At 43.3% G+C, this 144,179-nt stretch overlaps 7 protein-coding genes across 7 annotated transcripts; 5 read left to right on the top strand and 2 right to left on the bottom strand.

The window, feature by feature from the left end:
• Positions 1–3,446: 3,446 nt before the first annotated feature.
• LOC308084538 (uncharacterized protein) lies at positions 3,447–18,743 on the top strand (the record flags this gene model as incomplete). Its single annotated transcript, XM_080427205.1, has 4 exons — positions 3,447–3,654; positions 7,735–7,833; positions 16,437–17,306; positions 18,688–18,743. The coding sequence occupies exons 1-4, from the start codon at positions 3,480–3,482 to the stop codon at positions 18,741–18,743; spliced, it is 1,200 nt and encodes a 399-aa protein (XP_080283331.1). The 5' UTR covers positions 3,447–3,479.
• Positions 18,744–26,032: 7,289 nt separating this feature from the next.
• On the top strand, positions 26,033–28,005 carry LOC308084537 (uncharacterized protein; the record flags this gene model as incomplete). The annotated part of the gene is made up of 4 exons (XM_080427204.1): positions 26,033–26,111; positions 26,545–26,640; positions 27,214–27,650; positions 27,970–28,005. 4 exons carry the CDS (start codon positions 26,033–26,035, stop codon positions 28,003–28,005), a joined length of 648 nt encoding a protein of 215 aa, XP_080283330.1.
• A 9,310-nt stretch (positions 28,006–37,315) lies between these two features.
• LOC308084535 (uncharacterized protein) lies at positions 37,316–51,408 on the top strand (the record flags this gene model as incomplete). The annotated part of the gene is made up of 5 exons (XM_080427201.1): positions 37,316–37,339; positions 37,555–37,687; positions 37,812–37,910; positions 47,066–47,199; positions 51,265–51,408. 5 exons carry the CDS (start codon positions 37,316–37,318, stop codon positions 51,406–51,408), a joined length of 534 nt encoding a protein of 177 aa, XP_080283327.1.
• Positions 51,409–51,816: 408 nt separating this feature from the next.
• On the top strand, positions 51,817–58,914 carry LOC308083943 (uncharacterized protein). Its single transcript, XM_080426376.1, has 3 exons — positions 51,817–52,053; positions 57,087–57,266; positions 57,738–58,914. Exons 1-3 carry the CDS (start codon positions 51,837–51,839, stop codon positions 58,721–58,723), a joined length of 1,383 nt encoding a protein of 460 aa, XP_080282502.1. The 5' UTR covers positions 51,817–51,836; the 3' UTR covers positions 58,724–58,914.
• Positions 58,915–60,808: 1,894 nt separating this feature from the next.
• LOC308084534 (uncharacterized protein) lies at positions 60,809–78,389 on the top strand (the record flags this gene model as incomplete). The annotated part of the gene is made up of 5 exons (XM_080427200.1): positions 60,809–61,052; positions 67,330–67,533; positions 73,038–73,151; positions 76,504–76,680; positions 78,379–78,389. 5 exons carry the CDS (start codon positions 60,809–60,811, stop codon positions 78,387–78,389), a joined length of 750 nt encoding a protein of 249 aa, XP_080283326.1.
• Positions 78,390–84,685: 6,296 nt separating this feature from the next.
• LOC308084533 (phospholipase ABHD3-like) lies at positions 84,686–85,626 on the bottom strand (the record flags this gene model as incomplete). The annotated part of the gene is made up of 1 exon (XM_080427199.1): positions 84,686–85,626. Exon 1 carries the CDS (start codon positions 85,610–85,612, stop codon positions 84,686–84,688), a length of 927 nt encoding a protein of 308 aa, XP_080283325.1. The 5' UTR covers positions 85,613–85,626.
• Positions 85,627–91,865: 6,239 nt separating this feature from the next.
• On the bottom strand, positions 91,866–116,801 carry LOC308084532 (uncharacterized protein; the record flags this gene model as incomplete). Its single annotated transcript, XM_080427198.1, has 6 exons — positions 116,486–116,801; positions 112,034–112,120; positions 108,473–108,571; positions 105,717–105,893; positions 94,925–95,300; positions 91,866–91,872 (listed from the first exon to the last, which is right to left on the bottom strand). The coding sequence occupies exons 1-6, from the start codon at positions 116,772–116,774 to the stop codon at positions 91,866–91,868; spliced, it is 1,035 nt and encodes a 344-aa protein (XP_080283324.1). The 5' UTR covers positions 116,775–116,801.
• Between the last annotated feature and the right edge of the window lie 27,378 nt (positions 116,802–144,179).

The following is a 144,179-nucleotide window of genomic DNA, read 5'->3' as shown; positions in this document are numbered from 1 at the left end:
GAAACAGTTGCATTCTTTTGTGCAAATACAATAAAATACCTCAAATAGCAGCAGATATGAACATATGCATGACGTGCATCAGAATGGTAATGTATCTACAGTCATATAGATATAGAAATCCATACATTTTGTCAGTAGGTTCTATGTAAGAAAAGGCTGTTTCAAAGTTTTCCATTGTGACTATTTGCAGTGGAACATTACATGGAATGGTGTCCCAGTCATTGACCAAATAGCTACTTGTTGGTATGGTGGTGGTTGAACCTTGGAATTTCACTACCAATGCTGCCAACCCACCAACCAGTGTTGGGCCAACGTATGCTTTTTATCTAGAATAATACACATTTAACCTTCACTGAAACATACTAATAATATTAATAATTCATTATTATTATATTTATTTATTAATATATATTATATTTATTATTAGTTAATTATAATTAATATTAATAATAATCGTATACTAATAATAATCAGTCTGCCTCCCAGACCCAGACACTTCCGATGTGGATGCCGGGTATTCAGCCTACTGCGAAGTACTCCTTGGGGCAGCAAGGAAAACCACCCCCCGTGGCTTTAACGCAAACTACATCCCGGGCTGGGATGAAGGGTGTAGCCACCTCCTGCATGTCCACCAGCAGGCAAGCTCCAGGGAAGAAGTGGATGAGTCTGCAACGGCTCTCCTGCAGAAGCTGGACGCCACCCGAAGGTCAAGGTGGACCGAAGTTGTGGAGTCAATCGACTTCACCCACTCTAGCTGCAAGGCGTGGCGGACAATTAACCAACTGACAGGCAGAACACCATCGGCCCCCAAGTGCCCAATAACAGCCAATGCCATCGCGTCCTGCAGCTCCTTAAGAACGGCTGCTTCCCGGATGCAGAATTTTGCCCGCACAACATCACACAAGGTATCCTCCTTATGTAGGGCAGCCAGTGTGGATGCTAACATGTCAGGAGACTTTACAACAGCTGAGCTCCAGGCGGCCATGGACAAACAAGGGAAGGCACCAGGCCATGATTACATCCACCCTGAGTTTGTGACCCACCAGAGTGCAAACACATCTGCATGGCTCTGCTCGTTCTACTCAGCATGCTTCCGGAGGTCCAGGCTCCCAAAGATCTGGCACCGTGCGGCGGTCATAGCCCTTCCAAAGCCAAACAAACCTGCTGAGGACCCTAAATCCTACAGACCCATCTCACTGCTCTGCGTCCCATTCAAGATCTTGGAGAGGATGATTCACAGCCGCATCGAGCCAGTAGTGGACCCACAACTCCCACGGGAACAGGCCGATTTCCGTCACGGACGGTCAACGGTCGACCAGGTGACACTGCTCACTCAAGATATTGAGGACAGCTTTCAGCTAAAAGAGAAGGCTGGAGTAGCGTTGCTGGATCTTACAGCTGCCAATGACACCGTCTGGCACCGTGGACTCCACCTGAAGCTACTGAAGACCATCCCCGACCGGCATATGGTGAAGTTCATCATGGAGATGTTGACGAACCGCAGCTTCACCTTAAAGACCAGTGATGGACAATGCAGTAGGCTCAGGAGGCTGAGGAATGGCGTTCCGCAGGGGTCTTTCCACCAATGTTGTTCAACATATGCATCCACGATCCACCGGAGACAACATCCCGGAAATATGGCTACGCTGATGACCTGGCCATCATGATGCGACGACCAACATGGGAGGCGATGGAAGTCGGCCTGAACCAGGATATGGGTATCCTTGAAGCCTATCTGCGCAAGTGGCGCCTACAGCTCAGCATTGGCAAGACAGTGTCAGCTGCTTACCACCTCAACAACCGCGAAGCAAGAAGGGAACTGGAAGTATTTGTCAACAACAAGCGCCTGGAGTTCCAGCAAGCCCCGCGGTACCTTGGTGTAAGTCTGGACAGGACACTTTCCTTCAAACAAAACCTTGAAGAAGTGACAGCCAAAGTGTCATCAAGGGTCTCACTAATCCGACGTCTCGCCGGTACCAGCTGGGGTGCATCTGCCAAGGTGCTTCGAATCTCCACGCAAGCCCTGGTCTTCTCCGCAGCTCAGTACTGTGCCCCAGCCTGGTGCAAAAGCCCACATGCCAGGAAGGTCGACGTTGCCATAAACAACGCTCCTCGGACCATAACTGGCTGCCTGAGGCCCACCCCTGTATTCCACCTGCCAGTACTAGCGGGAAATGCCCCGGCCGGCCTCCGACGAGAGGCTGCTACCCTCGCCCTTGCAAGGAAAGCCCGTAGACATGACTGGCATATCCTACACAACACCACCACAACAGTGTTGCCTCTAGATAGGCTCAAGTCCCGCCACCCGTACAGCAAGGCGGTACAAGAGCTGCTCAGGTCCATCCTTGAGGACCTGTCTACAGAGGCATGGCTGGCGGCAGCCTGGAAGCAGGAGTGGGAGTTGGCCGGGCCCACACGCATCCACCGTTACATCCAGGACCCGGGAGGCGGCATTAAAGGAGAGGAACTGCCACGCCGGCAATGGACCCTGCTGAACCGCCTGCGAACCGGGGTCGGATGCTTCAAAACATCCATGAGGAAGTGGGGCCTGGCGGACGGAGCAGCATGCGAGTGTGGGGAGCCGGAGTAGACCACTGAGCACATAATCACAGTCTGTCCCCTGTATAAACCACCCTCGGAGGCCGGCCTCTTCGATGTGGGACCTGAGACGAGGGCGTGGCTGTACGCTACTGAACTGGACATCTGATGATGACACACGAAAGAAGAAGACTAATAATATTAATTTAATAATAATGATAATTATTATAATTAATAATAACAACACAAATAATATATTAAAACAAAGAAAAAAAGATAATAATAATAATAATAAGGGTAATAATAATAATAATAATAATAATACTACATTGCGTTAGCCTCATAATTGCCCAAGTCATATTTTGGCCAATTTGTGATGCCTAACTCTACACTCCTAAACTGCTTGTACTGAACTATAGCTGACTTCGGTGGTTTCACCAGTATGGGGTGTCGGTCAGGACAAAGAGGCAGGACTTTAAGTGCAATCAAACTTTACTGAAGTCCAAACAGGTACATAGGCACAACACACATTTGGGTGTGGTATAAACAGAAAATAATATCAATAACAGTACAAAAATAAGACAGGAAATACAATTCAATTCAATGACATCAATAACCAACAGGTTTGGAAAAACAACCAACAATCTGACATCAAATGCACACAGTATTGGCAAATGGAGGCTAAGGATTAGGCTAATCCATCATTATTCAGTGAAAGTTACACACCTCCTCCACTAGGGGGCGAAAGGCATTTATGCAACATCAACTGGTTCCTTTATTGCGCATGCTTGAAGCACGTTGACCCGGAAGTAAATGCGCGTTGTTCCTTCAGTTGCATTTCAGTATCACGCGGTGAGCAACAAACAGCGTGGTGAAAAATGTCTCAAAAACGAGGTAAACTGTGTCAAATAGATTCTCTACGGCTGTCGATAAATGAGCACATGACGTCGGTGAGAGAGGAGATATCGGGTGTTGTCAACGAGCGCCTCAGTGCGGCTACAGAGTTCATGTGCAACCTCTTCCAGAGAGAGATAGAGACTCTAGAAACTCTGCTGGAGAGACAAGACAAACTGCTGGACATTGATGTTGATATGGACATCCATCCTAACACTGCAGGTTGGTAAACACATGGTTACTTAACATTCAACACCAGCCTATCTACGTATAGCTGTATCTACCATAGACTGTACTAACCACAAACAAAGCCTAGCTGGTCTTTGGTGCGAACAGCGTTTTCCCAGCGACTTGCAGGCGAGGGGGTTAGACTGCAGGAGCAGCTCTGTAAACCCCCGGATCCCTGTGATAATGATATAGAATATAGATGATATATAGAATATATTGAGATAATGATTATTCTGGAATTGGTTGATATCATTGCTGTTTCCTCAGCAGAAAACTTTTTATTTTCTTTATTTCAATGGATTAAGTAACAACAGCCGTCTGCCAGCCTGCAGATGGATCGATCATGGATGCGATATTGATAATTCTCATCACTAAATGCCTAGTCTCAGTAGTCTGTATTGTCATATAGCTCACGTGAGTAGCAAGTACTGTACTTGACTATTCCGCCAAAAATTAGAACGGTACATACCGCAAACTGTACAGGAAAATAGGGCATGTGAGAAGAGGCATGTGCCTCTCCTGCACAAATGCACAAAAGCTGTCTTTTATATTGTGTTTTTTTAGTAACAGTGTCCTGTCACTTACTACATGGAATAACATACAACAAGGCTCGCGTATGTACAGTACAGTACCATTCAAGCAGGCGTGATTCAGCCAGTGGAGACAGTCGGAGTCAGGGTTTGCCTTCCCAAATCACGCGTCAGCGCACAGAAGTCAAGGCACAGACGGCTGACGGCTGTGTGTTGATTCACAACTACTACTACTACTTTTGTATTTGACACTTTAAATGTCTCTAAATATTATAAACTTTCACGACAGCCTAAGTACAAATATCATTTATGAAAAGGCTACTATAGGCCACAGTGAAGTCGGACTGAATGACTGAAACGTTTTTTTTCTTCTTTTTACTCTCTTGGTGTTTTGTTGTAGGGGATTATCTGGCACATGTGTCTGTTATGTAAGAGAAATTGTATTATGAGTGAAACGGGAAACTATAAACCTTGCGAGGCGTTGTGAGCTTGAAGATCTGCTATTTTCACAATAGAGTCAAACCAAACGTAATGCATCAACTCCTACATTTCAAGTGCTTATCAGGGTGAGGGGTCCCCAGTTCAAATATGATTATTTTGGAGGGTCGCAGCCTGAAAGGGTTGAGAACCACTGGGTTAGATCACTGTTTCCCAAACAGTGGGTTGGGTCCCATTTTTGGGTCATGGACACATTTTTATGGGTCACGAGAAAATATCCCTTTTTTTCCCTTTTCCTTCAAAAATATATTACTATATTATTATTTCAAAAGATGTCCCACCCAAAAATCTAAAATCTTCATCAATAAAAAAACATTATCCAAGATTTCTCAAAATAATTTAATTCATAAATAAAAAAATAAAAGAAATCAAAACATAAAAAATGCAATGAAAATAGGAGATCTACAAGGCTGGCACGACCTAGGAGGACCTGTTTTTTGCCTAACTACTTCCTAACTTAATAAGGGCTGTTGTCTGTTCTCACCAAGTGGGCCGGATGGTCCGCCTCGCTGGGGGTGACAAAAAAACTGTGGCTAATTCTAACCTAAATCCTAATGAAATAATTTGCAACCTATTTTAGATAAGTTAACAAATAGCGTTGGGTGTGAGCTCTGATCTCATGACATGCACAGATAAGCATTACATTTCCAGTCCAAATGGAGTCATCTGGTTTTGCAGGGGTTTGGGGGTTATTTAATGCGGTCTGCAGTTCCACGTGCGTCACGGAAGCTTCATGCTCTCTGCTCCTTTCTTTGATTCTGTTCTGTTCTGTTGCAGGACTATCCCCTCATCTATGTTTCAGCAATATAAAACCCTGTTCCCACTCCCTTAAAATGCCTGCAATTCACCTGTATGTTTAATTTTAGCATCCTGTGGTCACCCAATGTTCACGCTGGGCAAGACCTGGGATGTTGGTTGTCTAGGAAGTTGACAACCGGAAATGGTTGAATTTGGCGGAAGTACCGCCCAAGGAAATGACGTTGATGCTTTACAAATCTGTTAACATTCTCCGTGAATGAAACGAGTGTTGTCAAAGAATATCATTTCCGGGGGAAACGGAAATCCTGTCCACTCAGGACTTCCTAGACACTCGCTGCTTTAGGTCGTGACCAGGCTCTTCTCTTCGCAGATGAGTGAGGCTTGGATCGAGGCTACCCAATGTTAGTGTTTCTCAACGAGGGTGGAATGTAGCCTGGCACAGTGGCGTTTGGTGGATTCTAACGTTGACCGGGCCAGAAACGGGGGGGGGGGGGGGGTTCGTGCTACAACGGCTGATAAGTCTATTGAGAATTACGGAGCCATTCCGGGTGGAAAACGAAACGCTCGTCCCAAAACACACGGCCCCATTTTTTTTCGCGGACCGAGGCCGTCGGTTTAGACCTGGGCGAGGGTGTTTCAGGCCGACGATTCTTCTTCTATTCCATTTCTGAATGGAGAGAGGTGGCCGTCTCTGCGCAATGGATAGAAGGACGGCCGAGGTTTCCTTTTTGCTACTCGCAACAATAATGAAATGTGAAGCTATTTCGGGGCCCTTGTTATACTGTATAGGCTACCTGGAAGGAAACCGGTTTGACGGCTAAACAGTTTTTTTAATGGCCACTCATTAACAATTCGGCCGAATGCAAATGAGCCCCATTTGAAAACAAAGGTGACTTTCTGTGGTCGGCTACAACAGAATAGGGTGAGGGGCTGCTAATGTTGATTTTTAGTTTTTTTTCCCCTGGCGGATCTTGCCCCTACACAGGGACAAGCTTGGGTTTACAGACCGGGCCATGGCCTCGTTGGCCCCAATGACGGTACGCGCCTGGCCTGGCATGGCTAATATCACTGGCAATTTGTCTGATTTCCAGGCTAGGTGGAATGCATTGCTGCATTCACAACTTTACTGCTAGAGCATAATGTATACTTTGAAGCACCACAGTGTCATACGCAAAAGTAAACAGATAAAAATCAAGAAATGACACAGTCATACATAACAGTATATCAGTTGGAAAAAAGAAGCGAGACCATACCACTCCAGTCTTGGCCTTGCTCCATTGGCTCCCTGTCCTCTTCCGAATTGATTTTAAGATTTTATTGTTTGTTTTTAAAGTAATACTAGGTAACTTAAAAAAAAAAAGAAAAAAAAAAAGTTAAATTGTATATAATTTGTGAGTGGCAAATGTTTCACAACACCCATTCCATGAATTTCACCCCGGAAAGCCTTTTATAAACATATTTTCTATTGAAAGTGGAGTGGGGCATCTTTCCCGCGAAAGTTACGTCATCCGGCCAGTAAACGAAAAAAAAAAAAATGCACCGATTTCCTGTTTGTCCAGGAACTACCACGCTAGTAACAAAAAGGAATTTCACGCTGTTTTTATGGCATTATAGGATTAAACCATATTGACTCTGACCTACATTTTCAGGTCAGGATACGGATTAAACAAGTGAAATTGGAAGTGATTGGCACAAATAAATGAGCAGACAAAATTGGAACTGGATTAAATTTAAGATAAAGCATTATGCGCACAGTTTAAACAGAGCCAAGACGATGTGCACATGTATTCATCCTTCAACCTTTCATTCATCCTTCCCAAGCTGGTCCATCTCAGTCCGGGTTTAGATCCCGCCTAACTGTATCCGATCATTTCCACCCACACACACATGAACACAAACAGCTGTTTCCGTATCTAGACCGGATATCTCTGCTATCGGGCAGAAACCAGAAATGGCAGAAATGTCTAAAATATTAACTTTTCCGGAAATGAAAAAAAAAACATGTTTTTAGAACAATACTGCCTCATCAAAGTTGGTATGGTGACTTTATGCATTGTCAGATACTTGAATGTGTCCTTATATTATCATCACTTTACCCAAATACATTATATTATCATCACTTTACCCAAATACAGCTCAACTGGAGTTAAGAGTGAAACACACTTCTTTACACCCTCTGTTACCTCTGTTTTACACGCAACCTTCATCAACAAGCCATGTTACATCACGCAACCTTCATCAACAAGCCATGTTACATCAATGTCCTTATTCAATTCCTTCATTCCAGACCAGTGTGTGGAGTCCAGCCTTCAGGTGAAGATGCGTTCTCCAGAACCAGCCGGGATTGTTTCTATTAATCAGGAACCTGAAGACCTCCTGGAAACCAGTAAGTTTCATGCTCTCTCAATCTTTCTTTAATTCTGTTCTGTTGTAGGACGATCTCCTCATCTATGTTTCAGTAATATAAAACCATGTTCCCAGTCGCTTGAAATTGCTGCAATTCACCTGTATATTTAATTTTGGCATCCTTTGGTCACCCTATCTTAGTGTTTCTCAATGAGGGCCCCAGGGAGGCGTTCGCAAGCTAACCCCACTTTGTGCTTATTTTACATACCATGTTAGCCACTGGAGTCGCTTGGTGAACAAGGAATTGTGTCTGGGCTTCCTGGCTTCTCCTCTGCTTCTCACTTCTCTTGTGTTTGTCACCTGCATGTTGTTTAACGTCATGAATGCTAAACTAATCGAGAAGGTTCTTCGGCAGACGGTACAATTCCCCATGTACACGTCTTCCCTCAAACCTTCTAGCCACACAGTCTTTCTCCCACTCAATTCTGTACTTCTGTTTTCTCTTTTGTTTTTTCTTTGGTGGAATTAACTCTGAGCCGGTAGATTTCTCGCTGTCATCCATGTTTCATTGTGTTGTTGTGGTTTTCAATGGGAAGGATAGGAGACGCTTATACGCAGCAGAGCCAATCACCATGAAGTAGTGTATCTTAGCAACCCAAAAACTGCTTCTCATTGGTCCTGTCATGAGTACCGACCAATGAGCTGAGCCTAGCGTATTTCCAGATGCCAGATTTCTACTGTCCTGCTCTTTGATCCCATAGCTGCGCTGCTGCTGCCTGCCCCCTCTCGGTGTGTGTGTGTGTGTGTGTGTGTGTGTGTGTGTGTGTGTGTGTGTGTGTGTGTGTGTGTGTGTGTGTGTGTGTGTGTGTGTGTGTGTGTGTGTGTGTGTGTGTGTGTGTGTGTGTGTGTGTGTGTGTGTGTGTGTGTGTGTGTGTGTGTGTGTGTGTGTGTGTGTGTGTGAAATACTCTCTCTCATACAGAGATGCTCATAGGCCTGCGTCGCTGACGCACAATATTGTGAAAGGACACATTCATGACACCGTCGTGGCGTCCATGGGACGCACTAGAATTGTCACCAACAACAGAGAAAAATATAAAAATAATTTGCGTTAAAATTAGTAGTGCACGAAAGTATCGGCCCGATAATTATCGGTCCAATATCAGGAATTATGGCGTCATCCCGATAAAACCGATAACATTAATAATAGCTCCGATAATATATAATATTTGTCAGCTGTGATCTGCATGGACTCTCTCGGTTAGACACCGTTGTGTGGAGAAGTATAACTCTCGGTTAGACACCGTTGTGTGGAGAAGTATAACTCTCGGTTAGACACCGTTGTACTGGAGAAGTATAACTCGGTTAGACACCGTTGAGAGACTCTCGCACAAGTTGTAGCAGCAGCAGCAGCACCACAGCCCCTCCCCACACACACACACACACACACACTCTGTTTTAGGCTACACTACACAGAGAGAGAGACGGCATGAGGAGCTGGTTGAGACCTGGTCTCAAACGTGTTAAAACGTCTTGGATAGACCACTGTCTGGAATAATAACTGATCATCATACATACAGGTCTACTACTAACCTTTGTTGCTATTGTCATCAGTAAAATACACGATTTTAGAGTGTTCTCCAACTTGCTTGGAGAACAGAGTGTAATGTGGTGGATGCGTTTAACGCATGTTGCCAATCAGCTGTGTAACATTAGCAGGTTAACGATGGCTCGTTGAGCCTACTATGCATTTGACCCTGATTTGACCACAAAGGCAATCAAAAGCACTAATTAATGGCAGCTGTTAGTAACCGGTTGTCTATCGTCTGTCTTGTGTATGTTTAATAGCCAACTGAATGTTTTCTGTACCCTAGAGATATCATATCACGTAATTCCCTGAATAGGATAGACCCTCTCCCTCATGCTAAACTTAAAGTGACTTATAAGGTTCCACTTCTCCTCAAAAAGACAACTTTATTTTCCTTTCTCAATGACAAGCCTAATAATATTATTGCATTTTGGCTATGTGCAATAACTGCAAGCCAATGTTCATAGGCATTGTCAGTATTTGTCTTCATTATTTCTTGAATTCCTATTTCTTTAGTTGCCAATAATTCCCCTGTAAGCCAGTGTTTTCAGTCTTTTATTGCTACACAATAAATAGTAAAAAGAAATTCTACATTCATAAATAATACAAAATAAAATAATAATAATGATTAAAAGGTTCTATGATTAAATGTATTCTATTGTTCAAAGCTATGTTAAATCCACCTTTGCCCACTTCTAGTATTTCTTACCATAAGGTGTGCTAATACTACAGATTCATATACATTTGAAAAAATATATTTATGATTTTTTAATATATGTATATATATATATATATTTGTATTATCGGTTATCGGTATCGGTCTTGAGAAGCACTGAACAACACCCCCCCCCCCCCCCCCCATTGACAAAACCGTCCCGGGGGGCACCGAACGGGTCCAAGCACCGGACACCACGTACGGTGTGAATTTTTGTGGGACTCATAAAATGTCCCATCTAAAAGACCACCCTTGGGTCCCAGGACCCATTACGTTGAAAACCTAGCAACATCACTGCTCATATAAAAATCACACCCAGTGTGAAGTGAGCGGTGCTATTTATGAGTTATTAATTTCATCATGCATCTCGGTAGCCAATCACAGCACGTCCTGCGAAGTGACGTGCTTAAATTTTTTACATTATTATTAATTTCATCTTGCGTCTCGCTAGCCAATCACAGCGCGTCTGCGAAGTTTGAAGTTAATTTCATCATGTGTCTCGCTAGCCAATCGCAGCACGTCCTGCAGAGCTTAGCCTATGGGCGTGTTTTCCACAGCATGGCGTCACAGCGAAAGACAAATGACGGAAAGAAAAACTTTCACCACGGATGGGTCCTAAACCCACTTATAGGAGCGGTTACACCGCTCAAAAATCGTGCTGTCATTCCACAATTCAAAATACGGAATGCAGTGCGTCCCGTAACAGTTCAATACGGAACACGTCTTTTAGTTTCCAAATAAGGAACGATTCCGTAGTTTACGGTACGGTTGGTAACCCTATTGCAGAGTGACCCATATTTTACCTAGGTTCCACTTTCTGATAGTTTTACAGTTTTACTGATAGGTATTGCAGAGTGACCCATATTTTAGGTTCTTTTTATATATATTTTTATTAGGGAAAATTGTGAGTACATAGTTACGGGTACATAGATACAGTTGTATTCCTTTTTTCCCCCTTAATTTTCGCACCTGTAACATCATCAAATGGGCCTGAGGTGGTTGCGTCCCTAAACAAAGACCTGGAAAACATCCGAAAGTGGGCTGCCGCCTGGAAGGTCACTTTCGAGCCCAGCAAGTGCAAGGCTATAATCCTGTCCAGAAAGAGGAACCCATCTCGCCCAGATCTCTTCTTTGGGACCACTAAAATCAAACTCAGCGAGCAGATGGAGATTCTGGGTCTTTGCATAGACCGTAAACTGATGTGGATTAGCCATCTGTCCAACATCTCTAAACGTGCTGGACAACGTCTTGGAGCACTACGTAAGCTGGCCAACAAGCTTGATGCTAAAGGCAGAGCCAACATCTATAAGACCCAGGTCAGGAGTATTATGGAGTACTCCTGCCTAGCCTGGATGAATGCCTCTCAGACCACTCTGAGGCAGCTAGACATCATCCAAAAAAAGGCTCTAAAAATCATCGGGTGGATGAGGACCTTACCCTACAGCAATATGCCATCAGTAAGCTGAGTCATGGTCGAACAGTTGCAGCAACAACTGTTCTTTATAAGATGCACACTCCCAGCTGGATCTCAAAGCACTGCTACCCCAAGCTCACATCCCAGGTCGTATCACCCGGAGGGTACTACCAAGCCACGCTCTGACCATCCTCAAGTCAAACACCAAATGCCTTGATAAGAGCTTTCTCCACTCTGCTATCACAACATGGAACAGCCTTCCCCCTGCGGTTGTTGGAGACATTACATCAAGTAGTATTCATGCCTTTAAGAAGAGGCTGAACAAACACCTCCTTAGTAGTATGTGGCTGTAATCCCATGAAGCTCAAGGACATTAAATCATCAAACATTCAGTTTATACCCCTGACTGAGTAGCTGCAGATCAGTGATAGGTTCTTTGAACCTAACCCTTGATTTTTTTTCATAAAGCCTGTATCTGCATGGAGAAGTAATAATAGTAATAGAACATTTGCATGGTATGAGTGTTTAAACTTAAAATGTTAGTAAAACTATTGAAGTACAATAAAACAGAACAAATGAGTAAGGGTAATAATACAAAAAAATAAAATTATAGTAATACAATAAAATAAAATACAAGGAAATAATGAGTGGAAAGGAGAGAAATAAAATTATATTAAAAAAGACAAGGTATGAAGGGGTGGGAGAGGAGGGGGGGATTCGGTCAGAAGGTAATGTTTGTAAGGAATTGAAATAGTTAATAAAAGGCTTCCACTTATGGGCAAATTTAGCGGGGTGCCGTTAACAGAAAAACAAATCTTTTCCAGCTTAACTCTCTCAGTGCCAATGAAATAAAAAAATATGTTCATACTGTGCCAGCATTTTTTTTTCTTCTTTTTTTAAGTAAAAAAAAAGTGCTTAGGAAGCGAGATACAGCCTTTTTCAGTTATAAGTTAAACAAGGAGTGAATGGAGCAGCAAATCTTCGGATCACGATATCTTGGGTTCTGAACATTCTTTTACAAAACATTTTTTTTTAGCGGAACAGATGCGATGTGGCCTAGTTGAAATCTGAGGATAAATCTGCAAAACTATAAAATGTACCACCTTTAAAGAGATCTCTGAAACATTTGATTCCTTTATTCTGCCAGGCAATATAAGTAGTAACATCTTCAAGGGATGGGGGAAATAAGTGGTTCTTCGCTAAGGGAATCAAAGAGGAGTGCGAATCAAATTTAAAATGGCGCCTGAATTGGAACCAAATCTTAAGCGTGGAGCGTATAACAGGGTTGGGTGTGATTTTGGAGGGGTTTATTGGTAATGTGGAGGAGAGGAGAGCCATAGGGGAAGGTGAGGAGCTTGGCAGCCCCTCCAGCCTGCACCATATAGTCTCTGGGGAATAAAGCCAATAAGAGCTGACCAGTAATAGAGCATAAAATTGGGTAAAACAAGGCCACCATTACATTTGAATTGTTGCAATAGGGATTTCCTCACTCTGGGTGTCTTCCCATTCCACAAAAAGTTAGTAATGATTTGATCCACAGATTAAAAAAAAATAATTGGCGATTATTATTTTTTTTTAACTCGGGATTTTTCGTTCTGGCACTGAGGGCATTCAGAAAAAACTCGGGATAACTCGTGGCTTGGCACTGAGAGAGTTAAGAAAAAACATGACGTCCTTTAGCCACATAGAGATGGATGGGGCCTTGGAGGATTTCCATTGCAGTAAAATGCGCCATCTTGCCAGGAGAGATGTAAAGGCTATTATGTCTAGTTGTGTAGAATTTGCCTGGAGGAGGACACTTGAGACCCCAAATATTGCTATGAGAGGATTTATCTGTATTTCAAAGCCAAGAACCTTTGACAGGATGGCAAAATATTCACTCCAGAATTTGTTAAGTATAGGACAAAGAAAAAACATGTGGCTCAGATTGCATGGGGAAGCATGACATCTTTCACATTGGTCTGTGATAGATGGGTATATCTCAGATAGACAGGATCTAGAATAGTGCATTATGTGAAGTACTTTGTACTGTATGAGTTCTAGTCTTGCACAGGGAATACTTGATCTTATTCTGTTTAAGGCTTCATTCCAGCACTGGTTAGTAAAGGCTAAACCGAGTTCCTGCTCCCAAGCCGCTCGAACCTTGACAGCCGGTTGGTAGTCAAAGGACATTAGTTTCTCATATGTTAGATAGAGGGATATCTGGTTGGGTTTCAGTGTCAAAAGGTCTTCCCATTTCTGAATGGGAGGGGAAAAAGGATAAGAGGGAAAAGGGGAGGAGACACAGTGTCGGATTTGAAAGTAGCGGAACAGATGCGATGTGGCCTAGTTGAAATCTGAGGATAAATCTGCAAAACTATAATACGTACCACCTTTAAAGAGATCTCTGAAACATTTGATTCCTTTATTCTGCCAAGCAATATAAGTAACATTCAAGGGATGGGGGAAATAAGTGGTTCTTCGCTAAGGGAATCAAAGAGGAGGGCGAATCAAATTTAAAATGGCGCCTGAATTGGTACCAAATCTTAAGCGTGGAGCGTATAACAGGGTTGGGTGTGATTTTGGAGGGGTTTATTGGTAATGTGGAGGAGAAGAGAGCCATAGGGGAAGGTGAGGAGCTTGGCAGCCCCTCCAGCCTGCACTATAGAGTCTCTGGGGAATAAAGCCAATAAGAGCTGACCATTAATAGAGCATAACATTGGGTAAAACAACAATTAAATTTGAATTTTTGCAATAGGGATTTCCTCACTCTGGGTGTCTTCCCATTCCACAAGAAGTTAGTAATGATTTGATCCACAGATTTAAAAAAAATGTTAGGGGAGAAACAAAGGGATACACTGGAACAGAAAAATACATCTGGGCAAGATTTTGACCATGTTGATTCTGCCTATCAGTGATAAGGGCAATGACTTCCACCTCTGTAAGTCTGCTTTGAGTTAGGTGAGTAAAGGGGCATAGTTGGCAGTGTGAGAGAGGTTAAGGTTCGGGTTGTGTTGATCCCCAAGTACCTAAACCCTGACGGACTGAGCTTAATTAACTTGATTGTGTGAGTAACAGAGCGGGTTTATGGGATAACATTCACTTTTAAGAACATTTATTTTGTAGCCTGAAAAGGAGCTGAATTTGTCCAGCAGAGACGGGATCGGCGGGATGTTAGTAAGTGGCTCTGATATGTATATAACCGCGAGATAGTGTGAAGTAGTCAGAGTAGGTGTCATTGGTAAGAACGCTAGCTTGGGGAGAGGTACAGTATACAGAAGCTTGATATAGGATATAAATCTGTCTCTAAGTCAAAATTTGTGGAGCACTGCAAAAAGATATTCCCATTCGACACGGTCGAAGGCCTTCTCTGCATCGAGAGAGATGACTACTTCTGCTGTTGAGGAATGTTCAGAGTATATGGCATTAAAGAGCGTGCAGACATTAAAGAACAATTGCCGTCCCTTAATAAAACTGTTCTGCTCCTCCGATATGATGGTCGGAAGGATCGTTTCAAAGCGGGTTGCTAAGGCTTTGGCCAAGATTTTTACATCTACGTTCAGTAAGGACAGAGGTCGGTAGGAAGCACAGGATATCATTTCTACCAAAGTTAAAGGAGTGTCAAGGTGGTCAGCAGCAATAGGGTCGATGGGAATGATTGGACTCCCAAGGAAGTTAGACATCTGATCTGTGGTGTCTGACGGTGATTCTGATTCGTAAAGTGAGGTGTAATAGGTCTTGAAAATCGAGTTAATGGTGTTTGGGTCGGAGATAAGGTTACCAGTAGAATCCTTAATGGTGGGAATCGATCGGGAGGAGGCTTGTTGTTTCAATTGGTGGGCTAGTAGTCTGCTCGGTTTATCGCTGTGTTCGTAATAGTTTGAATGTGACTTTAATAAGAGGCGTTCCGCGTCTGCCGTAGCAGTGTGATCGACTTTTGCCTGCAAATCAATCCGCTGTTTCTGCAGAGTCAGAGTGGGATTTATTGTGTTTTAAAGGTCGAGATCCTGGATTTTTCTTGACAGTTCTTGAAACTTAGCCTTGCGATTTTTGTTTAGGAAGGCGGAGTAAGATATCATTTGGCCACGCAGATAAGCTTTGAGTGTCTCCCATATCAGTGAGGGGGAGGTGGAGTCTTTTTGATTAGTAACCATAAAGTCGTCGATTGATGAGGAGATGAAAGTATTAAAAGCATCGTCAGAAAGCAACAGAGGGTTAAATCTCCATGGTGATGGAGAGCGATTTTGGTCTAAGAGTTGGATGTCCACACTTAGAGGAGCATGGTCCGAAATAACAATTGGGTCGTACTGAGAGGAAAAAACTTTAGGAATGAGGGAGCCATCAACGAAAAAGTAGTCAATGCGGGAGTAGGATTGGTGTACATTTGAAAAAAAAATACTCCTTAGCTTGTGGGTTACAGAATCTCCAGCGATCGACGCTAGGTTCCACTTTCTGATAGTTTTACAGTTTTACTCAAATGTTTTCAGACATGAAATGATTAACTGCGTAGCCTACCGGCCCGGCAAATGAATCCCAGTAGTGTCTCAGCAGTGTATGAACTTGATGACTTGTGTAGCCTACCGGCCCGGTAAATTAATCCCAGTTGTGTCTCAGCGGTGTATGAACTTGAGAAGTATGGAAGTTGAGTAAATAAAGTTCCGATCATGTATTATGATAGACGGTTGTATAAAAAGATTCAAACATTACAGTACAAAACTGAGACAGTGTTCAATTTCCACCACCCTGGTGGAAATGTCATTGGTAAATTAGATTGGTTGCAGCCAATGATTTTAACGAATGCTTATAGAATTATAGAAATAAATGCTCAATTTCCAAACCGTAAGTTCCTCCAACTTTCACAGTATAAAACAAAAGAAAAAAGAAACCCAAGCGGTATTTCCTCTAATTCAAACATTCAATTGTCTTCTCTCATTTTATCTTTTGACTAGACTTCTTGCACCTCCCTGTGTGTAAAGAGCAGGTTTCACCTGAACAGCAGGAGAGGAGGTCCAGTCTGGTCCAGGAAGAACCAGAGGCTCCACAGATTAAAGAGGGACAGGAGGAGCTACTTCAAAGACCAGAGGAGGCTGATGGGTCAATGTTGACATTGCTAGCAGTGGAAGGTGATGATGATGATGATGATGATGATGATGATGATGATGATGATGATGATGATGATGATGAAAACGGAGAGACAGAGCCTGTAGCCAGCACCTCAAATGAACACATGAAAACACAAGCTAATGTGGAGGACTGTGGACCATCACAACCAACTAGTGATGACCAGGTCCTCTCTTCACACTGTTCTGAATCTATCACTGGAGACAGTGATAATTGGGAGGACTCCCAGGATTTGGAATCATCAAAACAACCTCACACAGGGAAGAAACACTTTAGTTGTACACTGTGTGGAAAAATATTTAAGGTAAAGGGACATTTGAAAAGGCACACAGTGATTCATACAGGAGAAAAGTCCTTTACTTGCACAGTTTGTGGCAAAGGCTTCAATGACATAAGTAATTTAAAACACCACATGAAGACTCATACAGGGGAAAAGCCCTTAACTTGTACAGTTTGTGGCAAAGGCTTTAATAAAAAGAATGGTCTAGATAGACATATGATACTTCATTCAGGGGAAAAGCCATTCACTTGTACAGTTTGTGGTAAAGGCTATGGTCACAGGTATCACCTAAAATCACACATGAGGACTCATACAGGAGAAAAACCATTCACATGTATAGTTTGTGGTAAAGGCTGGGATCAAAGGAGTCATCTAAAAACACACATGAGGACTCATACAGGAGAAAAACCATTCACATGTACAGTTTGTGGTAAAGGCTATGCTCAAAGGAGTCACCTAAAATCACACATGAGGACTCATACAGGGCGTTACGACCCGGCCTAGGGGAGCTTAAGTCGCAACAAAAAAAGTGGACTCCCTCCTTCCCAGTCCCCAAACACAACCAGTCAACACCAGATTAAATTATATATATATATATATATATCTCACACACACACACACACACACACACACACACACACACACACACACACACATATATACACACATATGTGTATGTGTGATTTTGCTGTCCATTTTGAACAGACATAGGCAAGTTACCTCAGGGTGGGTCCCTGGACATAATATATGCATCAAGAAAGAATAACCTAAGCTTACCTTTAACAATACATAGATCTTACCTACTCTAAAGAAACCCATAAAACTAGTAACATTAAAACAAGGACCACCCACCCCTACATTAGCAAGGCTGAACACTGGCAAACACAGAGACACAAATGAGAGGTGTGGTTGAAGGCTGGCAAGGAGGAAGACATCTGTGGACCTGGAGGCAGCCATCTTTAGAGTCCACAGGAGCCAATCACCAGCTAGTTCTACCTGGTAGTTAGCCAATCATACTCAGCCACCACTCTCACCATTCACACCAGCTGGTAGTCAAATCACTCACTCCTCACCACTCATTCATAAACACACCAATGAGGGAAGAAAACATACACAGGGCAACACCACACAGAAAACTACATATAGGGGTCATAACACAGGAGAGCCCTTTACCTGTACGGTTTGTGGCAACAGGACAAACAGGACAAAACAGCAACAGGACAAAACAGGACAGGACAGGACAAAAAAATGGACCAGATGCAAACTGAATATAATGCCATAATTAGTGACATAGTAAAAACATACCCTCCCCCTCATTATCATAACACAACAGGTGTGGGCATGAGGAGGAGGATGGACTAGGACAGGTGGGTGGTGCTAAGGTGGTGGAGGAGGTGCTAAGGTGAGAACCAAGTATACTTAATGAACTGGAGGCGTGTCCACATAAAAACATAATTTTAACAATTAACAAAATCTGTACACTTTTTTTGAAAAGAATCTTCCTCCTAGTATAACCATAATACCTGATCATTATGTTTTAGGGGGGGAAAAAAATCACAGAAAATCACGGCACCCCGTCTTTAAACAAGCGGTTATTACGTGTCCTACTGTGTAAGTTTGCTGTTATATTTGTAAAATTCACTGAGACTGTGACTATCTAAGTTACAGTGGGAGAATATTGAATATAATGAATACATTATTTTAAGGGAATTAACTATGTTGAGTTATTACCCAGTTAAGTGTTGTGGGCTCAGATTTCTCTCTCCCCCTCTTTCTAAACATACCTTCCTGTGTTTCAGCCAATGACAGGGAGAGGCTTGAATTTCACATGGTATTTGGAATGGACAATAAATGACCATCAGTCTTGTCTTATCTCGTTTTAAGTGTTAGTTAGGTGTATTTTTGTTTTGTTCAATTTGAATGTGAATTTCAAGATCATCACCATTAAGTACAAGTATCACCATTGTATTTGGGTGCTAATTTGAGGTGAGCTCTAAATCAGCTATCTCACGAGGACTCTAGCGCCTACACTCTCTTTCGTGAAGAGTTTAGACTCTAATGCTATCAGTATAAAGACGCAGAGCGCTACTTCAGAAGTGACCCCTTCAATCAAAGGTCTGTTCCCATCATCTGATGTGCAACGGCAATAGGATTATTAAATGTGTATTAGGCCTGTTTTCTGTCTCTATTTCTTTTCAGCCCTCAACTATCTTTAGCCTGGGATACAGATTCCAGACTGCTTCGCTACGTTTGGCGGATTTTGTTTCTCACTTGCTATACAGTCTGGAAAGCCTCCTATCTCCATGCATGGGGGGGGGTAAAACTTGTAAAACTTGAGTCACTTCCTGACTTGCCTACGTCCTTAAAATACAACTCAAATGGAGCCTGGCCAGACTGATAAGCGAAGTGAGAAACAAATAAATCAGCCGAACGTAGTGAATCAGGCTGGATCCCAGGCTAAACTATATTCCCTTTTTGTCTAGGAGCTCACAACAATTAGTATACCATATTTAGCACATAAAGTTCTAATCAGGGACCACAGCAGAAATTACATCTTGTATGACTGTATTTTGAAAATTAAGATTGCCTATGGCATATGCATTTTAGTTAATAAACTTCCATGATTAGAATTAAAAGTCGTTTGTCTTGTGTATATTGCTGGATGATCTATGACCCTGCCTCAGACAAGAATTTAAAATCCTTCAGAGTTTATGAGACTGATCTGTATTAAAAACAGGTAAACTGGTGATATATATAATGTCATTTATATGTGTTACAGTCTGGCTCAGAGACCATAACAAAAAAGGGGAGACGACACGGAGGAATACATAAATAAGTGTAAAGTTTATTTACCAAATAGTGAAATAAGTTTATGTTTCCAAATAATACAGGCAGGGAAACATGCTGCCCACTGGAACTGAACCTAACAAATGAATATAACAAAACCAAACAGAAATGCTCTCCTGTGTGGCCAAGCCTGAGGCCTGGAAGGACTGAAGAGAGAGAGCATTGTAGAATGGGTCTTTTATAGTGTGAGGAGACAATTGGCCAGGTGTCTCCCCTTCCACTGATCAACTCAGACTCCACCCTCCAAACCAGCACTGCAAGGGAATCTGGTTAGGCTGTTAAAGGCACACACACACACACAACCCTATAGCAAAGGCCATGGGGGCCGTCACACCCCCCCCCCCCCTTCAAAACAGGGTCCCACAGGGAACCCTGGCCCAAACTTTGTGCTATAACTAAATCAACTTACATTTAATGTGCAAATATTTACAAAAAATTTACCCCATTTTAAACTAACCCCCCCAGTTCACATCTCCATTCCGCTTCAGCCCCACCCCACCTCAGCAACTGGTACCTTGGAGCTTTTAAGAGAAAGGGTAAGGCCTATGCAAAACAGATTATGAACACAGAATTGATTTATGGGCCCCTAAATAAAGCATCCACATAATTCTCTTTCCAATGACTTTTTCCATGTTTTTCCTTCCTGTGTGCATTACAAATGCAGACAGGATGAAAATAACTCCATGGTGTATTCTGCACCTGTGGCTGTGACCCACAGACACATGGTTTCACAAAGTTGCCATGACTTTTGCGTCCATCACGCTTCGGAAACGTCATGACATCTTTTGAGCTGAAAACACGCCGCTCAAACTTTAGCAGCTTTGGGCTGAGAAATTTCCAAATTGGGGACCAAATAATCCACTTTGATGGATTGACTTTGTTTTTCTGTTTTTTGACCAGTACTACAGACTTTGATGTACATTGCCACGCTTCTTTTCACACGGGGCCAAAAGAACTTTTTCAAACCCTCATCATAAGTTTTACACACTCCCATATGCCCCGACTCATAGTGAGCAATGCGCAAAACTGACTCCTGAAATTTGGAAGGAATGACAATTTGGAAAATTGGGTCTCCAATGAACCCTTGGCCCTTCGGCACACACTTGCGCAGTAGCACGCCATTCTCAATGAAGTATCCCTGTGCACGATTTTTCACCTCCTTTTTGGGGAGAACAAGATTGAACAGCTCCTTCAGTGTGGGATCGGCTTTCTGCTCCCTCACCAACTCCGAGTGTGAAATAGACCTAGGAAGGTTGCACAGATATTCATTTTCATCCTGGTGCTTCCTATCCTCAACTGCTTTTTGTACAGGTTGAACAACAGACTGATCAGTAAAGACCCGCTCCCCTGCTACATCATTCCCCAGTACTATGGTCACCCCATTAACAGGAAGAGCTGGACGCACCCCCATCCTAACTTCACCCTGGAACAGAGATGAACAGAGCATGAACTTGTGTACAGGAACATGGAAAACTGACATCTCCATGCCCAACACAGGAATGAACGACCCAGTGTCAGTCGCTCCAGAAAATGGCAGAGTAGAGGCAAGGATAAATGAATTAAATGAGCCTGTGTCTCGTAAAATAGTTACTGGCACCTTCTCCGGATTACAAATCAAGGACACATGTCCCTTTGACACAAATGGTGAACAGGCACTTGTCATTACCTCAGCACTCGGCTGATCTACCATGCCACCCGAAAGTGACACTGCAAATGCAGACGGACTCTGCCTAGCTGAGATGTTCTCATTACGTGACTTAAGCATAGGGCATTCCTTTTTCCAGTGTCCTGGTTGGTGACAGTAATGGCAGACATTATCGGAGTCCCGTACAGCATGACCACTTGGTCCACTCTTATGCTCCGCACTCCATGTCCCACTGGTCCTGCCAGGGAAATACTTTCCCCCAACAACCTGGCCAGCTTCTCTGCCACCCCCAAACCCACCAGCAAAGCTACGGTTGTCCCAACATCCCTTATGCATTAATGAGAACTCATCAGCGAGTGCCGCAGCTTCAGCTGCAGTCCGTGCCTTCTGCTCACTTATATGAACGGCCACTTGCTCAGGGACTGAGTTTTTGAATTGTTCCAGTACAATCAGGTCTGCCAGATCATCATAGTCATCGACTCCTGCAGCTACACACCAACGATTAAAGTGTGTGGACAGGTCACGGGCAAACTCCAAGTAGGATCTATTGCCTCGCTGCCACGTTCTAAACCGCTGGCGGTAAGCCTTGGGTACTAATTCGTAGGTACGAAGCACTGCGGCTTTCACCTCCGTGTACTTACAACTGTCCCGTGCCGACAGTGAAGCAAACGCCTCCTGTGCACGACCAGTCAGCACACACTGCAACAGGACCGTGCGGTCCGCATCACTCCAGTCCCTAGCGTGTGCCACCCGCTCGAACAAAGTGAAAAACACCTCCACCTCCTTCTCATTAAACTTGGGGACTAACCGTGAACTTTTCAAGATTTGGTCTTTGTCACCTGATTCCTTTTTCATAAGCTGTCCATAATCATGGCTTTGATATTGTCCTTCCTGGACCTTTTATCGCCAATTTCAATTGCATAATGCTCTGCAATTAAAATGAGCTGATCTTTGGTGCAGGCACCTAACCCCTCCTCCGACGGAGCCAAGAAAAAATCAGTAACCTCCATTACTTTTTGAAACTTTTGAAAAAATCCAAACCAAAAAAAAAACAATACCAAATTAAACCAAAAACCTCTAGTGACAAAAGAACGCAACAGAAAACAAATCAATTAAATTGAGCCTCCCCACTGACTGCCTATACCAAAAACGTATCTAACTGCGCTCTAGTCTTCAGAGGGTTTCTGCGGCCAGGTACTTACGCACCAAAACCCGCTAGCGTGGAAAAGCGACCAGCAAGCTGGCAACCCCCCAAAACTAGGGACATGCTCCCAGCCACTTTCACCCCACACTACTTTTTACCCGCTCACGAATCCCAAGGGGAAACGCGCTATGCCTACCTGAGTTGGCTCAATAAAACCGATTTGCAAAATAACTATACTTACGTTCCTATGTCACCAGACCTTTAACAAAATCTCCGACCCCCGATCGCTCCCCAAAGAATGCAGGTAGGGAATCCCCAGCACTGACGTCACCAGCGGCTTTCCCAATTCCCACGGCCCCACCCCCCTGCTGCCACCAAGGGTAGGTGCGAACCTGAACCCTGCTTGTTGAACACAAGCAACCTAAATTACAATAGGCCTACTCAAACTTTGTAGTTTTACCAACATTTTCCGTTTTAGACGAGCCCCCATTTGTTACAGTCTGGCTCAGAGACCATAACAAAAAAGGGGAGACGACACGGAGGAATACATAAATAAGTGGAAAGTTTATTTACCAAATAGTGAAATAAGTCAATAAGGTAATAAGTTTAAGTTTCCAAATAATACAGGCAGGGAAACATGCTGCCCACTGGAACTGAACCTAACAAATGAACATAACAAAACCAAACAGAAATGCTCTCCTGTGTGGCCAAGCCTGAGGCCTGGAAGGACTGAAGAGAGAGAGCATTGTAGAATGGGTCTTTTATAGTGTGAGGAGACAATTGGCCAGGTGTCTCCCCTTCCACTGATCAACTCAGACTCCACCCTCCAAACCAGCACTGCAAGGGAATCTGGTTAGGCTGTTAACTCTTTAACTGCCAAAAACGGGAGTCCGATGGCTCTATGGCTCTATGGCTTTTTTTATTTTATTTTTTCTTTATAATTTTTTTATTGTTTTGGTCTTCTTTTTTTTTTTAATCTCAAAGGAACTAGGAGATAACGCTATCCAAAAAATTGCTGCTCCATTCACTTCAATGTTAAAAAACAAACGGAGGAAAAATGCACCTTTTTCCTGGCACTGGGACGACACAGTCTGAAATAAGTGTGGCAATGAAAGAGTTAAAGACACACACACACAACCCTATAGCAAAGGCCATGGGGGACGTCACATATGCATGACATGTAATGATGATTAATCACTAAATTACCCAAACTACACATACAAGGGGGAAAGGTCTGTAGTTGCAGTTTGTGATAAATGCTTTGCTACAGGTTATGAGTTACTGGTAAAACAGTCTGAGCATCACTGTCTGTCCAGATTAGTCAGGGTTTAAAAAGTTAAATCCAATGTTACAAGCATGAATATATGCATGAAATAAGGTGCTGATAAGCTGTACAACTGTTTGCTGTGTGTTGTCATGTCTGGTTTTGACAGTTAGTTATCATAGCACCTATTTGGTAGGTCTCAGCAAAACATTCTACTATTTAATAATTATGCATTTAATAATGCTTACACTACAGCTTTATTATTAAAGCATTAGTTCACCCAAAAAAATTATAATATGTATAATGTATATATATATATATATATATATATATATATATATATATATATATATATATATATATATATATATATATATATATATATATATATATATATACACACACACACATATATACATATATATATTTATATATACAATAGCCGGGACTAAGGACAGGTTAAAATTGTGGTAAAGACTTGCACAAGGAGGTCTGCACAAGTCTTGATGACCCGGCCAGCGATGTCGTCAGGGCCAGGTGCTTTACTCCCGGCGACTTTTTTTTTTTTTAGGGTTAGGTTAGGGTTATGTTATTTAATTATTTTGGTGGAGCCAGCCCCCCAAACTCCTGAAATGCATAGAAATCTATGAAATTTATATTTAAAAAAGCCAGCCCCCCAAACCCCTAAAATACATAGAAATCTTTATATTATTGTCTGAACACTATTTATTTATTTATGTATTTATGTATTTATGTATTTATGTATTTATGTATGTATTTATTTATGAATTATATTATTTATGCATTTAGTAGCTGTTATAATAATCCATTATGAAGAATTCCGTTTTCCAGATGAGCATAACAACATAAGAGTTGTTCTTTAAATGGGCACACTATTTAATTATATTGATTAATATATATTAAATACATGTTTATTTATTAGACTTTAAAAACTCAACATTAATAAACAATCAACCATATTAGTCTACTGAAATAGCCTAGACTATGCCCACACCAGCAGCCAATATGTAGGCTGCCAGGGCAGGGCAGGTAAATAGAAATAGCCTACTGACATCTTGTTAAAAACACAACCAGATAAATAAGATGTAATATCCCATACCAAATCTCAGGAGATGTTTCATTCATGAAGAACTGTGACACTTGTGCTTGGGTCCATTGGGTTCTTATATTTTTGGAATGTTGTTCTCCTGAGGCATGCTGTCTGATTTCAGCCAGTCCACCATGCGGCACAGAAAACATACGGCGACATAGTTTACAGTTTGCTTTGTAAACATCTACACAGACGCTGTCATGGCAAGGGTTTGCCTCTTCCCACTCATGTCTGTACTTTTGGAGGCGTTTTGTCTTTTGAAGGAGTGTGGAGTATCGGCTGTAGACACTGGCACAGAACGTATCTTAGCAACGTGAAAGCGCTAACTCTCATTGGTCGTGTTATGAATAATGAGCCAATGAGCTGCTGAGCACACTCCCAGACAATGGTATCATAGCCAGCGTTGCCAAGTCTGTTTATTTCCCGCAACTTTTGGACAAAATTTGCCTTGTTTTTCGCTTGTTTTTGTAGGTCGGCTGGCTCATTTCTCTCACTATACTTGGCAACACTGACTGACACCCGTTTCACTCACGCGCGGTTGTGACCGCTGTGTAGATGGCTGTATGCGATGTGCTCTGCAGGGGGAGGGGCTGGCAGCAGTAGATCTTTACCCTACGTCCCTACGTTTTAACAGCGGGCGTCTCCGATCGCCGGGCGACACCGTCCAAAAGATAAATAAAATCCATCTTTTCAGATCAACATCGTCCCCCCGCCCACTTCGCCTCATCGCCAGTAGTTGCCGGCTCTCATAGACATATAATGCACTTCCGGAAAATACTATCCTGAATCGCCCGCTGTTAAAACGCACCGTTAGGCAACAACCGGCGACGCGCAAGGCGTTGTTAGCTTGTAGATCTATTGTCCAAGGCTGGTGATCATTTTGACGTTGCACTACATGCGGAAGTGATTGCATAAGTATTGGGGCATAATGCGTTTCATATTAATTGTACATCGTGCAAGTACAGTAACGGTATGGGAAGCAGCTGTTGTTACAAGCAGAATATTGAGGACTTTTTCAGGAAAGTATGGAGTTAGTTGGGCCATGTGTCTGCTTGGAGACTGGCGCCATACACTCGTGTACACTCCATGAGTGTGCTTGTCAATTAATGTGGCAAGATGTGGCAAGATGAGCCATGCATAAGCCAACCGTCCATGGACGCATGCTGGGTGAGCTCCAGAGACTCATCCAGCCCTTCAATTTATACCCTCAAAGTCACATCACTTCAACCAGACCATATCTTGATTGACCAATCCTGATCCTGAACTTATTCTTAGAAATACATCATCTTTACCTTTCCCTTACAGGCAGACATAGTCAGATCTATTCTTAACCTGACAATCACAAGTTGTTTTAATCACAAGCCTCTTCCATCCTCCGCATTCATGTCCTTGTACAAATACAATATGTATCTTGTACAGTATATTTTCCATAACACTACCAGTAGGATCACCTTTTCAAAACTTCTCCTTTTAAGTCAGTTCCATATAATGAGAAAATAAACTGAGATGATTGTTTAGATATGGAATGGTATGTAAATATCAAAGGTTTTTCCTTATCTGTTGCTCTACCTTTAAAACATACTTATTTACATCCTCTGTTCCCTCTGTTTTACACTCAACCTATTCTATTGTTCCTTCATTCCAGACCAGTGTGTGGAGTCCAGCCTGAGGGTGAATAGTTCTCCAGAACCAGCCTGGATTGTTTCTATTAAACAGGAACCTGAAGACCTCCTGGACACCAGTAAGTTTCAGGCTCTCTCAGTTTCTTTGTTTTATTCTGTTCTGTTGTATGACTATCTCTGATCAATGTTTACGATGAGAAAGAACCAATGTTTGTTGACATTCTAACAGTGATGCATGACTCATTTGCATGCTTAATGATTGACGTTTGGAGGATTCCACTGGTAACACTATGAACTGTAGGCAATTCCCTTAGCTAAAGTCTGCATTGATGCTGACTTACAGAAAGGGTTCATAAAGGGCTCTGCCAGATCCCTCACTGACTTTTTGAACCATTTCAAAGGGGACAGCCCTCAAGCCCTCACGGACTTCCGATGAACGCAGAAATAATCTACCAGCTCACAAAGCGTCTCATTGCGACTCGTTGTGAGCTTGTAGATCTATTTTCTCTATATTCACACACAATTGTTGTTTGTGCGTGCAGGTGTGCATGCGCGTGCATGCCTGCCTGACAGTACTATGAATGCCACGTGTGTACAGCTGTCTGATCAATGGGCCAATCAAAGGTTTTTTTTTTTTTTTTTTGTCAAGTTAAAACATTTATTGGTTTTCTCTCATTGTATCTTTTGCCTAGACTTCCTGCACCTCGCTGTGTATAAACAGAAGGTTTCACCTGAACAGCAGGAGATGAGCCCCAGTCTGGTCCAGGAGGAACCAGAGCCTCCACAGATTAAAGAGGAAGAGGAGGAACTACTTCCGAGACCAGAAGAGGCTGACGGATCAACATTATTAGCAGTGAAAAGGGAAGATCATGATGAAAACAGAGACTCAGAGCCTGTAGCCAGCACCTCAACTGAACACATTAATACACAAGCGTATGTAGAGGACTGTGGAACATCACAACCAACTAGTGATGACCAGCTCCTCTCTCCACACTGTTCTGAATCTGATATCACTGAAGACAGTGATGAGTGGGAGGAGAACACAGTAGTCAATCAGTCAGCTTTAAAAACATTGAAATCACACAAGACACAAAATGTGAAAGGAGACAGAAACAAGCTGTCCCAAGATGTGAAATCATCAAAACAAACTCACTCTATGAGGAGGCACACAGGGAAGAAAAGCTTAATTCATACAGAGTGTGGCAAAATGTTTACAAAAACGGAAAATCTGAAGATGCACACAATGACTCATACAGGGGAAAAGCCCTTTACTTGTACAGTTTGTGGCAAGGGCTTTAGTCGAAAGTGGCACCTAATTGACCACATGATGACTCATACAGGGGAAAAGCCGTTTATATGTACAGTTTGTGGCAAAGGCTGTAGTCGCCAGCGTAGTCTAAAAAAACACATGATGACTCATAGAGGGGAAAAACCCTTTACTTGTGCAGTTTGTGGCAAAAGGTATAATCAACAGGGTGATCTAAGAACACACATGATGACTCATACAGGGGAGAACACCTTTACTTGTGCAGTTTGTGGCAAGGGTGTTAGTCAAAAGTGTCACCTTGAAGAACATATGGTGACTCATACAAGGGAAACACCCTTTACTTGTGCAGTTTGTGCCAAAGGCTGTAGTCGACAGGGTATTCTAAAAATACACGTGATGACACATAAGTAGGAAAAAAGCCTTGCTTATGCAGTTTGTGGCAAAGACTGTAGTCGCCAGTTTAATCTAGGATAATCTGAGGATTCATACAGGGGAAAATCCCTTTACAGTTTGTGGTGATAGCTAGCCAAAGTATTAGTCTAAAATCACATATGAGGAGTCGTACAGGGGGGGGGGGCTTAATTGTACAGATTGCGATGAAGTATTCAAATGTATGCCCATTATTGTCTCCACCAGGCCGAAAGGCATGGCGAGAGAGTATGTTTTGCCCCCTGTCCGTGTGTCCGTGTGTCTGTGTGTCCGTGTGTGTGTCCTTCTGTCTGTGACCAGCTAATCTCTGGCACCGTTGGCCCGGTCACTGCAAAACTGTGCAAACACAATCTGTGGATGCCAATTCAGAACCTCTGGCCTAAATTGTTCAATTTTTGGCCTGTTATAGCGCCACCAGGAGGCCGATTTGTGCAAAACATCTTTTTTTGATACTACTCCTACAGATGTTGTCCAAACATCACACAAATCGGTACACAGTATCTCTATAGTCATGTGATCAACACGGATCTGTCCGATTTCCCATATTCCATCCTGATTGCCTAAAATTGGCTTCCAAAGTTTGCAGGATTGGTTCGTTTTCAACAAAATGCCTCAAATCATGAACGCTGCATGCAATTTCAGTGCATTTTAGCACGCATATTCCCAATAGGCCAAGGAAGAAATGTCACTTGAAAATGTTCAAATCAGCCTCATGGTGGTGCTATAACAGGCCGTTTTGCGTTTTTACCTATAACTGCACTGATCTGCGTGAAACTTTGCACGCACACTCCCTAGAGGCCAAGGATAAACCTTTGCCCTGCATTTTTCAGCTCTGCCTTTTAGAGCGCCACCAGGAGGCTGATTTGTGCAAAACACATCTTTTGATAATACTCCTACAGATTCTGTCCAAACATCACGCAAATCAGTACACAGTATCTCTATAGTCATTTGATCAACACAGAGTTGTCCAATATTCCTTCCTAATTGGCTAACATTGGCTTCCAAAGTTTAGTCTAATTTAGCAAAACACATTTTTGGAACAAAATGCCTCAAATCATGAATGCAGTGTCCGATTGCAGTGACAGGCCCGAGGAGCACTTTTTCTAGTTTCTAGTCTATCGATGAAAAGTCTTAGATACAAATAGATACAAATAGAATCTTACGGATTACAGCTTAGGGTTGTTACTGATGGTACAGTTTGCACTATTATGATGCATTAACACATTGATTGCCAGAATTATTTCAGATTTTTTGCATTTTCATGCCAGTGTTTTTACATTGAGAAAAAAAAGTACTCAGGAGCTGAGATACAAAATTTTTAAGTTTTAAGTTAAAGGGTCTACACCATGAAAATCACATTTTTCTTGGTTTTTTGTATTTTTTGGGGTCCCCAGTGTCTCTTGTACCCCAAAAAATGTTTTTTTTTAAATTCAGTCATTCCTTCTCATTTCATGGATTTCCAGAATGGGCGTGTCTGAACAGGCGATCTCAGAATGGAAATGTTTATGATGTCATAAACATTAATGATGGCAAACCCAATGTTAAATGAAAAGTGCCCGAATCGCTCCGAAACTTTTTCTACCCCCCCTAAGTGGGGGTCTACGAACAAATACTTCGGGCTCGGATTTTGGCTCCGCCCCCCGGAAGTGGGTGAAACAGGCACCTCAAACACTTGGTGGAATTGTTCAAAAATGTTCAAAGTGTTTTTTTTTTCGATTTTGTATTTTTCTTATATGCTTCTTTTTATGCAGAATCTTTCCTTTTTTTTTTTTTTAAATAATTTTTTTTAATATTTTTTTTTATTAACAGACAGAATTGCTCAGTAGCCCCCCCCTGCACAAGAGGACGTTTTGGTATTGCAGCTGAAAGTGCTGTATAAGCCAGAGACAATTGACTTGGGATGAGTATATCTGAGTGATGATTTAGGCTCAAACCTTTTGAAAAAGGTTTGAGGGACATACACCATATGATATTAAATATCAAATATTTTTTTTCAAATTCATGGTGTAGCTCCTTTAACAACGAAGTGGATGGGAGTCTAGATCTTCGACAAATCATATCTCCTTGGTCTTTGGGTCAAATAAAAAAAAACTCGATCTAGGCAATCAAGTGATGGATTCTAAAAACGAGTTAACTCGTTCTTGGCAATCAATGTGTTCGTGAAGCCTTTATTGCCATCTGGAAATTTTTTAAATGATCTGTTTTAGTTTTTTCAATGGATTTGGATGCATCCATTCACCTTAATGGCCTATTATTTGTGTTCCTTTTTTATTGCTTTTCATTTTTGTATTACCTGTAGCTCGTAGGTTACGGTTTAAACAATATGTGCATCAATGTATGTCCAGATTTGTTGTTTAAAAAGGCACGTCCACTTTTATATTCACTATGCATGCAATAAAGTGCTGACAACCTGCACAATTTTTGTACCTGTTCGCTTTGTGTTGACATGTGTTGTTTGGACTGTTAATTGTCATAGCACTTATTTGGTAGATCTCAGCAAGACATTCAACATAGGTTATTTGTGTATTTATTGATAGGTTTTTCTCGGCAAATTCTGATACCTGTTTCAAAAATATTTCACTGGTACGAGTCCTTGGAGCTATAATATGATTTTTTTTTTTTTTATTATATTCACCTAGTAAATAGGGGGGAGCTGTCTCCAGTGTACAGACAGTTTTACAATTATGTTTTGTGGACACCCCCACCAGTTCATTAGGTATACCTGGTTTTCACCTTGGCACCACCCACCTGAACCAGTCTCTCCTCTTCCTACAAGACAACCCACCTCTCCTAGTCCTTCCCCCTCATCATGATAGGAAGTTTATAATAACCCGACAATAAGGAGTCGCTGATGTAGCTGCCTTCAGTCCAGTGTTACTATATTAAGTGTCCACACTAGCACAACATTATGCATCATCATATCAAAGGTTCCTACCCGGCTTATATACATGGTCCTAGTAGAGTGTCCGCCCTGAGAGGAGTTCAGGGTTCAATTCCCCGCCCGGGACCCCATGCCTCCCTGCTTGGCACTCAGCATCAAGGGTTGGATTGGGGGTAAGTCCCTGTGACATACTAGCGTCATGTCCAGGGTGTGTACTTGTACAACATGGCTGGGGGATGTACTTGTTCATCAAGCCGCCTCAAGCTACAGAAACAGGAGATAGGCTCCTGCCCTTTGGGGTACATGGCTTGGGAAGGCTTACTTACGGATAAAATCCAAACAATACCCAACCCTGGGTGTAATGCTGTTCTTCTGGAGTACTGGCGGCTACTTCTTCAGTTCACTGCTGCCTTGTTGTAGTGATCTTCTTCAGCAACCCAGCTAGGCCCTTAGGTGTTTTGTCGGACTATGGAGGTGTGGTGGTGTTGGAGGTTGAGGGTGAGGGTGTGGCTGTGGTGCTGGGGGTGGCAGTGGGTGACTTGGCTCTTGACGTTCTCGTCTGACTCTAATTGTTGTGCCCTGTACCAGTTGTAGGGCCTCCTGTACACAGATGGTGATTGTGTTGTCAAGATCTTCAGAGAATTTGCCTTTGAAGTGAGGGTCAAGGAAACATGCTATATCCATCACTCTCTCCGCTTCCTCTGAATACCATGAGCCAAGGTCCTCCCTCATCAACCTCTTCATCTCTCTGATCAGTGGTACGTCTTCTACACAAGTCTGCAGGATTTCAGCTATTATGTGCTCCATGACTGGCTTGATAGCTGAGTGTGACCCTTGTCTCTGAGGCAAGTGCATCGTAAACCGGTGAAGCGGGCCACACAGTTTCTCTATGACAGTGATCAGAGTCTTTTGGCATCAGGTGCCATGCCCCTCTTTCTCCTGCCAGCACTGCACTGACTGCCTGTTGTTGGCTAAGGAACCGTTCCAACATCTGATACGTTGATCCCCACCGAGTAACCACATCATGGATCAATGACTTATCAGGTAGGCCCAGAGTTGCTTGCTTAGACTTAAACACTCTCTTCTTCTTCCAGCTCCTTGAGAACCCCTGGACGGTGTGGTGGCAGGCTCGGACAGCATCTTCTACACGTTAAGTCTTCAAGACCTTTGTGATAGCCAGGTTTAAATTGTAACACAACACCCAAGCCACAGGCCAGCAAAATCCATTAAGGCCTTTTGCATGTTTGCAGCATTAAATGTTGTGATGTACAGCACACCAGTTGCTCTTTCTTGATGTTCCACTCTTGAAGGATGTTCTCTACCACCTCAGTGATGTTCTCAGCGGTGTGGTCATCTGGGAAGGGCACAGTCTAGGTATATGGAATCTAGTTTCCATTCTGGTGACAGAATGTGTATGGTGGTGAAGCTCAAGTATGGTTCACCCCCACCTCAACTACTGGTCCAAATGTGGTGCTGGCAAACCAAGTACGTACCCTGTGCCAACCATTTACTCACGTCAGCTTTGACCTTGTTGTACATTTGTGGTATCTCTGTTTTGGAGAAGTACTGTCGCGTTGGCACCTTGTACAGAGGAACTGCTTTTCTCATGAGCTTTCATGAGCTTTAGAAAGCCAGGCCTTTCAACCACTCAAAATGGCATCATGTCCTTTGCTATGAAATGCTCTGTTAAGTTCTCTTGCACTCTTTGAGTTTGGCGCACATGCAGCTTGTCTTGAGAACATTTCCGTAATGGTTGGTTGCACAGGAGGCTCTTTGGGTGGTACTGGAGGTGACACAGCCAGAAGGAAAAACGTATAATGTCAGAAGCATGAATTGACCCAACAAGTCCATACCCGGGGATGTGCACACTCTTTTGAGTTATGTTTGGGCAAAGCATGTGTTTCTATGAGTCAATTTCTGCGTAGCTCCGACAGTTACAACACACACACACACACACACACACACAGTGCAGCTCCACGCTTTGTGATTCACAGAGAGACGTTTTTCACCGCAGCCGTGACGCAGGTTGTCGCAGGCCCCCAGCGAATGCTTCGCTGCTCTGCTCCGTTGTATCAATGAGTGAAGAATACAGTAACGCTGTTAGCACCACGAGCTGACAGTCCGTAGTAGCCCCGTAGCTAAGTCTACGGGGGGACTGGCCACTGGTTGGGACAATAACTGAGTACATCCGGGCCGTAAGTAACCATGACGACGACATATCCCATAGCCCGAACTCTGAATCTCCGGGGTTTACACTAAAACACTAATAAACAGCTTACATTTTGGGAGGTTGCGTGGCGCTGTTCCGACGCCCCGCGGGTCCGACAGCCGGAATCTGGGCTCAAAACGGCTGAAAAAAGAGCAGATCCACAAGCCTGTAAAAGGCTGTTGTCTTGGGGCGCAATACCGCCGGCGTCCACAAGGCGGCGCCGTCCCCGGTCCCTGGTCCCCATCGGGGGTCCATGGACCACCTCCTACCCAGGGACGGTGGCTCCCGGGGCGGGTAGAGCGGGCGAGTGTGCACCCGGCACTGTGTTGTGAGGGACTGGGCTCCCTGGCCCCTGGCCTGTGTGGAAGGGAGAGCCAGGGAGAAGGGCCGACTGGTGCCATCTCGTAGGTAGGGACCATGCCCAGGAAGAGGCCTCGTCCTGGGGCAGCGATGGGCCACGGAGCGCCCAAAATCCTGGTTCTCAAAAAAAATTCGAAAATGTTTCTAAGTCCAGGAGCCTCTGGAGGAGGTGGGCCCCTGCCTTCCTGCCTCAAGGAATTTTCCTGGAGGTGCCTGAAAGGCCGACCCGTGCCATCAGGTAGTTATGCCCAGCACGGAGGCACCTGCCTGGGGCCGAGACGGCGACACGGACCGCCCAAAATCCTGGTTCTCCCAAAAAAAAAAAATCGAAAATGTTTCTAAGTGTCTGCATGGGCTCCAGAGGTCCCCAGGGACCCCCTGGAGGACCCCCGGCCGAAAATCTCAACTTTTTTGAGATTTTTTTTGAGCTTGTCGATCTGCTCTTTTTCGGCTTTTCGGGCCAAAACGGCCGGTACCTCCCTGTCCCTGGGTCGCCCGGGGCCGGCGGAGGGCTCGTTGGATCCGGGGCGGGGGTGCGCACGCGTCGGTGCCCCCCCGGGTCCCATGGATGCCGCCCGGGGAAACTGCGGCCGAAAAACCCCCAAATCCTGGAGGTTTCGGAAAAAAGCCATGTTTTTTTTCAGAGTCCAGAGCTCCCAGCAAGCTCTGGGCTGCAGGCCTGTCCCCTGCTGGAAATTTCGAATGGGTGGAGAGTGGCCACTTGTACCATCTCGTAGGTAGGGACCATGCCCATGCCCGGGACCGGGGCATGGTCTTGGGGCAGTGTCGGGGCCGCGAGGGGTCCCTTGTCCTGGATCTCCGCGTCGTACCTCCCTGTCCCCTCCCAGTGGCCCAGGAGGCGCCTGGCTCGTCCCTGCCACCCTCCTGTGAAAAAGTCTCCCTGGCGAGGTGCCGACTTGTTCCAGAACGTACCTATGGAGCTCGGCCGTCCCGAAGCCCGGGGCGAGGCTCCGTCTCGGGGCGGCCCGGGTGCCCGAGCGGGGCGCCCGGGTGGTGGTGGCCGTGGGTCCCTCTCCCCCCTCCCCGCGAGGGGGGAGAGAACCATGAAATCGGAGGCCTCTTGCCAGCGGGCTTATGGGAAGAGAGAGGCCTCCGCTCGGGCACGGCCGGGCGGACGGTCGCCCTGGAGGTCCTGGTGGAGCCCACGTGGATCTGGGCTCTGCCCTGGCCCCCTCCTTAGTTCCTCCTTAATTCTCTCCCGGGAGTATCGCCAACTTTTCCCAGACCGGATATAAGGACCAGCGTGCGGACGCTGGGACCACAGACGGCAGGCCTGCCCGAATGCAGGGCCCGCCGTCGGCCACGGTGGCCACTCACGGGAACCATGCCGCCCGCAAGGGCCGTGGAACCCGCTGCTTTTCCCTGACCGATAGGCACTCGTAGCCCGCCTCTTGCAAGGGCCCCGCCGTCACCTCGTGTGCTTCGGTGGACGCTGCTTGCAGCCTGCGGGCCCGACCAGGCGCGGAGGGACCACGTGCGGAGAGGCCTCGGTGGCCTGTCCTCCGCACTCCTCCGCCGCCGACCCCGGCCGAGCAAGACCGAGACGCACCGTCTGCCCTAGTTGCCTTGCCACGGACCGCCTGAGGGCCCCCGCTGCCGGCCTCGGCTCGAGCCCCGTCACGGGGCTCGGCGAGGAGATCCGCACGCCGCGGGGGCGCAAAGGCGCGCTCCGGAGACTCCGTTTCTCAAACCCTGCTTGCGTCGCGTACTCCGGCGACCGACCAAACAGCTGCGTAACGGGCCACGGGCACCAATCCCCTGTAACATGCTTTCGTCCGGCTGAGGGGCAACGGAAGAAGTGGTGACCGACGCAGTGCGCGCCTCCGGGAGACACCACACCGCCGCCCTCCTCACGGGGGGCCTGGGCGGTCTCCGCGGACCGGCAACCCCACGGCGCGCGCCTCAGCTGGGCGCAACGTCCGCGGCGGAACAGGAGGCCTACCTGGTTGATCCTGCCAGTAGCATATGCTTGTCTTAAAGGGCGCAGCAGACTTGTGTGAGTTGGGCGTGCAGGCACTGCCAAGTGTCCACGCCGGGACAGTACCTTACATGGGTGCACACCACATAGTGTGTGGGGCACGCAGGAGTCGAGTAAACCAGAGCCCCCGACCCGCAAGTCAAGTTACCTTGATGGTGTCGGCGGTGGGGGAGCCTGACATGAACCTGCGAGCAGCTACGTATCTATGCTGGTCGTGCTGCCCTGCGGCCCGGTTGTCCCGTATCTCGGCAGTGGCTGCGCCCGGGTTAATTCGAACGAGATTCCCATTGTCTTGCCACGGACCGCTCGAGGGCTACCGCGGCCGGCCTCGCCTCGAGCCCCATCACGGGGCTCGGCGAGGAGATCCGCACGCCGCGGGGATCGCCTGAGTTAATCGAACGAGATTCCCACTGTCCTCTACCCAGCGAAACCTTTAGCCAAGAGAAATGACATCGGCTCAAGCCGTAGAGTGAAGAAGACAGTCCTCAGCGAGGAAATAAGACCCTGCTAATGGGCATGAAAACTCTTGCGGCAGCGCTTGTACCACCAGGTGCCTGCGGTCCATAGGCCGCGGGACCCCCCGACTTATCGCCCATTGAGGGGTGCTTAAGAGTAGGTCCGCGGGACCGGCCGGTGAGCCGGGTCCAACGCGCTAAGTCCATAATAGTCCCATGGGCGCTCGTCGCCGTTTGTACCACCAGGTCCACGCGGTGCTTTGGCCGCGGCCTGCCACTTCACTTAACGCCCGCCGAGGGGTGCTTAAGAGTGGGTCCACGGGACCGCCTGGAGAGCCGGGTGTCCCCCGGAGGCGTGGGTCCCCCGGACTGGAGCGAGTACCCAGCTTTGAGGCTCCCTGGGCCGGGTCGAGGCCTCCCAGGGACGGCTGTCGGACTCGCGGGCTGTCGGAGCTGCGAGGCGTCGGAACAGCGCCACGCACCCGTTTTCATAGAACTGGTTGCTTATTTCTCTCGCAAAATCTGGCAACACTGGCTGGTGAATGAAATCACAGAAGACTCGTCCCTAAACACACTCGCCCCAGGTCTAATCCGGCGGCCTCTGTCCGCGAAATGAATGGGGGCGAGTGTGTTTTGGGGCGAGCGTTCCGGTTACCACCGGAACGCTCGCCCAGAATCGTTTTTTTTAACTCTCTCTCGCTTTGCCCTGAGCAGCACAGTGCACGTTAACGCCAGTCAGTCAGCGCCGTCAGTTAGCGTATCAGAGCGTATCAGCGTCTCAGGTACGCTGTTTTGAACAGTTTTTGAAGGTGTACGGTGGCGACGAAAAAAAATCTCAAGGTGTACGACGTACACAGCATCTGACGGTAGAACCAGTTTTAATGTGTTTAAAGGGGGTTTATGTGGTCAAACTATGACTGTGTGTGTGCGTGTGTGCGTGTGTGTGCGCACGTGCACGCAGTGCACTCATATTCACTGTTGATGGGACAGACTGTACTGTGTATCCATAGTCTCATTTCAATGATTATCTTTGTTTATTTTTAAACTATTTGCTTTTAAAACAGTTTTATTCTCTGAGCACAATGACAGTAAAATGTCTGTCTGTCTGTCTGTCTGTCTGTCTCTTTATTCAGTGACAGTTACACACCTCCTCCACCAGGGGCGAGCGTTCCGGCACAGTATACTTTATTGCGCATGCTTGACCCACGTTACCCGGAAGTAAGTGCGTGTTGTTTTTCATGGCTGTGAGCAACAAAGAGGGCTGTGAAAAAATGTCTCATAAACGAGGTAAAATGTGTCAAATAGAGTCACTACGGCTGTCGATAAATGAACACCTGGCGTTGGTGGGAGAGGAGATATTGTGTGTTTTGGATAAACAGCAAAGTGATGAAGTTTGTAGTGTGAAGCTTAATGTCAGAGTGTTTGTGTTGGAGCGCCTCAGTGCGGCTGCAGAGTTCATGTGCAACCTCTTCCAGAGAGAGATAGAGACACTAGAAACTCTGCTGGAGAGACAAGACAAACTGCTGGACGTGATTCTACAGCCACACATCAAACTCCACAGAGCAGGTTTGTTATTTAAGCTGCATTTCAAACACATATTTACACACTTTTGAGGCAGTAGCTACTTAGCTAAGCTACAAGCTTAAAGGATCATGTTTTACATTCGAGTCTTTCTATTCCTTCATTCCAGACCAGTGTGTGGAGTCCAGCCAGCAGGTGAAGATGAGTTCTCCACAACCAGCCTGGACTGTTTCTGTCAAACAGGAACCTGAAGACCTCCTGGACATCAGTAAGTGTAATGCTCTCTCAGTTTCTTTGTTTTATTGTGTTCTGTTGTAGGACATATTATATGTGCTAGTCATACTGCATTATTAATTAAATTAAATTAAATGGAACAGCACATTATATATCTGCGGTTGCTGGTGAGGGTACCAAGATGGCACAGTGCCAGCCAGATGTTTGTAAACCTGGGGGTACCTACCTGTCAAGCCCTGTTAAGAAATGTAATGTACAAATTCATATGTCGTCTTGAAAAGTCTGACAATCATGTTATTAAGATTTTAATTAACCCTGTCAAGAGTTCTACTCAGTTCTCTTCCATGATATGGAGACATTGGCGTAACAGCCTCTACTGACTATGAACAGCTGTAGTTGGACTGTTTTTTATGTGTTTTTTTCTTTTTATTATTTTATTGCTTTTATTTATTTATTTTATCTCTGTGTGATTGTCATCCTGTTTTGTTGTATGGACCCTGAGTCTGAAATAAAGATTGAATTGATATAGCTACCACAACTTAGTCAGTTATAAAGGCACATAGAGAAGTGCTGTAATGTATCATAACGCATTATAAAGTATATGCTTTATATGCTGAAATTGAATAATGGTTTTTAACAATCGTATCATACTATAATTAGCCTGGTAAACCATCCCGGTTGTGTGAATTCACATTATCAATTGTCTTTTGCAGACCAGTCTGCAAAAGACTGTGTGGTCCATGAAGAAAGGCTCCACGATTGTGCTCGCTATTTAAACTGTGTATTAGTTTGTTTGTTTGTCTATTTATTAAGGGCTACTATTTATAGTCCCACTTAAGTATCATTCATAGTCGGACGTAAGGAGACGTAACGAGCGCCAACGCTCCTTATGTTGTTGGTTTTGTCTCCCCCTCCGTCACTTGCGGCTCCAGGATTTCCTTCCGTGCAGTCGACATTCACCGTCAGGCCGACGTACGTTCGTTTGTACGTTGCCTGTAGTACCAGTGGAGCCCGTTGGCAGTATAAGGGAAAAAAGTTTTCCTCGGGCCCTCTTTCTCCAAAAAAAGACCCACGTTGGTTGGTGGAAGTACTTGAGTAAATGTACTTAAGTACTTTGACCCGTCGATCCACGGTCTGTGACAATATATAGCATATATAGCACAGTGCAGTAGGGGTCGAAACTCACGTTTTGTAGACAACCATTGTTTTTGTCTAGTTTGTGGACTAGTTTGTGTCTTTTATTGCGTTGTTTTGGCTAGATGCTACAATGGTAGCTTCATGTTGTTAGCTGCGCTGATGCCAGCTGGCTGTGTTGCCAGGTTTTGTGAGAGAAATAAGCAACCAGCTCTATGAAAACAAGCCCAAAAGAATCGACTAGGATATAGCAGATCTACAATATATGTTTGAGAATCACTGGTTTAAATAATAATTGGCCCAAATAAGCAACTACACTTTAGAAACAAGCCCAAATAAAACCGCAACCACCAATACAAAATTGCTTGTTTGTTTACAAGCAACTTTACAGAAAAATAAGCCCAAAGTCGCTTATAATAAGCAGACATGGCAACATTATGGGTACCGGTACATACTCTCGCAACTGCCATCTAGTGGATGAATAGGTGTATTACGCCTGTACCCTTTAAAATAAATAAGATAACCCCTAAATAACGTGAGCGACTATGCATGCGTCCGTAAAGAACGGACGGAATCCCTCACCCCCTGACGCACGTTTTAGACCCATCTAGGGACTATGAATGGGCCTTTACCGTGTGGTAGAGTGAGTTGTGGAGGCCCGCCCCCCTCAACTAACAAAGCAATTGTTTGGGGTGAAACTCAATTTCAATAGGGCTATTCCACAAAGACAAAGTGTCCAGCTATCAGCAAACAATAGGCTACTGATTAAAGCTTGATACTTTAAGCAGGGTACAAACTACTAGCTACCTGGAAAACAAGAAAAGTTATACTTAGACTACACTAGGTGAGGCAAGTAGACCAGAGTCCCTTCAGAAGATAAATACACATCTTCTGAAGGGATGCCGAGTTAAGCTATGTAGCCTGATATTACCAGATTGCTTTAGTGGTTTTAGAATATTTTAGATGGAAAAAAAACACTTTTTTCATCTGCTCTGTTGGGAAATGAGCCCGCCCGAGAGACGTCACATTTGTTTGTCTATTTATTAAGGGCTACTATTTGTAGTCCCACTTACCGTGTGGTAGACAAACACTCTTGTCCGATAATAATGTAGTTCATTAATAAGATGCCATAGAACCATCTATCTTTGGAAGTGAATATAAAATATGTTTGTTGAAATAGTAATGGCAATGACATTTCTTCCTGTGCATATTGCAGGCCTTTGTTTACAAGATTAGGAAGCAATTTTGCTTGCTTGCTCCAAGAATCCTCCATAATTTCATTTGGGGGCACGGTGGCGTAGTCCAGTGTTTATCAACCCTGGCAAACGGCCCAATTTTGGTCCGCGAGTACTGTTGAGGTGTGCCGCGCCGTTTGAAGAAAGTGTGAACCCAGCCCCTCGAGAACAATAGCGGCGATCGTCCGTCAATCGATACGGCCATCATCCGTTTCACACACAGCCACGCCCGAGTCCATTCAGTGTAGCGACCATCACCCATAGGAATGCAAATATGTTGTCCTACCTGGTACTGTATAGGGGGCACAGGGTACATGCTTTGGCACTCATTATTACTACAAGATGATGAGAGCTCCAGCTATATATATATATATATATATACACACACACACACACACCGTATATCTAGGTGTGCCCTGGGATTTTTTGGCTATGCCAGGTGTGCCTTGGCACCAAAAAGGTTGATAAACACTGGCCGTAGTCGGTAGCGCTGTCGCCTCACAGCTAGAAGGTCCTGGGTTCGATTCCCGCCGGGGACGCTGTGGGTGCTAGGGGTGCGTTCTCTCCTCCGCGTCATCAATGCCCATAAGGCACTGCGAAAGGGGCTTTCTGTGTGGAGTTTGCATGTTCTCCCTGTGTCCCCGAGGGTATGTACCCTTACAAAAACATGCAGTAATCCTGGTTCCTATACTTCCAAATAATGGACAGCGTTACTCCCCAAGACTCTACAGACCGTAAATGAAGCCGATTGTTCAGCAATTTCAAATCCGCCATCTTTCAATATCGCGTCATATAGCGTCATATCCTGCAGAATGACACCAGACCATTATTGGTTGGGTAGCTTGTCAATCAAAAGCAGAGGTGGGGAATGAATGCTATTGGTTGTGTAGCTTGTCAATCAAATCATCGGGACCTACTTTATCGTCAATTTTAAAATAAATGGGACCATAGTTTACCAAAACGCATATCATGATGATTGAAAGGAGACTTTAATCTAGCGACTGGAAGCATATTGTACTTATGACAATTTTTATTAAGGTAAGAAAATCTAGTCTGAAGTTTGTCTAAAGCCCATCCGCTTGCGTTAAGATAAATTCTTTCTGACACCAGCAGGGGTAAAACAGCTAAACTACAGGCCATTCATATGAACTGTCTCGTCCGTATTGGAGTCAGTGTAAAAATCTCAAGCTGGCCCCTTGGTTCCCATTCAAGTCTATGGGGAACTTCTCAAAGTGTCTAAGGAGGAGGAGCCTTGCGACCAGCCTATTCCAATGCCCTCCCTAAACTCTTAATAGCCCTGAACCTTTACAGACTTCAGTGACGTCAGCTGGTAAGTAGCCTGAGACAACGAGCTCAATCGATGGTCTTGAAGGGCGGATCCAAACGCTGCCGCCCGGATTCGTGTGGGAATTCCTATTGCTTCACCAATCTATGTCCCCGCCTCCCCTCCCCTCGCCCCCCCCCCCCCCCCCCCCGGCCTGTGCACGGAGCACGCTGACGTCACCAAATTTAGAGCGACGCCCCTCTGCACTCTGATTGGTTAGGAGATAACAAGGTCCTAAGACCATCGTTCCTGCATGGCTCCCCCAGGCTTTTTTTCTTTTGTAACAAAAAAAAAATGCATGGGTTTCCGAGGCTAGCTGGTAAGTGCATGAGGGTGAGAGGCTACAATGCCTCCAAATGGTATAGAAGGAATGGGCCAGCACTTTGAAGAGTCCTTCATTCATGACATATTACATAACTTTTAAAACTCTGACTGTCCTTGTTTACACTCAGTGCTTTACATAGCATACATACATGTATATATGACTTTGCTCATTTCTTATCTTGTGTCCCTTGTTGTTACTAAATACTGTATACACTTAAAATGGCTTGTTTGAGAATGATCCAATTTGGGTTATTTGGGTGACCAACCCAGCGTTATTGTAGACCAGCAGGGCTGGGTTATGGTCATGAACCTGCGTGTTGGGTTGGGATTGTATACCCAACACTGTGTTAAAAAACTACTTTGCTGTGGTCAATGTTACCCAAAAAAAAGTGGGCTACAATATAATTAATCATTGCGATTAATGTTAATTCATTAAATAAATGAAATAGTTATTCAATTATTAAACAAAACAAGCATATATTGATCATTGATTTATTGCTTTGCAAGGGACATTTTAACTTTCAAATACATGAAACAATGTATAGAATTGCATAAATTGGAACAACATAACAGAAAATCAACTGCCAACTTCCTCTCAACATGCACAACTGCTGCACAATAACAATTCAAATATCAAAACAGTCCAGTTGAATCCCTGAGAGCTTAAATTAAAAGTGCATAAGATTTTAAGTGGCAATTGTGCTGAACTTACAATGTTCAAAAACAACACATGTACAATGACAAAATATAGCTGCAAGCAGCGATAAAATGGGGCCATGGAATGATAGGCAAAAAGCAATATGCAATAATAGCATAATGAGAGATAGAAACAGAATTTTCAGATAATGGTCCATAGAGTGTGTGTAGAACGTTTCACACAAAGTGCTCAAAACTCTGGGCAGAAAAAAGGGTTTAAGTGTCTTTCAAAATGGCAGAAGATCTAAGGGCGGAGCTTACTGGTTAAAGAGACAGATGTGTACCTCATGAGTCAAGGCACATGTGTAAGCAAGTGTCATAATTAACAAATGAGCATTCGCAACAGCTGATCAGAGTGCTAATTGTGGCTAGCAATCCAGGGTTAAGAACCTCACTCATGGACACCTCAACCCATGGCCATAGACAGGAATCGAACCCTTAACCTTCAGACTCACAGGCTGTCACAGGCTGCCAAAACTAGTGAATTTAGCTGATCTACAAGCTCGTAAAGTGTTGCTATCTGAAAAGTTGTGAGATTGTAGATCGGGCTATTTTCAAAATGAAGTTTGTCATACATTGAAAAATCATACTCTCAAATAATCACTTCATGTTATCTTTAACAATTGCACATGCATTAATTGATACAGTCATGTTGTGTGCAATACAATTGAAATCATGTCTGCATGAGGTGAGGCTTGAACCGGCGACCTTGTGATTACGAGGCAGATGCTGTAGGGAGAAGCCATTGGACCAGCACACCTGAACTTTCACGCAAATTGCTCAGAAATCCTGGGTTTAAGTATTTTTCAAACTGCTCAATATGGTGGAAAATCTAAGGGCGGAGCTTACTAGTCAAAATGATAGATGTGGTCCTCATGAGTCAAGGCACATGTGTAAGCAAGTTGCATGGCTGTCGGCCAAACGAGGCATGACGTATGCCTGTTTAAAGTTAGCATTTAAAAACAATTGCTATAGCGCCCCCCTTTGGCCAATTGGAGTAATATTGGTTTTAGTGATGGAATGACCCTCTACATTACTGCAAAGTTTCAAACAACTGTGAGTCTGCAAGTATGTGTTAGGGGCAGACCAATAATTTTCATAAAACTGCAATATTCATTGGCTCATAAAAGCTTCATCTTTTCACTTATGGAAAATCCGCTACTACAGTTTTGTCGGCATAGGTCCAAAGCTCATGTGTAAAAAGTTTTGTGTTGATTGCTCTAAAATCCCAGGAGATTTTAACTGCTTTTCATATAATTCAAAATGGTGGGAGATCTAAAGGTCAGAGGTCAAAAGTCAGACCACGAAAGTTGTTCGGCATGAGGAGACGCATGTGTGTATCGACGTTTCACGTCTGTAGGTCAAACAGGGTATGAGTTGTACCTGTTCAAAGTTGCCATTTTTCAATTGAGTGCTATAGCGCCACCCTTTGGCCAATGGTTGGGAGTTTCGTGCCTTGGCCGTTTGGCATAACCCTCTACCATATTGCAGGTTTTCGTAAAAAAGTTACCACACGGTTAGGCCAGAACTATGAAAACAAAGAATAATAGCGAAAGTGTAGAGATGCAATAAGGGTCCACAGCCCTTTGGCCATGGCCCCTTAATAATGCTGACATTAACATTTGTGCTTTGGCATTTATCTCATTGACATGAGAGAAGGACAGCAGACTGATGTTTTCCATACTCTGCTCAAATAAAGAGTCTATAATATATCTATGGTGCTCCATAGACTTAAAAGAGGTGTTTCACTTTAAAACACTTCTAGGGTAATTTTCATGTCTACTCTAACCTTTGTGTGCTTGATTAACGCAGTTAACACACATTTGGAAGTTGAATGGGTTTATATAGGAGGGGGCGTGTCTGATCGAATTAATATCAAATATCTAAATATTTAATCAAGCTACTTAAAAACTGTCTGAGGTGCACACTAAGGTCAGAGTAGACATGCAAATCTCTGCTGTCGGTCAGAAACCTGCTAACTCCAAAATGTTCATTTTTCAGGAAATGACAAAAACAAAACAAAAAGGTGGAGTTAGGAGGTTTTGTTCGTCATTGATAAGAACAGCTTAATGGACCTCCAAGCTCACAAGGAGGTTGGAGGTCAAAAGGGGGTGGAGCCTGGAGTCAGCAAAACCAGCTAACTCCACCCCCTTTTGGTGAAGTTAGCTGGTTTAGCAGAAAGTTTGAGAATCCAATGGAGTTAGCTGGTTTTGTCAGAAGCACTTTTTAATACTTTTCATTGGTTCAATATTGTTTTAATCAACACACAGACGTAAAGGGTGTTCCATAGCACTGATTTATAGAAATAAAAAAATGCAAAAGCGGAAAAATGGAGGTAGCTGGTTTCTGCCCGACAACAACGAAATGACCCCAGAAGTTTTTTTTTTACGTGAAATAGCCCTTTAAATGTATTATGTGACCAAGGTCTGGAAGGTGCTATACTGTCGCTCAGTGATTGGCATCCCTGTGAGATGTCGTAGTAGTATGCATGGCTCAGAGGCACTCAGGGCGCTCTAACGAAACTTTGGGATCATCCAAGGAGTCTCTAAGAAGGACAGGCCGGATGTGGATCCATGTCAAAAATGCTTCCGGGCGTCCGCTCCAATGTTAACTGAAGCAAAATCATCGGTGAAATACCTGGGATGTATCTTGGAGGGTAATCTAGATGGCCGAAATATGGCCAGCAAGGTATTGAGCAAAGTCTCCGGATTGACAAAATTTCTGGCAAGGACAGCAAGGTACTTGGATAGGGAGACAAAACAGGTGGTGGCCAATTCTCTTATTATGTGCCATTTTGATTTTGCATGTACATCTTGGTTCGAGGGCTTAATGAAATCCCTCAAAACAAAGCTACAGTCAGCTCAGAATAGACTGATCAGGGTCATTCTAGGGTTAGAACCCAGATCCCATATAGGTAGGATCCAGTTTAGAGAACTCAACTGGCTCCCAGTGGAATCCAGGGTAACCATGGCCAGATTGACCATGGTTCATAAGATAATATATGGTGAGGTCCCCATATTTTTAAAGACATGTTTTACTCAGAGAAGCGAAGTACACCATTTTTTCACCAGAGCCAGTGTAGCAGATGTGAGCCATCCGGCTTTTAAAAGTAAAGTAGGCAGGGAATCATTTACTTACATAGGAGCCACACAGTGGAATGACCTCGAAAACAGTGTCAAACTGACAACCAATCTGAGGACTTTTAAATACAAAACTAAATCATGTCTATTAGAAAAGGTTCCCCTATAGAGGGTCTTTAGACTAGGAAAGATAAGGTAGTACTTGTTTGTGTACTGTGTATGTTACATGTGTTCTTGTATTGTTTGTATGTATGTACTGTAAATGTTACTTGTGTTTTGTATTGTTGTGTAATGTGTACTGTGTATGTCACTTGTGTCTATGTAGTGTTTCGGTAGTTATATGTGTTTTGTATTGTACTGTATTTTTAACGTATTGATTGTTAATTGTAAGAGGACCTCAACGGAAATAAGTCTCAGGACTTTCTTGTGTTATCCTCGAACTGCGGTGACCATGTGGTTTTTGGCTTTTCAAATAAATCAAATCAAATCAAATCAAAAACTCCTTGACTAAAAGCTTAATATCTCCTATTTCTTTTTAATGTGGTGGAAATGAGCCGTTTTCGATCGGCGATCACTCTGCAATGGAGGATCGCGTTAGAAATATTATTGTTCCAGGCGTTAGTCGGGACCCTCCGCCGTCTCGCACGCAGGCTTTGTTTACATGTGCGTCCTCGTCGGGGCTTCTACAGCACGCAACATATCAGCGTAAGTGGATGGAAGATATGCTCAGAAGGAGCGAGTGCATTCTCCGGCAGCGGCAACAGCCGCGGAACTTCCGCGGAACTGCCGGTGGAGGAGCGGCAGCTCCCGGCAGTGACTGCCGGCGGTGGAGCGGCAGCTGCCGGCGGAGCAGCGGAACTGCCGCGGAAACTGCCGGTGGAGGAGCGGCAGTCAACTTCTTTTTCCGCCGATAAAGTATAGTTTTGGACCATGACGGAGGCGCGCCGAATCAGCAGACCTTGAGGCCAAGGAGTCGCGCCCGAGCGCCTCCTGGCGCGAGTGCCCGCGACGACCGGCCGATGGTCTGCTATTCGACTAAGCGCCGTCCGAGTTATGTACCGATAGGCACAGAATCGTAAATAATATTGGTGGGGACTGCGTTACACAAACGCAGCACACTCTCAAAGCTGGCGCCGCCGGCAGCTCCGCGGAGCTGCCTCGGCAGCAGCCGCTGCCGGAAAATGCACTCGCTGTCCCTCGATATGCTGGCACTAGATGTACCCTATTTTAATAAACCTCTGGCACAAAGTGTGCGCCTTTAATCAAAAGTGCTTTACAATATGCATTGCCTTCACACACACAAACACACAGTCTGATCAATGGGGCAATCAAAGGTAGACTTTTTTTTTCAAGTTAAAACAATTATTGGTTTTCTCTCATTGTATCTTTTGCCTAGACTTCCTGCACCTCCCTGTGTCTAAAGAGGTCTCACCTGAACAGCAGGAGAGGAGCCCCAGTCTGGTCCAGGAGGAACCAGAGCCTCCACAGATTAAAGAGGAACAGGAAGAGCTACTTTCAAGACAAGAAGAGGCTGACGAATCAACAATATTAGCACTGAAAAGTGAAGATCATGATGAAAACAGAGACTCAGAGCCTGTAGCCAGCACCTCAACTGAACACATGCATACACAAACGTATGTAGAGGACTGTGGAACATCACAACCAACTAGTGATGAACAGCTCCTCTCTTCATACTGTTCTGAATATGACATCACTGAAGTGATGTTTAATCAAAAGAGAAATCTGAAGATGCACACAATGACTCATACAGGGGAAACACCCTTTACTTGTACAGTTTGTGGCAAAGGCTTTAGTCAAAAGGGTCACCTAAATGAACACATGATGATTCATACAGGGGAAAAGCCCTTTACATATACAGTTTGTGGCAAAGGCTGTAGTCAACAGGGTGCTTTAAAAACACACATGATGAGTCATACAGGGGAAAAAACATTTACTTGTGCAGTTTGTGACAAAGGCTGTGTTAGCATGATTCGTCTTAAAACACACATGACGACTCATACAGGGGAACAACCCTTTACTTGTGCAGTTTGTGGCAAAGGCTGTAGTCGAAAGGATAATTTAAAATCACACATGATGATTCATACAGGGGAAAAACCCTTTACTTGTGCAATGTGTGGCAAAGGCTGCATGCGAAAGGCTGATCTAGATTACCACATGATGACTCATACAGGGGAAAGACCCTTTACTTGTGCAAGGTGTGGCAAAGGTTGTATTCGAAAGAGTGATCTAAAAAGACACATGAGGACTCATACAGGGGAAAAGCCCTTTACAATTTGTGGTGAGGATTAGCCTAAAATCACATACAGTATGAGGAGTTATAAAGGGGGGGTGGTTATTTTTCATTCAAATGTATGACCATTATTTCTTGTCCAGGATGCCAATGAAACGTCTTGGATACAAATACAATCTTAGAGATTACAGTTTAGAGCTGTTACTGTTGGGACAGTTTCACTGTTATGAAGCATTAACGTGTAGATAATTCAATGTGTTCAGCAAAAGTAAACGCTCCTAGTCTTGTGATGGCGGATGTGGGGGGGGGGGGGGGCTGCTTATACTTGGTTAGATGGTTCATATGGTGATGTGTTCAGAAGATATGATACTTTTCTAGTGAGTGAATGGATGTTTTGGGAAGAAGCTGCTCTCAATGTTTTATTGCCATCTGGAAATGTTTAGAATTATGTTTTTTTGTTTTCAAAGGATTTGGATGCATCCATTCACCTTAATGTCCAAAGGTAATAAGTCTTGCTTGTTACTGTATGTATTTAAAAAAAAGCTCTGGTGACCCAAACGTCAACCCAAACAGTGATTGAAACGGTATGGTGCATCCAAATTGGTAAGGTCCGGTGGCATAAATGTCCAATTCTTATCTTCTCGAATGGAAAATGTAAAGGTAGTCGTGGTATCCTATAGACGTCTGTACTTGCGACGGTCTGTTGAGTGCCATTGACGCGTTTCACGTGTTTTACCGCAATGGCGCAACGTGTCGTTTTTTTGGAGAAAAAAAATGTTCAGAACCCAAGATATCATGATTTGAAGATTTGCTGCTCCATTCACTTCTTGTTTAACTTATTACTTTTTTTCTATGTATTTTTGGCCCAGACATGTTATTTTCAAAGGCAGACAATGAATGTCAACTAGGTCGCCATGACCTCGTTGACATTTGTAAAACCACACAGTGCAACCCTCAGTGATTAGCAACCACCAGGGGATCGATTATACTGGAGATACATATTCTGTGACTACTTGAAAAAGGTAAGAAATTTGAGAAAAATTGCTCATATTTTTTTTATTTCATTGGCACTCAATGAGTTAAAATGAATGGATGAGTATGACTTTTTAAACCAGGTTGCCTTGAATTTAACATGCAGAGATGCTCCTAGTCGGTAACGTGCATGGACGTTTAACATGGAGCCGTGCTCATGATCAGGAACTAGCCTTCATGTGTATTCAGTGCATGCTGATAAAAAAACGAATTGGTTTAAAAAGTTGTTTCAATCCATGAATGCATTGAGCGCATGGCCGCATGCAGCTCGGGGATTGGTTGAGGGGTTTGGTGTGTGTACAAAAAGAAGAAAAAAAACTATGGTGAGTTAACAAATAGCCAACTTCGTGTTATGATCAGACCTGAAAGGCCACTGTGTCAATCTTTCTATTCATTATACAGCAGATATTGATAGGAAATGCTCATTATTTGAAGCAGCAGGTAAAAAGTGGTGCATATATAGAGTTCCCAACTGGCCTGAAAATGAAGGTCTGGCCCGAACAATTGCCACAATTTTAGGCCCGAGACCAGCCCTATAGCCAGAAAAAAAGAAAAGATCGCCAGTAGGCTGCGCCATTAGGCTCTAATTATAGCAGAGAGTGTGTGTGAGAGAATGGACTTATAGTTGCCGAAATGGCAACTTCACATGTCCAACTGTTAATAGCCTACAAAACGTGCAAAGTTGCACACAAAAGACTAGCCTTACTCTGCTATCTCTCTGTCTCGCTGGCTGCTGCTGCCTGTAATTTATACTTTGACGGTACAACGGTCACGCACAGCAGCAGCATATCCACAAACCCACAGCGCGTGGCATCTGTGTTGCATTCTGGGCTTGCAGATCTGCTATGTTCAGTGCACAACACGCCATGTGACGAACTACAAATCAGGCTTTTGTCTCCTTCTGCATCTGTCGTCTATCTGATTTATGGCTGATTTAAGTAACCGATCTTCAAGTTCACAACGCGTTAGATCATGATGCATTGTGAGCTTCAGTGAGCTTGTAAATCAAATGGCTGTTCAGAGGCAGCAAGCCAGCGGCAGCAGCAACTTTTCTCTGCTGCCTGCACGTCGCTTGTTCATTAAAAAACCCAATGGACGGTGCGGCTGTTCATAATTAATAAATATACACACACAGACAGAACAGAATTATTATCATTATTATTATTGTATATATTTTATAACACAGCCGGCCCGAAATGATCTCAATAACTAGGCTATTAGCTAACTTTATAGCCTTCCCTTGTCTGTGAGCCTATGCTGTGCAGTAGTTCTGTGTTTTGTCATTGAATTGAATTCATGTACATTATCAATGCTTGAGTTGCTGTATGGCCCGCAGTACCATTTATTTTCACAGAAAAATTATTGCGCAAAAAGTGGAGAGACCTGTGAGATCGCTATGTGAGGGAGAGGAGAGAGGCTGGTGAAACGACAGCAAGTGGCAGTGCTGCCAGCAACAGGAGGCCCTGGCCCCATGCAACCCTGATGACCTTTCTGGACCGCTTCATCTCTTCCAGGCCAACCTCCTCCAACATGCCTCAGCTAGTTTTTGTGGTTCACCCTTTGCCTTCCGTAAACCGGTAAGGTAGAAGGTTAAAAAGCCCAAGCTTATCTCCAGAAATGCACCCACCCCCAACTGTTTACTGTACATATTTTTTTTTACTCCTCGTTTATATGCATATTTTGTATATTATTGTTTGTCTTTAAATGTTTCAATGAATTGAGTACACACGACTCTTATATTTGCTTTATTGTTTCATTAATATTGATTTTTATGTGAAGCCCTTCTTAGTAGTTTTTGCTCTGTAAAGCACTTTGAGCTACATTCATGTCATGAAAGGTGCTATATAAATAAAGTTGTATTATTATTATCGCTTAGCTGAGGACCCATGAGAACAAGAGCTGCACCAGACACTCTAACTGGTTATCCCTGTCATTCAAGTAAAGACAAGTTGTCTGATTATTTTAAGTATAGCCTAGTTATGTGTGGGTGAGTCTAAAGGGCTTTTATAGAAAACTAAAAGGAAAATAATGAATTAATTGAAACAAAAATAAAAGCAACAAATTAACAATGCAACTAGACAATAAGAAATATAATTACATTTAAAAAAAATGACTTTTCGGTCGCGGGTGGTGGGGTGGGGGGGGCGGTGGCTAGAGGGGTCGAGTTGAGTCCCCACTAGCGCGCACATAAATCGGCGCCTATGGCCATAGTGCTTTCTTGGGTTTATCCTTTTAGCATCCTTTTGAAACTGTACCTCTGTGTTTTTTTTTTGCAAACTGTTGATAAAGTATTCAATCAATCAATCAATCAGGTGAAAGATGGCACCAACCGGCTGAAGGAGACTCACCAATACTGGTACCAAGTGCAGGGTCAACTTCACATTGCCAAGAAGACCACCTGCTTCTTCACCACCTGGACCCTGAAGCAGTCGCTCGTGAAAGGACCCCCAGATTGATATGTATTTGACCCCCATCTGAAAATATTTTGTCACGCTCCCCCCCCAAGAGAAGATTTGTGTAGAGACAGTTCAAACTCATTAAAAAACAAATTCAAACACTTTCAAGATTTTTCCAAAATGTACAAGCCCTGTAGATCTGCAAGTTTTGCTATCAGATCTGCAATCAGTTGTATTCTCTGCAATGACAGTTATCTATCTATCTATCTATCTAGCTATCTATCTATCTTTAATATAATATATCAATCTATTCAGTGACAGTTACACACCTCCTCCACCAGGGGGCGAAATGCATTAAGGAACAGTGTCTGAATCCTTTAATGCGCATGCTTGAACCATTTTCACCCGGAACCGGAAGTGTGCGAGTTGTTTTCCATGGGGGTGAGCAACTAAGAGCGCGGTGGGAAATGTCTCACAAAGGAGGTAAAATGTTTCAAATAGAGTCTCTACGGCTGTCGATAAATGAGCACCTGACGTCGGTGAGAGAGGAGATATCGGGTGTTGTCAACGAGCGCCTCAGTGCGGCTGAAGAGTTCATGTGCAACCTCTTCCAGAGAGTGATAGAGACACTAGAAACTCTGCTGGAGAGACAAGACAAACTGCTGGACGTGATTTTACATCCACACATCAAACTAGAAACTGCAGGTTTGTTATTTAAGCTGCATTTCAAACACACACTCACTCACACTCTCTCTCTCGTGACAGCGGTGGCCTAGTGGTTAGAGGGGCGGCCTTGATACCGGAAGGTCCCTAGTTCGATTCCCCAATTCATCACATCAATCATGAATCACCGCTGAATAGCCCTTGAGCAAGGCTTCCATGCAGGGCCTGGCTGTAAATAAGTGTTAACTTAGTCCAACACCCTGGGTAAACAACAAACTTTGCTTTGCTCTCTTTCTTTTATCCTGTTCTGTTATATATCATCAACCTAACAGTTATATAATATGATACAGTCATTTGAAATCTTGATTTACTAGTTATTCTGTAGATTTTGAAAACATGCATTAACCACTTCAGTCCGATATATACTTTGCCTATATGAACATATCCGTTCTACAAGATCACAACGCATTGTGAGCTTGTAGATCTGCTTTTTTCAAAAGATGTGCGTACATTTTGAATACCAGACTTGCTTGTACTTGCTTGTAACATAGTATTTCTACATTGTGGAATTGATACTTTTACTTAAAGGTAGGGCAAGTGATTTTCAATGGTTAAAAAAGGTGTTAAATAGCTATATACTCTGATAGTACTCATTGCTATAGAGCAGTGTTTCCCAACCTTTTGGTGCCAAGGCACACCTGGCATAGCCAACAAATCCCTGGGCACACCTAGATACGCAAAAAAAAAATCTTAATCCAAATATTTCACATTTTATTTCAAGATGTTTTTTTTAAAATAGCAGATCTAGCTCACAATGCATCACATCGCAAAGCGTTGTGAGCTTGTAGATCGGCTATTTTCAATTTGCTTGTAGATTAGCTTGTAGATCGGCTATTTTCAATGTATACATTTTTAATTAAAGTGCTCATAATGGTCTAAGTGCTTTAGTTGCTTCTTTTGGGCTTGTTTTCCTAGATCTGGTTGCTTATTTCTCTCACAACATCTGGCAACACTGGTGCAAGTTCAACTTCGTCTCTCGTCTAAGAATAACAGATGCTGCGTTGCATCGCCTTGACAACTTGTACAACTGTTCTGTCTGGAAGCGAGTCCTTCGATCGCACTCATGGTTCAAGTAATAAATGCTCTCATGTGTAATGAGAATAAATACGTTTATAAGGTTTAACCCCATTACCAAATAAAAGGTTAATAAAACGTGGAAAGGATATAAGCCTTTTCTAATGAACATTGCTCACCTTTACCGAGGTAAAAAGATGATGTTGAAATCCAGCATACAAGTGGAACGCTGCTATCCGATTATGGATCAGAGCTTATTGATTACTGATTAAATTAGTTAATTTTGGATTTGATAGCATTATTGCGGACGCATGCGCAGTTACCCACTACAGACGGTTACCAAAACACTCGCCCCAAAACACAGTCGCCCACCTGGTATTCCTAAACGTAACCTCAGTAAACTATGTCTAAACCTAACCTTATTCCTAAACGTAACATCAGTAAAACTATGCCTAATACTAAACTCATTTCTAACCTTATCCTCAGTAAAACAAATACAAGAACTGCTGGTCCGCGAAAACAAATGGGGGTAGCGTGCTTTGAGGCGAGACTTTCGGTTACCGCAGCTGCGAGTGAACAGACCATCTCCCGATCTCCGTGGAGTAATTAAACACCACAAATTACGTTTACACTAACACCCTGGAGCGATTTAGAAGCACTTAATAAGAAATCTAACACTTATGTCGATTTAAAGTTAGTACAGTTAGTTAGTGTTTTATTGTCAGACATTTATCACCATGGCAGGTTATAATATGACAGCCCCTCTTGGCTCTTGGCCGCCGTATTGGCCCGTTCCGACCCACAATGTAGTAATACTGAGTGCCAAAGCATATACCCTGTGCCCTTTTTATACAGTACCAGGTAGGCCAACATATTTGCATTCCTATGGGTGATGGTCGCTACACTGAATGGACTCGGGTGTGGGCCGTGGCTGTGTGTGAAACGGATGATGGCCGTATCGATTGACGGATGATCGCCGCTATTGTTCTCGAGGGGCTGGGTTCACACCTTCTTCAAACGGTGCGGAACACCTCAGCAGTGTCCCCACAAAATTGGGACATTTGCCAGGGTTGATAAACACTGGCCTACAGTATTATAAATTAATACCGCGCGGACACTGGAGGTGTGTCTGTGCCTCCGCAGTGACATTAAGGCATGATAGCCTATTTTCATTATTAAGTGACACTTTGGCTGAGATGACCCGCTTGGCAGACACTGGCAAACACACTGAGGGACCTAACAATTCAGCTCTAAATGCAACTGATAACCTTGAAAATAAATAAAAAGCGGTGGAATCTGCATCATGTCTATATTATGCATAGGCTACAAGCAATACATCATTTGGGGTACCGCTCATAATTCCGACATCCCACTACTCCGACTACGTGGCTTCCGCGTGCGGTTAGGGTTAGGTTAGGTATAGGGTTAGTAACCGTCGGAAAGGCGATATGTCGGCTTCCCGACATGTAACCCATCATTTGACATATCTTTTCTTTTTTATATATATATGTGTTGACAAAGGTTGGGCACATACTATTTTATTTTAGGTTCGGCACTGTAATTTATTCTGCATGAAGAATAAAGCATTCTAACGACATACGCACAGCTTTGATCCCTGGTAAGACAGCCTCTGGGCTGACTTGAAAACGGTCGGACATTCCACTACAATCACAGACAAAAAAACATAATGAATTTGACTGCTAGTGTAGGAATTGTCGTAAATGCTGGTACGATCAAAATATGGTCGTAAATTGCTTAGTGAATCGGGGCCAATGTCTTTGGCCTACAAATATAATAACTTGGGTCAGTGCAATGAATGGAGGAGTCTGATTTCACCTTCCCAGAGTAAAACTTCTTTGGTGCTGAACCCAATATACTTCTAAAAACACAACATGACAGCAATCACTCGCCAAATGACTTTAAAAAGAAAATAAAAAGGACAGAGACAGTGCCTCAGCTTCACCATTTATTTTAACTTGTTTTGCTTAAACTAAAAAACAGCACACACATGTTCAATTTGGCCTACAAATATATAAACTTTGTCAGTGCATGAACGGAGGAGTTGGATTCACCTTCCCAGAAAAATACTTTAAAAACTAAATAAAACGATTTGTAAAAATAAATAAAAACACTTCTAGGCCACAATACAAATATCCCTTTAAAAAAAAAGAAGAAAAAATAAAAAGAAAAGAAAAAATGTGGCCATCATACAACTGTCTTAGTGTGAAACTTGAGCTTGTTTTGCTGAACAGAGTTTGTATCCTGGCTGAGACTGATGACAAGCAGACACAGAGCTCCTGGTCAACTGCTCTCAGTCTCTCTCTGTGTTTATGTTTTATGTAAGTCAGGGTTGAAAAGCTGAGCTCACACAGGTAGGTTGTAGAAAAGGGTAGCAACACTGCCATTACACTGTCTGTGATGGCTGGGTATTCTTTTCCAACAGTCAACCAAAAACTGTCCAAGCTTAGATCGCGTTAGATCGCGCAGAATACGAGTTGAATGGGTCACGGACCCAACCGAAGTTTTTCATGGAAGTTGAGGGGAAATAAAAAAAAATCTCCTCAAGACTTTTCAAATGCAGAGCAATGACCCCATGCAAAGCAGGAGTGATTGTGTGTCCAGTGTTGCTGAGGGGAACATATCAAGCTTGCCCTTATCCACATGCTTCCGCCAGAGTTTCAGTCTCCCCGAAATCCTGTCAGTTTATATGTGCTTGTGAGGATATTCTCAGTTCTTCCTTGCATTCGCCTGTTCAGTTCATTCAGATGTTCAGACAGAAAGCTTTGTAATTCTCCCCTCAGTATAGACCCACGACAAAACTTTCCCTCTGGAGAGCCACCGCACTTCGGTGTGCAACAGAAACGTTTTGCGTTTCGCCCCCATTTCCTCGAACAGGGTGGCAAACAGCCGGCTTTTCAAAGGTTGTGCTTTAATAAAGTTAACGATACCGCATCATCCAACACAGCTGACAGGTTTTTTGGTAAAGTCTTTGCAACCAGCGCCTCTCGGTGTAAACCATGACGTCAGGATTCTTCTCTTTGACTCTGCTTACAAATCCCTTGTGTCGCCAGGTCATAGATGTGGCCCCATCAGGGGGCCACAGCACACACTGACACAGTTTTCCCAGCTTAAGTTCCGTTGCTCCAAATACTCCGATGTCAACCGGAAAACGTCCTCTCCTGTTGTTTTCCCAGGCAGTTGTTTGCAAAACAGATAATTCTCTGATGATGTCTCCGTCAATGAATCTCAAGTTTGCCAACAGCTGTGTGTGTCCACTTACATCTGTTGATTTATCAAGCTGCAGTGCAAACTTTCCACAATTTTTTGTATGACGGCACTCTCAATGTCTGACTCACATGTCTTCAATGCGTCGGCCAATTGTGTGGTTTGAGAGCGGCACCTTTTCCATTTATTTTGCAGCATCTGGTCCCAACATTGTGTTTACCATGATTTTGCATGCTGATGCTAAAAATGTTTTTGCCACTGTATGTGACAATTGTAACTTTGCCATTAGCTCTGCCATTTGGTAGCTAGCTTCCAGAGCTTTGTCAGAAACCTTGGTGCTGGTGGGTACTGATAACAATACAGTTGTCTGTTTCGCATTACTAGCTTTCAAACTCACGAAAAAGTCTATGTCCATTGTAGCGATTTCTTCATGGTTGGTCTCAAGGTGACTTTCATCTTACTGGTAACCATAGCACTGTTTGCAAGCTTATGTCCACAAACGATGCATAGTGGAGAAGGATTAGATGTATCCCCAATAAACGTGAAGCCAAATTTCATGTAGTCATCATGGTACAGTCTGGCTGTGGCTTTCTTTTTTATCGTCTTGCTAGTCGCGGTTGTTGATCCCGACTGCACGGCGATGACGCTGGCGGCAGCGGTGCTGTGTGTGCTGCTGGTGCTGTTGTTCCTTATCTTTACACCCTCTGTTCCCTTTCTTTTACACTCAACCTTCATCTACAACCCATCAAAGTCCTTATTATATTCCTTCATTCCAGACCAGTCCAGCCTGCAGGTGAAGATGAGTTCTCCAAAACCATCCAGGACTGTTTCTATTAAACATGAACCTGAAGACCTCCTGGACACCAGGACTGTTCCTGTTAAACAGGAACCTGAAGACCTCCTGGACACCAGGAATGTTCCTGTTAAACAGGAACTTGAAGACCTCCTGGACACAAGTACGTTCAATGTGCTCTCTCAATGTGCTCTCACAGTTTCTTTGTTTTATTATTTTCTGTTGTAGGACTATCTCTCATCAATGTTTCAGTAATATAAAACCCTGTTCCCACTCACTTGAACTGCCTACAATTCACCCGTATATAAAATTTTGGCATCGTGTGGGAAAGTGTGCCGATTTTTAATGCTGGTATATATGGTACCATCAATATCACATGTATGTATTTATTGATTTGAAAAGGATCCCCAATTAGCTGTTCCCATGGCAATCAGTAAGTCTTACTGGGGTCCACATAAAAACATATTACAAAACGCATACTAAAAACTACAACATTAACCTTCCTGCAGTGTTCCGGTCAAATCTGACCGATTTTCAACTTTCCTAAATTATAAATAGTGTGTTTTTCATCTGATTGCCTCAAGACCTTATGATTTATTCCCCACTAAGCATTTTCACTGAATTTTCCTCTCAGCATCTACGGTGAACCCTGGTATTGCCGGCCCCTCCCCACGGCCCATGATGCCTGCCGGTCAGGCAAACCCTGCTGCTGATCCGCCCACACAACTCATAATGTCTGCCTCTGCCACTGATGGCCCCTACACACTGCTCATAATGCCTGCCACTGCTGATCCCGCCACACTCTCCTGGTCTCAACCACCACTGCCGCCCTGTGTGCTACTGCCACGGCCTATAAGAAATACCCCTGCCACCTCTACCATCACCAGGCCTGTGCCCTCCCTCTCAGCATCTTCAGTGAACCCTGGTATCGCTGGCCCCTCCACACGGCTCTTAATGCCTGCCCCTGCCCCTGCTGGCCCCTCCACACGCTCCTGGCCTCAAACACCACTACTGCCTCGTGTGCTACTGCCACGGCCTGTCGTTGGCCCTTTCACACGGCCCATAATACCTGCCAGTCAGGCAAACCCTGGCTTTGCTGACCCTTCCTCCACCCCAGGCATTGCTGACCCCACCACACGGCCCATAATACCTGCCCGTCAGGCAACCCCAGGCATTGCTGACCCCTCCACACAACCCATAATGTCTGCCAGTCAGGCAACCCCAGGCATTGCCGACCCCTCCACACAACCCACAATACCTGCCAGTCGGGCAACCCCAGGCATTGCTGGCCCACCTACATTAGCCCCTAAAACTATGCCCATAACACCCGGTGCTCAAACTGGTGCGGACAGTGGTCCATCCTGGGCGAAGTCTACTTGCCAAAAACGCAAGAACAAGGAACAGTTTACAGGAGTAGGCAAAGTGTCACAGCGTCACAGTCTGCCTCTCTGTAAACTATGTGGCCAACCAGCTCAGGGACATAGAAAATATAAGAAGAAAACGTTTTGCCCTGTAAAAATGATGTCATCCTCAGCAGGTCTGAACAACAGAGTGTTCAGTGACTATAAAGACTTCACCTCTACTGTTGACAACATGACACATGTACATAGTATATTGTAAATGCTGTCGTTGACTCGTTGTAATGGCATTTCACCCTGTACATGTTAATAATCGCATCTTATTTGACAAATTGTCAATAGTAATGTAATCATGAACAAACATTCACGAACTAACATCCTGCACTCTGCTCTTGCTCAGCAGCATCCAGCAGAGTGCGGGATTTTTGTTCATGAACGTTTGTTCATGATTGCTTCATTCCAACGCACCTGCATCTGAACAAAGTGGATGTGCAAATATTTTATTCAAAATGTTTAAATAGTAAAAAAAAAAATCACACCCAGTGTGAAGTGGGCGGTGAGGTCACAGTGGTCATCACAGTGATGGAAGAAGTGATGGAAGAAGTGATGGAAGAAACCATAACTTAAAAAAAACAAATTTATGTTTTTTTTAAAGTTATGGTTTCTTATATAGGGCTATGCACATGTATGACACATGTGCGTGACACTGGCCAATCACAGTCCTGAATAGACTGTGATTGGCCAATCACGGTGCAGGGTTAGGCGGGGTACATTTTTGGCCAATCACAGCGCAGGATTTGGTGTGCAAATATCCAAACCTCACATATAGGGGCGGTTTCACCGCCCAAAAAAAGAATTTGATTGTCTTCATTTGTATTACTTTTAGTATTATTCCTTCTTGGGCATGTCCAATGACATTTTATTGTATACATTGCAGTGCTTTTTCTTTTTCTTTAAGTGTTCCTCATTTCATTCAGTAAAGTGATCATTGATACAGTAACAGAAGTTGTGGATCGTCAATTAATGAATGCAACACTTCGGGTTGAATCTTATCTTTACTGTCCTCTAAATGTGTTTTGCAGCAAAAACACATAAAAATACATACTGTATACAAGGGGAAAAGTATATATTTTTTAAATTTAGATTTGTTTATGAAAAAGCAGAACACATACATAACAGATAAACAGTAAGGTACCAGATTACTTGCATGTAAGCAGGGCTGGATGTGGATGGGCTGGTGGGGGTATGGGGGCACTGAGCTCATTCGTTTCTTGGGGCTGAGCCAGAAAGAAACATGTCTGATGTGGATCTGGAAATGTAAAATCTCTCTTGGGCACTCTATTACCTTAATACAATTTTATATTATTATGACAACTGAAAACATTACATTTAATTAACATTTTCAGCTTTTAACAACTTAGGCCCTACCTTCAATATTTTAGTCACCATCTTTATAGCATTTAGAATTATAATGTACCATGCCTCACATCCTTACATGCAATTGTCAGTTCATAATTACAATGCCTTTTTAAAACATATTAAGTTATAACTGATATAACAGCTCCTCCCTCCTCCAACATGGAAGGTGGGCAGAATGGAGAGTTGAGTTTAATACCCCTTGCCCTCCCTCTCTAGCCTGGTAAACCCTCCCTCCGGAAATCTCAATTCTATTTGATTCCTGGAGTGAGTCTGGCATGAACCGCCTCTCTGCAATATTGGCTGTGTATGCCAAACGGCCGCGCCTATCAGCGTCGTCGCTCATTGTTCTGTGATTGACAGCTTACGTTGGCCAATCAGGTGGCGAGTTCGAGTGAGCCCAAAACACGAACGGCAGCCATCTTTTTCTTGTGCGGCCAATTCTCCGCTATTTTTTTACTTCAAAAAGCTCTCTAACTTCTATTTTGAGGCACGGAATTTACTTATAAGATATCGTTTGGATAGAATTTAGTTGTTTAACTTCATATATGTGGTCAATTAATCATGACAAAGCCTATTTAAAAAATAATAATTAGAGAACCGGTAGGGGCGGGCAGTGACACCATTGTACCCGAAAAAGGCAACCCATTTTGGGTATGGCTGTCTCAAAAGTCCCGTCGCGTCACATTAAGACTGGTGAACTGCTGATTGGCTGAAGGGGAAAAATTATCATTGGCTGAAGGGGTTGTCAGTCAACGGTATTACTCCCGCCCAACTCCAGCACAGCCAATATTGCAGACAGTCGGATCAGGCCAGACTCACTCCTGAAATGAAATGGAATTGAGATTTCCGGAGGGAGGGTTTACCAGGCTACTCCCTCTCAGCATCTTCAGTGAACCCTGGTATCGCTGGCCCCTCCACACGGCTCTTAATGCCTGCCCCTGCCACTGCTGGCCCCTCCACACGCTCCTGGCCTCAACCACCACTACTGCCTCGTGTGCTACTGCCACGGCCTGTCGTTGGCCCTTCCACACGGCTCATAATACCCGCCGGTCAGGCAACCCCAGGCATTGCTGACGCTTCCTCCACACAACCCATAATGCCTGCCAGTCAGGCTACCCCCGGCATTGCTGACCGTTCCACCACACGGCCCATAATACCTGCCGGTCAGGCAGGTATTATGGGCCGTGTTGTTTTAATGGCATTTCACCCTGTGCATGTCAATAATTGCATCTTATTTGACAAATTGTAAAGTAATCATGAACAAACATTCACGAACTAACATCCTGCACTCTGCTCTTGCTCAGCAGCATCCAGCAGAGTGCGGGATTTTTGTTCATGAATGTTTGTTCATGATTGCTTCATTTGTCACTGTCCAACCCACCTGCATCTGAACAAAGTGGATGTGCAAATATTTTCTTAGAAAGTTTTAAATAATAATAAAATTAAAAAAAAAAATTATGTCCATATTTTTATTGTCCATATTTTGGATAGTCTTCATTTGTATTACTTTTAGTATTATTCCTTTTTTGGCATGTCCAATGACATTTCATTTTATACATTGTGGTGCTGTGTTTCGTGAAGTATTCCTCATTTTATTCAGTAAAGTGATCAGTGATACAGTAACAGAAGTTGTGGATCGTCAATTAATGAATGCAACACTTCGGGTTGAATCTTATCTTTACTGTCCTCTAAATGTGTTTTGTAGGGGAGGACAACGTCAACATCAACACATAAAAAGACATACTGTATACAGGGGGAAAAAAGTATATATATTTTTAATTAGATTTGTTTATGAAAAAGCAGGACACATACATAACAGATATACAGTAAGGTAGGCCTTCTGTATCAGCTTCTACTTTCTTAGACAGATGCGACAAATAGGAAAATCAATTGAGCAAGACCTAAAACAAATAAGTGTATCAAATAAACAAGATCCAATAAAACAGGAGCTCGTACAAGTAAATGACAACAATCATTACTATTACAACATGGCCAGAATTGGGACACTAGGGTTCATGCAATCACCCATTCAGTAAAAATTGAAAATAAAAAAGGCCCTTGTTTTTGCCTCTGGGGGCACCACCTCCTTTTTTTGTGTGAATCAGGAACTCAGGTTTCATTACATGTTTAATAGAGACACACGGGGACTACAAATTTCACGCCCACAATTGAGACAGTGCACCCACGCGAGGTCCGTTAGAACGATGTACTGCAGCTGTCCATGCAATTCCTATGAGAGGAATATGAGAGTTGCCCTACTTTTAAAATGATCCTACATGAACTGGAGACGATATAGAGTTGAATAAAAATATGTTTCCAAATGTATAGCGTGTCTTTATCAACATGTCTTCTTGTTTTCTTAATAGTTGATGTGTTTCACATTTAATTTGCCACTTTAATGGGTTACTCATAATGTTAACACAGCAGAGGGGAGACGGCAGACAGACAAGTAGTCGCATTTCAGTGACATCACTGTCTTTAGAGTGTCTTTAAGAGCGCCGAGTGCCGACTGTGAATTCTCATCCAAATCCCGACTGACTTTGTTCATGTCTCTATTTTGAACATCTCATAGGCTTCTATTAATTTTCTACCTACCGTGGAGCTCCGACGGTACATGAACAATTAAAACGTGTGGGTTTACCACTGTTGTATTAACTTGCCTGAATGTAAGTTGGGGAAATAACCCAACTAAATGGAGGAGTGACATATCCCGACATTTTCAACTACTTAGTGAATTCTCCAGGTTAGTATTAATATACAAATAGTCTTGCAAGCTGCTGTTTGGATTGTCCAAAATGAGTACCCTATAAAAATGATACATGAGATCTGGGTATTGAAAACCTCAAGGGATGCGTCCGTGACATATATACCATGTGACCACTTAAACCTTAGATTTCAGATGCTAGCACTTTTGACACACTGATAGAGTATATTATAGTATATTGTGGGTTGTATATTGAGATGGCAGGTATGTCACATTAAAAATGACAAATCAAAAAGATGGGACACTTTATTAGAACACAAAAAAAATCACTACAGCCACAGTAGTCAACCAGTGAAATTTCTGTATTTTACGATGCCTCTCATAGAGAATGCATTGACAGCTGCAGTACATCGTTCTAGTGGACCTCGAGTGGGTGCACTGTCTCAATAGTGGGCGTGAAATGTGTAGTCCCTGTGTGTCTCTATAGGCAGTTAGTGGTGAGAGATTCTGCTGTTAGTAGAAGCTGTCTTGAGACATTATAGGGTTCATGTGGTTAACAATCATCTTCTCTGTGCATCCAAATAAACCTGCAGCTCACATGGCACAACCACTGTACCTCAACGTAGTGTACAAGTCAGATCCACACATACACATCACTGTAAATACTGAGCACAGTGAGCAGAACCACAGCTCCACCACATAGAATGCATACAACATACTCATGTCATACAGTTCGCAACCTGCAGAGGGCACACGAGGACACTAGACAGATCAGTAAAGCTGACTCTGTGAATGACTCAGATCAGAACACAGTAGACCAAATAATGGGCGTACAGTATGGCGAGACCACCGCAGTTTTCGGCATTTAACAATCTATCGTGAAACGGCCTGCTCAGATCTCACGTCAGGTCTGAGGCTGTGTAGACTTTGGCTACACTTGTTTGTTCCATTGTAGACCTGCGGAGCAGCACTGTCTGACAGGCATAAGGCAAAAAATAAGCAGTTTTTTACACTCCATTGATAAATGAGGGCCACAGTGAGGAAGGAAAAAAAGTGATTTTAATGTATTGTATGTACGTACGGTGTGCCTTCTGCTTCTTGTACTTTTGAAACTGTTGCTAAAGATATATAAGAGGTTTACAGTATCATACCTGCCAATTTACATCTACTTTAACTTTATGTATATCTTCTTTTTTGTGTTACTTCATTATATAACTTATTTATTGTATGTCCAACTTGTATGAGTGAGTGAATAAAACCTATTGAATCTAGGTTCTGGATTATCTTCCTTCCAGAACAGAATGAATAATATGTAAATGATCAAAACAATGAATTGTCTATACTAGTAAATGGATATAAATAGTAATACATGAACTAGTTATAGTTACTGCTCTCAAAAAGGCAACTATACTTTACTAGTTACAAAATTATAAAAGTAACTAGTAATAGTACTTTACTTTACTTTATAAAAAATATAAAAAATACAAATAATAAAAAAAATATATATATATCTACCATCCCTGTAGTGGTAGAGATATATTCTAACTCATCAAATTTATTTTTGAGCTCATCTTCCATTTTAGCATATTCAAAGCGGCCACACGGCAGAGATTCCAGTGTGGCAAGCATCCAACTACTTACAGTACTATGTGGAAGACGACACACCATTGGAGAAAGTATCAGCAAAACAGTTCCTGTCAAACAGGATCTAAAATGAGCTGACTGTTTATCTCGCCAAGGAGGCCACACGGAAGAGATTCCAGGGTGGCAAGCCTCCAACTACTTACCATAAGAAAGACAACACACCATTGGGGAAAGTACTGTATCATCAAAACAGTTCCTGTCAAACAGCATCAAAGATGTCTATCTCGCCAAGAAAGCCCTATACTCTTTCGTGTGTGTGTGTGTGTGTGTGTGTGTGTGTGTGTGTGCGTGTGTGCGTGTGTGCGTGTGTGCGTGCGTGCGTGCGTGCGTGCGTGCGTGCGTGCGTGCGTGCGTGCGTGCGTGCAATAAGACAAAGCATTCTTGCACAGGCCTACTTTTGAGAGGTGAAGGCTCACATTCTAGGTCGGAGAAGACCCCACTGCCGTCAGCTGGTCTTCAGTGAGAATGAGGTCCACACTTGAACCCTAGCATACCTATTATGTGGTGAACATTCAGTGGAAATAGATCTACAAGCTCACAACTTGTAGTTTGGCTATTTACGCAGAATGTTCGTCAACTAAAGGGCCGTTAAAGGGTTCAATTGCAATGGCACGGGAACAATGGCTTGTGTTGTGGTGCGTTGTGAGTGCCTATTTCAATATATTTAGTGTACAGCGAAAACTGGAGGGGGCCTAGTATAGAGTCCTCCAGTCAATAACAGTATATGGGTTGAAGTGGTTACCCATAAAACCATATATCGTTGCTGTCCGGCAGAAACCAGCTAACTGAATTTTTCCGCTTTTGCATTTTTTCCCCCATAAATCAGTGCTATTGAACACCCTTTACGTCTGTGTGTTGATTAAAAAATATTGAACCAATGGAAAGTATTAAAAAGTGCTTCTGACAAAACCAGCTAACTCCAGGAGGGTGGAGTTGGCTGGTTTTGCTGACTCCAGGCTCCACCCCCGTTTGACCTCCAACCTCATTGGGAGCTTGGAGGTCCATTTAGCTGTTCTTATCAATGATGAACAAAACCTCCTAACTCCACTTTTTGTTTTGTTTTTGTCATTTCCTGACAAATGAACATTTTGGAGTTAGCTGGTTTCTGCCGGACAGCAGAGATATATTAGTTGACAGGGTCCCCAAGGAGTCTATACTTTGTCATTTCCTTTTTCCATCTACACCAAACAAGTGATCTGAAATATATATATATATACACCTGTGGAAACCCCACATGGCCCCACACATGGACCCTAACGTGGCCCCTGGTGTGACTTGAACTGTGTTTGTGGCAAGTTTGGTGCTGATCGGAGCCCCTGGGGCCCTTAACGGAGCCCCTGTGACTACTGTCATGCCATGTGCGGATTGGAGCAACGGTGCCCCAGAGGGCCACACGTGGCCTCCGGTGCGGCACAGAGTTTCGTACGGATTGGAGCAACGGTGCGCCTGTGGCACCCAGGGGCCGCTGGTGGTGTCCCCTGGGTCCCCTAATGTGGCTCATGGGGGCCACACATGGTGACTATTGTCATGCCACACCCCTAAACAGTGTTAGTGCCAAGTTTCGTGCTGATCGAAGCAACGGTTCGCCTTGCAGGTCTGCATTTAAGTTCGTGACATCCACTGTCGACCCACCGTCCACCTAGCCTGGGACCAGACAAATCTGCGAGTGCAAAAAAAAATGGCACTCTGCGATTTGGGTCTGGCACCGCTCCATAGAGAATCCATTTCCTGCTCCAGAAGACGTGGGTGAGCAATCAGGGCCCAGTATTCGAATATGAGAGACTGTAATTGGTAGTTGGTTGTAGGTCTAACCAATTGCGTCGAGGGCCATTGTTTTGATCCCGCCCTTTGGGAAAAAAAACGTCCTCATGGAAGCACCAGACTCATATCCACGCAGTGATATAGTCTGGCTACGCGAGGCTACCGTCCACCCACCCTCTAGGCAATTTGAATACAGGATAAGATCATAAGTTATATACTGTAATACTTAAAAGATTATGTAGACACTGGAATGTAGGCCAAACGTCACGCACACACACACACACACACACACACACACACACACACACACACACACACACACAGACAGACACAGACACAGACACAGACACAGACAAAGACACAGATCAAATGTAAAAGCTGTGATGTCATCTTTAAAGTCATACATCCATTTCCTCTATGGAGGGCACAATCTGACAGGCAGCTATACAAAGGGCACATTTTCAACTTAATTTATACAGTTCAGTTGTAGCTGCTCTGATGCTATAAACTAACCTGTAAAGGGTCCATTTGGAAACCCCTGAAGGTACTATGAGGGTACCTGGACCCCAATTTGAGAAGCTTTTTTTTTGTGCCACTTGTATTGCGATCAGGTGACAAGGAAGCTCCGCTGGATTTGAAGACCGGGAAGTGATCCTCATAAAGCACAAGTATTATAAGCAACTTTGGGCTTATTTTTCTGTAAAGTTGCTTGTAAATATTGGTAGTTGTGGGTTGCACTGTTTTGGGCTTGTTTCTAAAGTGTAGTTACTTTTTTGGGCTTGCTTCCAAATGTTTTAATCATTATTTAAACCAATGGTTTTCATGTCATGAACCCCCAAAATTGTCCTTAACCCCCATCTGAAAAAGTTTTGTGCCAGGGAGCCCTGGCCAAATATTCCACATTTTATTTCAAGATATTTAGAATAGTATATCTTCAAGCTCAAGTGTTGCGATGCGTTGTGAGCTTGTAGGTCGTATAGGCTACTAAATAGGTTTAAAGTGTTCATGTGGCCTAGTCACTTCATTTGGGCTTGTTTTCATAGATCAGGTTACTTAGTTATTGTTATTTCTCACGCAAAACCAGATGTGGACATTATCCGTTATGTTATTCTGGGTAAGACTGTAGGCCTACTTGGTTCAAATATTACACTCATCCGTCCACCAGGAGGCGAAAGGCATTAAGGAACAGTACCTGGATCCTATATTACGCATTGCGCATGCTTGAACCATGTTGACCTGGAAGTAAATGCGCGTTGTGTTTATCAGCGGCTCATGTGGTGCCAGTGAACAAACAGCGTGGTGAAAAATGTCTCAACAACGAGTGAAACTGTGTCCAATAGAGTCTCTACGGCTGTCGATAAATGAACACATGACGTCGTTGAGAGAGGAAATCTCGGGTGTTGTCAACGAGCGCCTCAGTGCGGCTGCAGAGTCCATGTGTAACCTCTTCCAGAAAGAGATGGAGACTCTAGAAACTCAGCTGGAGCAACGAGACAAACTTCTGGATGTGATTTTACAGCCACATGTCAAACTCCACAGAGCAGGTTGGTTAATCATTAATGCTTCATTCATTGCAAACATATGTTTTCATACATTGAGCATGAGCAGGACTGTTGGAGTGAGATTTGTCAAATGATAGAAAACTTTTTTTTTTCAAGTTTGCAGAAAAAAATAACAAAAGTTCAGTTCAAATACAAGGTCAGCTAAATAGGATTAAATAAAGCCCAATAAATTCTAATAATATTATTATAATTTGTATTATTATATTTTTTATTTTACCACCGCAAGAAATTTATTTTTGCATGCATTGCTGTAGAACTACCCAACATCAGCTGGTTTGTTGCACTAGGTGTGCTTTAATTTCCTAAATATAACCCTCAATAATGAAACCAAGTAATTTTGAGGCAGAAACTGGTGGTTGGTGGAGATTTAAAGGTAGGGTAAGTGATATTTTTGGGTTAAAACAAAAAGTATTTTTTAAAAAGGTTTAAGCACTATATTCTGATAGTAATCATTGCTATAGAGTGTTTGTTCAGTAACAGGAGTCTCCCCGTCTCTCCAGCTCTTTAATAAACAGAAAATACATTTTCTGGTAGGTGTCAAAATCTCAGCCAATCAGAAGAAAGTACCCATTTTTAAGCTTTATTTTTATAGTGTTCCAGTTCTAATTTTGCCTGCTCTTTACTTAGTGTCATCACTTCCAATTTCACTTGTTTAATCTATATCCTGATTGAGTTCTCTATCCTGATTGGATAAAATTGGAAATGAAACGAAACTGAAACTGAAACGAAAATGCATTTTCTGTTTTATAAAGAGCTGGAGAGACATGGAGACTCCTTATATGGACAGGACACTCTATAATAACGAGCACTATCAGAACATAGATCCATTTTGCAATGATTTGAATAATTGCAAATCACTTACCCTACCTTTAATACTATGGATAAGGATAATTTCTTTAACAGGTCCGTTCATGAAAGTCCTTGCGGTCTTGTTTCCAATGAGGGCCTGTGAGCAATTAGGGGTTAAGTCTTGCTCAGGGACAAATTTCATTTCATCGACACATTTGCTGGCCTGGCCTGGAATCGTACCTGGGGCAACCGGGGCCTCTGGCTCCCTAGGCGGTCTCACTAACCACTCAGCTATGGCCGCCCCAAAATAAGCATTTCCCGTTATCTTTAACAATTGCACATGTATTCATTGATACAGTCATGTTGTGTGCAATGCAATTATAATGAAGTCTACATGAGGTGGGATTCGAACCGGCAACCCCGTGTTTTCAAGGCAGATGATTAAGCCATTGGACCAACAGACCTTGTGATGTGATCATTTTGGTGGGGGGTCCAGGGGCCCTCCCCCAGAAACTTTTTAACTGAGTAGACGTAATTTCCTGTATTTTGTTGCATTTTAACAGGGAGTTTGATACTTTAAGGCTTTACTAGCATGGGAACATCATGGGTAAATAAAGAGCCATCTTTAATAATAACCACTCATTAATTAAAAGGGAATATCTCTTTATGATTGCATTAATAATAACCACTCATTAATTAAAAGGGAATATCTCTTTATGATTGCATGTGTAACAGGGCGGTGAGGATGAAATAGCCAACCACGCCACCTAAGGAATTGCACCTTAGGAAATCATGATTCTAAACTAAATCTGGAAGTACACCTATCCCGGTTACACAGAATAACTCCCCACAAGGTTCGTTGTACATTTAATGATAGAGGCAGAGGCGTGATTAAGTACAAAAGCATTAATGGCATTTTATTTTGTATAAACAATTAAAACATTGGAATTTCACCACAAAGAGTATTGGCTGCATATTGACATGAACAGTAGCATACACAAATATAATAAGGGGGCAGACATAAACTAACAGACCAGGGTTTTGGGGCTCCCCAACAAGGACAGGGCCACCCGACCCGGGGCAGGGGGAACCCCCACGAGCCAGGGCAACCACACGCACACACACACCAAAAGCCAAGGGTGGTTTGTCCTGGCACACGGCGACGGGGGTCACCACCACCACCGGAGGGCACCATGTCCAGCCTCAGCCCCCAACTCTGGTCCTAACAAAAGAAACAAACAAATGTTTACACACGGAATTACAGTAACCGTCAACATAGGGTACTTAATATTAGCTGTATTATAAAAGTATCATAACAGGTCACAGAGATGGTTGCTGGAGTAATGGGTCCCTCCAGCCAACACTGGATCTTTCAGCCAAACAGTACTCATTGGAAGACCAGCAATTTCAACCCAGGCAAAGCAGCAGCGCCGTCAGTCACTTATAACACACCCCCATGCGGTAGGTCACTGCCAGAACAAAAACAGTTTAAATTACTCTGGGTGCCACAAGGCTGTGATTAAATCGACACTATGAACGGGGAGGAATAGTGAACCTACCTGCCATACATGGCTAGCTAACCCACATCAAAACCCCCAGGTCAGTCCAAGTAGGCCATTTATGATCAGTGCACCCAGGTTGTAGCACCTGAAGGCTAAAACAAAACTAGTAAGTTCACAGAACTCATTCTACAGCTCATGATCGCTTAAACAAAAACAAACATACCCGCACTGGTGGTAACTGGTGAAAGCCAAAGCTCCAGCCCAACAGGCGAGCTTTGACAGGTAACTGGTGAGAGCTCCAGCCCCACAGGCGAGTTTTGAAGGAATCCATGCTCGGACTGATTTCCCTGCTGCCTTTATACAGACAGGTGTCAGTTGTCCCCTTAATAGAGTGGGTGGAGACTGGGTAGAGGTGGCATAGGAGAGAGAGAGAGACTATGTCCACCCTGCTACACATGCAATGAACTGTATTACTTGGGTATCAAGTTGAGTATAATATGTATACTGTATGTGGGAATGAATGGAGTTTATTCACTGACATAAGGGAGTAGTGACAGTAGGAGTCAGACTGTGTAGAGATGGTGACTCTCCTATTGGTCATATGGTGCACCTTGAGTCAAGGTCCTTGACTGATGTGTGCACCAATGTTTCCTATTCAATATCCACATTCATTTCCATAAAACAGTCTGATAGTTACTTAAGACGGACTGCATCACAAATTATTCTAAACTAGTCCATACTTGGGGTATGTGCAGTCAAAGTATTAACAGACTTTGGGTTATGTGCTGTGTTGTGCAGCAATATAGTCACCTTTTTGGCCCCAAGGAGGACCCCTTCCAATATATTCAATACCATATTCATTACCAACCACCCACAATGTGTGTTAAATGTTGAAGTAACGAAGAAACATTTATCCATTACTAACAAACAATGTATATAACATTGTACTTTATAGTTGCATAATGGAGATATTTGATATCTGGTTTACCTTAAGTCAGTCCACCTTAAGGCCTGGTTATCTCATTTCATTAGCTTGTTTACTCCGTGATATTGTGTCTAATGTTGGGTTTGAACCACAAATGGAGGCAATAGATATCAGCATTATTGTTATATTTATTATTATTATTATAGTCCATACCTGTGGATGTGCCCACTGAAAATATCGGGCAGACTTTGTAATGTGTGTTCCTATGAGTCAATGTCTACCTGTCATTTACCGTACGCACGCACGCACGTACGTACACACTCATGCACGCACGCACAGACGAGGTCCCACGCTAACGCTGTTAGCCCCAATAGCTGATGGCTGACAGACCGTAGTAGCCGCGTGTCTTAAGTCTGCCCGGTCCGTGGTCGCGCACGCATGCGCACACGCACACGTGCGACCCGTCGCTGCGTCGCGAACCCACAGCGAAAACACAGCCGTCGCTCCCACAGCCGAGCTATGTGCGCTAGTAACACAACCTGGATTAGAACATTGCACGTGTGAATGTGCGTGCTAATGCTATGGAGATGATATCCAAAGTGACCTCTCGCTCCTAAAACACAGTGTGAGTGGACACGGCCCGTAAATGAAAGTCCTTTATAAGTTTACAGCGCTCTCTGTCTGAACAGTGGCCGTGTGCACTGTTTGTCTGTCTTTGCCTCAAGACACCGTTCAAGGGATCATACATCTGGAAGGCTATAAAGCAATAAATCTGTCGAGGGAAGTGTCTTGCACGTGCACACACACACACACACACACACACACACACACACATGCGGAGATCTCCGTCAATTAAAAAAATCACACCCAGTGTGAAGTGAGCGGTGCTATTTATGAGTCATTAATTTCATCATGCATCTCGGTAGCCAATCACAGCACGTCCTGCGAAGTGACGTGCTTACATTTTTTACATTATTATTAATTTCATCATGCGTCTCGCTAGCCAATCACAGCGCGTCTGCGAAGTTTGAAGTTAATTTCATCATATGTCTCGCTAGCCAATCATAGCACGTCCTGCAGAGCTTAGCCTATGGGCGTGTTTTCCACAGCATGGCGTCACAGTGAAAGACACATTTTCACGACGGAAAGAAAAACTTTCACCACGGATGGGTCCTAAACCCTCTTATAGGAGCGGTTGCACCGCTCAAAAAAGACAAGAGGGCTCTCTAACACAACTTAGGAATGATCCCTTGACTCTGAGAGAAGGAATGGACCAAGCCCCCAGAGTTGCTGAGAAACATTGAAGCTGCCACCCCAGTGGCCAAAGCTGGAACTGCAGGCGGGGAGAAATACATGCGCGCGCAAAACATACTGAGAGATATTTATATTTATACATATAAATATGTAAACATATTATACATACATACATATGCATTTACATATAAATATGCATCTCGAGTGTATTTAATAAATATCTCGCGTTCAATCCTTGACACACGGGCTGCCGTAGAACGCAAAAAGGACACTAGTGCGCATGCTCATAACTCTACGGGGGGTCAAAATCGAACCAATAATTCTACTTCCGGCAGGTTTCCAGGTGCTTCAAAACGCCACTGAGCACATTCATTGAAATGATAGCTGGGGGCGGGGCAATCCGCCCTCTAGTTATATTATACCTCTATGGAATGGACGGATGTGTGACGTCATCCCATAAAACGTCACTTCCGTCCACTCCTATGTTATGAGTTGTAGAAAAACACCTCTAGCTCGGATTTCTTTTTTGTTTTGTTGTGAAAACGAGCCTCATTCAACGACCGATAGCAGCAAAATGGCCGATCACGGTAAACACATTTTTGTTCCAGTGGATAGACGAGACTCCCCCCGCCCCTCCCCCCCCCCCCCCCCCCAACCTCCCAGACACCCTTTGTTTACTTCCACGTGCACATCGTGGCTCTCTGAAGATCACCAATATAAGGTAAAAAACACTGGCACCAGCGGATTAATTAATTAATTAATACCTGGCAGTGAATGTGTTAGATATATATCTCGCTTGTAGTTATACATCACGGCAAGGTAACTACACCGCCCAAACCTCTCCCAAAGTGTCATTGCGCGTTAACCACATGAACCCTAGCCTTCCCTATTCTGGGGTGAACATTCAGGGAAAATATCAGATCTACAAGCTCCTAAAACACTGTGTTGCAACGTGTTGTGTGAAATAAGTTGTTGTGCTGATGCTACCTCTTCTCTCCTTCCTCCTGTGTCTAAAGAGGTTTCCCCTGAGCATGAGGAGAGGAGCCCCAGTCTGGTCCAGGAGGAACCACAGCCAATTGAAGGGGACCAGGAAGAGGAGGCTGATGTGTCAACAATAACATTAAACTCAGGTAAACAAGACCAGGAGACCTGGTTCTGCCAGACCCAGACTTCACATGACGTGTCAGCCTGTGTCTATGCCCATGTATGGACGAAAGGGGGACAGACTTTTATGGCTGGGGCCTAAGGACAAAGTGACCATGCCCATGTATGGAGAAAACAGGTACAAAGCCTCATGTAAGCCAGACCCCCTGGGTCCGGCAAAAATAAATACATTAAATACAATTACTTTATTTGTACTAATCTAACAAGATTAACAGCCCCACTATCAGACTAGAGGCTACTAGTTAGGGTCGAGTACCTAGAACTATAGCGGGGGATAATGGCATGGCACCCTAGAGGCGGTCCGCTCATAATTCTGATATCCCATTATTCTGACCATTAGGTTAGTGTGAGGTTAGGGTTAGTTATAATGGGACCAGTCAGAATAATGGGATGTCGGAATAATGGCACCGAACTAGAGTTGCCCCAATCGTGATTTCTGAGGCCATCCAGTTAAAACAGAAAATCTTTCCTATTCCAAGGCTGGGGTGTTAAACTAAACATATTTATATTTTTGCCAGACCCAGGGGGTCGGCCTACAGGAGGCTTTGTCGGTCGGTCGGTCGGTCTGTCCCTCTTTTCCTCTGCACAAACGTCATACGAAGTCCGGCCATTCAGATTTCAACCACTAGGGGTCTGGCAGTGCTCCGAGGAGCACCTTTTCTAGTTTAATTATATTTTGCTGATTATTCTAGCCTAAATTCAGTTTTTCTCACCTTGGGTCGATTATGGTTGCCAAACTTCTGATGTTACATCAGTCTGATGGTTACAGCTTCCAGTAGTGTGGATTTTGTGGTCTTCACACCATGATCTGATGCGATATCTATATCGTTTTTTAAACCATCACAGAAGGTATGACATCACGGCAGATTCGGAGGACGAGCTGATTTCCCTCGTGAGCTCTTTGAAAGGTTCCAGAAGAGTGTCCCCACTGGTTGGCAGTGAAGGTAGCGGGTAGATCAAAGTCAGCAGCATAAGTACTTTATGTACTCCTAAGGCTTTGGAGTACATAATAGGTGCAACATCTTGTTGCAACCTTTGGATGGGCTGGCCGAGTTGTTTCTGCACATTCTGCCACCTAGAATATGCAGTCCCACGATGTGTCTCCCTGTAGCTATGATTTCTGTTATGCTAAACTGTGATAGTACTCTATTTTCAGCCAGTTGAAGCATGTGGGCAATACATGACAAACACGGCACACACACATACCACGGTACATCCTCCTTCTTTGTCGTTCTCCTGGCCGACTCGTGTCGTCTGTCAACATGAGAATACTTGAAATAATATACTTTCTGACACGTGCCTCCCCAACGTGCATGCGCACGTGCTTGGCCGCGCGTACACGGCCGCGGACCCGAGCGAACAGACAGACACACACACGGCTGTGGATCATCGTCATGTTGCCATGTCCACTTATTATAAGCGACTTGGGCTCTCTTCGTTTGGGCTTGTTTTCATAGACCTGGTTGCTTGTTTCTCTCGCGAAACCTGGCAACCATGGAAAAAATCATTCATCCCATAGGTTGGGGGAGCTATAACCATGATGACAGTCCCATCGGCCGAGCCAAACTCAGAATCTCCGTTGTTTACAGTAAAACGCAAATAAACATGTTTAATTGTGGCGAAGAGAAAAAGGGGCTTCATCACGGTGCATTATGCTAATGATCAATGGCCATGTGCAAGTGCAGAGAAATTACACGTGTCCATGGGGGAATTCAGAACCAGGACATCCAAAGGGGCCACTGAGGAGAACCAAGCAAGGGACTGATGACTGACTGACTGACATTCCTAAATTCCTAAAAAAAGCCATCGGTAGCGTTCGGGTGTCCTCCTGGGGAACTGTTAAGCCACTCGACTGATAAAGCTCTGTGTCAACGCGAGAAGGAAAACTCTTATGACGAGCCAGGTTACAGCAGGCCCTTATGTTGCACAAAATGGGGTGGTACCCTGCTGACGTGACCTGGTTCGACCTTGATCCAGCCCAGTGCCATCTATTAGAGAGTTACGCCAACTCCGTTCACTTCTTCGAGCCAGCTCTTCTACATACACATACATTGGCGAATAGTGACAAATCCCTGAACCGGAAGTTCATGGAATGCATTGAAGTGGACGGCTCGTTGTCACTATTTCCAGCTACATAAACCACGTGACCGACGCTGTTTCTGACCCCTCATTGGCGCAACTCTCTAATAGATGGCACTGATCCAGCCTAACTACCATTATAATATGCTCCGTCCATTTTCCAGCAGATCTACAAGCCAGGCTTAAGGTTCCATTTTGGTTCCATTTGTACACTCTGAGTTAGGGGTTGTTTTGCAATGCATCGTTACCTTGTTAGATTGTTCTTTTTGGCGAGGACATAGTCATACTACAGATTATGAATGAGGCTTTAACTCATTCCCTGCCATTGACGTCACCGACGTCACGTTTTTATAAGCCCAGAGCACCAATGACGTCTCCGACGTCATGACAAAAAAAAAGTAAAAAAATCAGAACCCAAGATATGATGATTTGAAGATTTGCTGCTCCATTCACTTCTTGTTTAACTTCTTACTGAAAAAGGCTGTATCTCGGCTCCTCCTTAGCCGGCTTTTCATCTGACACATTTTTAGTCTTGAATAAACTTAAAGCTTGTGGTAACCCTCCACATGGATACATGTATTAAAAGCAATAGAATCCTCATGCACTCTCCAACATAAACCCATAATGTACAAACCACACCAAACAGTTAAATTCACAAATAAGCAATAGACCCAACACAATAATAGTTAGTTTAAGTGTATATTAATTACCCAAAGTCCAACAGTTCAAAGAAAAAACACTCAGTATTTGTCCAACAGTTCAAAGAAAAAACACTCTTTGTTTTAACGAAAAATACCTTTGTCAGGAGTTTCATAATGCTCTCAGTTCAGTTAATTTCATAATGCAACAACTCAGTTAAATAGTTTGTTTCTCAAAAATCACAAAATAAATCCTCTGTTTAGAAAACGGGTCAACTCCCAACAAATTCCCGAATAGTAAACAAACAAACAAAATAAATAGAAATAACAAAATAAAACCACTCCAAAAACTGAGCGAACCAAACGGGTAGCTCGTCCAAATGTCATCTGCCAACGCGGACTTTTACACATGGGCCAGGGTTTGTGAATGGGGTGTGAAAACGGTGAATGAAGTGACGCGAAAATAAAATCCTTGGGGCGGACCACCACTGTGTGTGTGTGTCTGTGTGTACATACGCACGCTTTTCTTTCTATGTTACATTAAGATATTCAAACGTGTTTTTTTTTGTTTTTTTTCTCTGTCACTGTATTTTTTGCCTAGACTTCCTGGTCTGGGAGGAACCAGAGCCTCCACAGATCAGAGAGGAGCAGGAGGAGAGGAGCCCCAGTCTGGTCCAGGAGGAACCAGAGCCCCCACAGATTGAAGAGGAACAGGAGGAGCTACTTCAAAGACCGGATGGGGCTGATGGGTCAATGTTGACATTGCTAGCAGTGGAAAGTGAACATGATGATGAAAATATTCAGTTGAGGCACTGGCTACAGACAGAGCCTGTAGCCAGCACCTCAACTGAACACATGCAAACACAAGCTGATGTAGAGGACTGTGGGGCAACACAAGCTGATGTAGAGGACTGTGGGGCAACACAAGCTGATGTAGAGGACTGTGGGGAATTACAACCAACTACTGATGGCAAAGGCTGCGTTAACACAAGTAATCTAAAAATACACATGAATCGTACAGCGGAACAACCCTTTACTTGTAATGTGTGTGGCAAAGCCTGGAGTCGCATCGATATTCTAAAAAAACATATGATGTTTCATACAGAGGCAAAAATCTTTACTTGCACAGTCTGTGGCAACGATTGGAGTCGCATACATCATCTAAAACAACACATGATGATTCATACAAGGCTAAACCCCTTTAGTTGTACAGTTTGTGGCATAGCTCCTACCTCATATGGTCGTCTAAGAGAACATATGATGTTTCATATAAGGGAAAGGCCCTTTACTTGTACAGTGTGTGGAAAAGGTTGGAGTCACATGGGTGATCTAAAAGAACATATGATGACTCATTGTACATGGAAAAATATTGTCTTTCGTTGCACAGTTTGTGGTGTTGGTTTCCGTGGTAACAGGACTAATCTAAAAAAACACATGAGGATCCATGGTTGCAGTGGCGTAACGGAGGGGTAGCAAGTGATGCGGTGCGGGGGGGGCCACCAGCAGGGGGGCCCCGCCTGCGCTGATTTCAAATATTTTTACAGCGCACGCACGAAGGTTGTGCACGCACATGCACGCGCGCGGGGAGGCCCCGCGATTCTGCGTTACGCCACTGCATGGTTGGGGAAAGCCCTTCATTTGTACAGATGAAAATCAGTCCAAATAATTATCTGGAGATGCACATTTGCATGTACATGCTTTGGTTGAAATACACATAAATATGAGCTTTCATGCTGGGAAGAAGCTTGTATTTGGACAGTAAATGCTTTGGTTTTCCTTTTTTTTCAAATAAGTAATTTGACGCACATATCACAAAAAGAAAATGTTTCAAATAAGTTGACACATATCACAAACATACAAATGTATCATCATTATTTGTAGTCCAGGATGGCAATGACAAGTCTTGGACACAAATATAAACTTATAGCTGTTACTGTCTTAGCCACTTGTTAAAGACAATTCAAGATAATCCAAAGTGTTCAGCCAAAGTAAACATTCCTAGGCTTGAATTGGAGAGTGTTGGGGGGCCTTATACGTAGTTAGGTACTATTGGGGGGGCCTTATACTGTACGTAGTTTGGTACTATATATGGTGCTGTGTTCAGAAGGTATGAATCTTTTCTGGTGAGTGAATTCTTCTTGTGAAGAAGCTGCTCTCAAGGCGTGTGAACTACAGTATGTCACACTACTAGCCTGATCTTGAGCCTTAATTGCCATCTTTTTTGTTTTTTTCAATGGATTTAAATGCATAGATTCACTTTCATGGACTATTGTTTGTGTTCCTTTTTTATTCCCTTTTCATTTTTTATTATTACCTGCAGCTCATGAGTTACTGTTGAAACGATACAGTATGAGCATCAGTGCCTGTCCAGATTTGTTAGGATTTATGTTATATACATTTTGTTATATTCATTATGCATGCAATAAAGTGCTGACCTCAGTAAGACATTCAACACAGTGTTTTTGTGTCTTTATAGAGATGTTATAGAGATAGAATATATCTTATGTCACTTGTTTAATGAAGGTTTCACGGGTAAAGTGTGTTCTCATTCAAACGTGTCACTGACTGCTGCTGAGTCAGACAAGTTATCAAAGGAGACTCATTGCTAGTATGGCAGCAACTGATATTAAACTAGAAAAAGTGCTCCTCGCAGCACAGGTCTCCGCCAGGTCGGGTATGTTAGTGTGGGCCAGCAATGTTTGGAATTCGCCAATCAGGCTGGAATGTGAAAAATCTGACTGATCGGACAGATCCGTCTTGATCACTGACTAAAGAGATATTATGTACCGATTTGCGTGATGTTTGGACAACATTTATATAGAATAAATGTGTTTGTTTTGCAAAAATCTGCCTCCTGGTGGAGCTATAATAGGGCAATGTTGAAGGATGGCATTTGTTCCTCAACGTAATGTGAATGTGCGTGCAAAGTTTCACGCCGGACGCTGCGTTCATGATTTACGGCATTTTGTTAAAAACGGGCCACTCCTGCAAACCTTAGATGTCAATCTTAGCCAATCAGGATGGAATATGAAAAATCTAACTGATCTGTCTTGATCACATGACTATAGAGATCATGTGTACCAATTTGTGTGAAATTTGGATAAAGTCTGAAGGAGTAATATCCAAAGATGTGTTTTACATAAGTCAGCCTCCTGGTGGCGCTATAAAAGGCAGATGTGTAAATGCAGTAAAAAGGGTTTTCCTTGGCCTCTAGGGAGTGCACATACAAAGTTTTACACAGATCGGTCCAGTTGTAGGTAAAAACAAGTGTCATTTCTTCCTCGGCCTAGTGAGAATGTGCAAAATTTCACGGAAATTGCACGCTGTGTTCATGATTTTAGGTATTTTGTTCAAAACGGAGCACTCCTGCAAACTTTGGAAGACATTCTTAGCCAATCAGGATGGAATATGAAAAATCTGAAAGAGTTTAGTTTAATGACTATAGAGATACTGTGTACCGATTTGCGTGATGTTTGGACACAATCTGTAGGAGTACTGTCAAAAAACGTTTTGCAAAAAGCGGCCTCCTGGTGGCGCTATAACAGGCCCATGTGAAACATTTGGGGCAGAGGTTCTGAATTTGCATCCAGGGAGTGTGTGTGCACAGTTTAGCTGCGATCAAGACAACAGTGCCGGAGATTAGCTGATCACAGACGGAGGGGGCAACGGACACACGGACGGACGGATGGACGCCAGGCCTTTTGGCCTGGCGGAGACAACAAGGTAGAACTGCACCATTAAACCAACACAAATTACTATGTAGGCCTATAGCAGAGATTACTGTGCATGTTGATTCAACAAAAGTTAGCTTGCATCTTACGTTACGTAATGTCATGCATTCAATAACATTCAACTTGTGAGCAAAGCAGAAGTAGTGACACATTTTCTACAAGACACGATCAACACAAGAGAAATGTTTCCCTTTTATAAATCATATAAGTGACATTTGAACATTCTGATTCACACAAGCACAGTAACAACATTATCCAAGAGCCTTTTCAGCATCGGTGGCAAAACGTCTACTGTTTCTTTTCAATCTTATCACACCTTATTGTCTCCGCCAGGTCACTGCGAAACTGTGCACACACACTCCCTCGATGCCAATTCAGAACCTCTGAATTTTTCAGATTGGCCTGTTATAGCAACACCAGGAGGCCGATTTGTGCAAAACGCATTTTTTTCTACTACTCCTACAGATTTTGTCCAAACATCACACAAATCGGTACACAGTATCTCTAAAGTCATGTGATCAACACGGATCTGTCCGATTTCCCACATTACATCCTGATTGCCTAAGATTGCCTTCCAAAGTTTGCAGGATTGGTTAGTTTTGAACAAAATGCTTCAAATCATGAACGCAGCATGCAATTTCAGTGACATTTTGCACGCCTATTCCCACTAGGCCGAGGAAGAAATGCCACCCTTTTCACATTGACCTGTTATAGCGCCACCAGCAGGTCTAATTTAGCAAAACACATTTTTGGAACAAAATGCTTCAAATCATGAATGCAGTGTCCGATTGCCGTAAGAAGGAATGGCACCCTTTTCAAATTGGCCTATTATAGCGCCACCAGGAGGCCACAATAACCTACCTGACCTGGCGGAGACCTGTGCTCCGAGAAGCACTTTTTCTAGTTTTACCTGTGTTCAATTCACAGATATCCTTGAAGCCTACATGACTCGAGTTTGAACAACCTGACAAATCCCTCCTTCACAATCATTCTTGGCAGGCTAACAGTTTTAAGCCTAATGACCCTACCCGAAGTGAAGGGGGGGAAAAAGGAAAAGTAATGTAGTGTTAACTTTTAATGTCTGCTGCTGATTAATGTTCAACTAACATGTTTCTCCTATATGCATCCACGTGTTTCCTAAGAGCTGTATTTTGACCAAAGCCTTTTCTCAAGTAAAAGTTTTTATTACAGTGTATCGGTAATACAAATCTTTTCATTCAGACTGAACAAAACTATGCTAAATTTTAGATTTTAATGAAAACCCCACAAGAGGACCTAGATTAAACATTTACTCTTTGATATGTTTAAGGGAGGAAAAAAAAGAAGAACAAAGAAACATTTCTCGGCATTCACGTCATTCTTGGAAGTTGACTGCATTAATAAGTTATCTTTCTAGCTCCCATTCAAACATTGAGAAATACAAGCAGCATGAGCTACAATAATTATCTGTCGTATCACCATTAACTGCCACACGCTACATAACAAACACATTATGTACTCTGGCAGCTGTTGCGTCATCCTTCGCAAAACAAAAAAGTCTACAATTGGGGGAAAATATGGAAATGGTAAATGTGCCTCTTTTGTGCCTTTTTATAGGCATCAAAGTTGTTCCTTAGGTTATATAAGCTGTGTTATTAAAAATTAATATGCAGCGCTGCTGCAAAAACATATCGCCACTGCATGATTCTATTGCACATTCATTTGCTGGTGCCACAGTCCTAAAACCAACTTTTCAAGAGAGCCATCAAGGTCTTAAACGAGAAACCAAACGCATACCATCATTGTAGCATTTTGTAAAAGTATCACTTTTTAAGCTTTGGTCAAATCCATTAATAAAAAACTTTAAAAAGGTACAATACATTAAAATATTCAATACACAACACAAAATCCCTTTATTCATACACCAGGAGCTTTCTGTTGCTCCAAAATTGACTACATGGACTAGCACAGGAAGAGAGACACTGGACGTGGCACTAGGTCACACATCAGAGGGGACTGCGAGGTCCATCGTAGGCACACCACTTTTGGACAGAATGTCCTCTCCATCAAGGGAATGCCTACGATGGACTATAGTCAGGGTATATTAGCAGAAAAATGTCCAATCTTGGAATAAATTCCTTACCAAAAAAAATCTTCACCAATGTGTTTGTAAAGGTGTCTAGTAACACATCTCACAAAGACTGAAATGCAGTTTCCCTAGGAGAATTTTTGACAGCTGCTGAAAGTTGGGGTACCCACCATAACCTTATGCAGGGAAAAACATATTTTTTAATTCTGTTTTAAGTAGCATGTGAGGGGGCAAGCTAGGGTGTTTTTATGATTCTGAATCCATTGCAAGCATTTGTTTTGCACCAAAACCACTCCTTGGGCTAAAAACGGCCCAATCTCAATGGGCTTTTTACACAAAAAGTATACCTGGAAAAGGATGGCTATGGCCGTTTTTAGCCCAAGGAGTGGTTTTGGTGCAAAACAAATGCTTGCAATGGATTCAGAATCATAAAAACACCCTAGTTTGACCCCTCACATGCTACTTAAAACAGAATTAAATTTAGATTTTTTTTTCCCCGCATAAGGGTACCCCAACTTTCAGGAGCTTTCACAAATTCTCCTAGGGAAACTGCATTTCAGTCTTTGTGAGATGTGTTACTAGACACCTTTACAAACACATTGGTAAAGATTTTTTTTGGTAAGGAATTTATTCCAAGAGTTTTTTAATATCCCCTGACTAATAGCCTCCCAGTCACTCTTAAAGATGGGGTGCCATGATATTTTTCAACCCTAAAACCTGATCGTAAGGATTTTTTTCAACAACAAAAAAGTGTACAGAAATTGTTAAAATTATGTTTTTATGTGGACACGCCTCCAGTTCATTAAGTATACCTGGTTCTCACCTTAGCACCTCCTCCACCACCTTAGCACCACCCACCTGTCCTTGTCCCTCCTCCTCCTCATGCCCACACCTGTTGTGTTATGATAATGAGGGGGAGGGTATGGCTTTGTGATGTCACTAAAGCGCTGTTTCTCTATTGGCACGTTTGACCCTCAAGGTTTCAGCCTCCAGGAAGAAACTCCAAATAGTCAGAGAAGACATAAAACACCATAAAAACATCACCGGGGGGCTTTATGAAGTTCTATCAACCTCATAGACACATGAAAAACAGAAAAAGTGCAAAACCATGGCACCACCTCTTTAAGGGAAAGCCCCACCTTGTGTACTTTTAAAACACAACTAAAACAATGTTTAAACATGTCTCAAACATGTAACTATTGATCATTTTTAAATCTTAGATGTGTTGTGATAGGTTTGCAGGTAGTTTGTAACGTTGCCACTGTGGTATATTTGTATGTTCGACTACGGATGGAAATTAGGTTCTAGCTAAATCCAGTATATTTAGAAGCCTGTGTATTGATTAAAATGTTCATTAATGTGCACTGCCCCGGATATAAAAAAATTAAGAAAAAAAGAAAGTTAACAACCCAGAACAAACCCTAAAAAAAGCTACTTTACAAAATGACAGAAAACGTAGGACTGAATGTGCAGCTAGTTTCAGTCACCAGAGTAGACCAATACAACAACTGTCCCTGAATTAAGATGTTAAATTGACACTACAAATACAGTAAGACAGAAACAGAACATGTGCTACACAGATGAGTCTTCATGTGCAACGGAAAATGTGTTACACAGATGAGTCTTCATGTGTATCTTTAGAGAACAATTTCATCAGTTCTTTCATATTGCAATATTCATTAATCACATGAGCATTATTAATACATCTATGGGAGTGCCGTGACTCTCAATGGCTCTGGACGTATCAATGGTGTACATCTCCAAGTGTGGGCGGGGTTTCAGCTAGTGATTATTCATAAGCTGGTCCACCTGGCTCTCATTGACTCCAATGTCTTCCAGTTTCGGCTGCAGTTTGCCACCCAGTGCAATAAATCTGCCAGCTGGAATGGCTGGATAGAGAAAATAACTGTGGCGTCCTTTCCTTAATTTACCTTCATTGAGGCTTATAAGGAAGTGGATTTGAGGCTTATAAGGAAGTGATTTTCAGGCCTGCACAGCTGAAGGCCAAATACACAGCAGTCAGTTCATTGGGGGGGTTCCTTTAATCACCAGAATCTAACCAAATTCTTAGGGTTCTAGGAAGAACCAAGAATCAAAATATATCGCCCAACAAAAATGTACAGGTGAAAGTTATGGCCACCACAATTTGATGTACAGGCCCCCTGAAAAGTAGGCGTGGCCGATTATATGACATGGGAGTCATTGTTACTAAAATAGTTGGAATGGATAGCACCCCCAAAAACCCATAATTAGTTCTTATTGCTACAAAAATCTGATAAACTAACCATGTATTATATACATATATCATATATATATATATATATATATATATATATATATATATATATATATATATATATATATATATATATACACACACAGACCTTTCCCCCTTGTATGTGTAGTGTGGATAGGGGTCATTTAGTGATTAATCATCATCAAATGTCATGCATATAAATAACATTATATATATCACCAGTTTACCTGTTATTAATATAGATCAGTCTCATAAACTCTGAAGGATTTAAAATTCTTGACTGAGGCAGGGACATAGATCATCCAGCAATATACAAAAGACAAACAGCTTTTATTTCTAATCAAGGAAGTTTATTAAGTAAAATGCATATGCCATGCATAGGCAATCTTAATGTTCAAAATACAGCCATACAAGATGTCATTTCTACTATGGTCCCTGATTAAAACTTTATGTGCTAAATATGGTACAGTGGTAGCCAGTTGAGATCCTCACGTTGGGTACCCACCAGATAGGTACCTATCAGGTACCCATCAAAACCACACCCCTCTGGGGGTGTGGTTTTGCCTTGGAGGGAGGAGTTTAGCATTATTTTTTCCCCCACCGTGCAATACAGTAAGTGGACAGTGTTACGGTCCCCACACAGTGCGACAATAAACCAATGGCTCGAAGTGGAGACCCCAACATAAAATGGACACCAAACAATTTGCAAAGATTTAAATGTTCTTTATTACTTCCCACAGTGGAAATGAGGAAACAAACAATATTTGTAACCAAACATCCCAGAGGTGTAGCGTTCGTCAAACTCACGGATAGTACGTGCCTTCATCACATAATCAATGTCCACCACCTTCTCCAGGATCTTCCTGTGCCTGTTAATGGCACGACACAGGTTGCCAGTGAGGTGTCGGTTAAATAGCAGCCTGTTGATGGGTTCTTCCAGGGAAGCTGCTGACTGCAGTGCGTTCCAGCTGACGGACATGGTGAGGCCTGCCACCAGGCCAGAGTCGCTGCCCTTACGGGCCAGATAGTTCAGCAGCAGCATGCCTCCCAACGATACACCCGCACCAAACAGAGGTGCTTCTGGGAACAGTTCCTTGACATGAAGAACCACACTCTCTAGATCTGAAGTGTCAGCTGCACAGAAGGTGAGGGGGGTCAGCAGTTCCTCCCCTCCAAAGCCTCTGTTGTTGAATACCACACATCTGTAGCCTCGTTTCGTAGCTTGCTGGACAGCGTGGAGCACATAAGTCTGACGACTGTTGCCCGTTAGGCCTGGGAGGATGAGCACGGTGGGGCGAGTCGACGATTCTGGATAGGATACGCTGGTACCGTTGTCCACCCAGTCTAGAGAGATCTGACCACCGTCAGATGTGCGTATCAGCTCATTTCGATAGGTAACAGAGGGACTGGACTTGATGACAACGCGGACCAGGGTTTGTAACCGGCCTCCCCAGCACCAGGGAGTGGGGCGGAAGTGTTCAGCCACAACAGGGCAGTACTTTTGCAGGAACGCACGGAAACCATCACCACACACCAGGACAGGGGTCTTGATATTAGGCAACGTTAAAGATGTGATTCTCTTCGACTCTTCTAAGCCTCTGATCTGCCCAGTCCTTGAAACAACCTTAAACGTTAAGGGTCGTATGTTCATCATGGCTTGTTTATCTTTCAGCTCATTACATTACAGTATGTAGTCTCATATCTATTGGTTTATTTAGGCAATTTGTCAATGTTTTGTCAACATTTATTCCTTTACATGTGTTCACATGCATTACATGCAAACACAATATATATATTTTTTCTTTTAATAATAATAATGGCTCAAAATATATATATGGCTGAAGTGGTTAGTGTGTTCTGTAATTTTGATAAAAATCTAAGTAACTAGTAACCAAACTTTTCAAATAATTGAGGGAGAGAGAAAGAGGGAGAGGGAGAGAGAGGGCGCAAGACAGAGAGAAACACCATTTGAGGTAGCAGGGGAGGGGGAGGTTTAACTATCACATCTTTTCCCTGTCAACAGTCAGCCTGCAGTGGTCGACTTGTGTGTGTGTGTCAACTGCTCAGCTCTAGTCTCTCTCTCTCTCTCTCTCTCTCTCTCTCTCTCTCTCTCTCTCTCTCTCTCTCTCTCTCTCTCATGCGCATTGACTGAAAGCAGTGATTCGACCGTGGAACTCTTGGAGTTAAATTAACACTGATAAATAAGAGTGACATTTTAACAGTATAAACTCTCAATGAAGAAAATAGATGATGGCGATATTATACAGTTTAGACTGATGATAGATTCTTGGTTTACCTATGATCCTAGATTATTATTTCTATATGCATTTGAAATTACCTCGTGTTTACCTTGCCTACTGTACTGTAAATCTCTCTGGATTAAGAGCATCTGATAAATGCCTACATTGAAGAGAGATTACGCTACAGGCTAGGGGCTATTGTATACAAAATTTACATAACCTGTTTGGCTTTGACACCCCACACAGTCCAACTGGGGCCTACTACTCCTTGGAAAGTCAGAGATAAAAAAAATGGCAGCTCCCAAAGCTGCCTTCTGAGAGCAGTAACTAGTAACTATAGCCTACTAGTCTGAGCTCATCAATCCATACATTCCAGCCAGGGCCCTAAGGTCCGCTGATCAGTCCCTACTGATCGTCCCAAAGACCAATAAAAGGACCAGGGGTGGCCGCGCTTTTGCTGCTGCCGCCCCCACACTTTGGAACGACCTCCCTCTCCCCATCCGTTCTGCCCAGTCCATTGGGGTTTTTAGATCCCTCCTAAAAACCCACTTATTCTCTTTGGCTTTTAATTGTCCTTGATCTGCTGCTATTGTGTCCTAATAATGCACTGTATTTGTCTGTGCGCCAATGGGCGCTTATTGGTGCGTTGATGCTTCGTTTGACTCAACCCTGTACAGCACTTTGGTCAGCTTCTGTTGTTTTAAATGTGCTTTATAAATAAAGTTTGATTTGATTTGATTTGATTAGTCAACTAAAAGTAACATTTCAATAAAATGCATTATAAACTACTTTCCGGCACAATTATATTGTTTTGGAATGTGAAACAGAGTTAAATGAACACATGAGATTATAATGTACTAACTAACTAAGGACCCCAATTTAAACAAGCCATATGGCTTGCTTGGGTTTTTTAATCCTATTTAGTCGACCTTGTATTTGAACTGTACTTTCATGTGCTTTTTGTCTGCAAACTTCTAAATAAAGTCAAGGTTTCAGACAATGACATGCAAATTAACTTTAGCACCTTGGCCATGGGCTTTGTTTGTCTTGAAGCGAGTAGCGGTATGGAAATTAAAACCAGATGTCACCCGGCATGTCAGCCGAAAGACCAATTGTAGGTCATTGTGGGCATACACCCATAAATACCATCCGGTCTCAATCCCACACGCAACTCGGCTAATTTTTTGAGACGAGACCCTCTGCTCAAAAAGGGTTTTATCGAAGTTACGATTGAGAGACAGACATATGTCAAACTGTCCTTCACTCGCTGGCGTTTTGACAGACTCAGTTTATCTGTCAACTTCTAAAGATCACGGATCCACTGAACGTTTGCGACTCGGCCGATAGCTTTCAAGGAAATGAGTTAAGTTTTGGCACAAGTGCAAAAGTCAGATTCGTCCGGTCAATACTTGGGACCACTATTAATAACTCAAGGTGCTAACAAAATCACTAGTTTGGTCCTTGAAGCAAACCACCCGTGATTTATCTTTTAGTGTCCCGTAGCCATAAAGAAGAGGAGGATGGGGAAAGCGGCCATCCTTATGTTTATATCCCACAAAGCCACAAAAGATACGAGACCCAAACGATACATGTCCTCAATACAGCGTTAACCATTCATTATAATAATACTGTCATTAAGGAGACGCACGTTTAGCCTTCAGTATCGATAACTCGTCTCCGGTAACTTTCCAATTTCTTCGTTTCACTCTATTTACCGTATGTAAGCAAATAATTCAAGTGGTCTCAAATCTTTATACTGACACACCGGTACCATTTTTCTCCTCCCTAGCTCGGCCTTCTCTGGTCGCTCGCCCTTTCAACAGTTATGAAAGAGATCAAAGATATAAACTATAGTTTCCCCCTATTAGTTTATGAATAAGCAACAGCTCCTGTCATCTACTCCCGTAGTAATCATGAGGTGTGATTTATGTATCAGTAAATGCGTGAGAGGATGCGTGTGCAGCCATGTGTGTTGCGTTGTGACTTACCGTCTCATTCCAGGGCTCTCGTGTAAAAACTTTTTATAAGGTATTTATTTCTCTCGGTAGAAATCAATTACACGGTACAGGTAGATATGTAAAATAAAAAATATATACATCGAAAACCCTCAAAATAGAAAATAAATGAAAAATGGATAAAAATATGTTTTCCACTATTAACTAGAATAATTGGTATAAAAGCCAATCATCCCAGAGAAATGTCAGTCATAAGTCAAAAGTCAGAATAAAGTCAAAAAGAATTAAAAATGGGTTTTCCATCAAAACCTTTGAATATGTTCAGAGTCCCAACGAGTCAATATCAAAAAATCAAAAAAGTCCAAAAGATCAAAGTATTGAAATTTTTCTAAGTGTCGCCGGTCAGGGGCTGACCGACCGTATATCAAATGACCTTGTCCTCCGCCCTCTCTTCCTCAAAAATGACCCTCTATTTATACCAGAATAAGGGAAAATCCCAGGGAAAACCCAGGGTCAAATGGGTTCGGACACAATGTACTTTTATGATTCACATGTCATTGTCACATGTATACAGGTGTCTCAGTCACTTTAAGCACGTGTGGAACTCAAAACTCCTTGTCCTTGAAAAGGGACTTTCCAATCTTGCACATGTCTCATACAGGTGGCAAAGGGAGTTCATCTACCGGTCACTTCAACTCAGTGACCTCTGGTGCACGACATCTTTCACAAACTATAGCTAAATAGTCATATTTCTTGACTTACAAGTTAATACATATTTTTGGTAAACAATAATATAATCCCATATACAGGTGATTAAATATTTGTTATATGTGTGTATGTGAACACCAGTGTTTAAAACCCATATTGATTTAAACATTTTCTATCCCTTCTCCAGGCAGGCTATTTTCTATGAGTTTAAACTGTGGTATACTTCCCCAAGCCTGGAATGACAACCTACCCCAACCTAACTAGATTTACGATTTAGGTTGGAGCTTAGAGAGAGAGTAAAAATGGGAGAGCTAGCATCACTTTAAATTGTCGGGGGGATCTATCGCTAATGAGACCCCCACCTTTGCAGACCCTGTTATCTGCTATTAGATGACAAGCCTCATAATTTATTACCCTTAGTAGAGGCTCACAGAGAGAGAGAGAAGACAATGGTAGAGAGAGCTGCACTTTGTATAAGCGGGGGAAGCAAGAGCTAATTAGCCCCCACCCACGCTAGCCTCTCTCCTCTCTGTGTGTCTCTCTCTCTGTATGTTCTTGGGCAGAGAGGCTTCCCTTGTTTACCAAATCATAGATATTATGTGAAATGAGTGTATTCATCATTAACATAATTTTACTCCTAACTTTCAACAGTCTCAACCAAACTTAGGCCATCACAATGGACATACATTAACCACTTCAGCCCTATACACATTTCGGCCATTTGAAAATAGCCGATCTACAAGCTCACAATGCGTCGCGATGTGACACATAGTGAGCTTGTAGATCTCCTATTTTCAAAAGATTTGTAGACATTTTATACATTTGAAAAGTTGTGAAATGGGACATTCTACATAATGAGTACTTTCTACTTACCAATACGTTTGTACTTCAACTCAAGTAAAGTTTTATTTCCTGACTTTTACTTGTAACAGAGTATTTCTACTTTGCAAAAGCAAAAGAAAAAAAAGCTAATTTAGTCCGGCTGAATCAGCCTGGAATCGAACCCGGATCGCTAAATTGATAATATATAGAGCACCGAAGTCCTGACGTCACTCGTTCATCCCCAGGTTTGCGGAAGTAATTTCTCTATGGAGAATAACATTGGGTCATCTTAGAATCGTCTCATATAAGCATTGTGGTCCAAAAATAAACACTGCGTGTCGGCGTTATTGTCAGGGAGGAGGTTCTGTATCTTTTATGATAGTCAGTCACTTATATTTGATACAGTCTGTTTCTGGCGAAAATGTAACTAATTCGGCGGAAGTAACATTAGCGTTTTCTCACCGTCAGTTGATGCTTCATATCCATAAGCGTCAACCCGCCGGGGTCATTTGTTTATTTTTGGAACACAGTTCTTATTTGACGCGATATTAAATACGTCTATGGGATTCAGAACGGGGGTGGAAAACTGCGAACCAGGTAGACAAACAAAGGATGTGTAAATGACGTCAGACTTCGGCGGTCTATAGCAGGGCTACTCAACTTAAGATGGCTCAGGGGCCACTCAGCAAAATACCAAAAGTCCAAGGGGCCGCAAACTAAAAATGACAGTCCTATTTTGGATTTTTCGATTTTGTAACACACACTACGCATTGTTATTGTTATAAGAAAATGTACATTTTGACATCATATTCTTTTCAATGTACCTGTTTATTTTGTGTGTATGTCCAGTGGCATCAGTTCAGCAAAGTAAGGTATGGCAAGGTTAGGGTTGCCAACTCCCAGAGATTGAAATAAGGGGGTCAAACCCCCCAAAAAACCCGAAATGCATAGAAAACTATGCATTATACCTGTAACAATTGATGTTTGTTTTTGAAAAAAAAAATAGCAACCCATATATATATATATATATATTTTTTTTTTTTGGTTTGACCATGAGGGGCCGCCAAGACGCTGCGTTGGGGCCGCATGCGGGCAGCGGGTTGAGTAGCGCTGATATATAGCCTTGACCACCAGGCCACTGCAGACTGACCATTGAAAAGGGAAATATGTGATACTTAAACCTACAGTACAAAATCACACAGAAATGTACAAAATATAGCAGATATACGAGCTCACAGCACGCCACTTCGTGCCACGATGCAAGCTTGTACATCAGCTATTTTTTTGTCTCCCCCAGTTTTGGAAAGTAACTAAGTACATTTACTCAAGTAATGTGCTTAAGTACAATTTTGAGGTACTTTTACTTTACTGGAGTATTTAATACTTTTACTTCTACTCCACTACATCTCAGAGGAAAATATTGTACTTTTACTCCACTACAATTAAATAAAAACTTTTGGTTACTACTAGTTACTTTGTAGATTTTGATTACAATTACAAAACACACAAACCACTTCAGCCCTAAATATATTTCAGCCGATTGAAAATAGCAGATCTACAAGCTCACAGTGAGTTTGTAGATCAGCTAAATGTGGAAGGAGATACAGTCACTGTGATGCTGCTCACTGTGAACGCGCCACCCTGTGGCTGAATGGCCACACTAAACAATGAAATAAGATACAATACATCTAGGGGGCGTGTCTGAGAATCTGGGGGTGTGGCCGAAAAAGGTACCCACGGGTACTGGTTTGAAAATGGTGAGGAAACCAACTGGCTACCACTGTATACTAACTGTTGTAAGCTCCTAGACAGAAAGAGCTATAGAGAGGGGAAGATAGTTGAGGGCTGAAAAGAAATAGACAGAAAACAGGCTTAATACACATATAATAATCCTATTGCTGTTGCACATCAGATGACGGGAACAAGACCTTTGATTGACAAGGGTCACTTCTCAAGTAGTGTTCTGGGGCTGTCGGTCTTCGACGCCTGCCGAGGAAAACAACTTTTCTTCGACACTCCTTAAGTGCCAGCAAATCTTCGCTGTTAATTCCCATTCAAATGGAACAAAACAAAAATACACCTAACTGACACTTAAAACGAGACAAGACTTGAGTCTTGGGCATGAGGAGATGGTCATTTATTGTCCATTCCAGATACCATGTGAAATTCAAGCCTCTCCCTTTCATTGGCTGAAGCACAGGAAGGTATGTTTAGAAAGAGGGGGAGAGAGAAATCTGAGCCCACAACACTAACCAACTAATTAACTCAACCTAGTTATTCCCTTACAAGGATGTATTCATTATTCAATATTCTCCGACTGTAACTTAGAGAGTCACACATCTGGTTCCCATTTAGAAAGTATATTGGAAATATTCAAAATTATAATAAAAACTTGAATGTTACAAATATAACAGCAAACGTACGCAGTAGGACACGTAATAACCACTTGTTTAATATGGATAATACATTATTAACGTATGAAACAAACTCTGCCTCCAATCTTTAAGGAGTGCTTGAGGATCGATGATCTCAAGGTCATAGGTCACAGGCCATTTGGTAGGGAACTGCAAATTATGGCATTATATTCAGTTTGCATCTGGTCCATATTTCTGTCCTGTTGCCTCAAACCGTACAGGTAAAGGGATCCCTGTGTTATGACCCCTAGGGTTATGTATGTAGTTTCCTGTGTGGTGTTGACCTGTGAATGTTTTCTTACCTCATTGGTGTGTTTATGAACTAGACGCAATTCTGGGAAATTGCAAAGTGTGGTTGCGCCGACGCCGGTCGTGGGTCGCCGCCGCCGGGACTCGAGGGATACGCCTGGAGCAATACCGTCGGAGGCCGCACGACGTGCCATTCGAATTTGGTGCCGATCGGATCCCGCGTTCGTGATACGTGCCGTTTAGATTTTAGGAAATAGGCCCCTCCCACTAAAGACAGGCCCCTCCCATAAATGTAATGGGGAAATTACGTTGTCACTTCATTTTGAGAGGAGTGATCCCTCCAAAAATCTTGTTTTTGCATCAACGGTTACATTTTGCGCATTTGTGGTGCCCCCTATGGATCAAAGTGGAAATGCTTTTGGGGATTTGTTGAGTAAACCATCCTCGACATGTGATTCAAATTTGGGATTGACCGGACGTTTCGTTCGTGATTTTTGGCATTTTTGGTAAAACGGGCCCCTCCCACTAACTTTGGAAGCCAATTACGGATGAACGGTAAGGACTATCAAAATGGATATGTTTATCGCATGGGTCCAGAGATCATGTGTACCCATTTTTGTGACATTTGGATAAAATATGTCGGAGGAGGAGCTAAAAGTGTGTTTTGAAGAAAATTCTAAATGGCGGAAAATCTATCCAGACGCAAATGGGCGTGGCCTATATGGGGAGTTGTGGCCTATATAGGGAGATGACCCAAGGAATCCAGGGACAAAAAGATTTTTATTTTACGACCTACGGTTCAAGAGTTATAGACAAAACGTAAAGTGGGCTGTTATAGCGCCACCATGAGGCCGACTGGTGTAATTATTTGTTTAATAATTTCACACTAAATTATGAACCTCCCTTCCAAGTCTTGTAACTGTAGCCCTTACGGTTTCTGAGAAAAAAATACTTGAATGGGAGTTTCTTCATTTTGCCATTAAAGTGGATGGGGACATTTAATGCACTAATAAATCAATATCAATTAAACTATGTAACCAATCTCTTAGCAAAGTACAAGCACATGATTCCCGGTGAAGCATATGGCACGAAAATTGGGGGGAAAAAAACTGTGGGAGAAATAGCCAATGAAAAAATAGTTGATCTATAAAGATCATGAAATAAAGTCGGAAGAGTACTATAGTCTGGTTGCCCTATTCGGGCAACCACACTAATGAGTGGTGAGGAGTGAGTGATTTGAGTACCAGCTGGTGTGAATGGTGTAAACTAGCTGGTGATTGGCCTGTGGACTATAAAGATGGCTGCCACAGATGTCTTCCTCCTTGCCAGCCTTCAACCATACCTGTCATTTGTGTCTCTGTGTTTGCCAGTGTTTTAAGTGTTCAGCCTTGGTAATGTAGGGGTGGGTGGACTCTATTTTCCTGTTTATATATGTATGGGTTTCTTTAGAGTAGGTAAGATCTATATATTGTTAAAGGTAAGCATAGGCTATAGGGGCGCGCGCTAGCCTAGCGGTCCAGGCGCATACCACATATGGAATCCGGCTTGACAGTGTCGTGGGTTCGACTCCCGATCCCAACGACCTTAGCTGTGTGTCACCCCCCCCATCTCTCTCCCCATTTCCTGTCAGCCTACTGTCCTGTCAAATAAAGGCATACAAGCCTCAAAACATATCTTTTAAAAAAGAGCTAAGCATAGGTTTTTCTTGCTTGATGCATATATTATGTTCAGGGACCCCCCCTGAGGTAACTTGCCAATGTCTGTTCAAAATGGACAATAAATCACTGTACATTGGATTTTTAAACTGGTGTTGACTTGATTTTTAAACTGGTGTCGACTGGTTGTGTTGGGGACTGGGAGGGGACTTAGGCTCCCCTAGGCCGGGTCGTAACACCCTGTATGAGTCCTCATGTGTGTTTTTAGTTCACCCCTTTGAGCACAGCCTTTACCACAAACTGTACAAGTGAATGGCTTTTCCCCTGTATGAGTCCTCATGTGTGATGTCATTGCACCCCTTTGAGTACAGCCTTTACCACAAACTGTACATGTGAATGGTTTTTCTCCTGTATGAATCCTCATGTGCGTTTGTAGTTCACTTCTGTGAACACAGCCTTTACCACATATTATACATGTGAATGGTTTTTCTCCTGTATGAGTACTCATGTGTGATTTTAGGTGATACCTGTGACCATAGCCTTTACCACAAACTGTACAAGTGAATGGCTTTTCCCCTGTATGAATTATCATATGTCTTTCTATACCATACTTTTTAGCAAAGCCTTTTCCACAAACTGTACAAGTTAAGGGGTTTTCCCCTGTATGAGTCCTCATGTGGTGTTTTATATTACTTTTGTTATTAAAGCTTTTGCCACAAACTATGCAAGTAAAGGGCTTTTCTCCTGTATGAATCACTGCGTGCCTGTTCAGTTGTCCCTTTAACTTAAACATTTTTCCACACACTGTACAACTAAAGTTTTTCTTCCCTGTGTGGGGTTGTTTTGGTGATTCCAAATCCTGGGACAATTTATATCTTTCCACATTTTGTGTCTTGTGTGATTTCCGTGAATTTGAAGCCGACTGATCTACCCTGGTCTCCTCCAAATTATCACCGTCTTCAGTGTCAGATTCAGAACAGTGTGAAGAGAGGACCTGGTTATCACTAGTTGGTTGTGATGGTTCACAGTCCTCCACATTAGCTTGTGTTTTCATGTGTTCATTTGAGGTGCTGGCTAGAGGCTCTGTCTCTCCGTTTTCATCATCATCACCTTCACTTTCACTTTCACTTTTCACTGCTAGCAATGTCAACATTGACCCATCAGCCTCCTCTGGTCTTTGAAGTAGCTCCTCCTGTTCCTCTTTAATCTGTGGAGCCTCTGGTTCCTCCTGGACCAGACTGGACCTCCTCTCCTGCTGTTCAGGTGAAACCTCTTTACACACAGGGAGGTGCAGGAAGTCTAGTCAAAAGATAAAATGAGAGAAAACAATTGAATGTTTGAATTAACTCATTCACTGCCAAGGACGACTTTGACAACTTTTTTTGGGGGAGTGTTTCCACTAGATGGCGCTCTTCGCTAAGACACGAGTGACCATTTCATCCCCAGATGCACACAGAACCAGTAGATCACGTAATTTACTGCTCCATTCACTTACTGTTTTTTGGGAAATCGCTTGTATCTCGCCTCCTGTGTTTTACTATGTATTTTTGGCGAGACATGCTATTTTCAACGGTCTATAACAACCGAACGGGGGGTCGCAATGACAATTTCTTTTTTTGCGGAATCACAGTGAAACTCCCCGTGATTAACAACGATCAGGGGATCGATCATACTGGAGATACATTCTCTGTGACTAGTTGAAAAGGTAAGAAAATCAAAAAATTGCTGGCAGTGGATGATTCATTTATTTACTCTGACAATGACACTTACAGCGCCCGACCGGAAGTGTCGCCAAAGCGCAGCTTACGGTAGAGCGCATTCAAATACGCGATTTAAAGCAAGGACCATAGGCGCTGGTTTTTAACTGTGGCGGATCCGTTATGGAGTTATGGAATTTCTGTGAGAGAGCAACAGTCATTGATTGTGTAAAGTATACACCGTGCAGATATTGAGTATGGTGGAAATGTTGGATGTAAATAACCCATTAAAAACCAAGTTGGTCCTGTGGAGGGACACCAAACTGGTCCTGTGGAGGGTTTGAGCGCCAAGCCCCCTCCAAGTTGATGACCATGGGGTAAATTACCCCCAATGTTTTTCGGGGAAATTACTTTTACTGCTCCTAGTATTGATGATCTCTCATATAGTATTTTATGTCTTGATGAATTTAATATAAAGGACCACAATGGAAATTGTTATCCTTTTGACATTATTGTTTAACTGTACCTCGGTACCGTTTGCAAATTGTTAATAAAGTAATACTTTATTACTCCTCTGGCTCTGACGGGCGCTCCATTAAACACAATTGGCAGTGTTGGTGGGCCAGAAGCCGGTGAGAGATCATGTCCTTGTCACTAGCATCCTCTGTTCAGTATAGAGGGGATCTGAGGGAGATTAGAAGACATTATTACACCTTCCCGGTGAAACTCCCCTCTCCCTGAGGAGTACAATCTAAGTCAGGATGACTTTATTCATAGTGTACAACACATGTCATTTTTTTACCATGTATTTTTCAATGTTATGTTATTTTCAAAAGGCAGACAATTAATGTCAACAAGGTCCAATGACCTCATTGACATTTGTGAAACCACACAGTGCAACCCTCAGTGATAAGCACCCATCAGGGGATCGATTATACTGGAGATAAATATTCTGTGACTACTTGAAAAAGGTATAAGAACATTTCTGGCACAGTTCGCAATTCTTTTTTTATTTCATTGGCACTGAATGAGTTAAATGGAAGGGACAGATGGATCACCGTGCCAAAAAAAACTCCTTTCCGTCCGCTCCCATTCTATCTCCTTGATAAAAACTTCCAGATCTCCTTAACTTTTTACAGTGGTGAAAACGAGCCATTTTCGATGCGCGATCACTCTGCAATGGCGACTCACGCGAAAGATGTTATTGTTCCAGGCGTTAGCCAGGACCATCCATCGTCGTACACGCATCCAATGTTACATCGGGGTGCTCGTCGTCGATTCTACAGCTCTAAACGGTGAGATCGCTGGCACTAGATGTACCCTGTTTAAATAAACCTCTGGCACCAAATGAGTTAATGATTATAAAATTGGATTTAACTTTTTAAACCCTGACTAATCTGGACAGGCAGTGATGCTCAGATTGTTTTACCAGTAACTCATTACCTGTAGCAAAGCATTTATCACAAACTGCAACTACAGACCTTTCCCCCTTGTATGTGTAAAGTGGATAGGGGTAATTTAGTGATTAATCATCATGTCATGCATATAAATGCCATTATATACAGTATATCACCAGTTTACCTGTTTTTAATACAGATCAGTCTCAAACTTTGAAGGATTTAAATTCTTGACTGAGGCAGGGTCATAGATCATCCAGCAATATACAAAAGACAAACAGCTTTTATTTCTAATCAATGAAGTTTATTAAGTAAAATGCATATGCCATAGGCAGTCTTAATGTTACAATACAGCCATACAAGATGCAAGTTCTGCTCTGGTCCCTGATTAGAACTTTAAGTGCTAAATATGGTATACTAACTGTTGTGAGCTCCAAGACAGAACGAGATACAGAGAGGGGAAGATAGTGGAGGGCTGAAAAGAAAGAAAGATGGGAACAGACCTTTGATTGACAGGGGTCACTTCTCAAGTTAACTCAACAACTAATTAACTCAACCTAAAGTTAATTTCCTTACAAGGATTTATTCATTATATTCAATATTCTCCCACTGTAACTTGGAGAGTCACACATCTGGTTCCTATTTAGAAAGAATATTGGAAATATGATGAATATTCAAAATGATAATAAAAACTTGAATGTTACAAATATAACATCAAACACACAGTAGGACATGTAATAACCATGTGTTTAATATGGATAATATCTATGAACGTATGAAACTAACTCTGCCTCCAAGGAGTGCTTGAGGATCGATGATGAAGGTCATAGGTCACAGGCCATTTGGTTGGGAGCTCTCCCTGTCACAGCCTGCCAATTACGGCATTATATTCAGTTTGCATCTGGTCCATATTGGAGTGAGATATTGGAGTGAGTGATTTGAGTGTGAATAGTGTGAGTGGTGAATGAGTGTGATTGGCTAACTACCAGGTGGAACTAGCTGGTGATTGGCTCCTGTGGACTCTAAAGATGGCTGCCTCCAGGTCCACAGATGTCTTCCTCCATGCTAGGCTCCAAGCACACCAGTTATTTGTGCAGGAGGGGCCGGATCCAAGATCGACGTTCAATTAGCCGCAACTAGCCGCCTTTGTGGTCGACTAGTCGCCTTCGCCATCTCCTACGTCGCCGGTCCGACTTGGGGCGGCCCGTCGCGGACTGCGGACCTACGGCGACCCGTCGCTACGACTATGGGGTCGCCATAGTCGTAGCTCCGGGTCGCCGGTGGCCATGCTGCTGCTCGATTCTAATGGCCAAAAACGCATGGATAGCAGTTGACATTTAACTAAGGCAGAACTCTGTCAATTCTCAAGCAATTTATATAATTTAAAGTGGTCCGTCATCTGTCAATTGTCTACTTTCATTTGGTGTATGAGAGAGAGAGAGATAGAGAGGGGGGGGGGGTAGGGAGAGGGAGAGAGAGAGGGTGGTGGAAAGAGGGGGGGGGAAACAGCACGAGAGCTGCTGTACAGGTAAAAAACTAAAGAACTAAAAGCAAATAATGCAATGTAAGTAGACATTAACATACAATGAATAAGCACAAACAAACAAACATTAGACAGGGCTACATCAGCTATCACTGAAGGCCAGGGAGAAGAAATTAGTCTTTAGGATTTAAAAAGTGACTGGGCAGCTTTGATGCGTATGGGCAAATTATTCAAGAGCCTGGGGACAGCCACCACAAAGGCTTGGTCACCCCTGTTTTTTTTCGTGGGTCGGCCGAGGTCGGCCGACCTCAAGTCTTTGGGTGGGGAGTGGTCGGAAACGAGATAGACAGTTTTTTTTGTTAATGTCCTACAGGGGGTCCGCCCACAATTCTGACGACCCCGTCGCGCCGGGGTACACTCTGCCGACAGCCCGCTAATCTGACGCACGCACGCATACACAAGTTGTTTTGCTTGTGTGTAACTGAACTCAATTAATCAGGCTATAGGCTATTATACACTTCCACCATGGACAGCTATATTCAATACTATTATGTATTTATTTATTTGGTGCGTTGAAACACGCACAGTAGTAAATACAACCTTTTAAAAAATCATAATGAAAAAACTATGAGCTGAAACTTGAAATATGTGGGAGAATTCAAATAAGGAGGGCTTGGAGTTAATTTAGGAGCAAAAAAAGTCTGATTATATTGTAGCCTTTTAGCTACTGTATGTGTACAGTCAGTCTACACGTGATATTCACTCATTTATTCTGTTCGTAATACAAGTGCCAATCGTTCATTGTGCTGCAACACCAAAGGTGCGCGCGTGACATCTCCTCATCTCTCTGTAGTGGTGTAAAGTAACTAAGTAGGCTACATGTACTCAAGTACTGTACTTAAGTACAATGTTGAGGTATTTTTTTCTTTACCATGTTGAGGTATTTTTTTCTTTACCAGAGTATTTCCAATTTTCAGTACTTTTACTGTACTCCACTACATCTCAGAGGCAAATATTGTTTTACTCCAGTAAAATTGTTTGAACATTTTCATTACATTACTAGTTACTTTGTAGATTTTGAATATCCCCCCCAAGGTGTCACTCATAATAATGTATGATAAATGTATAAAGTATGAATAAATAATAATTTAAGAAATAATACATTATATTAAAACAAGCATATCATCTATCTGTCTGTCTATTTATCAATCAAAAGGCTGCGGCCGTAACACACACACACACACACACACACACACACAGTTTGCCTACAGTAGACTATATGGACAGTAGATGTGCATTGTAGGTTAGACTGCATGTGCGTAATTACGCAGTGGTAATCGGTGGTCTAAAACTGATAAGCCCCCATCCTTTACAGTACTGCAAAAACCCATCCGAGTATATTCAAGACATGAAACATATCTATACCTGGGACATAAATGTAATGTTGCAGGTGACTGGGAAGAGTAATTCAGAGAGCTGTATGATGACTACACTGTCAGACTGGACTTAATCGATTCCTCCCCCCTCCCCATCCGAGAAGTGGCACTTGCCAAAATTCAACATCTCTTCTCAAATGTCCATTTGCCACAGAACACCCTTACAGAATTGAATAAGACAGTGCGTTTGGTGAGGGGCAGGTTCTGTCTTACATACTTACTACACCCGTGCCATCCTCTTTCAGCCCATCAGAGATGGTGGTTTGGGCAAACCGAACGTAGCATGGGGTTTACACCGCCACCAGAACCAGCCACCTTTATCAATATGCTTAACAACGATGATCCCACGGTCAGTTAAATGGCCCGCACGTCACTCATTCAGCATATGCAGCGACGCAAGGTACCACCCGCGCTGATATGCAGCGACGCAAGGTACCACCCGCGCTGGAGAATGAGACGCATTTTTGGGGATTCAAGGTGAAGGGAAATGGTAAATTGGACATTAAAGCCACAGGATTCGGTGTGCGGTCCGATTGGATGGACCGTAACGATCTATGCCATCGTTCAGGATTACAGTTGAAGTGGGCGGCGTCCGATAAAACAACCACATCATCACAGATCCGCAGCCACTATAAAGCTAGCTTTCCACCGCACCGATTTGAGCCGACTCGGCGTTGGGAAGCGTTGGATATCGTCGTTGAGTCATTTAGGGGTCCGTCGGGACCTTTTCGACCATCTCAGGGCGACCGGACTTGTTCAGTTCTTTGGCCGACTGGTAGAGCCGTGGGGTGGTGAAGAGTGGGAGAGAGGGGGGTGAAGGCTCTGTAGAGCACCCTGATTGACTGTTTAGCTTATTTGGTCAGACAGGCTCCTGCTGCAGAAGCTAGCCTAAATAATCCAGAGACATTTGCCCGTCGCACATTTGAACTAGATACCATATTCTCAATCTCAACTTTCAATTCCTATACCCATCGATCAACTCCAAAGCAAAGCAGTAGGCTACGATAGCGCAAAAATGCTCCGTGTTTGTTTATGTTGGAGCTGACAGTGTTGCCAGATTCTGTGAGAGAAACAAGCGACGAGGTCTATGAAAACAAGCCCAAAAGAAGAGACTAGGTTTCACCACTGAAGCCCTATTAAATCTTTCAAAAAGAATCTTGAAAGCAAGTCCAAATAAGCAACTACACTTCAGAAACAAGCCAAAACAAAAGCAACCAGCAACTGAATATTTACAAGCGACTTTACAGGAAAATAAGCCCAAAGTCGCTTATAATAATCAGACCTGGCAACACTGGCAAAATCTTGCAGGTCAGTTCTACAGGACCGTACCTATGTTCCCCAGGTTCTATGTTCCCCGCTTTCCTAGGAGAGCGGGGAATATAGGACCTAACCTAAACCTAACCCTAACCATAACCTTAGTGGGGGAACATAGGTCCGGGGAACATAGGTATGACCCCCAGTTCTACCAGCTCAAAGGCATTAGCACAACAATGTGTGCATCAGCTGACTACTTTTGCTGAACTAAATGCCAACTTTTGCCAACCGACTACCAGTCTGTTGTGGTCTGAAGTAGTCTGAAGTAGTCCGTTTGGTGGAAAGCTATCTTTAAGGATTGTACATTGCCAGACATGACTGTCTGGTGGATCTGGTCTCAGACAAGATCAGAGAAGTACAGGAAAGGACGACAAAAATGTACAAACACAGCACTGTAAAACTAGACTGGGTTGATTACAATGACACACATGTCAATTCACTGCAAGATATTCCAAATACCCCAGATAGTGTTAATTAATGAAATTACGTTACTATCTTTGAATTAGGGTGCCCATTTGATTTGTATATGGACACTTGTTTTACATCCAAACTTATGAAATATCAGCTTTTGGTGGAAAGTATTATGCCTTGGGATAAAACTGTCAACTTATTGTCCTTGTGTTTTGGAGCCTGGGCCACGTTCTGAAAACGTGTGCTTCGTGGCCTGCAATTGGGAGGATTGCAAAAGACAAATGCCAAAAAGTTGGCTAAATGCTGTTCTGTCTCAGCTATCATGGGCAGTCTGTCTATCTGGAGAAGACAATGTTTCATTTATCCTTGAGTAGCAGTAAAAAAAAAAAAAACATAATTTGCTATACTATAAAAACTGGTCAAACATTGGCCAAATTGTCAAATAATATAAGAAAGAGGCCAAAATTGTGAAAATAACCAATCTACAGCGATTCAGCACCGGACAGCTCTGTTCATGTGAAGGACCCCCAAAATTACATGTATTTGGCCACGGACCACAGCTTATTCATGCGCTGTCGGTGCGCCAGTGTCCGCTTTCCGAATCCGACGTTTAATTTTGGCTTGACATCGTTTGATATTGAGAAAATAATTTCATGACTCATACGCCAAATAAAAAGAGACAATTGAAAGATCAAGGACCACTTTTAAATTAAAAAAATGCTTGAGAATAGACAGAGTTCTGCCTCAGAAAAATGTCAAGTGCTATCCAGGCGCTTTTGGCCATTAGAATCGAGCAGACCGGGCCACCGCGTCGGGACCTTCGCCACGGCACCGCCCAATGGGGACCACAGGCGACGCTACCGCACCCGTGCATCAACCCTGACCGGCTGCGTCGGGACATTCGCAACGGCACCTCCGAATGGGGACCACCAGCGACGCTGCCGCAACCGGCGCGGTGCGTCGAGACCTTCACAACGGCAGCGCAAAATGGGGACCACCGGCGACGCTGCCGTGCGCCGTGGGTCATGACGTAGGTGGCTGGTCACAGCTAGTCGTGACTAGCGTCGAACGTCGATCATGGATCCCGCTGTCCCTCCATTTGTGTCTCTGTGCTTGCCAGTGTTTTACGTGTTCAGCCATGGTAATGTAGGGGTGGGTGGTCTTTGTTATTCTGTTACTAGTTTTATGGGTTTCTTTAGAGTAGGTAAGATCTATGTATTGTTAAAGGTAAGCATAGGTTTTTGCCAGACCCAAGGGGTCGGCCTACATGAGGCTTTGTACCTGTTTTCTCCATACATGGGCATGCCCCCTTTTCCCTTTACTCTCAGCCATAAAAGTCTGTCCCCCTTTCGTCCATACATGGGCATAGACACAGGCTGACACGTCATGTGAAGTCCGGCTTAGCCGTGACGTAGTGCTCTGATCTTATAAAGTACTTATTCTGGGTCTGGCAGAACCAGGTCCCCTGGTCTTGTTCTTTCTTTATGTGTATATTATGTTCAGGGACCCACCCCTGAGGTAACTTGCCTATGTCTGTCAAAATGGACAATAAATCACTGTACATTTGAACTGGTGCTAACTGGCTGTGTTTGGGGACTGGGAAGGAGGGAGTCCACTTCACTTCTTTTGTTGGGACTTAGGCTCCCCTAGGCCCCTGTCGTAACTCCCTGTATGAATCCTCATGTGTGATTTTAGGTTAGACCTTTGAGTACAGCCTTTACCACAAATTGTAAATGTGAATGGTTTTTCTCCTGTATGAGTCCTCATGTGTCTTTTTAGTTTACTCCTTTGATCACAGACTTTACCACAAATTATGCATGTGAATCGTGTTTCTCCTGTATGAGTCCTCATGTGTGATATTAGGTGACACTTTTGACCATAGCCTTTACCACACAATGTGCAAGTGAATGGCTTTTCCCTGGTATGAAGTATCATATGTCTTTCAAGAGTACTCTTTTTAGGAAAGCCTTTGCCACAAACGGTACAAGTACAAGTTAAGGTCTTTTCCCATGTATGAGTCCTCATATGGTGTTTTACATTACTTATGTCATTAAAGCCTTTGCCACAAACTGTGCAAGTAAAGGGCTTTTCTCCTGTATGAATCACTGTGTGCCTTTTCAGTTGCCCCTTTACCTTAAACATTTTTCCACACACTGTACAACTAAAGTTTTTCTTCCCTGTGTGAGGTTGTTTTGGTGATTCCAAATCCTGGGACAATTTCCATCTTTCCACATTTTGTGTCTTGTGCGATTTCTGTGAATTTGAAGCTGACTGATCTACCCTAGTCTCCTCCAAATTATTACTGTCTTCAGTGTCAGATTCAGAACAGCGTGAAGAGAGGAGCTGGCCATCACTAGTAGGTCGTGATGGTTCACAGTCCTCCACATACTTTTGTTGGGACTTAGGCTCCCCTAGGCCCCTGTCGTAACTTCCTGTATGAATCCTCATGTGTGATTTTAGGTTAGACCTTTGAGTACAGCCTTTACCACACATTGTACATGTGAACGGTTTTTCTCCTGTATGAGTCCTCATGTGTCTTTTTAGTTTACTCCTTTGATCACAGACTTTACCACAAATTATACATGTGAATCGTGTTTCTCCTGTACGAGTCCTCATGTGTGATATTAGGTGACACTTTTGACCATAGCCTTTACCACACAATGTGCAAGTGAATGGCTTTTCCCTGGTATGAAGTATCATATGTCTTTCAAGAGCACTCTTTTTAGGAAAGCCTTTGCCACAAACGGTACAAGTACAAGTTAAGATCTTTTCCCCTGTATGAGTCCTCATGTGGTGTTTTACATTACTTATGTCATTAAAGCCTTTGCCACAAACTGTGCAAGTAAAGGGCTTTTCTCCTGTATGAATCACTGTGTGCCTTTTCAGTTGCCCCTTTACCTTAAACATTTTTCCACACACTGTACAACTAAAGTTTTTCTTCCCTGTGTGAGGTTGTTTTGGTGATTCCAAATCCTGGGACAATTTCCATCTTTCCACATTTTGTGTCTTGTGCGATTTCTGTGAATTTGAAGCTGACTGATCTACCCTAGTCTCCTCCAAATTATTACTGTCTTCAGTGTCAGATTCAGAACAGCGTGAAGAGAGGAGCTGGCCATCACTAGTAGGTCGTGATAGTTCACAGTCCTCCACATACTTTTGTTGGGACTTAGGCTCCCCTAGGCCCCTGTCGTAACTTCCTGTATGAATCCTCATGTGTGATTTTAGGTTAGACCTTTGAGTACAGCCTTTACCACACATTGTACATGTGAATGGTTTTTCTCCTGTATGAGTCCTCATGTGTCTTTTTAGTTTACTCCTTTGATCACAGACTTTACCACAAATTATACATGTGAATCGTGTTTCTCCTGTATGAGTCCTCATGTGTGATATTAGGTGACACTTTTGACCATAGCCTTTACCACACAATGTGCAAGTGAATGGCTTTTCCCTGGTATGAAGTATCATATGTCTTTCAAGAGCACTCTTTTTAGGAAAGCCTTTGCCACAAACGGTACAAGTACAAGTTAAGATCTTTTCCCCTGTATGAGTCCTCATGTGGGGTTTTACACTACTTATGTCATTAAAGCCTTTGCCACAAACTGTGCAAGTAAAGGGCTTTTCTCCTGTATGAATCACTGTGTGCCTTTTCAGTTGTCCCTTTACCTTAAACATTTTTCCACACACTGTACAACTAAAGCTTTTCTTCCCTGTGTGAGGTTGTTTTGGTGATTCCAAATCCTGGGACAATTTCCATCTTTCCACATTTTGTGTCTTGTGTGATTTTGAAGCTGACTGATCTACCCTAGTCTCCTCCAAATTATTACTGTCTTCAGTGTCAGATTCAGAACAGCGTGAAGAGAGGAGCTGGCCATCACTAGTAGGTTGTGATGGTTCACAGTCCTCCACATTAGCTTGTGTTTTCATGTGTTCATTTGAGGTGCTGGCTACAGGCTCTGTCTCTCCGTTTTCATTATCACCTTCACTTTTCCCTGCTAGCAATGTCAACGTTGACCCATCAGCCTCTGGTCTTTTAAGTAGCTCCTCCTGTTCCTCTTTAATCTGTGGAGCCGCTGGTTCCTCCTGGACCAGACTGGACCTCCTCTCCTGCTGTTCAGGTGAAACCTCCTCTTTACACACAGGGAGGTGCAGGAAGTCTAGTCAAAAGATAAAATGAGAGAAGACGATAGGAAGTTTGAATTAACCAGGAGATCACGTTATTTACTGCTCCATTCACTTACTGTTTTTTGGGGAAATTGCCTGTATCTCGCCTCCCGTTTTTTCTTCACGGAATCACAGTGAAACCCCCTGTGATTAGCAACGATCAGGGGATCGATCATACTGGAGATAAATATTCTGTGACTAGTCGAAAAGGTAAGAAAATTGAAAAATCGTTGGCAGTGGATGATTCATTTATTTATCTATTCTGACAGTGAATGAGCCAAAACCGGGAATCTCCGCGAGGAGATTTTAATTTTTTCATTTATTTTTCCACAAGGGGCGCTCTAACGCAACTTTGGAATGATTCACGGAGCTTGAAAAAGGGAGAGGACGGAAGTGGATCCGTGCCAAAATACCTACCTCTCGTCCGCTCCCATTATAACTCCTTGAGAAAAAGCTTCATATCTCCATTTATTTTTTACCGTGGTGGAAACTAATCGTTTACGATGGGCGATCACTCTGCAATGGCGGATCGCGTTAGAAATATTATTGTTCCAGGCGATAGTCGGGACACTCGACCATCATGCACGGATCCTTTGTTTACATCCGCGTCCTCATAGTGGAGTCTACAGCCTTAACCTCTGGCACTTATTGAGTTAAAAGCCCACGCCTATGGTCCTTGCTTTAAATCGCGTATCTTAATATCTTTTTTTTTCTTTTTCTGGAGAGATCTAATGTTTACAGTGAGTGAACACTATGCAACCTGTTCTTGAATGCACTCTACCGTAAGCCGCACTTTGGCGACAACTCCGGCGCCCTACCAGAAGCGTCGCCAAAGCGCGGCCTAAGGAGGGGCACGGTGGCGCAGTCGGTAGCGCCGTCGCCTCACAGCTAGAAGGTCATGGGTTCAATTCCCGCCAGGAACGCTGTGGGCGTGTCCTCTCCTCTGCGTCATCAGCACCCATACCCTAGGTGGGGTTGGCGAAAGGCCTTTCTGTGGAGTTTGCATGTTCTCCCCGTGTCTCCTAGGGTAGGTACCCTCACACAAAACATGCAGTAATCCTGGTCTCTATACTGCCTCCCCCAGGTCAGCCGGGGCACCTGATGGAGGGGAAAGGAACTGGTTGGAATAACGTGTTCCTTCCACGCGCTACGTCCTACCGGGGAAACTTCCCCCTGTCAGATGATAAGAAGGCTAGTTGGCTCTCATGCATTGAGGCATGAGCTCGGCTCTGGGCTCTCCTTAGGCTGGCAAGGGGAGTGTAGTTCCCAGGATTACTTGGCACTGGGTGAGAAAAGGTTGCAGAATCGTGGGATAAAAAAAAAGTAAACATCAGATCTCTCCAGAAAAAAAATAATATATATATTAAAATACACAATTTAAAGGGTGCAGGTTTTTAATTGTGGCGGATCCGTTATGGAATTTCTGTACTGTACCACTCGTCCTAGGATATCATAACATCCTAATAAAGGTTAGAGTAAAGTCGGGCGAAATTCTCCTTTAAATTATATTGTCAACAAAAAAAGAAGACTGGACATTGAACGATATCATAGCGTGTGCCTTCACTGGGCAACACTCATGTTACCTGGTGACCTGGGGCGGTATTTTGGAGCACTGCTTGGTTGCATTTTAGATATCTTTCTGGTGAATAAATGGCAGCAAAAGTAATCAAGAAAGTCAACCAAAGTACAAAATCTTTGGGCAGGATCTCCTCGTTTGTCAATAGGAATGCACTGAGGACCATAGCTGGAACACTCATCCAGTGTCCTTTTTTACATTGCATGCACCTCATGGTATTCTAGCCACACAAAGTCATTAAAGTTCTAGACCTCACACCTAGGACTCACCTAACCCCTGCTCATTTTGCAAGGGTGGGATGGCTCAGGGTAGAGGACAGACTACAGTAACTTGCAATGGGCCTGGTCTTCAAGAACTCAAGGGACCAGTGCCCATGTACTTGTACCGCGTTGAGAGGCTGAGATGGGAACTGTTGGAACCAATGATAAAGACCCGGACCTAATGATACATGATAAAGAAGGCTTTGGCAGTCAAGCCATGGTAAACCTTTAAGTTACCGGCCAAGTGATACAACTGTATTAATGGAGAAGAGTATATTCCGACCAGAACCACCAGAGACACACACGTCTGCACCGTCTGGCTGCTGCACCATACGCGCTGTGAGCTCTCCTCCCTGGGGACACTCGGAGCTCACAGTGTCACAACTCCATTAGTAGTATTATGTGATTAGAGAAACAACAAGGGCTCAAAGCACAAGCTCCAGTGGGCTACCTCAGTACTGTAGGTCGGTAACAGTCTGAAGCACTCTTCACAGCACCCGTCTTTCACAAATATTGCTTCTAACTCCCCCTAACGTTCTATGAACGCCTCCCTGGGGCCCTCGTTGATAAACACTCAGGTAGGGTGACCAAAGGATGCCAACATTAAATATACAAGTGAATTGCAGCAGTTTTAAGCGACTGGGAACATGGTTTTATATTACTGAAACATAGATGAGGAGATAGTCCTACAACAGAACAGAATTAAAGAAAGATTGAGAGAGAGCATGAAACTTACTGGTGTCCAGGAGGTCTTCAGGTTCCTGATTAATAGAAACTATCCAGGCTGGTTCTGGAGAACGCATCTTCACCTGCAGGCTGGACTCCACACACTGGTCTGGAATGAAGGAATTGAATAAGGACATTGATGTAACATGGCTTGTTGGTCTGGAATGAAGGAATTGAATAAGGACATTGATGTAACATGGCTTGTTGATGAAGGTTCCGTGTAAAACAGAGGTAACAGAGGGTGTAAAGAAGTGTTTTTCAAAGACAAGATATTCCCTAACAATCTAGGCAACAAATGGGATCTAAACATGCAATGCAATACGGTGTTCGACCCCTATATACATCTTTATTTAGCTGCATCCATGTGATGTATTTCTTTATAGTTATTCTATTTATAGTAGGGGTGTCACGATACGCCTAATCCACGATTCGATTCGACTTTCGATTTTAAGGTCACGATTCGATTCGATTCTCGATATATATTTTTAAAACTTCCTTTTTTCAGCTTTGAGCTTTAGGCTATGGTCTTGATTTGTAAAGAAAAACACATGTTTCTCAATAAGTCCCTTTTATTTGAATAATATCAAATGAGAATGAGAATAACAAAAAGGGTTTTATGCCCTTACAACAACTGTCATTGTCAGATTCTTCTTTAAGATGAGTTAACAACAACATTCTTGTGAAGCTCTATAACTAAATACAATCTAAATACAAAGTTGAACATGTAAGAAAAAAGGATCCAAAAACAACTGTTATTTGGCTACATGTTCTTAAACCTCTTAGAGTATGTTCACATTGTTTGAACAGGTAAGAGCTTTAACAAACAAGAAATGTGAATAATAAGCTAAGCCAGGGGTCTTCAACAGGGGGTCCGGGACCCCTAGGGGGTCCTCAGAGTTACTACAGGGGGTCCGCCAAATCTTTGTGTGATATGATTTCTTTTTTTACCTTAACCCCATCCCTTTTCTGAGGTGAACTTTAGCCAAAAATAGCAGATCTACAAGCTCAACGCCTCGTTGTGAGCTTGTAGATCGGCTATTTTTGGCAAAGAGGTATAGGTGTAGAGGGGAAAAAGAGAAGACCAAGTAAACAAAAAAAGTGCCATCTGAAACACAATTTTATACAATATAGAGGGGGTCCCTGCGTCATCTCTCTCTCAACTAGGGGGTCCTTGGGCTGAAAACGTTGAAGACCCCTGAGCTAAGCCATACGCGTGTGGAGCATAATCGACAAACGGCAGCCGTTTTGTCAACAACGCGTCGGGTGCCCTCATAATTCACTGGGAAGCCAAAATATTGCCAGACTATTGACTTAAAGGAGGTGGGAGGGTTTTCCAATTCTTCCATTTGTGTATTATCATCATTACCATCGCTGGCTTCAGCAGTGGCCATGGTGAAATGTGAAGTACAGACGCAACGCTACAGCTGTCTCTCTCTCTCTCTCTGTCCCCTCCAAACTCCTCTGTGGTGTTTGTTGGTTTGTCCTGTCGTCTTTTTTTTCCACCCCCGTCGTAAGCACGCATGCATCTGGAGTATTTAAGCTGGCTGGCCAAGGCCATCACATCCTCTCTCTTACCTGGCAACAGCTTGTGTGGTTGCGTTTGGATTCGTTTTTTCACTTGCACATACACTACACTTTCACACATCCATACATACACTACACTACTGATACCACTGACTACTCAAACTACTTTGTATATTTGTGTAAAGCTTGTTGCTTTTAGTTAAAATAATATAACTTTTAAGTTACTCCTGTGTGTTGTCTCCCACCTTTGTCATAATTGTAACCCAGTTCATGACAAAATGGGGGCTCGTCACTCTAGCCAAGTTTAATGGTAGATTTGGTTTTAAACTGTCACGCCCACGCCCAGGGGATCTCACACACTCACTCACCTGTGCCCACTTCCACACCTGTGCCTGTTTCCACTGAGTAGCCAAGGTTATTTAAGGCCTCACTCTTGCCACTACTCTCTGCCTGCTGATCAGACCAGTGTTACTCCACGCTGGGCAAGACCTGGGTTGTTGGTTGTCTAGGAAGTGACAACCGGAAACGGTTACATTTGGCGGAAGTACCGCCCAAGGAAATGACGTTGATGCTTTACAAATCTGTTAACATTCTCCATGAATGAAACGAGTGTTGTGATTGGTCCAAAAATATCGTTTCCGGGGAAAACGCGTACGACGGAAATCCTGCCCACTCAGGACTTCCTAGACACTCGCTGGTTTAGGTCGTGACCAGGCTCTTCTCTTCGCAGATGAGTGAGACTGGGACCGAGGCTAGTGTTACTCTAGTCTAGCTCGCTCAAAACCCAGTATTCGGAACCCGGAACCTGCATTCTCTGCCTGTTTTGACCCCTGCCTGTTTCTGGATTTACCCCTGCCTAACCCTTTCTGTACTTTAGCCTACTAGGACGGATAACCTGTGTTGGGATTTGGATCGGACCCACAGACTACGGCTAAGCTTTACCCCTTTTGGACTGGACGCCACGCTGACTGACCCCTCAGGACTCCGACCCACGCTCCCCCTTTTGACTACTCTCTGCCTGGCCCTTTTTGCCCCTGGTTGCCTCCCCCCAGCTTTGTTTGAATAAAAGCCGTTTGAACCTGTGCCTGCTTTTGCGTCCTAATTTGTTTGGTGCCTGACAAACCTCTTTGAGGTTTTTCTATCAATTTGTTTTGGTAAACTTGCTTGTTTGATCTTGTTCTTAATTTGTTTTGGGGAGACACAGGTTTGGATTTTGTTTGGGGAGAGAGCATTTTTTCCATGTACGGGTAGGCTATAGGGTTCCAACACCTGGTAGGATTAAAAGTGTTTCTCCCAATGGGACTCACTGTTTTGTTGTTTTGTTTAGATTCTGTCCCACAACAGATGAGATGGGGTGGTACCACTGAGATGCCTTGAAGGTAAGGGGGACTCGGCAGGGCCACTGAAGACTAAGGTTGAGTTAGGTAGGTAATTTTTGTGATTAGTTAGGGGGAGTGTCTTTGCTACTCGTTTTGTTTAAACCAGTGCACAATTTGGTTAAAATGGGTTCTTTGGGGTTGGAATGGTTCATTCAGTCTCTATCTAGGTGGTGCTGGGAATGATGCACATGGAACCTGCGATGCCGGGTTTCTTCAGCCAGCTGAGATCCCTCTTATAACGGTATCCCACTGGGCGGGAGTCTGATGGTGACTGAAATGCATGTTGTTGTTTTTTCAAACTTTCACCATTTCTTAATCCCTATAGTGCTTGTATCTGTCTCTACCTATTTTTGCCTTGCTCCTTCTTAAAATGCTCCTAGGTACCAAGGTTGCGGAGGGGGTGAAGGAGTACTTGGAGGGTTGGGTATAGTGCTCTTATGGCAGGTGATGATTACCATTCCTATTTGATTTAGATTTATGATGTTTGAGTGCATGTATAAAGGACACAATTGTTTGCAATAACCACAGCAATATTCTTCACACCTTGTACCGAGTGACAGAATAGGCTCACATTTGGTGTTCAGTTGAGGCTGAAAGTTGGATTTGTGCACTTGGGTGTGATGGGTCCCTTTTTGAAATTGCCCACATGGGTCAAGGAGGACACACACCTGAGGTCAAGTCGGCGTCGTGGAGTGGAGTGGAGTCAGGTGTGTCTCGTCCCATAGACACACCCCTAGCAGGCTGGCCCTCTCCTCCTACACAGGACAGAAAAGAACCACCATTAGGACCAAATACAAACAGAACAAACAGATGACCCCAAGCATAGTGAAGGGGTCATCACAAGTGTTCCAGTAATCCAGTTCCAATTTTGTCTGCTCATTTCTTTGTGTCAATCACTTCCAATTTCACTTGTTAAACCTGTATCCTGACCTGAAAATGTAGGTGAGTCAATATATGGTTTAACCCCAAACAAATTCATACAAAAGGTTTGTCAATGGAATCTGGTAGTATTGGGCATGCTAAATAACATTTAAAAAATCTAGGAAAATATACGTTCTGGAAAGGCGTCATTGACAGACAGACAGACAGTGTAGATAGATAGACAGATAAACAGATAGACGGACGGATAGATAGATATATAGCCGATAGAGGACGGGTGAAAATAAATAATTAGTTTGTGTAATATTTTACTCATATTGCATGTGTGCATGCGCGTGCGTGTCTGCGTCAGATTAGCTGGCCATCGGAACAACGCCCGTCTACACAGCGGAACCCGGCAGTCGGAACAGCGGACCGTCGGCATATAGACGCGGACCCAGCCGGGGGGCAGCCGCTGCAAACCTATTTTTTTCCTTTTCTTTTTTGGTCGCTGGCCCCTCCAGCAGTAGCTGGTCGGCCGACCTCAGTGCTCTGGGTGGAGAGTGGTCGGAAAAGTGATCTGCTAGGGACGGGGGTGCCAACCCATTTTTAATTTTAAAAACAAACAATAAAATCTTAAAATCTATTCAGAAGCAGACAGGGAGCCAATGGAGCGAGGCCAAGACTGGAGTGATATACTGTATATATGACTGTGTTATTTCTTGTTTTCTATCTGTTTGTTTTTGCATGTGACACCGTGGAAGTATACATTACGCTCGAGCAGTAAAGTTGTGAATGCAGCAATGCATTCCACCTAGCCTGGAAACCAGATGAATTTGCCAGTGATATTAGTCTGGCCATGCCAGGCTACATTCCACCCTCGTTGAGAAACACTTAGGTCGGGTGATCACAGGATGCTAAAATTAAACATACAGGTGAATTGCAGGCATTTCAAGGGAGTGGGAACAGGGTTTTATATTGCTGGTAACATAGATGAGGAGATAGTCCTACAACAGAACAGAATCAAAGAAAGAAACTGAGCGAGCATGAAGCTTATGTGACGCACGTGGAACTGCCGATCGCCTTAAATAACTCCCAAAACCCTGCAAAACCAGATGACTCCGTGGCATGCACAGATATAAAGCATTAAACTTCCAGTCCAAATTTCATGAAATCAGAGCTCACACCCAACGCTTTTTTTTTTTACTTATGTAAAATAGGTTGCAAATTATTTCATTAGGATTAAGGTTAGGTTTAGCCACAGTTTATTGTCACTGCCAGCGAGGCGGACCATCCGGCCCACTTGGTGAGAACAGACAACAGCCCTTATTAAGTTAGTAAGTAGCAAAAAACAGATCCTGCTAGGTGGTGCCAGCGCGGGGCAGTGCTATCCGCCTGGAATGTGACGCAGTGACTAGGGGCCATTCTGCAAACAGCCAACCAATGGAGACTGTCGGGGGCACGGTTTGGATTCCAGCAGCTCTCCGGGGGGTGGGGTTTTCCAACCACTCCAGGAGGTTCCCAAATCACGGCTCTCTGACCGGCTGAAGTAACTCGGTTACAAGCAACTTAACAGAAAAACAAGCCCAACGTCGCTTATAATAAGCAGATATGGCGACACTGCTCACGACCCAGAATGCACTGCTTGTTTAAAAACAAAAAAGATCTACAAGCTCACAACGCTTTGAATTGCGACAAGATGTATATCTGTAGATCTGTTCATTTTGGTAACCATAGCACCGTGGTCTGTTTTGGCTTCATTCAGGAAGTAGAGTGTTATTTAGAATCATTCTAGCATATTATTTGCCAATTGCCATATTAAGTAAATTAGTTATTGGATGCACGTTATCATAATAATAATAATAGTAATAATTATTGTTATTTTTATTATGAAATATATCATTTGTCACATCACAAGAAAAGGACAAGAATTGTAAAAAAAAAAAAATAGAAAATCTTCAGTCTAATGTTGCCAGGTATGATGTCTCCCCGGGATCCAAACTAGTTAAAATAGCAAGATCTGCAAGCTCACAACGCGTCCCGGGCTTGTAGATCTGCTATTTTCATTCATTTATTTGATTTTTTATTTATTAATGAAATTATTTAGAGAAATTTGATTTTTGTTTTTTTATTGATGAAGACTTTCGATTTTTGGATGGGAAATCTTTAGAAATAATAATCTAATATTAAATTTTTGTAGGAAACTGAAAAAAGGGATCTTTCCTCGTGACCCATAAAAATGTGTCCATGACCCACAAATGGGTCCCGACCCACTGTTTGGGAAACAGTGGATCTAACCCAGTGGTTCTCAACCCTTTCAGGCTGCGACCCTCCAAAATAATCATATTTGAACTCCCCACCCTGATAAACACTTGGAATGTAGGAGTTGATGCATTACGTTTAGTTTGACTCTATTGTGAAAATAGCAGATCTTCAAGCTCACAATGATTCGCAAGGCGTTGTGAGCTTGTAGATCTGCTATTTGTATATAATAATAATAATAATAATAATAATAATATTTTTTTATAGTATAGTGTGTTGATTACTTTTGATGCAGTAATGGTCTTTTCTTTTAGGTATTAAAAAGGTCTTAAAAGGTCCTTAAATTGTCACTTCACTGTCATCTGGGGAACACCCCAAATAATATGGGGACCCCCCTGGGGCTCCCGACCCACATGTTCAGAACCACTGATCTAAACAACTTGACCAGCTTATCAGCTGGGCTTTGCTGGTCAGTCCACCCATTTGACCAGCTAAATCCAGCTGGTAAGCTGGTCTTTGCTGGTCAGTCCCATTTGACCAGCAAAGACCAGCTACAATCTTGGCTTTGTGGTCAGTCCAGCCAGCCAGCTGGCTGACCAGCAGAATCCAGCTAAGACCAGCTAACCAACTACACTGACAAATCAGCCAGACCAGCCTGGTATGCCATCTAAACCAGCCTATCCTCATCCTCATCCTCATCGACGGTGCTGCAGTGGAAAGGGTCAGCGAGTTCAAGTTCCTCGGAGTACACATCGAGGAGGACCTCAAATGGGAGACGCACTCCACACACGTGAGGAAAAAGGCTCAGCAGCGACTGTACTGGCTCCGCCGCCTGAAGAAGCTCGGAGTAGGACGTCGCATCCTCAGGCTGTACTACAACAGTTCTGTTGAAGGCATCCTAACAGGCTGTGTCACGGCCTGGTACAGGAACTGCACTGCCCGAGAAAAGATCAGCCTACAACGAGTAGTGCGATCGGCAGAGCGGATAATGGGAATCGAGCTCCCAGCGCTCCAGGAACTGTACAAAAAGCGGTGCGTGGTCAAAGCCAAGCGCATCATCAAGGACAAGCACCACCCAAGTCACAGACTGTTCAACCCCCTACAACGACCGCGACCGGGCAAGGGGCTCTACCGCAGTATCAAGAGTTCCACCACCAGGTTCTGGTGTAGTTTCAATCCAGCTGCTGTCAGAATGCTGAATGGGGCATAAGCCTGAATGAGGCATAGGCCTTGTTCAGCAGCCTGACAACAGGCGGCGCAGACTTTTCTGGCTCTTCCTGAACACACCTGTGGATTATACCAGGGACAATGACTTGGACACACCTGTGGACTACACCAGGTACAAATGACTTTTTGTTGCACTCCCTCATGGAGCTACTTGCGGATTATACTAGGGTCAGTCCACTCTAGGTGGACACGCACTGACCTTTTGCACCTTAATCCCTTGTATAACGCACTGACTTTTTTTATTGTGCTCCTCTTCCTCTAAGCACCTTAACGTCCATTGTCTATCATGCACAGTATAAGTATAACATGCACAGTATACAATACATTGCTGCTATGCTCAGGCACCTTAGTTTAGTTTTTTTTAGTTTTTTTATTATCTCAGGTAATTTGTAAATATGTAGATAACTTGTCTGGCCTTCTGTTGCTCTCTTGTTTTGATCTCCTTCCCACTTGCCCCCCACCCCTCTTCTTCTCCCCCCCCCTCTTCTTTCTATGGAAACTAACGTTGCGATGGGAACGATGTACAAAAAATAATTTCACCCACTTTTTTACCTTGTAAACCTGTGATGTGACAATAAAACTGATTCTGATTCTGATTCTGAAGACCAGTTAAAACCAGCTAAAACCAGCAACCTTTTTTTGTTTCAGCAGGGATAAGTGTACACTGCTGTAGTTTTCTACGTGTACTGGACAACAGCAACACGGGCCTAGCTATAAGTAGCTATACATGTCTAAAACGGGTAAAAGGAGTTGGCAGTGAAGCATTAACAAACCTTTTCTGTGCAGTTTGATGTGATGTAAAATCACGTCCAGAAGTTTGTCTTGTCGCTCCAGCAGAGTTTCTTGTGTCTCTATCTCTCTCTGGAAGAGGTTGCACATGAACTCTGCAGCCGCACGGAGGCGCTCCGACACAAACACTCTGACATTAAGCTTTGCGCTACAAACATCACTTTGCTGTTTTTCCAAAACACACGATATCTCCTCTCCCACCAACGTCATGTGTTCATTTATCGACAGCCGTTGAGACTCTATTTTAAGCATTTTACCTCCTTCATGAGACATTTTTAACCACGCTCTTTGTTGCTCAGCAGCACCGTGAAGAACGGTGGAAAAGCGGAAAAAATAGAAACGCACGTATTTACTTCCGGGTCAACGTGGTAGCATGCCCAATGAAGGTTCCACACACTACCCCTTAATGCCTTTCGCCCCCTGGTGGAGGAGGTGTGTAACTGTCACTGCATATAGATTATTACATAGAATGTTAGACAACAATTGTAGTTAGTCAGTTAGTTAGTTAGTTGAAAATGTGTTTAGAAACTGTCTGATAAGAGCATATAAATGTATTTAGTTACTTTCCACCACTAAAGATTTATGTTGATATTTGAACTGTTTGTTGCTACTATATACTGTATGTCTATGAAACGTATTCAAGGACCCCAACGGAAACAAGTCCGCAAGGACTTTTTTGGTCGGACAAAAGTATTTTTTGGTCGGACAAAAGTATTATAAATGTAACTGTGTTGTTTTACATTCTTTGCCTAATACAAAATTCAATCCTTCAATCAATCAAAGATAAGCTTAGCTTTGCAAGTTGACTTAAATCAAAAGGTTCTCAAAAACCTTTTGAGCTCCGAACTACTATCATATTTCAGACAATCACACAAGGACCTGCCCAACTCCCCACAACAATATGTATAGTTTGAGTATATATATATATATATATATATATATATATATATATATATATATATATATATATATATATATATATGTGAGGGGTAGGACATTAGGACCTGGGAGCTTAGAGCAGGCAGCACCAGCAGCCTATATATGGTCAGAGGAGCTCTCGTGAGAACAACAGAGTCGCGTTTGTTCTCGTCCGTCGTGTGTGTGTGTTCTGTCCTGGGTTAGCGTCGCTCACCGGTGGCCAGCACCGTGCGTCCAAACTTAACTAAAGAGGTATGTTACAATGCGGGTTATGTTTTATTTGTTTGTTTCTTGAGTTGTTTTATATGTACTTATCACTGTTACTGTACTTCCAGAGTTTCTGGTGGTGCTGTGCAGCAGGACTGGTGGGAACCACATTATATGCACTTTAGAAAGAGTCTGAGGTAGGAGTTAACTTATGTTTATATTCATTATATTTGATAGCAACCCAGAGGCTCACGTACATGATAGTGTATTGCATTCACCCAGCATGGTGGTTTATGACTACACCTATATACCATTTTGTGATGTGTAAATAATATTGTTTTCTGTATTGTAGAGTGCCAGTCTGCCAGACCAGACCCTGGTCAGCCCATGCTCCTATCTGTTGGGTACACAGTTGGCTCCTACCTAGGAGGTAGGAAGTTGGGCTTGCCAGTATATTGTATGTATTGTGTAATGATGATGGTGCTCAATGAGTAATTATGTTTTTGTATTATTGTAGGCTGAACTGGTGACACACAGGATTGTGGTCAGCAGGCAGCCGCTGTTCTTTTTCTCCATTTAGTTTATTTTATTAGTTGCTATGCTCAGTGCCTCCTTGTGTGCAGTTTTATAAAGATTCCTCATTTATCGTACCTTTCACATTGATGACCGTGCTTGCCCCTTCCCCCCCTTTTGTAAGAGTGCAGTGTTTTAACCAGTGTTCCATTTCATTAGTTGGTGTGTGCGCACTTAAGTCGCAGTGTTTTAACTATTTGCAGTGTTGATTATTCTAGAGTTTTATCAGAGTGCTGTGTTATTATTATTAAAGTGTTGTTATTGCCCCCCGGTCAATGAGAGTGTTGGTACAGACACATAGTGTCCTTTGGAATCTATCCTTGCTGCTATTTAATAAAGTGGTCGAATGATTGTACACACAAAAGCCTCTGTCAGTCTTGTCTAACTTGTGTGGGGATATTATTTGGTCACAACAGTAACAGAGTAAATGCATAGTTTGTTCAGGGTCTCTCCCCTTAAAGAGAGTGGCGTTGTCACGTTGAGTTATCCAAAAGTATTATCAGTGTCCATCTGGTCACATTTGGCGTAAGTCGGCAGCGGACACAGAGGCTTTTTGTGTTTTGTTACTTTGAGGCACTGAGATTGTAGAGCAACAGGTTAGGGTTGGAGAAAAAGAGCAGTGGTTGTCCAGGAGGAGATCAAGAGGACATCCACCGCCCTCTAGCTGCAATACCATCCTTGTGCACTGTGGACATTCCTTGTGGTGTTATTCACCTCTACCAGGTTATTGACATTTTTTTTGCTGTGGAGAAAAAGCTGAGTAAAATGGCTGAATCTGATGAACAAATCAGGACTTTGACTGAACTTGTTAAGCAGCTACAGGCAGAAAATAATAGGCTCAAAGACAGGGGTAATGAGACAGTGAATGTAGAGGCCCCTGAGCCATCTAGCCATGTAGCTGCTAATGGTTTCAGCAATAATCTAGCACCGGACCGGGTATATGTTTATGCACCAAGAGAGAGGAAATGTCCACGCTTTTCAGGAGTTATGATTCAGGATGGTTTAACTGTAGAGGATTGGGTGGAGGAGGCGCGAAAGTCATTGTCTGTGCGGCAAACATCCCCAGCTGAACAGGCAGCGTTCCTCTGTGATCTCTTAGACGGGGAAGCTAAAAGGGAAGTTAAATTTGGCTCTTTAGCAGATCGAACTAATCCTGACTCAATTTTCACTATACTGCTTGACAATTTCGGTTGTGATCAAACATATGTGACACTACAGAGACAGTTCTTTCAACGCCGGCAACAGGACAATGAGTCCATACGTGAATTTTCTCATGCTTTGTTACATTTGATGGAGCTGCTTAAATGCAAAGACCCACGTGGTGTTTCACACCCAGAATTGGTCATTCGTGACACTTTCATTGAAAATGTACGTGATGCTAAATTACAGCGAGAATTGGCTCACCTGGTGCGGCAACACCCGAACCAGTCATTTACCGAGGTACGCAATGCAGCCATCAAATGGGAAAAGCGAGGGCCCCCTACTAGTACACACAGAGCAAGAGCCTATTCGTGTGACTCCCATGCCTCAGGAGTTGGTCAAGGCGAGGTTGATACTAATGCCATTTCTGCTAGGCCCAGTGATGAGTTGGGGGAATTGAAGGAGTGTTTACGTAAACAGCAGGTCCAACTTGACGCCATTCTTAAACATCTAGGCCCCGCTTCCTCTGTCCCTAACCATGTTAATCCCCAGGACTTCCTCAATGGCAATAGGCCGAAGCCATACAAGTTCCAGCCTGATGGTAAACCAATATGCATGCGGTGCAACAGAGCAGGTCATATTGCAAGGTTTTGTCGGGTTGACACTAGTGGGCTCCCAGGTGGGGTGGAGTCAAGGGGACAGGGCCAAAGGGTGGGGGTAAGGGTGAATGCCGTTGAGCAGCAGGAAAACTAGCGCCCTCTGTTGTTGGGAACCCGGCATCAGGAGGGGGTTTTATGGGTTCAAAACAGGCAAGTTTAGCATCCAGGCTAATTGGACGTTGCCCAGTGGTTAAGATCATCATAGGGGGGGTGGTGGTGCCGTCCTTGCTTGATACAGGGTCAATGGTAACTACCGTAACACAGGCCTTCTTTGAAGAACATCTTAAGCCCCAAACTAATGAACAGCTGAAATCTTGTAACTGGCTTCACTTAACAGCAGCCAATGGATTGGACATCCCATACTTGGGATATGTGGAGATGGATGTTGAAGTCCTGGGCACGGTCCTCCGACAGATGGGTATCCTGGTGGTAAAAGACCCTCCTGACCCAGTTTCCATGCGTCGAAAAACTGCTGTGCCTGGCCTGCTGGGAATGAACATCATCAGTGGTTGCTATTCTGTATTATTCAGGGAACATGGTAACAACCTCTTTTCTTCTCCTCTAGTCCAACAAGCTGGGAAGGAATGGGTGCGGGCATTGTCAGAGTGCCAACAACTGGAACTCCTCCTACAGACTGGCTGTGTGGGGGAAGCGGTGGCACTGCCAGGTCCGGCACTCCGCATACCAGCAGGCTCCCTAAAGTTCGTCCAGGCTACATGTAACCAAGGCCCCGGTCCGGCACTGGACAGTGTAATGCTGGAGCCCCTGCCCTATGGAAAAGGTCACCTCCCTGTAAACCTGCTTATTTCCAGTGCCCTCCTCGCTGTTTCCAGGGGGACTGTCAACATCCCCATCGTAAACGTTGGAGAGGAAGACCAGTGGCTGAAACCAAAAACTGTGCTCGGGTCACTACATCTGGCCGATCTACATTCCCCATCCCAGTCGGTGCACGTGGAGGAGCAGTTTGATGACCCGGACAGGCAGGTCGTATTCATTCGCTCCATGTCAGCACAGCCCCGTCCCCAGTCTCCCTTCCCCCCTCCCCCCTCCCCGGTCTGAACGAGCTGAAGTGGCCTGACCTGCCCCCTGATGATGTACAGGCAGCCAAGACATTGTTAACTAAGTATCGAGACGCATTCAGCCTTGCCGGGGAGTTGGGCTGCACCAACTTAATCCACCACAACATTCCAGTGATGGACGAGGCCCCTGTACGCCAGCGGTACCGCCGCCTCCCCCCCTCTCAGTTCTCACTGGTCAAGGCCCATATACAAGACCTACTACAACAGGGCATCGTGAGAGTGAGCTGCAGTCCCTACTCCTCCCCCATCGTGGTGGTCCAGAAGAAGTGTGGGGATATACGGCTGTGTGTCGATTACAGACAACTCAACGCCAAGACGAGAAAAGACGCCTACCCTCTGCCACGCATCGAGGAGTCGTTGGATGCCCTCACAGGTGCCAGATGGTTCTCGACTCTCGACTTGGCAAGCGGTTACAATCAAGTACCAATGGCAGAGAAAGACAAAGAGAAGACGGCTTTCTGTACCCCGTTTGGCCTCTTTGAATTCAACAGAATGCCCTTTGGACTTTGCAACGCACCGGGCACCTTCCAACGCCTGATGGAGCGTATCTTTGGCGACCAGAGCTTCCAGTCACTACTACTATACTTGGATGACATCGTCATCTTCTCCACGACCTTCAGTCAACACCTGCAGCGGTTGGAGATGGTCCTGAGTCGACTCCAGCAGCACAACCTGAAACTGAAGATGTCCAAATGCCACTTCTTTCAGCGGGAGGTGAAATATCTGGGCCATGTCATTTCCTCTGTCGGTGTGGCCACTGACCCGGAGAAGACCAGGGCGGTAGCAGAGTGGAAACATCCGTCAACCGTGACCGAGCTCCGTTCACTCCTAGGATTCTGCTCCTACTATAGACGTTTTGTGGAGGGATTTGCCAAGCATGCTGCTCCACTCCACCGGCTGGTAGGAGAGTTGGAAGGAGGCCCCAAGAAACCACGGTCAAGGGTCAGTGTCAAGTTGGAAGGACATTGGAGTGAACCCTGTGAACAGGCATTCCAGACAATGAAGAACATGTTGGTCACTGCCCCTGTCCTGGGCTATGCCGATTTTAAGCAGCCCTTTATCCTGGAAACTGATGCCAGTCACCAGGGCCTTGGTGCGGTACTCTCCCAAGAACAGGATGGCGCACGCAGGCCAATCGCTTTTGCCAGTCGGGGACTAAAGCCAACAGAAAGGAACATGTCCAACTACAGCTCCATGAAATTGGAATTTCTTGCCTTGAAGTGGGCCGTCACGGAGAAGTTCCGAGAATACCTCCTAGGGACGACCTTTACTGTGTATACAGATAACAACCCCCTGAGCTATCTCCAGACGGCTAAATTGGCAGCTGTAGAACAGCGGTGGGCATCCCAGTTGGCCAGTTTCAATTTTGACATTAAGTACCGCCCCGGCAAAGCTAATGGCAATGCCGACGCCCTTTCCCGCCAGCCGAACACCCCAGTGCTTCAGTCCCTCCCTGCCATTGTGCCTGGCTTCTCCGTCCCCCCACAGGTAGCCAATAGCCCCATACAGCGCCCGGTGGGGCAACCACGGCTTACTGTCAATACCATGGCCGTGGATGCAGCTCCAGTGCGGGAGAAGGCTGACCTGCAGGCCCTGCAAGCCACTGACCCAGTGATTAAACCATTCCTCACTTACTGGAGGAGAGGGCGCCCCCCAAACAAAGTAGAACGTTCAAGGGAATCTGACCAGGTCTTGGAGCTCGCTCGGCAGTGGAAGAGAATAAGAGAGAAGGACACGGTGCTGTACCGAGAAATACAGATGCCCCCAGGCCGAAAGGCAGTGCATCAGCTGCTATTACCAAAAGCACTACACACTGAGGTACTGACCAGTCTACACGACAACCATGGCCACCAGGGGGCAGAGAGGACAACAGCCCTTGTCCGGGAGAGGTGTTACTGGCCCAACATGCGCTCGGACATTGACCAGTGGTGCAAAGAATGTGAACGATGTGTCATTGCTAAAGCAGTACGGCCATCAGTCAGAACCTTTATGGGACACCTAATGGCCTCCAAACCGTTGGAAGTGCTAGCCATTGACTTTACCACGTTGGAGAAAGCCAGTGATGGGAGAGAACACATCTTGGTCGTGACCGACGTCTTCTCTAAATTCACTCAAGCATATCCAACGTCAGATCAAAAGGCCCACACAGTAGTTAAAATTCTGACTGAGAAGTGGTTCTACACCTACGGGGTCCCTAAACGGATCCACTCGGACCAAGGCCGGAGCTTTGAAGGGGAACTACTCAAACGCCTCTGCCAGCTGTATGGCATAGCAAAAAGTAGGACAACCTCTTACCACCCAGAGGGAAACGGACAATGTGAGAGGTTTAACCGCACACTTCACGACCTGTTGCGCTCCCTCCCAGGTGAGAAGAAGCGAAAGTGGCCCCAAATGCTCCCCCAGTTGCTGTTTGCCTACAACACCACGGTCCACCAGTCAACTGCTCACTCACCATACGAATTGATGTTTGGCCAGAAGCCCCAGCTGCCCGTGGACTTACTGCTGGGACGAGCCGATGACGAGACAACTTCTACTACCCCAGATGATTGGGTGAAGGAACACCAAGAGCACCTGGCCACGGTGTATGTGGCTGCCCGAAAACATCTGGATGCAGCCGCTACAGCCAGGGAGCGGCGTCAACCCCCCACCACCACATCCATTCTTCCAGTCGGCACCCTAGTCTATCGGAGGAACCATGGAACAGGACGACGGAAAATTCAAGACGTGTGGGAATCGACAGTCTACCAAGTGGTGGAATGCCTTGACAACGTGGGTACAGTATACAAGATCCAGTCCCGTAATAACCCAGAACAGCAGAAGAATGTCCATCGCTCACAAATAAGGCCGATCACAGAAAGAGGAGCCCTGATGTCGGAACCACTGGCAGTGCCCCCCCCACCCAGCCAAATGGACAACAGTCTGCCTCTAAGAGGTGAAAGTGATGAGGATGATAGCAACGACAGTTTTTCATCAGGTTTTGTGACCCTCCCAAATGTCCCCCCTCAAAACCGATGGAATTCAGGACATAGTACAGAATGGGAACCAGACCCAGACACCCCGCCCCCAGACACTGGTGCAGTGTCCATTCAAGAGCCCCCAGAACTCGTAGAAAACAGTCCACACACCCCTGAAAGGTCGGAGCCAACCTTGCAGCCTCTGGAGCCGGTTGTAAGGCACTCACACAGAACCACTGCTGGCCAACACTCAAACCCATTTAACTTACCCCTGCCCTTGGCCCAACCAACCCCACACCCATCAGTGCACTCCCAGCAAGTGACATTCAGGCCATGGGACTAATGCCCCTTTAGCCAGGGCCAAGTTATGTTACCGGGACGGCAACCTTTTAAAGTGGGGGTGTATGTGAGGGGTAGGACATTAGGACCTGGGAGCTTAGAGCAGGCAGCACCAGCAGCCTATATATGGTCAGAGGAGCTCTCGTGAGAACAACAGAGTCGCGTTTGTTCTCGTCCGTCGTGTGTGTGTGTTCTGTCCTGGGTTAGCGTCGCTCACCGGTGGCCAGCACCGTGCGTCCAAACTTAACTAAAGAGGTATGTTACAATGCGGGTTATGTTTTATTTGTTTGTTTCTTGAGTTGTTTTATATGTACTTATCACTGTTACTGCACTTCCAGAGTTTCTGGTGGTGCTGTGCAGCAGGACTGGTGGGAACCACATTATATGCACTTTAGAAAGAGTCTGAGGTAGGAGTTAACTTATGTTTATATTCATTATATTTGATAGCAACCCAGAGGCTCACGTACATGATAGTGTATTGCATTCACCCAGCATGGTGGTTTATGACTACACCTATATACCATTTTGTGATGTGTAAATAATATTGTTTTCTGTATTGTAGAGTGCCAGTCTGCCAGACCAGACCCTGGTCAGCCCATGCTCCTATCTGTTGGGTACACAGTTGGCTCCTACCTAGGAGGTAGGAAGTTGGGCTTGCCAGTATATTGTATGTATTGTGTAATGATGATGGTGCTCAATGAGTAATTATGTTTTTGTATTATTGTAGGCTGAACTGGTGACACACAGGATTGTGGTCAGCAGGCAGCCGCTGTTCTTTTTCTCCATTTAGTTTATTTTATTAGTTGCTATGCTCAGTGCCTCCTTGTGTGCAGTTTTATAAAGATTCCTCATTTATCGTACCTTTCACATTGATGACCGTGCTTGCCCCTTCCCCCCCTTTTGTAAGAGTGCAGTGTTTTAACCAGTGTTCCATTTCATTAGTTGGTGTGTGCGCACTTAAGTCGCAGTGTTTTAACTATTTGCAGTGTTGATTATTCTAGAGTTTTATCAGAGTGCTGTGTTATTATTATTAAAGTGTTGTTATTGCCCCCCGGTCAATGAGAGTGTTGGTACAGACACATAGTGTCCTTTGGAATCTATCCTTGCTGCTATTTAATAAAGTGGTCGAATGATTGTACACACAAAAGCCTCTGTCAGTCTTGTCTAACTTGTGTGGGGATATTATTTGGTCACAACAGTAACAGAGTAAATGCATAGTTTGTTCAGGGTCTCTCCCCTTAAAGAGTGGCGTTGTCACGTTGAGTTATCCAAAAGTATTATCAGTGTCCATCTGGTCACATATATATATATATATATATATATATATATATATATATATATATATATATATATATATATAGGCATATGACAATCATTATAGATAGGCTATTTCTGATGATCTAACCGATATATGTCCATACGTTATATGGGCGTATCTGGCCCCCCAGGGGACACATGCACAGATCGGTGTTGTTAGGCAACGTTTTCTGTTGTGTCTGACATCAGTGCATGCTGTCCACCGACCGACCATGACATCAGTGCATGCTGCGTTTGTGACGTCTGTGGTCCACCGACCAACCAACGCACCCTCTAGGCATAAGGAGTAATTTATGAATCTTTATATCACAGGACCTGAAGCTTGCCAGACTTGCTGAGGTGGAAGGGCAGCAGCTGGAGAGTCAGCTGCCCCCATCTGGTGTCTCTCCACAGACAGGTGGGCAGGCGGCGGAGATGTTCTCCGCCTCGGAATGCCCCGCATAGCAAGGAATCCAAGAAGAAAGACCATTTGGCAGCTAAGGTGGAGGATTCTTGGAGATGAAGATGTTCCTTAACCTCCAGCCATGATAGACCTGTCCCCGCAGGCTGCTTGCTGCCCCTGCAACGGTAGGATGGGATGAGGTTCAGAGGCTGCCTCGTCTTCGAGTAAGCCCAGTTATTCATACGGCGCTGGCACGCCTGGACCTGGATGAGGCCCTATCAGTTCCGAGAAGTGCCTTCACTTCCTCCACCTCAGGCTGCTTTCTCTGTTCCGCCAAAAATAGTGGAAATAGCCGATCTACAAGCTCAAAACACGTTTTTGAGCTTGTAGATCGTTATTTCCACTATTCATGTTGTTTAGTAAGTACAAAGTTATTAAATGATGTAAGATAATTGTCATATCTGCCTTGTGCACCTATTGTTTATGAAGCCTAAAAGACAAACAGAAATGTATGCAAATACGTTTTCATTCATTATGTTAAAATATTCAACAACAGAAACACAATTAAATCACTAATCGCAATTATTTGAGCGACAATTTATTGTAACGTTTTCATTCATGTTTCATTATCGTGACAGCCCTAGCACCCAAACCCACAGAGCTCCATCCATACCCCCATCCCCACTCTCTGCCCAGGGCCAAGCCACAGCCTCTCCATCCGCAGGAGCATCCACAGCGGTCCCTCTGCCCAGAGTGAGAGCTTTCTCTTTGAAATGTAACAACCACTTGGTATGGCTTCTGAAATTGATTAATAAAAACAATTTGCTTTGAAATATTTGGAAATTACAAAAACTGAAATATTTGTTTGTTGAATGTGACAGGTGGCTATTGAGAGTCCAGTTAGTGATTTTGGGGCCACTGGATGGAAGATTATCCACAGAGCGGAGAGGATGAAGTAAGTTCCCCAACGTCTCCTGTTAATTCACCGTAATTGGGTTTTGCAACCAAAGAACAATATGATTTCACAACCTAGGTCTGCATCACTAGAAATAAAACAACCCTCTTATCACTAGTACATGAAAGCATTTTTGATATAGAGCCATCAGTCGTGTTTTATGACACTTCTGCGAGCCATCCTGTTACAATTCTGAGTCAAGTATTTATTAGAGCTTTGCTGAACATTTTAAGTTTGTATAGTTTCCTATCTAGCTGAGCTGGCCACTCAGCCTGCATGAGTTACACCTGGGGAGAATTGCAAACAATGTTGGTTTTATCATGATGGGAAGTGCAGTATTCCTTAGTGCAATATGGAGAGAGTGCAACATATTTGTAGTGTGAAGAGTTATTGTTGAGTTTTTTTATTGAATGCTTAACATTACCTGGTGTGTCCTCAGTATAATTGGGTTAAACCATAGTCAGGAGGATGTCAGAGGGGGGTTATGATGTGCTTTTGTAGTAGTTTTATAGTAATTTTATTGGGTAGTTCATGGAGACTTGTAGGTGTGGGTTAAAGACATTTATTATGTATTTATGGTATGTTTATTTATGCATTTATTGTATGTTCTCGCATTTAGAATACACCCCGCAAAATGGTATAGTCCAGGCTCATTGGCTCAGGCTGAGCATAGAATGCTGCCAATGCCAGTGGACTGGAGTCTGTGCTGGGAGTTGACAGCTTCCTGTGTTTGTGTTAGTTTGTTTTGTTCATTTGGTGGATAAATATACCGTCTGGTTGAACTTTACCATGCCTCTGTACTGAATTCCAATCTCTCACACCCCATGACTGACAAGGTCAAATCTAAATATTGCTGAAATATCATACAGTACAATAACAAAAACTGGTGTTAGCCTTGATGGGGTCTGACCGTCTGAGACACAGTAAAGGTCATAAGGACACCAAAGTTGTCAGGGAGGGATAGTCAGGCAACATAAATAACAAACACACACACACACACACACACACACACACACACACACACACACACACACACACACACACACACACACACACACACACACACACACACACACACACACACACACACACACACACACACACACACACACACACACACACACACTGCCATCACTTTTTGCATTAGCACAGGATTAAGAGTTCTCCAAGCACATGCACACATGTCGTTATGCACAGCCCTGTTTACTGAAAATGTTTACGCTAATGACCAGAGCACCTTGGGGATTAGCCCCCTTCGGAAGCCGGCATATCTTTTTTTGTATTTGGGATGACGGTATCCAGGGTTCCTTGAAAGTCAATGCCTTCTCCCATTCACCCAATTATTATTATTACATTTGTGGTTATATATACATGATGATCAAATGTCAGTTATGTCCTGTGTGGCTTCTAATAAGAACTTATTTTCTTCCAGTGCCAGTGCTTATTCAATGAATCCAATACAAATGAACAGTAAATATTTTCAATAACCTACAAATTAGTGAGAACACCAACGTTTTAGTTTGTTCAAGTTTGCAACAGAACTGAGAAAGAAATGGCTTTAAATAGAACAGTCACAGACAGAGTGGCAGTTGGTGATTTTAAAATATTCATACATTTTGTAAACTGCGTATTCAGAGAACATGTTCAGGTACTCACTCACATAAAATATGCGAGTATTGTTATTTATAATATTTGTGTTGTTTATTATTATAACTATTAGTTTCTCCAGAGAAAGGAAGAATGCAGTGACTGCTGTTACCTTTTCTTAGTTTTCTCGAGGACTTTTTGCAGTTACCATGTAGACTCGGACTCAAAACTGGGGTTTAAAATAAGTTTCGTCAACATTTCCACAAAAAGAACAAAGTGTGTCAATATCAATCTTATATTTTAGAAGATTGTTCTTGACAGGATAATTGATGTCAGCGTCAACTAGCCACCTAGCTAGGTTATGACGTCGATCGCTTTAGCTATGCTTTTGTTATTAAAGTTTAACTTGAACTTGACTCCCCAAAACATGACAAGCTTGCATCTGTCGCTCATTAGAACATTGTAAAACATTTGTAAATGACACTATTGACTTATAAGTGTACCTTATTGAACAGCATTCTTGACATCTCCACAGAATGCCCTGTCCCTCTTTGAGGTAAGATGAAGTGGCGGTGGAGTAATGAATAGCATGGGTGGGTGGACAAATAATATTAGGATGTGCATGTCATATAAATATCAAATAAATCACTTGATGTAATAATTTAATAATACCCACAACTAAAACCCCTCAGAAAAAAAATAAAATGTTGAGCTACACGTCGACGGACAGAGAGAAGTGGTGACGAGGCCTGTCTCTTTAGCCTGTTTCTCCAAAGGAAGACCTGAAATCAGAGCCACGGTCCATGGCTCCTGGTAGACGCCTGAGATTCAGCTTCCCCAGGGGCTTCTTGCTGACTTTGTCCAGGATTCACTGATGACCGGCAGGTCCTCAGGTTTGTTCATGCTGACTGAGATGAACTATAAGCTCAGAAGGAATTCTCTGGCATAGCTGATGTGGTCTGCCTATTATATGCCACGTTCATCACCGCCGTTGTCGCACATTGGCTGTTTCATTTAGAATTTAAACAAAGCGCGTCGACATCCTATGAGCGCAATTCGTGACACGCCCACCGAGCTGAAGCAACCAACCAACTTCAGAGTTCACAGACATCAGTATGGTCATTTAAATACAAATAATAACATTTTTACTGTGTGTGTTCTGATGGACGTTATGTACGGTGTCCTCTGTAGGAGAATCATATTAAATCAACTTAAATTCAGCTGAACGCCGTTAGCGCAACGCTACGTGAAATCAAGGTAACAAGACTCCATGGAGTTAAATTTAACTCGTCAGTTAAGTTGATGTTTTTGTGTTTTCTGATTATCGGAATAATTGGGTTGTTGGGTTGGGTTTAAAAATAAAACCCCCAATATAAACAGCTAAAAAAAAAAAAAATCATTATGGCACACCAGCAGCATCACACACACAGCAACACACATCTCCTCCACATGCAGTTTCGAGTGCATCTTCTGTGTCCATCTGGGGCAAGAGGAGGTGTTGCAGTGCTGTCTCCTTATGCACCCTTTCTCTTCTGAAAAAGCTTTTTCATTAATTACATGAATTAACCTTTTGTTGGGGGAATATTTAAATGAATAAATGTAGTCCGCACATTAGATTAAGCTCCCAAGATGGGCGCAAAAAAAGGCCACTGGGCCAAACTGTGCTATACAGTACATTCACCGTTGGAGCTTCTAATACAGTGTGTCGACTACATATCTTCAGTGTGGTAGCACACATCTTTGGTCCTGCTTACAGCTAGGCTACTGGAGTGTGTACACCCTCCTACCTCAGTATTGATAAATGTACCTGTCAGGAGTTGATGTGCAATTATGAAATCTTTTGGATGCTGTCTTCCCCATAACAGGACCATGTCAGACTTCCAAAAACATGTCATGGCTTCTCCATGTCATCCCTCCCTACCAGAAGACTGCTCTTCTGTAATTCAGCACGTGGTCTGTTGGCTTTGATGCATTGAGGCAGTCTCCTGAGCGGTACCATATGGCTATAACACAAAAAACACATACTATGAAATATAATTCAATATATGTGGAAATTTGTTTTGACTATTGATTTACACATGGTGTTGCTTTGTCGTAGCTTTTTCTGAGTTTTCATGGTACACTCATATGTCTTGCATTTGTGCACACATGGAAAAGTTCCGCCTTGCTGTGTTTTGCAGATACAGTGCACCCCCCCATGGCCTGGTATTTGGTTGCTGCTGCTGATAGCAGTTTCAAAGCCTCTGCTGCTGAGCCTTTGACTGTAGCCATCCAGCCAAGTCCCTTAATAGTAGGGGGTCTTAACCACAAAAAATGGCCAAATCGTTACGCGGCGGATAAAAGCATGAAATTTGATACAGATGTCCCTTGGGTCATCCTAAAACATCCTAGAAGGGGTGCCCAAAAAAATCTTAAACAGGAAGTGAGTTATGGACAAAATTCAAAATGGCCACCTAAACTGTTGACCGTTGACTCAAAAGACAACTAAAGAATCTCATAAAAAAATACAATTTGGCACACATGTCCCTTTGGTCATCCTAAGACATCCTAGAAGGGGTGCCCACAAAAATCATAAACAGGAAGTGAGTTATTGACAAATTTTAAAATGACCGCCTACAGTGTTATCGATTGACTCAAAAGACAACGAAAGAATCTCATAAAAGCATACAATTTGGCATACATGTCCCTTGGGTCATCCCAAGACATCCCAGAAGGGGTGCCCAAAAAAATCTTAAACAGGAAGTGAGTTATTGACAAAAAGGAAAATGACCGCCTACAGTGTTGTCGATTGACTCAACAGACAACTAAAGAATCTCATAAAAGCATACAATTTGGCATACATGTCCCTTGGGTCATCCTAAGACATCCTAGAAGGGGTACCTGAAATGATCTGAAACAGGAAGTGAGTTATTGACTAAATTGAAAATGGCCGTGTACAGTGTTGACAGATGATGCAAAAGACACTCATAAAAAATTATCTCATAAAAGCATGACATTTGGTACAAATGTCCCTTGGGTGATCTGAATGCATCTTAAGGGGTGCCAAAAAAAAGTTTTAATAGTCTCTCAATGGAAAACACTCCTCCCCCACGGGCTGCACTGCTACAACATTCAAATCGAGCAGTTTGCCAATCTGGCATTTGGTCCAGAAGCCTGAAAGCTATGCAATCTCTACCATCTCCTGACAAATATGGATGGATTAAAGTCGCTGATTCGTGGACACCTTTATGGACACTCTTCCCAGAGGCTGCCAAAGTTTGTAGAGAACTCAAGTGTGGCTGCAAAGCTGAGCCCTTCTGTTCGAGAAAGTGTAGATGCCGGGATGCTGGGTTACCTTGCAGAGCATTATGCCAATATGCTGCAGTGCTGGTAATTGCGAAATGGCACACATGAATACATGTAGTTACTAAACACTAATCACAAAAAAACAGTAATGATCAAGAAGAAAATACATGAGAAGATAGAGTGTAAAACCAGCAAGAAGATGTAGAGTGCAAAATAAATAAGATGCAGAGAGTAAAATAAGAATATGCAGAGTAAGATAAGATGCAGCGTAAATATATGTTAGGCTACTTTATGCAGAGAGTTAGATAAATAAAGAAGATTCAAAGAGTAAAATAAAAAAAATTATGCAGAAAGTAAAATAAATAAGATGTAGAAATGAAAACAGAAGGTAGACTACAAAATACGAATATATTTAAAACCTCTTTGGGCACCCCTTGTAGGATGCGTTCAGATCACCCAAGGGACATTTGTACCACATTTCATGCTTTTATGAGATTCTTTAGATATCTTGCATCATCTTTCACACTGTAGGCGGCCATTTTCAATTTAGTCAATAACTCACTTCCTGTTTCAGATTATTTTGAGCACCCCTTCTAGGATGTGTTAGGATGACCCAAGGGACATATGTGCCAAATGCTATGCTTTTTGGAGATTCTATAGGCTTTTTGAGCCAATCGCCAACACTGTAGGCGGCCATTTTCAATTTAGTCAATAACTCACTTCCTGTTGAAGACTTTTTTGGGCACCCCTTCTAGGATGTCTCAGGATGACCCAAGGGACATGTGTGCCAAATTTTATGCTTTTTGGAGATTCTTTAGTTGTCTTTTGAGTCAATCGACAACACTAGGCAGCCATTTTCAATTTGGTCAATAACTCACTTCCTGTTTCAGATTTTTTTGGGCACCCCTTCTAGGATGTCTTAGGATGACCCAAGGGACATGTGTGCCAAATTGTATGCTTTTTTTAGATTATTTTTGTGTCTTTTGAGTCAACGGTCAACAGTTTAGGTGGCCATTTTGGATTTTGTCCATAACTCACTTCCTGTTTAAGATTTTTTTGGGCACCCCTTCTAGGATGTTTTAGGATGACCCAAGGGACATCTGTATCAAATGTTATGCTTTTATCCGCCGCGTAACGATTTTTCACTTAGCACCCCCTGTAACTGCCAGAGTAATCATTTTATTTCTTATTTTGTTCTTATTTAATATAATTATTTATGCCCATTATCCATGCCCATTTTGTTGAGTCGCTTTATTTTGAAGTAGTATTTCGTACCGAAACTGTAAGTTAAATGCCTGGAACTCCTTATAAGGGAGGCTGGAACACGGACACGTTAGTGGTTGCACTTCCTCCCTTGAGGTGAGACAGGTGAGACAGGGAGAGTGTGAGACAGGTATGTTTGTGTCCTGGATCTTTAATGCCTAAAGAATCGCATATTGAACATTATATGGGTTTGAACGTTTGGTTAATGAAATGATTTGTATTGCAGTTGTGTTGCTGTTGTGAGTCTGTCGTGGGCACAAGGACTCATTCCCTTCTTAAAGTCTATATGCAGCCAGCAAGGTGTGTTTGTTTGTATTTGCTTTAGTTTGTTATGTGTTTGTTTATAGTACCATGTTTACGTCATGTTTCTGTTATTAATGCAAGTGTTTGTTTGTTTATGCTTTATTTATGTAGTTCGACGTTGGTGTTATTAGAGCCGCAAGAGTGCTTTAATAAACTATCAGTATGCAGAACCACTGTGTCGTTTATGACTACTGGAGGGAGTGACAGTCGAACTTGATGCAACTCCGCGGCACGGCAGTCGGAACATCAAATAAATCAACGGATCTGCGTGGCGTCTACCCGACCGCAGCCAGACCACGGACCTGCGTGAAGCCGAGTCCGTTTTCCAACACAGGCTTCGGCTCGCAGTTGACGGAGCTGCGTGGTGGTCACTAAAAGTGAATATTTGAAAGGTGACAAGGAGTGAAGGCTACAAGGAACTATTGTGTCAACAAGAACACTTGATTATATGCTACCACAAGGGTGCATTTCATTAAGTTATTTCATGCATGCAAAGTTAAAAATGCTTGTTGTCGAAATGGACATTGAACTAAGGACATTTCTCTTTGTGTGGTTTAATTTGGTGGTCTTTGAAGTGCTGGTTAAATGTTAAATTAAAATTAAGCCTAATTTGATATCCTATTCTGAGTGTTGGACCATGGGTTTAAATGGTTTTAATTGTACTGGTTTAGTAAACTAAGTTGTGTGAGCAACTTATTAAAATGTTGCAACCACCTAAAGAGTCCAATATGCAACTAAATCAAGACCCAGCACCACTAAGTAGAGATGCTGGAACCACCATTGATGAGCAAGTGTTTGAGCCTCAAAGAGAGTACACATTAAGTGAGAAGTTGTTGTATCGTTTTGATTGTATTTACGTACACTGGAAAGTACAAGCTAGGAACACAAAAAAAGGTGTCCTCAACAAGGCTCCACTGAGTGATTTAAAAGACTGTGTCAATGCTGTGGAAAAGGATTTGGATGAATTAAATGGCATTTATAATGCATATGAAAAAAATGAAATTCCAACCAGCTACCTGCGTCACAAGTTAGACAAATGTATTGAAGTCACACAAAATGTTGTCCATAATGCTCATGTCCAGATTCAAGAAACAGAGGAAGCAATCTGCAACAGAACAGTTGTATGTGTAGAAGAGAGCCTGCCCTGTAGCATCACCAGTTATGGTGGGAGCACAGGCAAGCAGCACAAGAAAAGGAAAGATGTTAAGGAAAGGCAACAAGAAGCTCAAGTGAGCAAGCAAGTCAAAGACCCTGGTTTTCAGGGTACTGGTTGCTCAGTTACTTTCAGCCTCAACAAGGAGGCGGCAAGGAAAGTAACTGGACCCAGACTGCAAGCTGTCAGGCAAGCTGCTGTTAAAAAGAGCCCCAAGAATACAGCAGCTTGTAGTAAGGACAAGCCTGCGACTGCTAGGAAAGCAGCGACCAAAGGTGCCACAAGGGTACAAAGGAAAGTTCATGTTCAAAGAGGTGAGAAAGAGAAGAAGCAATATGACATAGCCAAGAAGGTGTACAAGGAGAGTGGTGGAGGAGCCTCCACACCTTCCAAAAAGGAAACTAAGAAGAGAGCAGGCAAGAAAGAGAACATCAAGAGGAGACAGTCATGTTCCTCAAATGAAGATGAAAGGAGAAAGAAAAGGGCTAAGTTCAAAAGGCAAAGAAAAAGTTTACCCCTAGGACATGTCAAGGTGGGAGAGGGCAAAATTGGTAGGCCGCCTGACATAGGTCATGGACTGAGGTCTTAAATGTGCTCAACAAGGTTCTCAAACCTACAGTAAGGTGTCAAAGTGTTGAGACACAAAAGTGAAGCCACATAAGTTTGGGCACGGTTATTTTGTTTTAGTTTTTGCATTTAAGGTTCTCTTGGTAAACAGAAACCTGTTTTTGACTGCTTAAGGCAAAATAAGTGTCAAAGGTCAAGGTTATTTTTATGAAATGTATTTGTTGTATTGTACACATGATTTGAACGAAGGTTGTACACATTAGGTTTGTTTATTGTACAGATTAATTGGAAAGGAAAGGTTACTGCTTGAAGCAGTGTTCTTGAATTTCAAAAGGAAATATAAAATATTTTGATTTAAAGTTTAAGGTCAAAGAAATCTAAAATGTAAGATTTGGTGGGAGTGTAACTGCCAGAGTAATCATTTTATTTCTTATTTTGTTCTTATTTAATATAATTATTTATGCCCATTATCCATGCCCATTTTGTTGAGTCGCTTTATTTTGAAGTAGTATTTCGTACCGAAACTGTAAGTTAAATGCCTGGAACTCCTTATAAGGGAGGCTGGAACACGGACACGTTAGTGGTTGCACTTCCTCCCTTGAGGTGAGACAGGTGAGACAGGGAGAGTGTGAGACAGGTATGTTTGTGTCCTGGATCTTTAATGCCTAAAGAATCGCATATTGAACATTATATGGGTTTGAACGTTTGGTTAATGAAATGATTTGTATTGCAGTTGTGTTGCTGTTGTGAGTCTGTCGTGGGCACAAGGACTCATTCCCTTCTTAAAGTCTATATGCAGCCAGCAAGGTGTGTTTGTTTGTATTTGCTTTAGTTTGTTATGTGTTTGTTTATAGTACCATGTTTACGTCATGTTTCTGTTATTAATGCAAGTGTTTGTTTGTTTATGCTTTATTTATGTAGTTCGACATTGGTGTTATTAGAGCCGCAAGAGTGCTTTAATAAACTATCAGTATGCAGAACCACTGTGTCGTTTATGACTACTGGAGGGAGTGACACCCCCTACTATAAGCTGAATTCCATTCCAGTCACTCGCTCACTCTCCTCGCTTCCTCCGCTCGTGCCTAAGCCCCGCCCCTGAGAGGAGCCGAGGATTATTTGCGAGGACGGAGTGGTCGACCGGTTGCCCTCAAAGGATTGGAATGCACTCAGCGTCATTTCAAAGCGACGGCAAATTCTGCGATCACTTATGACGTCTCACACAGCTGGATCACTGGAACACAGCCAACACAGCCAACCGAACCGATCATATAGCTTGTCATTGCCATGAAAATAATATACATGCATAGAATAATATACAGGTATAGAATAGTACAGAATAGAAGAATAGACAATTCATCGCAAATCTTCCTTCATCTCTTGTGTTCATTCCCTGCAACGGACACATGATTTGAAAGTCAGATGTGAAACGTTATTGATCTTATTGTTTACTATACACAAGCGACAGGGCAGTGGTCACGGGCACCAAGCTCAAAGACTCCACAGGCAGAACATGTGTCTGCCCTGTTGGAAAAAATAGGCCTTAGAATGGTCTATTAAATTTGGCTTGCTGGTGACCTTGAGATGCCAATTCAGGTTAAAATTGGCTAAAACCAGAAGCTCATCCTCAGAGTGCATGGAGAGAAAAGCTTTTCTAGCAGTAATATGAACAGGAATGTCCCAGACTTCCACGCAATTATGAAAAGACGTATCAACCAAGACAGCCCCTCAACACCCAGAGCCTTCAGCATTTCTGGACAAATCTCATCAACCCCCGGAGCTTTGCCAATGTGGAGTTGTTTAACTACCTCAGTGACTTCCTTCCGGGAGATTGACGCCGATCCCCCATCATCCTCAGGCTCTGCTCCTGTCAGGGAGGGTGGGTCTGATGTCATTGGGTTTAGGAGTTCCTCAAAGTGTTCCTTCCACCTCCCTACAACTTCCTCACTTGAAGTCAGCAGAGCCCCATCCTTGCTGTATACAGCTTGGATGGTTCCCCGCTTTCCCCTCCTGAGGTGCCGTATGGTCTTCCAGAACAACTTTGGTGCCGCCCGAAAGTCCTTCTCCATGGATTCCCCGAACTCCTCCCACACCCGCTGCTTAGTCTCCGACACAGCTGTGGCTGCCGCCGTTTGGGCCTGTCGGTACCTTGCAACTGCCTCCGGAGTCCCCTGGGATATCATACCCCGATAGGCCTCCTTCTTCAGTCGGACGGCTTCCCTGACCACCGCTGTCCACCAGGGTGTTCGAGGGTTACCGCCCCTTGAGGCACCTAAGACCTTCTGACCACAGCTCACAGCCGCAGCTTTAGCAATAAAGGCTTTGAACATTGCCCATTCCTGTTCAATGCCCCCAACCTCCACAGGGATGCCAGAGAAGTCCCGCCGGAGGTGGGAGTTAAATTCCTTCCGGACAGAGGTCTCCTCCAAACGTTCCCAGTTCACCCGCACTACACGCTTGGGTTTGCCAGGTCTGTCCAGAGGCTTCCCCCGCCATCTGAACCAACTCACCACCAGATGGTGATCAGTTTACAGTTCCGCCCCTCTCTTCACCCGAGTGTCCAGAACATACGGCCTCAGATCAGCTGATACGATTACAAAATCGATCATTGATCTTTGGCCTAGGGTACTCTGGTACCAAGTACACTTATGAGCATCCTTATATTTGAACAGCGGCGAAAATCGAAGAACGAAGAACGAAGAACGAAGAGCGAAGAACAGTGGCGGCGAAGATCTGCCCACGTTCCTTCTTCGGGCTGTGCCCGGCCGGCTCCGTGGTTAGCCCGGCCACCAGGCGCTCGCTGACGAGCCCTTCCTCCGGGCCTGGCTCCAGAGGAGGGCCCCGGGCTTCCTCCGGGCCGGGTCGCATCACTTCAGTCTTGAATTGTCCATGAAGGGTTTGGTTTTGGTCAATAACAAATGCCTTTGATAAATGAGGATAGACTAATGCTTTAGAAAATGAGCATTTATTTACAACTTATGTTCCTCCAACTACCACAGCTACAACTGAAGAAACACTTAAAAAAAGTTAAAGGTTTCTCTCTCATTTTATCTTTTTCCTAGACTTCCTGCACCTCCCTGTGTCTAAAGAGGAGGTTTCACCTGAACAGCAGGAGAGGGGTCCCAGTCTGGTCCAGGAGGAACCAGAACCTCCACAGATTAAAGAGGAACAGGAGCAGCTACTTCAAAGAACAGAGGAGGCAGATAGGTCAACGTTGGCATCACTAGCAGTGAACATTGAAGGTGATGATGAGCCTGTAGCCAGCACCTCAACCCAACACATGAAAACACAAACTAATGTAGAAGACTGTGGAGCATCACAACCAATTAGTGATGACCAGCTCCTCTCTTCATGCTGTTCTGAATCTAGCACTGAAGACTGTGATGAGTGGGGGGAGACCAGGGAAGGTCCGTCAACTTTAAATCCATTGAAATCACACAAGAGTCAAACATATTTGTGCAACAGGCTGTCCCAGGATCCGAAATTATCAAAACAAACTCACAAAAGCTGTAGTCACAAGGGTCATCTAAATTACCACATGAGGACTCATACAGGGGAAAACCCCTTTACATGTACAAAGTGTGGTAAAGGCTTTGGTCAAAGGAGTCATCTAAAAGAGCACATGCTGAAACACACAGGAGAAAGGCCTTTTACATGTAAAGTGTGTGGTAAAGGCTGGAGTCGAAGGTGTAATCTAAAATACCATGTATGTAAAGATGTTTCACCTGAACAGCAGAAGAGCCCCAGTCTGGTCCTGGATGAACTAGAGCCTCCACAGATTAAAGAGGAAGAGGAGGTCCTATTTCAAATACAAGAGGAGGCTGATGGGTCAACGCAACGGTGACATTACTGGCAGTGCAAAGTGAAGGAAAACAGAGAGACAGAAACTGTAGCCGGCACCTCAACCCAACACATGAAAACACAAGCTGATGTAGAGGACTGTGGAACATCACAGCCAACTAGTGATGACCAGCTCCTCTCTCCACACTGTTCTGGATCTGACATCACTGAAGACAGCGATGATTGGGAGGAGAGAGGAGACCATTGAAGGTCTGTCAGCTTTAAAAACACAGAAATCACATAAGAGTCAAAGCTTGTTCTTGAGCAGCAAGTCTTAGGACTTGAAATTATCAAAACAAACTCACTCAATGTGGAGTCACACAGGGAAAAATACCTTTATGTGTACAGTTTGTGGCAAAAGCTGTAGTCACAAAGGTCATCTAGATTACAAAGGAGTCATTTAAAAGACCACATGCTGAAACATACAGGAGAAAAGCCTTTTACGTGTAACGGTTGTGGTAAAGGCTTGAGTCAAAGGCGTGGTCTAAAATTACACATGATGATTCATACAGGATAAAAGACCTTTATGTGTACAGTATGTGGCAAACGCTGTAGTCACAAGGGTCATCTAGATTACCACATGAGGACTCATACAGGGGAAAAGCCCTTTAAATGTACAGTTTGTGGTAAAGGCTGCAGACAAAGGAGTCATTTAAAAGAACACATGAGGTCTCATACAGGAGAAAAGCCCTTTACTTGTACAAAAGCTGGAGTCACAAGGGACATTTAAAGGACCACAAGAAGACTCACACAGGGGTAAAGCCCTTTCGATCATAAATTCAATCACAATTGTAATCTAAGGACGCACATGAGGACTCATCTAAAGATAACAAACTTTTAGTTGCAGTTTGTGGCAAATGCTTTGGTCAAAATGCACGTCTGAAGATTTGAAAATTCATACAGGAGAAAAGCTGTTAGTTCAACAGTAACAAATACCTTATCGAAGAAGCCATCTGAGTTGACACATTATATCACACACAGAAATTTTTTTATGATCATTCATTCTAATCCAGGTTGACAATGACAATTTGTAGATACTAAACCACAGGCATCACACAATCTGATGATATCAATGTAACTAAATAAAACATTTGTTTTAATTGTTGATTCTCATTATCTTGTGTAATCTTATGTATATGTTATCTTGAGTTTTGGAACTAACGTGTTACAAAGTAATGTGTTTTAAAGTAATGCATTACGCCAGGTCATTTGAGGTCACTAGTAACGTAACTAGTTACTTTTTTCCAGTTCGGTAACTGTAACATTTCCCTAGTAAACTGTAAGATCTCAAAGATTTATCTGACTGTAAAATACACTGGTAATGTTACTGTGTTGCCTCATCTTTACAATAAACTGATTGAGTTCACTTACAGTGCGGCCCCTTTTGTGTGAATTGTGTGTTAAAATGCAGTTGGAGAGGCTTAAATAATAATCAGCCAATTACATGTTTGCAACTCAATGCATTTAGGCATGCACACATGTTCAAGACAATCTGTTGCAGTTCAAACCCAGCATCAGACTGGGGAAGAAAGGTGATTTAAACTACAATATGATTAAGTGAACGTTGCATGGTTGTTCTTGCCAAATGGGCTGGACTGAATATTTCAGTAGCTTCTGATCTACTGGGATTTTCACACACAGCCATCTCTGGGGTTTACAGAGAATAGTGTGAAAAAGGAAGTCAAAAATCCAGTGAGCGGCAGTTCTGTGGGCAAAAATGACCTGTTGATGCCGGAGGTCAAAGGAGAATGGCCCGACTTGTTCAAGCGTTGCAACCAATGTATTAAATCAAGTTTATTTATAGAGCACGTTTAAAAATGACTTTTGTTCTACCAAAGTGTTGTACAGAACATTTCATCAGCACAACAGAACAAACAATAGTTAACAATACACACAAACAGTTCATCAACAACATATCGGACAGAAACAATAAGATAAAAGATAAAACAGCATAATTATGAGGGGGATTCAAATGCTTGTGAGCAGAACAGAGTCTTGAGCCTGGATTTAAAAGATTCAATGCAGAAGAGCATCTCTGAAAGCGAAACTTGTCGAACAGAGGCAGAAGGATTACAGCAGCAGAAGACCCCACCGGGTGCAATTCCTGTCAGGTAAGAACAGGAAACTGACCCAGCAAGCACAGTCAGGACCCGGACCAATCAGTGACGTCTCGATTGGGGCTAGATCACGTCAAACCAAGACAAGTCAGATCTGGCCCAGAATATCACCTGATTTCAACCAAAATTAATCCTGACCACAAAAACGTCACTTCCAGGACGTCATCTAAACACATTTCTCATCACCCAAAATTGCTGTCCAAATGTCCATATGATGTCCCGGTGATGACGTCCTGTAAATGACGTAAAGATCATCCCCATATGGGCTGTGATCTGGCCTAGTCCTGAACGTCACCGGGGTGATGACCGGGAGTCATCATAACGTCATCATGACGTCATTGTGCTTGCTGGGGAGGGTACAAAGGCTCACCAAATTTGGACAATAGAATATTGGGAAAATGTTGCTTGGTCTGAGGAGTCTCAACTTCTGCAGTGACATTTGGATGGTAGGGTCTGAATTTGACGTCTACAAGATCACAGAATGGATCCATCCTGCCCTGTATAAAGTGTTCAGGCCACATGCAAAGTCTCTTAAATCACCTTTTGTTCCCCATTCTGATGGTTGGTTTCAACTGCAGAAGTTCTTCTTGACTCTGTGTGCATGCCTACATGCATTAAGTTGCTGCCATGTAATTGGCTGATTCGTAATTTGCGTTATGAAGTGGCATATATTTATATAAATACAGCTAGCTAAGTTGAGATTGTCATATATATTGCATTGAATACTTTAGTTTATTTCTGTTCAACTCATAGCAATAATACCGACAGCATGTAATGCAAGGGGTGCAGAACAAAGCATTATCAATGTTTCATTCCGCAAGCCACTCAGTTTTCACATACAGGTCTGCAAAACTCCACAGCTGTTTCTCGCCTTTGTAGAAACTTGCTTTATGTTTAACTTTGGTGTGTGGGTGGTCCTATTCTTTAAGAGACCATTTTTCTTTTTTTTTTTCTCTTAATGAGACGATCGAGTTGTGGTTTGAGGTAACATTCGCCATTGTTGAAGTTGAACTACAGGCTACTGTAGATCAAGTGTTCCCAAACCTTTCAGCTCTTCTCCATCAAGTTGATCACGGAGGGTGAGGTGGGATGTGGCGCTATAGGGAGCACCACTCATAAACCACGTGGGGGTATCGCCCATATGGAGGAGCTGCCAATGTTCACTTAGGTTCTGCAAGTATTAGACTTACGATATGATACGATAATACTTTATTGTCAGCTCACACTGAAAATGGTCTTGCGACCCAGCAGCCCTGTATGAAACACACATACACACATTTGACATAACACATGAAACAAAAACTAAATTACATACATAAAAACATAAAACAAGAGCAATGTCCACCGCTCATAATCGTCATAATCGTTTCCATGTTGAAAAATGTTCACCCATTTTCAAATATATATAAAAAAGCAGATCTACAAGCTTTCAACGTGTCACTTTGTGACGCGTTGTAAGCTTGCAGATCGGCTATTTCTGCTAATTTTACATGTATAAAATGATCAAATATGTCAATAATTTATTTGTATGGTTAAATTATTTGTCATATTTGCCCTGTGCAACTTTTTGATTACAAAGCCTAAAAGGCAAACAGAAATTAAAACATGTATTATTCATATATTCCAATGTACAACAATGGCAAACACATAATTAAATCGTTAATCGTAATTATTATTACGAGTGACAATTAATCATCAACTTAAATTTGTAATCGTGACAGCCTGACTTCTTATGCAAACTGACAGGGATCGAATGTGTCTTTAGTTATACTAACAAGATGTTATAACTTGTAACAGTATTCTTTCAAGTGATTTCATAATCACTGAAGTGAGAGCTATGGGTCTATAATCCTTATGTTCTTTTGGGCGTTGGATTTTACTGACATTTTGTTAACGTGAGACTTAACACTGTAATGAATAAAGAACAGGACAGAGACATGAAAGACTTTTATTATTTTATGTGTCACTACATTCATACTCATTTCCTGTCAATACCATTATCTGTTGATACCAACAACAACTTCTTATTTGATTGAATAACAATTTTCCAATTGTAAAAGAATGCCAAACATTTTCAAACCTCAGCAGTACAGTCTATCTTGTTATTTGGTGTCTGGAATTCCTTACGTTAAATAAATGTGTTTCGGATTCCATAAACTACAGAACAAAGGAATGGGTTACGTTTCTTGCTCAGCTACACTTGAACACGTAGACTGGGCAAGGCGATGGTTGGCAACCTTCCGATTCCTAGATGACCTACAGTTGATCACGTTCTAAATGTGTGTCATATTAGCTACTGCAGGCTCATTGGCATGCTTCTATAGAAGTTTAACCACCCGTGCATGCGTGCCCACTCACTCCTGCCTAGGCCCAGCCTACGCTAGCGTTCTGGCTATGCCACTGCTCACAACGCATCCCGTTACGGATGCTGGGGTTTAAGTGGACAAGGGTCACAGTAGTGAGATATATTGCAGAACAGACCACTGCAGATCATTACACTTCTATACACTATCTACGACACAGCGGTGTGCCGGAGTATAGCATAACATTCACCAAATCTGGAGTCAGTCCTCACAGAGGTACATTAAAGAGTATAGCCTCCATTATTACAGCTTTGGTGGTTATTTAGAAGGCATAAAATGCAGAATAAAATGTTCAAGCTTCCAGAGTATCCAATTGGAAACATAATGAATCCATGATCATCATGACGACTGCGTAGGGGAGATAAGTGTTAAATTGAGTGAGTTACAGGGGTTTTGCGCTAGAAAATATCCTTATATCTTTATCAATTTGTATCACTGAGGAAGAAATTGATACTTTGCAAAATAGCCATTTGTTTGGGGCGAAAAGCTCTTTTATTTATTTTTTCATAAGGCTCACCAGATCAAACTGGAAAATAACATCTAACTTGATTACAATTTGTTTTGTAAATGTACAACAACTATCGGTGAGAGGAGAGACCATATTATGCGAAGCCTGATCGTTATGTTCATGTTCATAATTGTACCCGTTTGGTGGAGTCCGTTCCTACACATTAAAACAT

The sequence above is a fragment of the Gymnoscopelus braueri genome (genome assembly GCF_963280865.1).
Source record: "Gymnoscopelus braueri genome assembly, chromosome: 4".
In the NCBI taxonomy this organism is placed as follows: domain Eukaryota; kingdom Metazoa; phylum Chordata; class Actinopteri; order Myctophiformes; family Myctophidae; genus Gymnoscopelus; species Gymnoscopelus braueri.
This window is presented reverse-complemented; position numbering and strand designations above follow the sequence as displayed.

Bases quoted from the DNA above. Each gene is read 5' to 3' on its own strand.
- LOC308083943 (XM_080426376.1), top strand. From the start codon at position 51,837: ATGTTTCAAATAGAGTCTCTACGGCTGTCGATAAATGAGCACCTGACG. The intron at 52,054-57,086 runs GTTTGTTATTTA...CCTTCATTCCAG, and splicing joins CATCAAACTAGAAACTGCAG to ACCAGTCCAGCCTGCAGGTG. The intron at 57,267-57,737 runs GTACGTTCAATG...TTTTCCTCTCAG, and splicing joins TGAAGACCTCCTGGACACAA to CATCTACGGTGAACCCTGGT.